At 46.4% G+C, this 124,444-nt stretch overlaps 2 protein-coding genes and 3 non-coding genes across 6 annotated transcripts; all 5 read left to right on the top strand.

Annotated features, from left to right (window-relative positions):
* Positions 1-4,890: 4,890 nt before the first annotated feature.
* Positions 4,891-13,802, top strand: ING4 (inhibitor of growth family member 4). The gene is made up of 8 exons (XM_044297667.1): positions 4,891-5,023; positions 7,282-7,353; positions 7,706-7,872; positions 8,437-8,551; positions 11,873-11,981; positions 12,795-12,939; positions 13,093-13,154; positions 13,336-13,802. The coding sequence occupies exons 1-8, from the start codon at positions 4,987-4,989 to the stop codon at positions 13,373-13,375; spliced, it is 747 nt and encodes a 248-aa protein (XP_044153602.1). The 5' UTR covers positions 4,891-4,986; the 3' UTR covers positions 13,376-13,802.
* Positions 13,803-25,823: 12,021 nt separating this feature from the next.
* On the top strand, positions 25,824-65,374 carry NCAPD2 (non-SMC condensin I complex subunit D2). 2 transcript variants are annotated; one of them, XM_044299296.1, is made up of 32 exons: positions 25,824-26,337; positions 27,191-27,317; positions 28,552-28,627; positions 29,201-29,259; positions 29,665-29,846; positions 29,919-30,058; positions 30,523-30,650; positions 31,768-31,891; positions 32,532-32,679; positions 32,766-32,963; positions 34,685-34,819; positions 35,409-35,496; positions 35,603-35,771; positions 35,848-35,963; positions 37,303-37,500; positions 37,578-37,752; positions 50,361-50,445; positions 50,885-51,018; positions 51,098-51,230; positions 52,026-52,110; positions 52,202-52,354; positions 53,101-53,276; positions 53,349-53,454; positions 53,542-53,665; positions 53,751-53,906; positions 60,398-60,575; positions 60,654-60,748; positions 62,764-62,844; positions 63,188-63,371; positions 63,711-63,834; positions 64,538-64,675; positions 64,792-65,374. In XM_044299296.1, exons 2-32 carry the CDS (start codon positions 27,200-27,202, stop codon positions 64,875-64,877), a joined length of 4,092 nt encoding a protein of 1,363 aa, XP_044155231.1. In that variant the 5' UTR covers positions 25,824-26,337; positions 27,191-27,199; the 3' UTR covers positions 64,878-65,374. The 2 variants fall into 2 exon arrangements, with proteins under 2 accessions (XP_044155231.1, XP_044155232.1); XM_044299297.1 differs by having other exon boundaries at positions 25,824-26,346.
* On the top strand, positions 28,729-29,028 carry LOC122942958. Its single transcript, XR_006390794.1, has one exon. It is a non-coding gene; the product is annotated as a small nucleolar RNA U85 (small nucleolar RNA).
* On the top strand, positions 30,153-30,453 carry LOC122942959. The gene has a single exon (XR_006390795.1). It is a non-coding gene; the product is annotated as a small nucleolar RNA U85 (small nucleolar RNA).
* Positions 31,002-31,312, top strand: LOC122942960. The gene has a single exon (XR_006390796.1). It is a non-coding gene; the product is annotated as a small nucleolar RNA U85 (small nucleolar RNA).
* Positions 65,375-124,444: the final 59,070 nt, after the last annotated feature.

Genomic DNA, 124,444 nt, shown 5'->3' with positions numbered 1-124,444 from the left:
AACAGAGCAAACCCCTGGAGCTGCAGTTTTTGCTGGTGGGGGGTGCAGAGCGCTGCGGAGCATGCCGGAGAGCGGAGACCTGTCTGTACGGCAGGAATGAAGGGTTCAGAATTGGTGAAGCCTCAATTTAGAGTTGTGCTCGTTTTCTGCTAAGTCTCCGACTGCAAGACCTCAATGTCCGTGAGAAGGGTCATGTTCACACGCCTGGTTGTCCACACTGATTTCGATGCTTATTGTGCACCAGAATCGGAAGGTGTACCGCCACCAATTGTGAATCGCTACATAATTCACATGACACAGATTTTTAACGCAAAAGTATTCAGCATCGCTTTGTTTTTGCGGGCTAATACGGTACTATGGTATCCTTTCCACACATGCATGTGGACTTGAAATCTGCAGAAAAAAAATTTGACATGTTATGGCCTCATGTACACGACTGTATTTTGCATCCGAACAGACGTCAGCCATGGGCAGTCCACATCCGTTTGTCCGTTCCGCAAATTATAGAAGATGTCCTATTCAGGTCAGCATTGCATAAAAAAAATGAGCACATACAAGGTACGTGTTGTTTGTGGACCGAAATATGTATGGGCACGTGTGCATGAGGCGGGTAGCCACACAGTGTATTCAGCGTATCTGCGGCAGCACAAAGATTTTATTTTAAATCGACATCTGTTCCCCATGAACATTGCCTAACTCTGCATCTGAACAGAGAACGCAGCGCCACAGCTTGGGACATGTGTATTATCTGTCCTAGTACTCGCCTGTGTCACAAATGTATGCGATCCCTCCGGTCCTCTGAGTATAGGTTAGGCTGCTTCCACACTAGCGGTTTCCCTTTCCGCTATTGAGATCTGTCATAGGATCTCAATAGCGGAGGGGGAGGGGGGGGGGGGAAGCTTCAGTTTTGTCCCAATTGTCAATAGGGACAAAACTGAACTGTAGGAAACAGTCACCAAAATTAATTCCGTTCCATTTGGTTGTGCTCCCATCGCGGACAAGCAGCGTTTTTCTGTCCGCGATGTGGTGCGGAGCAAGATGGATTCGTCCTGACACACAATGTAAGTCAATGGGGACGGATCCGTTTTCTCTGACACAATAGAAAACTGATCTGTCCCCCCATTGACTTTCAATGGTGTCCATGACGGATCCGTCATGGCTATATAAGACATAATACAACCGGATCCGTTCATGATGGATGCATGCGGTTGTATTATTGTAACGGAAGCATTTTTGCAGATCTGTGACGGATCCGCAAAAAACGCTAGTGTGAAAGTAGCCTTAGTTAAAGGGGTACTCCAATCTGGACATTTATATGTATTAATAGGATATGCTGTAAATGTAAAGTGCAGGTCCCACCTCTATATCATGAATGGGGCCTCACTATGAATGGAGAATAGGCTTCAGCGAATCGAGCTTTGGATCACAGATTAGTTTTTTAATGCTTTTTCCGTACAGCATTAAAATGTATTGGCCTCGAGGAGCCAAACTTCGTCTCGGCCGAAGTCACGCGAGACTTCAGTGAATTACTACCGTATTCCTATCTGCGTATTTAAAAACATTTTAAAATAGGAACCCGAAGTCTGCTTTGGTACAGAGATACCAGCCAGTTCCAAAGCCCACTTCACAGTCCTATTTTAAAATGGTTTTCAACACGCACATTGGGATACCGAAGTAATTCACCGAAGTCTCGCACCACTTTGGCCGAGACGAAGTTTGGCTCCTCGGAGGCGGGAGCAGCATTAACACCAAACTTTTTGAACGAATCGACTTTAGATCTTTGATCCAAAGCTCGATTCGCTCAATCCTAATGGAGAGCATGCTTTACGTTAGTGGCGTCCTATCCACTGACTGCAATGCGACCTCCCGAGCCAACGCCCCATAGCGGTCAATGGAGCGGTGGACCTACATGCACTGCTTGCTCGCTATTAATAGGGAGGGCTTCATTCTCGAGATAGGTGTGGGTCCCACGTTTGGGAGCTGCTCCTATCGGACATTTATGGCCTATCCTAGCAATATGCCATAGCTGTCCAGATGAGGATATCCCTTTAAACCAGGCATGCTCAACCTGCGGCCCTCCAGCTGTTGAAAAACGACAACTCCCAGCATACTCGGACAGCCTACAGCAGGGCATTGTGAGAGTTGTAGTTTTACAACAGGTGGAGGGCCGCAGGTTGAGCATCTCTGCTTTAGACCCATGAATAGCACCTAGTGGTGACAGTAGGCAGATTCTAGACGTTTGAGGTAGAAATGTACTTTATCTTCCACAGCGCCGGTCAGCAAATTGCCGATATCTATCATCAGCCACATCAATATTCCCGTTCAGGCCGCCTTGACTATAGGTGTGGACGGTGATCTGGATCCACGCAAGACATCACTGCCCCTGAAAGATATCGGAAGGGGATATTATCCTGAGACTCTGTCAGTACTGCAGCCTCAGGCTTCGGGCCTGTCACTTCAAGTCGTCTTACTTTGATCCTGCTCTACAGTTCTTCTGGAAGTGACCTTTAACCATACTTACCAACTGTCCTGGAAAAAGGGGGCATCTGCACGAGCCTGCAAATCTCTTGGGGTTTCCGGTGTCTTTAAATTGTACCTCTCCCCCGTTCCTGCACAGAGCCCTCCATTCTGACCGTCTGCAGCAGTGCTCGGGATCTAAAGAGGTTTCCTGGGAGTTTAATATTGGTGGCCTGTTCTCAGTATCGGATCGGTGGGGATCCGGCACCCCAGCAGATCAGCTGTTTGAAGAGCCTGTGGTGCTCCCGGGAACACTGCGGCCTTTTCCTCGGCTAGTGATGTCATGTCCAGCGGTCACGTGCCCTAGGCACAGTTCAGTCCCATTCAAGTGAACAGGGCTGAACTGCAATACCAAACACTGCCACTTATAGAATGGATGGCGTTGTGAGGGAGACCGCAGCGCTTACGGGAGCTCCAAGGCCTCTTCAAACAGCTGACCATCTGGGGTACCTGGGTCCAGACCCCCCCCTCCATCAGTTATTAATGACCTATCCTGAGTGTGGGGTAAATCTGCTCTTTGGTCTCTATGGCTACTTTCACACTTGCGTTTACATTTTCCGGTATTGAGTTCCGTGATAGTCAATGGGGAAGGATCCGTTTTCTCAGACACAAAAGAAACCGGGTCCGTCCTCTTTGATTTTCAATGGAGTTCATGATGGATCCGTCTTGGCTATGTTAAAGATAATGCAACCGGATCCGTTCATAACGGATGCAGATGGTTGTATTATCAGTAAGGCTACTTTCACACTTGCGGCAGAGTGATCCGGCGGGCAGTTCCGTCGTCGGAACTGGCCGCCGGATCTGCCGCTGACTGAAAGCATTTGTGAGACGGATCCGTCTCACAAATGCATTGCAAGGACGGATCCGTCTCTCCGCTTGTCATGCGGACCGACGGATCCGTCTTGTACATTTTTACCGATCTGTGCATGCGCACGACGGATCCGGTATTCTGAATGCCGGATCCGGTGCTAATACATTCCTATGCCTGATCAGCCAAAACGACTGAACTGAAGACATCCTGATGCAAACTGAACGGATTCCTCTTCATTCAGAATGCATGGGGATAAAACTGATCAGTTGTTTTCCGGTATAGAGCCCCCAGGACGGAACTCCATACCGGAAAAGAAAAACGCAAGTGTGAAAGTACCCTAATAGAAGCGTTTTGCTGCTTCCTGTCTGATCAGGCAAAAATGCAAGTGTGAAAGTAGCCATGTTGTATGACCGTTCAATACATAGACAGACCATTGTGTAATACTTCATTTCCCCTGTGGTGTCGCTGCAGTGGAACGGAATGGTTGCCGCCAGGTCTCCTTTCTAATCCCGCCTCCAATATCTCCAAATCAAACTGCTTGATAGTAAATCTGTCTTAGTTGCCCATAGCAACCAATCAGGGCTCTGCTCATCACAGAAACTGCTGTGGAGAAATGAAAGCTGCTTTCTGATTGGTTACTATTTTTTTTCTGTTGGTTTTAATAGGGATTGTACAGGCCTGTACACATCAAGAGCCATGGCGGTATCTTATAAAAATGCAAATTAAACCGGACGCCATTGACTGGTGACTTTTAATTGGGTCTTTCTCGTTACGATAGGCGGTCGAGAGTTTTCCCAATGTGATGTAAATACAGGATGTCTATTGAAAAAGTAGCCAGCCTCCAATATCTCCAAATCAAACTGCCTGATAGTAAATCTGTTTTAGTTGACCATAGCAACCAATCAGAGCTCAGCGTTTAGTTCCTATAGGGCTCTGAAAAAATGAAAGTTGAGCTCTGATTGGTTGATCGGTTGCTATGGGCAACAAACCCTGCTTTTTAAGTCTCCACATATGAAGCTTTAAACAGGTGTGCGCCAAATTTATTATGTGTTTTATATCCATGCTCCCTCCAAGACAGTCTAGAAAAAGGGCATGGCTGAAGAAAGTTGAAAAATACGCCAAAACGGCGCCTTTTTGTGACGAAATTAAGGCGTAACCTAGGCCCACCGTCTTTTTACGCGGTGCACTTAATTTATCATTCAGCGCGCTTCATCCTGAAAAATGCAATTTTGCATCATAAAATTCTGAAGGCTAGATTGGTAGAGAGGTAGTAGACAGAGAAATGAACTACAAGTCTCAGCCTATCTGGCTGTCTCTACCACCCCTTCCCATGCTGTCTCGCAGACATGATGGGAGTCTTTTCCATCCTTTCCTCTCCATCACTTAGATTTTCGTCGATGCTTTTTTTTTTTTTATCAACTGCGGAACAATAGGTGTAAAGACCACGGTCTCCGCCAAAATGGCGTATCTCGTCCTGTACTGGAGACAGAAACTAAGCGCGACGCTGAGCCTCTAGTGTCTGCAGGGCTGTAGGTACCACACAAAGGATGGGGGGGATTTTTTTTTTCTCTTGTTGCGTCCCCGACAAGATGGCGACGCAAAAATCTCCACAGGGTCCCTAAGTCTGTTCGACGGAAGTTGTCTCTTTGTCGCTCAAGATGGCGGCTGGCATGTACCTGGAGCATTATTTGGACAGTGAGTGGATGTGGGATGATGAGAGTTATAGTTCGGATGTGAGGTGTCCCGTGTTATCGTGCACCTGCGAGCTGATACTGGAAGAGGGAGGAGGCGAAAGGGAAAGAGGGATGATATCCTTCAAGCTGGCCGTGAAGGGGCAAGGGGTGAAGGGGCAGTGTACCAGGGCTGGCACAGGTGAAGGGGCAGTGTACCAGGGCTGGCACAGGTGAAGGGGCAGTGTACCAGGGCTGGCACAGGTGAAGGGGCAGTGTACCAGGGCTGGCACAGGTGAAGGGGCAGTGTACCAGGGCTGGCACAGGTGAAGGGGCAGTGTACCAGGGCTGGCACAGGTGAGAGAGAGCAGTATACCAGGGCTGGCACAGGTGAGAGAGAGAGCAGTATACCAGGGCTGGCACAGGTGAGAGAGAGAGCAGTATACCAGGGCTGGCACAGGTGAGAGAGAGAGCAGTATACCAGGGCTGGCACAGGTGAGAGAGAGAGCAGTATACCAGGGCTGGCACAGGTGAGAGAGAGCAGTATACCAGGGCTGGCACAGGTGAGAGAGAGCAGTATACCAGGGCTGGCACAGGTGAGAGAGAGCAGTATACCAGGGCTGGCACAGGTGAGAGAGAGCAGTATACCAGGGCTGGCACAGGTGAGAGAGAGCAGTATACCAGGGCTGGCACAGGTGAGAGAGAGCAGTATACCAGGGCTGGCACAGGTGAGAGAGAGAGCAGTATACCAGGGCTGGCACAGGTGAAGGGGCAGTATACCAGGGCTGGCACAGGTGAGAGAGCAGTATACCAGGGCTGGCACAGGTGAAGGGGCAGTATACCAGGGCTGGCACAGGTGGAGGGGCAGTGTACCAGGGCTGGCACAGATGAAGGTGCAGTATACCAGGTCTGGCACAGGTGAAGAGGCAGTATACTGGGGCTGGCACAGGTGGAGGGGCAGTGTACCAGGGCTGGCACAGATGAAGGTGCAGTATACCAGGGCTGGCACAGGTGAAGAGGCAGTATACCAGGGATGGCACAGGTGAGAGAGCAGTATACCAGGGCTGGCACAGGTGAAGGGGCAGTATACCAGGGCTGGCACAGGTGGAGGGGCAGTGTACCAGGGCTGGCACAGATGAAGGTGCAGTATACCAGGTCTGGCACAGGTGAAGAGGCAGTATACTGGGGCTGGCACAGGTGGAGGGGCAGTGTACCAGGGCTGGCACAGATGAAGGTGCAGTATACCAGGGCTGGCACAGGTGAAGAGGCAGTATACCAGGGATGGCACAGGTGAGAGAGCAGTATACCAGGGCTGGCACAGGTGAAGGGGCAGTATACCAGGGCTGGCACAGGTGGAGAGGCAGTGTACCAGGGATGGCACAGGTGAGGGAGCAGTATACCAGGGCTGGCACAGGTGAAGGGGCAGTGTACCAGGGCTGGCACAGATGAAGGTGCAGTATACCAGGGCTGGCACAGGTGAAGAGGCAGTATACCAGGGATGGCACAGGTGAGAGAGCAGTATACCAGGGCTGGCACAGGTGAAGGGGCAGTATACCAGGGCTGGTACAGGTGGAGAGGCAGTGTACCAGGGCTGGCACAGGTGAGGGAACAGTATACCAGGGCTGGCACAGGTGAAGGGGCAGTATACCAGGGCTGGCACAGGTGAAGGGGCAGTATACCAGGGCTGGCACAGGTGAAGGGGCAGTATACCGGGGCTGGCACAGGTGAAGGGGCAGTATACCGGGGCTGGCACAGGTGAAGGGGCAGTATACCGGGGCTGGCACAGGGGAAGGGGCAGTATCCTGGGGCTGGCACAGGGGAAGGGGCAGTATCCCAGGGCTGGCACAGGGGAAGGGGCAGTATCCTGGGGCTGGCACTTATTTTTTCGGCTGCTGTGGGAAGCAGTATACTGGCATGGGTGGGTCTATAGAAGATTAGTACCAGTAGTTGGGTACGGCCCCAGGTTTTAAGGGTGTTGTTTCTATGGCGTCCACCATGCGGTTTAATGTGCTCCCGGCTCCTGGAGGCGGTGCGATTACTGTCCGCCATTTAATAAGAATCATTCACGTTTTATTTTTTCTTGAGGGTTTTATGTGATATGAGCTGTAGTGTTTATAGGTATCATTTGTGGGGACATACGACTTTTTGATTGCTGTTTAATCTATTTGGGGAAGCGGCATGAGAAGAACATGGATTCTGGCGAGGATGTTTAGTAAATGTGGTGCGGAGCGAATCTTCTGTGATAAATGTTTATCGCTCCGGTGATTATTTTCCTTCTTCCAGGTATAGAAAACCTGCCATTTGAGCTCCAGAGGAACTTCCAGCTGATGAGAGATCTTGACCAGAGAACAGAAGGTGAGTGCAGACATGACAAAGGATGTGTATGCAGGTATGTGAGAGGTATGGCTTGTATACAGGTGAGCATGGCGTGCCTGCAGGTGGAGGGGACGTGTGGCGTGCCTGCAGGTGGAGGGGACGTGTGGCGTGCCTGCAGGTGGAGGGGACGTGTGGCGTGCCTGCAGGTGGAGGGGACGTGTGGCGTGCCTGCAGGTGGAGGGGACGTGTGGCGTGCCTGCAGGTGGAGGGGACGTGTGGCGTGCCTGCAGGTGGAGGGGACGTGTGGGGTGCCTGCAGGTGGAGGGGACGTGTGGCGTGCCTGCAGGTGGAGGGGACTTATGACATGTGTATCTGCATCTTTTTGCTCCAGATCTGAAGTGTCACATAGACCGTCTGTCCTGTCAGTATATGAGCAGCGCCCGGACTCTGAGCTCAGAGGAAAAGCTGCAGCTCCTCAGACAAGTGCAGGAGGCGTACAGTAAATGCAAGGAATATGGAGACGATAAAGTGCAGCTGGCCATGCAGACGTATGAGATGGTGAGTGAGGGCCGGGGTGCAGACATCACTGGGCTGATCCTGATGGGCACTGGGTTGTGTTCAGGATTATCGCATTGTTGTGGACCGGTTTATAAACTGATTTGTTATAATCCACAAACATTGTGGGGCCCCAGTCTTAACCCAAAGTCCATGGAAGTAAATTTACGAAGAGGCGCGCGTCTCTTAATTGTGTGCATCTTCGGCTGGCCTAAAGACGTGATGAAGTCTATAAAAGCTAGGAGCAGTTTGCAATACTTTGTCTTTACGCTTACAAGCTTTTATAACTCAACCCACTTTTGATAAGAAATGGGGAGGGTAAAAATGGCAAGTATAAGTATAGATTGTAAGCTCTTGTGAGCAGGGCCCTCACTCCTAGTGTTTTAATTGTTTATTACCCTGTTATTTTGTGGTGTCTTTTGATTTGTGCAAAGACTATACACACACACACACACACCGGCCATAGTTTTTTTTTATTTATCATAGGACTTTGTTGGTTCTCTTTGCTCAGTCGTCTGCTACTTGCCCTTTAAATGCCATATTATAAATTTTCTCTCTCTCATCCAGGTTGACAAACACATTCGGAGGTTGGACACAGACCTCGCTCGCTTTGAAGCTGATCTGAAAGAGAAGCACATTGAATCCAGTGACTATGACAGCTGCTCCAGCAAAGGCAAAAAGAGTGAGGAGATAAGTTACCTTCCTGACCCTGGAAATAGCCACCAAACCATTCTACAGTTTATACACTGATGCAGTTTACGTACAACGTGTAGTCCCATTGGAAATGCATTACATTACTGACCCTCAGTTACATCCTGTATTATACTCTAGAGCTGCACTCGCTATTCTGCTGGTGTAGTCACTGTGTACATACATTACTTATCCTGTACTGATCCAGAGTTACATCCTGTATTATACTCCAGAGCTGCACTCACTATTCTTCGGGTTGAGGCACTATGCCCTAGGGTTGGGCAATAAACCGGTATTAATGATATACCGCTGTATTAAGAAACGGCGATATCGCCATTTCTTAATTACCGCTGTATTTTAGTGACGTCATAGGGGCAGACACAAGTCACAGTGCTGAATGCCTCTAAAACGTCTGGCGCACATTACAGCCGGCACAGTGGAGAAGGAGAGAGTCCCTCCCCACTGTGATCCGGCTGCTGTTGAGCTACCAGTGAGAAGGTAATATTGAGGAGGAGGGGAGGGGCTGTGGCCGCTGCGCCACCAATGAGAATTACCCTCAGTACAAATATAGACTGCGGGTGCCAGCCGTATCACATACCCGGCACCCGGTCTCAATGACAGGAAGCGGCGATCCCGCGAACCGAGGCAATTTACCCCTCGAATGCGGCACCTGAGGGGGTTAATTAGCACGGTTCGTCGGGATCCCTGTCATTGGGGCCGAGTGCCGGCTGTGTGATTTGGCTGGCACCCGCAGTCTAGATTTGTATTATGGTGTTAATTGCATTTATTGGTGGCGCACTGCGCCCCCCCCATACCCCAGTATTATAAATTATAATCATTGGTGGCACAGTGCACCCAAACCCCCCAGTATTATAATCATTGGTGGCAGTGGGCACAGGGTCCCCTCCCCTCTTCATTGGTGGTGCAGTGGCAGCTTCTGATCGGAGCCCCAGCATGAAATCTCAGGGCTCCAATCAGTTACAATGGCAGCCAGGATGCTACTGCAGCCATCCATGGCTGCCATGGTAATCTCCCTGCTGCCGTGTACACAAAGCACAGGGCAGCAGGGACAATGTGAGATCCTATGCACCCTAATAGATCTCTATTAGGGGGAATAGGACAAGGGATGAAAAGATCCCAGGTTCTAGCCCCATAAGGGGACTAATAGTTATTAAATAAAAAAAACAACACCAAAACATTAACATTTTAAATCACCCCCTGTCCCAATTTACTTAAAAAAAAAATATTTATATAAAAAAATTCATAAAATAAAAAAAATAGGTACGAAAAAGTCCAAACTTTTAAAGTTTTGAAAAATATCTCTTATGTGGTGAATGCCGAAACAGAAAGAAAAATGGAAAAAAACACACGATTCTCTTTTTTTTTGTCTCTTACTCCCCTAAACAATAGGATAGGTCTGTTCTATTATGGGCCGCACGTTCCATAAATTGCGGAGTGCACACTTTTTTTTACATTTAATTTTTCTTTGCGTGGTATCGAGTATTGCATTACTTTTTTATGGGACCGAAATTGAATCAAAATTTTGGTATTGTGATAACCCTAGTCACGGGGGTATAAGGCTTTTAGGTCACAAAGAAATGGCATGCTGTAAACCCCCAGAGCCAGGAGACCGGCGCTGGATAACAGTCGCTGCACTCTGGGGGCTGCTGCACAGAGAGGCCGGGGCTAAGAACAGTCGCTGCGCTCTGGTGGCTGCTGCACAGAGAGGCCGGGGCTGAGAACAGTCGCTGCGCCTCTGGTGGCTGCTGCACAGAGAGGCCGGGGCTGAGAACAGTCACTGCACTCTGGTGGCTGCTGCACAGAGAGGCCAGAGCTGAGAATAGTCACTGCACTCTGGTGGCTGCTGCACAGAGAGGCCGGGGCTGAGAACAGTCACTGCACTCTGGTGGCTGCTGCACAGAGAGGCCGGGGCTGAGAACAGTCACTGCACTCTGGTGGCTGCTGCACAGAGAGGCCGGGGCTGAGAACAGTCGCTGCGCCTCTGGTGGCTGCTGCACAGAGAGGCCGGGGCTGAGAACAGTCACTGCACTCTGGTGGCTGCTGCACAGAGAGGCCGGGGCTCAGAACAGTCACTGCGCTCTGGTGGCTGCTGCACAGAGAGGCCAGGGCTGAGAACAGTCACTGCACTCTGGTGGCTGCTGCACAGAGGCCGGGGCTGAGAACAGTCGCTGCACTCTGGGGGCTGCTGCACAGAGAGGCCGGGGCTGAGAACAGTCGCTGCACTCTGGGGGCTGCTGCACAGAGAGGCCGGGGCTGAGAACAGTCGCTGCACTCTGGTGGCTGCTGCACAGAGAGGCCGGGGCTGAGAACAGTCGCTGCACTCTGGGGGCTGCTGCACAGAGAGGCCGGGGCTGAGAACAGTCGCTGCACTCTGGTGGCTGCTGCACAGAGAGGCCGGGGCTGAGAACAGTCGCTGCACTCTGGTGGCTGCTGCACAGAGAGGCCGGGGCTGAGAACAGTCGCTGCGCTCTAGGGGCTGCGGTAATATGGCTGTAGTGTGTAGGGACTAAGACCCATATGGGAAGCGCCAGTCTTTAGTAAATGACCCCCAATGTTTTATTTGACTGAAAGGCATCTTTATGATGCCAATGTGCACCTATGATGGGCACACTCTGAACAACCCACTTATAAGGGTTTTCCGCAAGGATGTCCCATTTTCTGTGGGAGCGGTGACGATGGCTGCTATCTCCAGCACTCCCATAGAGAATGAATAGAGCAGCAGGGGGCACGGCCGCTCCATCAGATATGGGGGGGACGGTGACCCCGTTCTTGGTGGGCAACTAAGAGATATTACTGCATGGGGGCATCAAGGAGACATTATAATGTATGGGGGCGACAAGGAAACACAAATACATTTTTGAGTGTTTTTTTTTTTGTAAATGGGCATTTATCGCCATATATATAGTTATCGCAATAAATTTCTTAATATCGTTATCTTGGGAATATTTTTGATATCGCCCAACCCTACTATGCCCATACATTACACCATCACCTTCAGCCCTGTATTTGGGCAGATGGTTGACTCTCCATCTCTACGTACATGTCAGCCTTCAACTATAGATCCATACATGTCACCTATAGATCCTTACATGTCACCTATAGATCCTTACTTCACCCCTGCTTGGCAGCCTGGAAGGAGATCTTCAGCTCTTGCTTCCTCTTTGGGACAGCTGAAGCTCTCACTTTCGTAGCAGATTGTCACCCCCTGTTTTTTCTTACCTCTAGATCTGGCCCCTCACCCCTTTTGTTCCTGCCCCAACATTGGGATAACACTGTGATTATCCTTCTGCAGAAGGCAGAGGTCAGAAGGAGAAGAAAGCCCCTAAGGTCCGATCAAAGGTGAAGAACTCTGACGACGAGACAACAAAGAGCGGGCAGAAGAAGATCAAATTGGTTCAGACGTAAGTGGTGTGTAATTTGGGGCGTAAGGTGGGGGTGCGCCTACAACAAGTGCTATTCTGAATCCACCTCGTTGAGGTTATTTTACCTGTGTGGGGGGTTTGCCCTGATAATTGTCTTTTTCTCACAGGTAGTTTAGCTGATGACCTTATGTTTATACACAGCAGCCAATCAGATCAAGCAGAGCTGCAGTGTAAATAATGAGGGAGGGATGAGACAGCAGCCTAATACTCCTTTGAGTCACGGACTCGCTTTCAGACTACCACACACTCTAGCAGACAGTGCAGCTTAGCTGGAGTCACTGAGCATATTGATGTATATGATATTTAGAGAGGTTTTCTGGGAGTATTGGGATACTTGATGATTTGTCCTCAGGATAGGTCAACAATATCTGATCCATGGGGATCTGACTTCTGCCTCCCCCGTCGGTCAGCTGTTTGAAGGGGCCATGGCGCTCTAGTCTCCTCCTAGGTCAGTGACGTCACGTTCATTGGTCACATGGCCTACATGCAGCTCAGTCTCATTGATGTAAATCAGCCTGAACTGCAATACCAAGCACTACCACTAGACAGTGTATGGCGCTGTGCTTGGTATGAAGCCAGGAGAGTGCCACAACCTCTTCAAACAGCTGATTGGGGGGGGGGGGGGCGTCGGACCCCCACTGATCAAACACTGATCAGTATTGTACTCCCAGAAAACCTCTTTAGCCCCATCTGTATTTCCAGGTACAAAAGAGAAGGAAATATATATATATATATATATATATGCAGAATGCAATCTTGTATGCTGTCATCCTGATTTCTTTTCCTCCTCAGGACAGAATACGTCACTCCTGCTAGTAATTTCGGGAAAGTGCACCCTTCTGACGTTTTGGATATGCCTGTGGACCCCAATGAGCCCACGTACTGCCTGTGCCACCAGGTGTCATACGGCGAGATGATTGGATGTGACAATCCTGATGTAAGTGGCTAATGTGCCAGTATATAACGACCTGCATCGCTTTCACCCTATGAATTCAGTAAGGGGGGCAGAAGAGGAGACCCATCTGAGGTCGGCCAGTTGCCCGAGTGTTAGTTATGGTACCAGTGATGTGCTTCTGCTTTGTTTCTTCAGTGCTCCATCGAATGGTTTCATTTTGCTTGTGTCGGACTTGCTACAAAGCCTCGTGGAAAATGGTGAGTGCTCCGTCCCCGTGTGCTGTTGGATGTTCCTATTCTCCATCATGGAGTCCACTGTGCGCTCCTCTCAGCCCCTTCTCATTGTCTTCATCACTTTTCCCGATGCCTCCATTGTGTCCAGGACCACTGCGTTCAGTCCGTCATCTTGCCTCATTTCTTATTTGCCTTTTTGCTGCAGGTACTGCCCCCGCTGCTCTCAGGAGAGGAAGAAGAAATGAGGTGCTCCGCAAAGGCTCCCTATGGGAAGAGGGCAGCGAGTATAAGGGCCTGGGTGCTACCTGCTTCATTTTCTGTATCCTAGGACAGTTACAGATCACGTCAGTATTAGAAGTTACCTCCAGGTGCTATTGTATTGCTGTGCATGAGGAGGGAACACTCTTATTGTTACATCATGAGACCAGCTGAGCGTCACGAGAGACCCCTCTAAATGCAGCCTCGGCCTTGTCATTCATGCTGGGTCCTGTCCTTCCTCCCTCTGCTTCATCCCTTCCATTTTAATAACTGCTCCAAAATGTAATGCATCTCGTTCCATCTCTCTAGAGGACACTTGGTGCTCTCTCCCCTCCTCTGAATATATGAACTACCTCCAGATAATGTTCTGTATCTGCCCCATTTATTTACATTTTTATTTTCTACATTCTGTTAATTGATCTAAAAAACAAAAACAAACACTAATTAGCAAAACACTACAGAGCATGACCGGTGCCAAACGTTACCCCCTATGCATGGACATCTGCCTCATAAGCCTACATTTAAGTCTTCAGCCCTTAAAGGGAATGTGTCACCAGAAACCACCCATTAAAATATATATTTTGTTTTGTTTTTTGCTGAATTTCATTTTTTTTTTCCTCGTAATTTTTCCATGTCACTATATAAAAAAATGTATATAATCTGTTAATTTTCACACTGGCTACTAGGCCTAAAATATGTTAAAGAGGTTATGCCATGACTAATGTAAAAAATAAAAAAATCAGACATCATATACAGTGCTGCCCATAATTATTCATACCCCTGGCAAATTTTGACTTAAAGTTACTTTTATTCAACCAGCAAGTAATTTTTTGACGGGAAATGACATAGGTGTCTCCCAAAAGATAAGACGATGTACAAGAGGCATTATTGTGGGGGAAAAAAGATTTCTCAGCTTTTATTTACATTTGAGCAAAAAGTGTCCAGTCCAAAATTATTCATACCCTTCTCAATAATCAATAGAAAAGCCTTTATTGGCTATTACAGCAATCAGACGCTTCCTATAATTGCAGACCAGCTTTTTGTCTCCTCAGGTATTTTTTCCCATTCATCTTTAGCAATGAGCTCCAAATCTTTCCGGTTGGAGGGTCTTCTTGCCATCACCCTGATCTTTAGCTCCCTCCACAGATTCTCCATTGGATTCCAGTCTGGACTCTGGCTGGGCCTCTCCAAAACGTTATGGTTGTTGTCTGCTAACCATTTCTTCACCACTTTTGCTGTGTGTTTTGGGTCATTGTGATGCTGAAATGCCCACTGGTGCCCAAGGCCAAGTTTCTCTGCAGACCGCCTGATGTTGTTGCTGAGAATCCTCATGTATTGCTCTTTTTTCATGGTGCCCTTTACTGTGATTAGGTTCCCTGGTCCATTGGCTGAAAAACCCCCCCAAAGCATTAGGTTCCCACCACCATGTTTGACAGTGGGGATGGTGTTCTTTGGGTTGAAGGCTTCTCCTTTTTTACGCCAAATGAAGGAAACATCATTGTGACCAAACAATTCAATTTTTGTTTCATCTGACCATAACACAGAAGACCAGAAGTCTTCTTCTTTGTCCAGATGAGCTTTTGCAAAGGCCAAGCGAGCTTTTGTGTGCCTGGTCTGCATCCGTGGAACCCAGCAGTGTGCAGTGTCCGTTGGATTGTCCGCCTTGAGACATTGCCACCAGCAGAGCCCAGATTCACCAGGATGGCCTTGGTGGTGATCCTTGGATTCTTCTTCACCTCTCTAACTATCCTCCTGGCAGCACAGGTGTCACTTTTGGCTTCCGACCACGTCCTCTGAGATTTTCCACAGTGCGGAACATCTTGTATTTTTTGCTCAAATGTAAATAAAGGCTGAGAAATGGTTTTCTTTCCCACAATAATGCCTCTTGTACATCGTCCTATTATCTTATGGGAGACACCTATGTCATTTCCCGTCAAATAAATAATTGTTGGTTGAATAAAAGTAACTTTAAGTCAAAATTTGTCAGGGGTATGAATAATTATGGGCAGCGCTGTAGTAGATGACAATGTCTTTCTAACAAAGCTAGAACCAGTCCTGTACCTCACATGGATCCTGAGATCTCCGCATTCATTGCTCTGCTAGATTTATATCAAGCTGACAGCTCAGGAGGCGTGTCCTTTCTGCTGCAGCTCAGGAGGCGTGTCCTTTCTGCTGCAGCTCAGGAGGCGTGTCCAAGGGGGTGTGTCCATATCACAGCTCAGGAGGATGAAAATGAGCATGTGCGACCATCTCAGTGAGCAGGACAAAGAAACAAAAAAAACAAACAGCAGGTGGCGCTATACAAATAGATTTTATTGAATGACTCAGTGACTATACAAAATTTTAAATTACATGCATTTTCAAAAGTATTCAGGTGCTGGTTTGAAAACTGTAGAATAGTTTTTTGTGGGACAACCCCTTTTAGGGCTTTCTGTTTTTTGAGAGCAACAACATGGGCCATAGACACAATGGACGGGCACTGACCCTATTGACTTCTATGGGGTAGTTTTCTGGGCATGCTCTGTGCAGAGGTCAGGAGGGGGCAGATAAGCTGTGATATCACCTATTGTGAATGGTGGATCCTGTCTTATTTATATAGAGGTGTTACTTGGAATACTGCCTGTGGTGATACTCATAATGGCTACTGAAAAGTTACCTGTACAGAACAGGAAATCAAGACCTGTTTATTAGACCTAGTGGCCGGTGTGAATTTTTTATTTTTTTATATATAGATAGTGACATGGAAAAATTAAATAAAAACCTCACAAAAAATTTGAATACATTTTTTTTTTTTACGTAAAAATGTGATTTAAACAGTTGGTCAATTTCTGGTGACACATTCCCTTTAACCCACTCTACTCCTCGTCAATATCTGTCCATCCTTTTACTCGCCTGGACAATCTGCCTCATGTTTACTAATCTGCACCTGGACATCTTCCCTTTTACGTCACTTCCACCTAGGAATATGCCCTAAGCCTATAAAATGTCCCCCCCCTCCATATGCCAGGCCCCTCACAATGAATATACTTACCTGGCTCACCGCTCCCTGTGTCACTTCTGGTCCTCGCAGCCAGTCACCCGCGGTGCTAGGGAGGCTTGTCACCGCCTGCCATTAGCGCCCCTTCCCCACCGACACCAGATGTTTTCATCCATGCACAGGGAGAAGCAGGAGCGGCGCGGGGAGCCAGGTAAGTATATTCATTGTGATGGGCCTGGCATATAATCTTGGATAACCCCTTTAACTCTTCAACATGTGGGCATTGGTCCTCTTACCCCACTCAACTCTGTCTGGCTCTGCCAACACCTGACTCACTGCCCGAGACAACTATCCTACATGTGGCCGTGCAATCTTAGGTAGCTTTCATCTGACAGCTACCTCTTCCAGCTGCCCCATACACACGCACACTTGGCTGGGCATGCATGTGTTTTTGAGTGAAGAGACCTCTGGTGGCAGCTTATCTCCCCAGAAATCTAAAGGATTGGGCATGTTGAAATTCATCTGCTAGAGTCTGGAGGCCTCAGTCAGACGTCGGCCCTTACTCCGCTCCCCTCTGCCGTATACTTGCCCTCACTCGCACCCCCTTCATCTCTCACTTTGTTGCCCTCTCTTCCATAGGATTCCAGTCCTTCCCACTACTGCATTATGGTGCTGAGTTCTTCTTCTTCCTCTTTACTGGAAATTTACAATCCAAGAGTTTACACTTGAGCAGCAGCCACTTAGGATACACAATCCTATAGACCAGTAAGTGCTGGGGGTGACTGTGTGCTTTCTACTTGGTGGCTGAGAGGCGGCATTATTTATTCAGGGCTAGGAAGACTTTTGCACTTCGGGTGTTGCTGCATTAGTTACAGGCGCTCAATAATCCGGACGATTGCGGTTTACTCTGCCGTGCACATTCTGTTAACCATGGAAACACTAATTTTTGTATGGTTTGGGTCACTGTTCTGGTGCAAGCTCTCCCTCTCCACAGCCCTCCTCCCCCCATAACCTCCCACCTGCACAATCTCTACAGCTTAATACTGGATATGTATTTTCTTCTGATTTACTAGTGAAAAGAATAAATTAATAGTAAACGTCTCTGTGTCCTGCATCATCTCATTAGTATATTCTGAACAAGAGGGCCGGCGCCGGTTACATTTTTGGGTAGGGTGTGTCTGCCATTTAGCTTTTGTTTCTCCTGGCGTAGGCTGCCAGCAGACATCGGTATTCCTGCAGGCAATGCACCCTGTGAAAGGGTATGCAAACTATCTCTCCTCCAGCAGGAAGAACAGTATCAGTATAGGTAGTTTTGGGTACGTTCACATGTGGTGGATACTTTCCAGCGGATTTGCATGTGGAAAATCAGCAGCATACACAGTAGAAGCAAAGTGGATGAGATTTCTAAATTTCCATACCTGCCATCTAGTGCTAGCTGATTTTATTTATTTTTGTTCTGGTGCATGAGGGCACAGCTGAATTCTTGGAGCACTGCTTTCGTAAGGCTACTTTCACACTCGTGTTTGGTGCGGATCCGTCATGGATCTGCACAAACGCATCCGTTCAAATAATACAACCGCATGCATCCGTTCACAGCAGATTCGTTTGTATTACCTTTAACATAGCCAAAACGGATCCGTCTTGAACACCATTGAAAGTCAATGGGGGACGGATCCGGTTTCTATTGTGCCAGATTGTGTCAGTGAAAACGGATCCGTCCCCATTGACTTACATTTGGATCAGTTCGTCAGACGGACACCAAAACGCTGCAAGCAGTGTTTTGGTGTCTGCCTCCAAAGCGGAATGGAGACGGAACAAAGGCAAACAGAGGAAAACTGATGCATTCTGAGTGGATCCTTATCCATTCAGAATGCATTAAGGGCAAAACTGATCCGTTTTGGACCGCGTGTGAGAGCCCTGAACGGATCTCACGAACGGAAACCAAAACGCCAGTGTGAAAGTAGCCTTACACCCCTGTTCTCTTCACTCCCCCTTGATTAACAAGGCTAGACATCAGCATGCTGAGGGCAGAGCTGTATCATGACATGTATATATCATATATACTACTTACTATAGCCTTACCATAATGAGAAGAATGGATTTCTATGTTTAGCAAAACACTACAGAGCATGACCGGCACAATATAGGATTATAAAGAAACCAGTAATATGTATATATCAAGGGGAGAAACAGAACTGGATCGCACATCCACAATGCTATGCTTTGATCTAATTCAACTCGTTTCTCAGCGTAATATTAAAGGGTACAACCCCATATACCAGTAATATGCGTAAAAACGCAAGTGTACTGAAAGCATTTGAAGACGGATCCGTCTTCAAAATGCTTTCAGTGTTACTATGGCAGCCAGGACGCTATTAAAGTCCTGGTTGCCATAGTGGGAGCGGTATACTTACAGTCCGTGCGTCTCCCGGGGCGCTCCAGAATGACGTCAGAGCGCCCCATGCACATGGATGACGTGCCATGCGATCATGTGATCCATGCGCTTGGGGCGCCCTGACGTCACTCTGGAGCGCTCCGGGAGCCGCACGGATGGTAAGTATACTGCTCCCCACTACACTTTACCATGGCTGCCAGGACTTTAGCGTCCCGGCAGCCATGGTAACCATTGAGAAAAAGCTAAACGTCGCATCCGGCAATGCGCTGAAACGACGTTTAGCTTAAGGCCGGATCCGGATCAATGCCTTTCAATGGGCATTCATTCCGGATCCGGCCTTGCGTCAAGTCTTCAGGATTTTTGGCCGGAGCAAAAAGCGCAGCATGCTGCGGTATTTTCTCCGGCCAAAAAACGTTCCGTTCCGGAACTGAAGACATCCTGATGCATCCTGAACGGATTTCACTCCATTCAGAATGCATTAGGATAAAACTGATCAGGATTCTTCCGGCATAGAGCCCCGACGACGGAACTCTATGCCGGAAGAAAAGAACGCAAGTGTGAAAGAGCCCTAAGGCTACGTTTTTCTTTTCCGGCATAGAGTTCCGTCACAGGGGCTCTATACCGGAAAAGAACTGATCAGGCATATCCCCGTGCATTCTGAATGGAGAGTAATCCGTTCAGGATGCATCAGGATGTCTTCAGTTCAGTCATTTTGACTGATCAGGCAAAAGAGAAAACCGTAGCACGCTACGGTTTTATCTCCGGCGAAAAAACTGAAGACTTGCCTATTTTTTCCATAGGAATGTATTAGTGCCGGATCCGTCCTTCCGGTCTGCGCATGCAAATAAATACCGGATCCGTTTTGCCTGATGACACCGGAAAAACGGATCCGGTATTACAATGCATTTTTCTGACTGATCAGGCATTTTTCTGACTGAAAAATGCCTGATCAGTCAGAAAAAATTACATCCGTTTGCATACAGTTTGCCTGATCAGGCAGTCAGTTCAGGCAACGGAACTGCCGGAATCAAACAACGCAAGTGTGAAAGTACCCTAAAACTGCAATTCTCAATATGGTAAGTGTGACGAATACTGCATCTCGCTGCCGCCGGACGTCAAATGCGTAGAGCCAGCGATACGGTATAGTCACTGGTTACCAAGGCGTGACATTACGCCGTCCCTGAGGAACAGGTAAGGTCAGCTTGGTACAGTGTTCACAGACTCCTCCTGTCCACACGGGCACAGAGAGGCAACAAGCTGAGGGAGCCTTTTCACTGCCCCAGTGGAACAGCGCTTCCTCAGCCCGGGTAACTGCCACCAGCTTCTCCTTTAAAGGGTTTCTATCACCTCGTTTTGACATAATTGGCTATCAGATACTAGCGATCCGCTAGTGTCTCCTCTACTAAACAATGCTATTATAATACCTTTGTGTGCAGCCGTTTGCCTAAAAACGAACTTTTATTGATATGCTAATGAGTAGAGATGAGCGAACCTCTGTTTTAAGTTCGGCGTCTAAAGTTCGGGTTTGGATTAGCGGAGAATCCCGATCTGGAACCGGATATGGATTCCGACTTCCGTTGTGGTCCGTGGTAGCGGAATCAATAATGGCCGATTATTGATTCCGCTACCACGGACCACAACGGAAGTCGGAATCCATATCCGGTTCCAGATCGGGATTCTCCACTAATCCAAACCCGAACTTTAGACGCCGAACTTAAAACAGAAGTTCGCTCATCTCTACTAATGAGCCTCTAGGGGCTATGGGGGCGTCTTTTTAGCACCTAGAGGCACGGTCTACTCACACAAAATGCCGCCCAGCGCATCCCTCCAGCCCGCCCATCTCCTCTGGAATGCGATCCTCCCTCTGAGCCAGCGGACAAATTCTCGCTCCTGCACCATGCGCGTCTGTATACGGCGCAGGCGCACTGACTGAACGCTCCCTGCGCCGGCATCTCCACTGCGCCTGCGTCATCTGTTCCTCGGAGCACCCTGACGTAATCGGCGCAGGCGCAGTGGAGACGTCTGTGCAGGAAGCGGTCAGACATTCACTGCGCCGAATACAGACGCGAGAATTCGTCCACTGGCTCAGAGGGAGGATCGCATTCCAGAGGAGATGGGCGTGCTGGAGGGACGAGCTGGGCGGCATTTTGTGTGAGTAGACTGAGCCTCTAGGTGCTGAAAAGACGCCCCCATAGCACATAGAGGCTCATTAGCATATCAATAAGTGTTTGTTTTTTAGGCAAACGGCTGCACACAAAGGTATTATAATAGCATTGTTTGGTAGAGCAGACACTAGCGGATCGCTAGTGTCTGATAGCTAATTATGTCAAAACGAGGTAATAGAAACCCTTTAATATAAGCCCGGTCCGCTAACAGGATTACATAGGGCTAGAAACCAACCCGCGGTAGCGTATTACTAGGCCGAAACACGGGCGTGGGGATTCGTGATCGAGATACAAAGACAGCACAAGATTAAATTATATATTTAATCGCCTTAAGGGCTAAGGCTACTTTCACACTGGCGTTTCTGGGTCCGCCTGTGAGATCCATTTCAGGGCTCTCACAAGCGGCCCAAAGCGGATCAGTTCAGCCCCAATGCATTCTGAATGGTTAAGGATCCGCTCAGAATGCATCAATTTGGATGCGTTTGGTCTCTGTTACATTTTTTAGACGGTCACTAAAACGCAGCTTGGAGCGTTTTAATGTCCGCCTGACTATACGGAGCCAAACGGATCCGTCCTGACTTAGAAAGCAAGTCAATGGGAACGGATCCGTTTTTCATTGACACAATATGGTGCATTTAAAAACAGATCCGTCCCCCATTGACTTTCAATGTAATTCAAGACGGATCCGTTTTGACAGACTTTTTTTTGAATGAATAATGCAAACGGATCCATTATTAATGGATACAAGCGTTTGCATTATTGGTACGGATCCGTCTGTGCAGATACAAGACGGATCCGCACCGAACGCCAGCCTTACTAGAAATAACGCTATACACACAAAGAATATATACAGTGGTCTGAGGTTGCAAATACAGGTAGTATGGTACAAACAGGATTAAATAATGCAAAAAGTCAGTTTACCAGATGGATGAGTCCTTGTCACAGGTTAAGGCCTCTTTCACACGACAGTATGTCCATTTCAGTGTTTTGCAGTCCGTTTTTCACGGATCCGTTGTTCCGTTTTTTGCTTCCGTTGTGGTTCCGTTTCCGTTCCGTTGTTCCGTTCCGTTTTTCCGTATGGCAAATACAGTATACAGTAATTTCATATAAAAAATTGGGCTGGGCATAACATTTTCAATAGATGGTTCCGCAAAAAACGGAACGGATACGGAAGACATACGGATGCATTTCCGTATGCATTCCGTTTTTTTGCGGACCCATAGACTTTAATGGAGCCACGGAACGTGATTTGCGGCCAAATATAGGACATGCTCTATCTTTAAACGGAACGGAAAAACGGAAATACGGAAACGGAATGCACACGGAGTACATTCCGTTTTTTTTTGCGGAACCATTGAAATGAATGGTTCCGTATACGGACCGCAAAAAACGGCCCGCAAAACGGAAAAAAAAAACGGTCGTGTGAAAGAGGCCTAAGGGGAAGGGAAAACACCAAATACACACAGCGAATAGACAACAATCTAGGCCTCAAAAGCTAAGGAAGAGGGATGGTGACCTCATAGTAATCCCTAGGCCTTTCCCTAACTCCTGCCGGTATGAGCAGATCCTGATGGTGGAAATGCTCATACACCGTATACCTAGGCCCTGCTAAAACTGACGAGCCCTAGGATAGGTAGCAGGAGACGAGACAACAAGTACTTAGCTTAGAAGTATGGAGAAGCATGAGATCCAAGACAAACCAGCACTAGCAACTCTAAGCAGAAACTATCAACCGCGTGTGAGGCGGATCTAAATAGAGCCTCATCACTGATAACGAGCGGCACCTGAGGAGAGGTGAGATCCTGACAAACAACAAACATAGAGGAAAACAGAGAGACCTGTCAGATAGCCTCACGTGCAGCAAGTCTATCCGATCTTCTCACCTCTGTCACAGGAGGGACCATGACCCCCCCCCCCCCCCTTCTACAGGTGACCTCCGGACACCCAGGACCGACTTTATCAGGATGCGCCCTGTGAAAGGCCCTCACAAGGCGACTGGCATTCACGTCGGTCGCAGAACCCACATTCTTTCCTCTGTACCGTACCCCTTCCAGTGCACGAGGTACTGAAGAGATCCACGAAGAACACGTGAGTTCACTATCCTGTCAATCTGAAACTCAAGACTACCATCCACCATGACAGGAGGGGGTGGCAGGGAGGACGGTTCAGCAGGTTCAACATATCTTTTCAGCAATGACTTGTGAAAAACATTATGAATCTTCAAAGCCTGCGGAAGCTCAAGACGAAAAGCAACCGGGTTAATAATGGCAGAGATCTTGTATGGCCCAATAAACCTTGGCCCCAACTTCCAATATGCCTTGGACTTTTCCTGCCATGGGCGCACTATGAACGGCACAGGCAGCGCACTGACTGTAGGCAGCTATTATAGATAAATGATAAATTACCCTGAAGATACACTATACTGGACTGTAGTATTCAGGGTAAATAACCGTGTTGGCCCTTTCCGATAAATAAGTGGGTTTTGAGTTGCAGTTTGGGCACTCGGTCTCTAAAAGGTTCCCCATCACTGCTCTAGACCATGCTGTGCCGTAGATATGGTGCATCTTGCTAGCTGTTAAGATGCTTTTCTCCACTTACCCCGGCTTACCAGTGATGGTCAGTTCGCAGTGTTCGCCAGCGAACACATGCTTGCTGCCATCTTTATTAAGGTAGACTCACCCGTCCGGCGATGCACAGGTAAGGCCTTACCTGTGCCGGGAGCCGGTCTGAAATCAAATGCAGTCACCGGGAGCAGGCAGTTCCGAGAACAGCCCGATGAAGGCCCCCGGCGGCTGTTCTCAGAACTGCCTGCTCCCAGTGACCGCATTCGATTTCAGACCGGCTCCCGGCAGAGGCACAGGTAAGGCCTTACCTGTGCATCACCGGACGGGTGAGTCTACCTTACTAAAGATGGCAGCCCGCATGTGTTCGCTGGCGAACACTGCGAACTGACCATCACTGCTGCTTACATTTGACCATTAGCCATGAGCACTCTTCCGCCTAAAAAAAGCGTCAGGCATGGTGCACTCTGTGCCATAGAAATGGTTAAGATTTCACCAAAAAACAGACACAAGGACCATATGCTTATTTCACACCGATGAGTGCGGTCCTGGTAAAACTGTCTGTGGGCGCAGTTCCTGGACCGACTAGGGGTCCGCGGACCCGAACTGACTGCATCATAGTGAGTTATGTCGGTCTACTGTCCTGTACGTATTTCAGCAGGGGCTCATTTTGCATTTCTGGGGCCTCAAGCAAAGTTATGTCTTGGGGCCCCTGTTGCACCGCTAAGCTCCACCCTTCAGCTGAACTGGCGGTACGCTCACCGGTTTTTGTATTATTATTTTTTTCACTTCTGCCAGCACGGGCCCCTTAATCTCTGGGGCCTCAAGCATTTGCTTGGGTTGCGCAGTGGGGCTTGAGCATGTATAAATCACCAGTCAGCTGAACCGCGTCCATCCAGGGAATGCGGCTGTCACACGGACCGGTTTTTGTGGCATTCGTCTATGTCAGCCAGCATCAGTACGTTTTCTGCATCAGGCCCTGGATCCAGAGAGGAAGCGGACCTGCAGAAAAGGAGCCGTGAGGGGCGAGCGCCATCAATCCTTATTATGATCCTGTACTGCAGCATACAATCTGCAAGGGGCTGAAATAAAACAAAAATTGTATGAAAAAGCCCAGCTGAATGCATTTTTCAACAGGTTTGGGGGTGCGGGCCCCATGAGCATGCCAGAACAGGCCTGATATACTTCACCCCTTAACCCCTGCTGTGACATACCGGTATGTCACGGTGGTGCAGGGGATGTATGGAGTGGGCCCGCCCCATACACTGCGGGTGCTGGCTGTATCGTATACCCGGCCGCACTGACAGGAAGCGGCGATTGTGCTGCCCTCGCGGCACCTGTGAGTGAAGGTAGAGGGATGCGGCTCCCTCTGCCTTCCGATTGGAGCACCCGCAGTGTAATCGTGGGGCTCCGAACAGTTGCCATGGCAGCCTGGACGCTGCTGAAGCGCTCCAGGCCTGCCATCGCAATCTCCATACTGAGCTCTATGCAGGAGGCAAAATCCTATTCACCCTAATAGAGATCTATCAGGGTGAATAGGATCCCAGGTTGTAGCCCTCTAAGGGGGCTAATAGTTAAAAATAAAAAGGGAAAATAAAAACATGAAAAATTCTAAATCCCTTTCCCAATTCTACATAAAAAAACATATATACAATAAAAAATAAACATATTAGGTATCGCCACGTCTGAAAATGTCTGAACTATTTAAATATTTTAAAAAAATTCCACTCCGTAACAGGAAAAATATAAAAAACACAATTTCCCATTTTTTTTAGTTACCCCCCCCCAAACAAATTGAAGAACGATGATCAAAAAGTCGTATGTACCACAAAAATGGTACCAATAAAAACTACAGTTCGTTACGCCAAAAACAAGCCCTCGTACAGCTCTGTAAACCAAAACATAACAAAGTTATGGCTGTCAGAAAATGGCGATGCAAAGAAAAGTTTGATTTCTTCAAAGGTTAAAAAAAAAATATTAAAGTAGTAGAAAAAAAAGAAAAGAAAGCTAAACATGTTTGGTATCGCTGGATTCGTGTTGAGCTGCAGAATAAGGACGTCATGTCATTTTTAGAGTACCGCGAACAACGTAATGTCAAAATCCGAAAAGCCTTTGTGGAATTGTGGTTTTTTTTTTGTTGTTTTTATTTAACCCCACAAACAATTTTTTCCCTGTCTTCCAATAACAGAAATAGTAAATTAAATAGTGCCGGTAAAAAATGTATCTTGTCCCGCTAAAAATAAGCCATCCAATGTGTACAAAAAAAAATAAAAAAAGTTATCACTGTTGGGACAAGGGGAGGAAAAACGAAAATGCAAAGCAAAAAAAATGGGCCTGGTACTTGAAGGGTTAATGTCTATTGAGAGCTTCAAGTTTTCTAGAAATGATAGAATTTGTATTCCCCTTGATCAGCCCATCTACCCCTGCAAGTTCCTTATTGGGTATTCTACCTGCCAATCATCCCGCTTTGGCCAATGAAGCTTCAAGTAATCTCTGCTACACTCCTATTGCTTCCTGCTCCTGTCAATCTCTAGTTCTGTTTTACGATTGGACGTCTTGTCGAACGCTGCTATTGGTCAACCCCCTTCTTAGTCGTATAGCTTCGCGCGCTTGTCAATCTCCAGTTCTGCGATACGATTGGCCGCCTTGTCGAACGCTGCTATTGGTCAGCTTCTTGTTATATTACGTGTTGTTATTGGCTGCTTTTGAGCGCCATCTCATGAGGCGTCCGCCTTCGCCATTGGCTACGTTCTGGCGGGAGGAGCAGATTTAAAGTCGGTGGTTACGACTTCCATACTCGGTGCTCCTGGACATTCCCGACTGCCTCACCTGGAGAGTGGATACGCCTCAGGTAAGTAAGGTCCGTTACCTTGTAAGACCGCGTGTTCTCTGATTTTGTGGAGCTGTTGAGCCCACCATGGCCTGTCCTGGCATTACAACCTTGGTTCGGGCTCCCCTCTATGTCCATCGATTGGATGAGCTGTAGATGTCAGGAGCCCACCTACCTTTTACCTCCACTATTTAGAGCGGCTGTGTGCATGAGGCCTAATATTGATGACGTATTCTCGGGGTAAGGGCTCACGGTCCGCAAAACAAGAGTCCACAAAAAATAGATGACGTCTGTGTTGCATCCTTTTTTGCGGGTTCACTGTAGTGATGCCTATCCTGCCGATGTCAATAATCCTCTCATACATAGTAAATGAGTAAAGGTTATATTTGGGTCTAGCCCTGAGCCTGGACAACCCCTTAACACCTATCGCTAAGTCTTTATTTTTCATTTTAGATTTAAGACTCCAGAAAAAATGCTTTTAATAGCTAAAGCCAGAATTCTATTCAAAAGGAATGTGAAGTGTAAGGGCAGGACTCGGAGGGCTTCTCCATTACAAATGATCCCCTGACAAACCCTGCCAGTCAGCTGTTCAGCAATGGCGCCTTCACAGATCCATCTATTGAGCAGTGCGTGGAGCCGGTTATCGCAGGGCGGCAGTGACTAGTAACATCCGTTACATGCAGGTGCTGCAGAACAGCTGATTGTTGGTGGTTGGGCCCCCACCATCAGATCATGGCCTGTCCTGAGGATAGACTTTAAACTTCTCCTTCCTGTTCAATCCACTTCTGACTTTGGCTCAAATAACTGCATCAAAAACTCGCAAAAAGCTGACCCCACTAACAGGGTGTGTAACCTTGTCTTCCCTCTTGTGCAGGTCTCCACCATGTCGCTGCAGTTTAATATCCCTTTGGCCTTTAAGGACTTGCTGAAGAGCGGAGGAGTGGGCCAATATGTGGTCCAGGAGGTGCTGCCTGTACGACAGCTGACCGCTGACCTCCATGGTGAGTCTTGTGCTGCTTTATTTGATATTTTCCATATTGCAGCTATCCAGTGAAGAGCTCAGACATAATATACAAGTCACTATCTAGAGTAGAGGAAGATTGCTGGCAAGTTACTTTCTGCCGCTCTTGCTGCTTTGTAGTTCAGACTAAGGCTACTTTCACACTCACATTTTGTGCGGATCCATCATGGACGGATCTGTTCAGGAGAGATCTGTTTGCAAAAAACACCATTGGCCTCCCTATCCAGCTGTTTGCATAGACACATAGGTCTGGTTCACTTAAAGGGAACCTGTCACCGGGATTTTGTGTATAGAGCTGAGGACATGGGTTGCTAGATGGCCGCTAGCACATCTGCAATACCCAGTCCCGATAGTTGTATGCTTTTATTGTGTAAAAAAAATAAAAAATTTGATACATATGCAAATTAACCTGAGGAGTCCTGTCCCTGAGATGAGTTGTGTATAGGACTTATCTCAGGTTCATTTGCAATAAAAGCACAAAGCTATGTGGACTGGGTATTGCGGATGTGCTAGCAGCCATCTAGCAACCCATGTCCTCAGCTCTATACAAAAAATCCCGGTGACAGGTTCCCTCAATGCACCAATGGTCAAATTTTTACATGGTAAAAAAAAAAAGCATCATAACTTGGGAACAGAGCCTTGGATCTCTTAGTGATGGGCTGATGTCAATGGATAACAGTAGATGTGTTGTAAGTTAAGGCTCCATTCAGACATCCGTAGTGCATTGTGGATCCTCAATACACCCGGCCGGCACCCCCAAATAAATGCTTATTCTTGTCCACAATTGCGGACAAGAATAGGACATGCTCTATTTTCTTGCGGAGCTGCGAACTGGAAGATCGGACACGCTCCAGAAATGCTGAGAGCACATAGTGTGCTCTCCATCTCTTCCGGCCCCATAGAGAATGAATGAGTCCACACCTGTGTCGGATAATTGCAGGATGCGGACCCATTTTACGGACGTCTGAATGGAGCCTAATTCAGTCCCTTTTTAATTTAATAGAGAAACTATAGTATATTGTGGCAGGTCTCCAGGTGCTGGGTCCCTTGTATTAACTACAATGAATGAGACTTGAGCTCTTCTCTTAGTGTACTATTGCATCTCTTCCCCCTCCCCTTCCCCAACCAAAGTATGTTAAGCAAAGGACAAAAAACATTACCTGCCCCCAGCCTTGGTTATACGTAGTCTTATTCTGAGTGTCTTGTTTCGACAGCATATAAAGCCGCCCTACGGTCCCAGGGTCCCAAATGTGTTATACAGCATTTTGATTCACTATACAGCATCCTATAGTAAGTAAACAGTGAATTACAATATAAAGTCGTTCCTTCTAATTCATGCCTACTGATGGAGTTAAATTATTGATGTTTTTCACAAACTTTTACCCCTCCTGGCCAAGTGATGAGTCCAAGGCGAATGTGATCTCTGCATCCTCTGGGTAGGCCCTTTGCTCATTGCCTTTGGTCTGTAATCTTGGTGGCTGTGGAGGAGAGTCTCGCTGCCGCTGTAAGGCCAGACCCACAGCAGCATTTACTGCTGGTCTTGCTCAGTTAATCTGCCCTCCAGAGTGTGATGGTGGAGCATGAGCGGACCTACAGGATGGACCGTCAGCCGAAAAAGGCTGGGCAGAGGGCATGACTCGCTGAGAGATGGTGCAGAGGCATGAGCACATATCTTTGGTAATCTGATGGCTGCTTGCATAATGTCTGTATTGTTTTCTTTGCTCTACTGGTTGGGTCTATAGTTCGTTACCTTTGTCTGACCATTTGTTCACCACATGTAACTCTGACAATTACATTTTTACTTGGCTTTGGTTAAAAATGGAAAGGTAAAATAAAAACCACACTTTGATTTGCTTCTTGCAGCCATTTCCGCTCGGTGGATGTTGCCCTGAAAGAAGACTTGCTTGAATTGCTCGTCAAAGGTATGGGACTCTCTCATAGCAGCTCAACTTCTAGAGCATGAGATGTAAGCTGCCATTTTCCCAAAAGTTGCATTGCCTTACTGTACCGGAAAAAGGAAAAAATAAATAAGGTTGGCTGCAACTGAATCTGTATTAGTATACCCAGAACAAACCAGAGAAGCAATTACATTTGCATCTTTAGGGTCAGCTCACATGGCTTTTTTTTTTTTTTCTTTTGCATGTGTAAAAAGGAAGCAACTGCTGACTCCCATTGAAATGAAAGAGGCAGTTTACAGGCATAATACGTGCAAAAGTGTCATGTGAACTGGCCCTTTAAGTTGAATAGGTTTCTGTCAAAAGATGAAGCCTTGGGGAGTGGCTGCTGATCAGATCTTACTCACCGTTTAGCTTTTCATTGATTTCTAGCCAATTCTCAGCATGCAAGCGAGCTTCCCTCAGTCCTGGACGATATGTCTCTGGCTACGGCAGAGCGTGATCTGCATCTGAACACTCTTAAGATGAACTGCTTCCTCCTCTTGCATCTGGTGGAGGCGTTTGAAGTAGAAACTTATAAAGCTGCTTTAGGGAATGTGGAGCCAAGTGGGAAGGTACTGAAGGACCATACTTGAGACACTTCTTCTCTGTACCTGCTTTTGCTCACTTCTGGTTTTGTTTATCAGGGCAGAAAGGCAAAGTCCAAAGCAGATGGCTTTTTGTGGGAAAATGAAAGGGAGAATGTTCTCCAAACCATCACACATCTGCTTCAGCTGGATATTCGGCGGCTCTGGAGCATGTCGCTGATGGAAGAGGAATTTATCAGGTTTGTCAACTTCTATTTTTTATTATATTTATACTTTCCTGTACATAAACTCTCCCACATCACTAGGTGTATAAATCTGTATCTTTCGTCTTCTGCTGTGTGATGAGTCCAAGGCGAATGTGACTCCTTTGTCCTCTGGGTTTGACTTCTACTCATTGCCCTCGGTCTGTAATCTTGGTGGCTGTGCAGAAGGTTCTCACTGCCACTGTAAGGCCAGACCTACATTGGCATTTGTTGCTGGTCTTTCTCTGTTAACTTCTGCTCTCAAGAGTGTGTTGAAGAATCTGAGAGGACCTACAGGATCAACCATGGTCTGGAGAGGGCTGAGCAGTGGTCATTACTCAATAAGAGGTGATGGGGAGACATGAGCACATATCTTTGGTAATCTGACAGCAAAGTAAATGTTTTTACTGTGACTCTTTTTTTAAATTGGTGTTGTAGCTAAAACCTGCTTTTGTCCTCAGTATGGTCACTGGCTGCTGTTACAAAATGATGGAAAATCCAAGTATTGGAGCTCTGAAAAATAAGTCTCTCTGGGAAGCTTTATCGCATCTGCTTGGTGTGGCTGTGAAACGCTCAAATGACACTCTGAGTAAGTAAAGGAGGAGAACAAACACATTTATGTACAAGGTCCTTCCAAGTGTAGGGTTGAACTACCTGCCCTGTCATAGTGGTTTAGTCTCTATGGTGTGGTGGGACTGCTATTATATAGTTAGTAATTTTCTGAAATCCTGTTGATGACAAGAGAACATCCGGTGACTACAGCAAAAAGCTGCAAGCATCCTGGCTGTGTGCAAACTACAAATAACTGCCAAAATTTTAAATCTTTTATAACACTTCCTTAAAATATTTTCAGTACAGTTTTTAGGAAAATGAAAGCTAATAATTAGTTGCTCCAGGCAGTATTGCCATGATCTGACTATTTTGATGCCCAGCATCTTCTGCCATATGATGAGCTAAAGGCAAATGTGAGTCCTCGATCCCCTGGGTACGTTCTCTGCTCATGACCCCCGGTCTGTAATCTTGGTGGTTGTGGAGGAGTGTTTCTCTGCCGCTGTAAGGCCAGACCCACAGTATCTTCTAATGGTGGTCTACCTCAAGTTATAATCTAAACTGCCCATCCAAGTATGATGGTGCAGATAATGAGGAGACCTACACGATGGGCTCTGACCAAAAGGGGGCTGAGCAGGGGTCATCACTCACAAAAAGGGGGATAGGGCAAAATGATCGTGACTCTTTGGTAATCTGATGGCAATGATTTGGCTAAATTTCTTGGGTTTGTCCTCCAGTTAATGGAGTTTAGTGTGCGTTATTGATTTTGTTTTATCATCCATTTACAAGTTTTATAACGAAGCAAATTAGAAAAATCCAGTGACTTCCAGAGATTTGCTTAAATTAAATAGGTTTTCTGGATTATAGATATTGATGTCCTAACCTTCTGAGAGGGCATCAGTATTAAATTGATGGGATCTGACAACCCCTTCCAATTACTTGTTAGCAGCCTCTGACATCCCCACTGTTCAGATGATTGTATGTGGTGCTGAATTTTTCCCACAAATTTCATTGATTACCTAGCCTAAGGATGGGTCATCCATATCTTTAAACTGGAAAACTTTCAGCTGTACCCAGATGGTGGATCATTTTGAGAATCCATGTATTGTATGTATTTCTGTGTTCATGTCATAAGCCTCTGTTTTGTATTCTTTTAGGTGTCAGTGTGAAGGTGATTCAGCTTCTGCAGCATTTTGAACATCTGGCTCCAGTGCTGGTCCATGCAGTGACTCTCTGGGCCACTGAATATGGAATGAAACCTTTGGTTGGTGAAATCATGAGGTGAGCAGCTGTACTCGACTGAAACACTTGATTCACTTTCCCTCTGTTACTTAGACTGGGTACTGGCCTTCCTAAAAGACCCAGTGGTGTGCCTAAGGTGTTTAGTAACCTGAGTGAGTCTTTTCTTTAGCACCAACCACTTTTAAACATCCATGTTTACAGCTTTTTATTTTTTTTTATTTTTTTATAATTACTCATCTTGTCCTGTTACCGATGATCAGATCACCTCCAGCACTCCCCTGCTGGCACAGATCATGCTGCAGTGCTGTGTGGGAGGAGTGCACAGGCAGATTCCTGGGCTCCTACATTGGCCGGCAGAGAGCCTGAGGGAAAGCGTGCAAGCTGAGAGGTCAGCAAGTGGAAGTACTGACAGTGCCCCGCCACACTTGCAGTGAGCACTTCCATCTGTATTGATGGAAGTGCTCATTGCATCTGGCACGCCACTGAAGGGACCTGCTGTGTATGGAAACTTGGTGGCAGTGATCTGTGAAAACAAGATGAAAAGTATCTCCCAGGGAATGGATCTCTTTCCTTGGGAGATGACCCTTTACATATCCCTCCTTGCTATTAAGGTAATGGCTAGACTAGGGTGTTCTGACAACATATTAACATATTGGTCTTTTTTCAAACTATTTTACAGAAAGATTGGACAGAAGTCATGCCAGGATCTCTCCCGGGAAAGCTCTGCTGTGAAAGCTATACATATGTTTATAACACAGCTCTCTGAGAGGATTCCAGCTATCATGATGCCAAACATAAGCGTTCTATTAGATTACCTGAATGCTGAGGTAAAATGTTATGCATTAAGGAAAAAACATGCAATGCCCTAAGTAGTGCAAACTCCCTAAATAAGCTTGCTTTTTGTAAACCTTAGCCATACATGATGAGGAATGCAGTACTGACTGTAATGGGAGAGACTGTTATTCGTGTCCTTAGTGGAGACAATCTGGATGAATCTGAGAAAAATGCTAGAGACAGTTTCCTAGACACTCTTCAAGAACACATACATGATGTGCACACGTTCGTTCGTTCCTGTGTCCTGCAAATTTACAATCGTATTGTGCAAGAAAAGGTAAGTGGCATTGTTTGGAATAGTTACATAAACTCTTTAATACGGACCTACATACTGCTGGTAGGTGATGTTTGAAGGCTATATAACCAGAAAGCTCAACCTCAACGTATGAGATAAGGTGCTCGCCTACAAGTCCACCCTAAGGACCAAAGTGAAACATAGATGTACAAAAGCAAATGAAGGGGCACACTCAAAAGGGCTCACTTGAATAAGTAATGATACACTTTATTTAACCTAAACATTTACATAAAATATATAGGCTGGAGAAAAAGGAAATTCAGCAGCTCTCACCTGCCCCTCCTTCAGCTGTGAGCACGGAAGGCCCGTGTCAGGTAACAGGCAGCAAATGCAAAAAGAGGTTTGAAGAAATCCAGCTCCACTTGAATAATGGAATGTAGATTTATTCTATATAAATCTACATTCCATTATTCAAGTGGAGCTGGATTTCTTCAAACCTCTTTTCGCATAAAATATAGGCTGAATACAAATATATGACCTCTAGACATATAAGATTGAGTCCCATGTATCGGTACACCTGTCCCGGGGTGATTCCTGTAGCAGGTATTTCGGCTGAGACCCTTACTAATCGATAGAAAGGTGGTGCATATATGCTAGCTATATATCACGCAAATGTGGCCTGTGTCAGTATACTGCAACCAAATGTAGATCAATGGACATGCAGCACCTGTATAGGTGTAATGATGAGGGCTGTATAGCACTAGATCGTTCTCAGTCAAAGTCCAATTGATATAGGCGGCAACACTCACAGTTGATAACACCGCCAAGTCACTTAGTGCAGAACATCCCCAGGAGCTGGGTCTTACCCGTCTTCACTGCCTCTGATGCAGTGCTGATTCCAGGCGGCCACACACCAGCAGCGTCCTACGTGGTGTGCTAGACCTCAGCATGGCGTCCCACGTAACCTGGTTGCTTGGGAGACCGGGTGAAGCTGGGAAGACATCACCAATCGGTAACCGCTTGCTATGAATCCGGACAAAAGCTTCCTCTATCTTTATTGCAGGTATTCAGTGCAATGCTCACGCCAGATGTGTTTCGAGGTGCTGTACCTCTTCCCAGCTCCTGGGGATCTTCTATTGTGGCATTGTGAATGCACTAAGTGACTTTGGCGGTGTTATCAACTGAGTCTTGCCACCTATATCAATTGGACTTTGAGAACAATCTAGTGCTATAAAGCCCTCATTACAGCTGCTGCACATCCATTGATCTACATTTGGTTGCGGTATACTGACACACGGGCCACATTTGAGTGATATATAGCCGGCATATATGCACCACCTTCGTATCGATTAGTAAGGGTCTCAGCCGACATGCCTGGGACAGGTGTACGATACATGGGACTCAATCTTGGATGTATAGAGGTCATATATTTGTATTCAGCCTATATTTTTATGTATATTTTTAGGTTAAATAAAGTGTATCATTACTTATTCAAGTGAGCCCTTTTGAATGTTTGAAGGCTCCGAATGACTTTGCTGTTAGTAAATGGATGCTTATCTTTAAAATGTTATGTTCATTGACATTGACGGGCTGTCCAGGCAATGGCGCTTCAGTTTTAACTGCTGTCCAATGGGTGAGGTGTACTGATTGGGGAATCTTCTCTATTTGTATGCTACCTGCCTGTAGAAACTTCACTACCTGACAGTTTGTCTGTTTCTTAACACCGTGCTTACCTTTGTCTCAACAGTCTGTTTCTCATCTAGGCTCTACCATTGTCTCGTTTCCGGTCAGTAGTAACACTAGTGGTTGGTCGCCTGTTCGACAAATCTGTGAAGGTCTGCAAAAATGCCATACAGGTTCTTGCATCTTTTCTTGCCAACAATCCTTTCACTTGTAAGGTAAGATTCCAATACCCAATAGTAACGTGTACCCGAACTTTCAAACAGCATAATGGTTGTGCTAGTTTGTACATACAATCCTAACTGATCAAAAAAAATTAAAAAATTCTCTTCGGATTCACTCATGTCTTTCAGCCTATTATCTTCACTTGTACAGCTAGATGCATTTCTCTCGAAGCAGGGTTGGCGTCTCCTTTTTGAGGAAAGGGGCAGCTTTCAAACAGACTGGTTTTTAACCCTTGTATGTCTGAAACAGCTGAACATTTTTAATGACTTTAGCCCCAAATTAATCAAATGCGATCTCAATGAAATGCTCCTAAAGGATATACATGGCCTTTAAATATTCCACTAACTGCAGATCACTTCTGTTTCATACCTTAATAGTGTGCCTCAATGATACTTTATCAAACTGATAGCTATATGTATTTGTATGTCACTTGCAATTGTTTTGTTAGCTTTGAGTTAAAAAAAATACATCTTCAGATTATTTTTGTGGGGTGGATTTTAATGGTTTGGTTCATTCCATTGACTAATAACAAAAAGCTACATTTTAAAGACAGCTGACGGATTATGTGTAATTATCTTGCAGCTTAGCAGCACTGACTTGAAAGGTCCGCTAGAAAAAGAGAAAAATAAGTTGAAGGAACTTCAAGATAAACAGAAAAAGAAGCCACCAGGTGTGTCCTTATTCCCAGGCACCTAATGTCCCTTATGTCATGGTTTCCCCATGTCCTGTTTTCTGGTTTATTGCCTCTGACCATAGTGTAACCACTTGCATTTTAGTGGTAGTCATCTCTGCAGAAGAGGAGTGGGAAGCCATGCTTCCTGAATTGCAAGAAACCCTGGATGCCCTGGAACAAGAGGAGGAAAATGGAGATGAGGATACTGAAGTGGATTCCCCCCAGCAGCTTTGTGAGCGTATTCTGGCCCTCTTAAAGAGCACCAGTTACAAGTAAGTGTCAGTAGATGTAAGAAGGCTTTCAAAGTTTTCCTTAAACTGTTTTATGCTCACTCTTTCTGTTTTGCAGAAATGCCATCCGCCTGGTAAAGAAAGGCATAAGTCTCTTCCCAGAAGATCCTCTGTTTTCAGTGGAGCAGGAGGAGAATGCAGAGTTGGTGACCATTTTGGAGAAAATCTTTACTGGTATTGAAATGGATAGTTTCTTCTGCCTGTTCAACTATGCTGCTAAATTCCTTGCTACACAAGTGTTAATGGGGCTTTCAGAGATTTTTATTAACTTTGCACGGAGCAGGTGACAGTATAAAATAAAGGAAAATAACTTTTATACTGACTTTTTTTTAGTATCTTTAGGATGGTCTTGCCACTAAAAGCAGTGCAGCGCTTCAGTAACCGGGTCTGACCTACAGTGTGGACAAATGTAGTTTTAAGGCTTGTAAAACGTCTAATTGACAGGAGTGCCTGGAAACCCTTGCCCATCTTTTGCTGATGAATTGGTCATTAATAAGTTTTTGATAAAGCCTTCACAGTTCTTTGGAACAATTGTACAAAACATGCCACGTCTTCTAGGAAAGTTTGTGGGTAAAAGACAGAAAACTATGCCATGCCCACAGTATGCTACATATGGAAATGCCATAAATCCGCCAAAACAGCTATGCAATTTGCTAAATGCATAGTTACTGACTTTGACAATGTTGTGAAAAGCAGTGTTTGAAGTCATAAGTACATAATGATTGGCACTCTGTCCTGAAACGACTCATTTTCTTGGTCTTTGTCAGGGGGGTAACAGAATGGATGATTGCACTGCTGCTCCTCACAAGCTTAAAGTAATAGTACTGAACAGTAATAAGGGAACTAAAGGAGTTTTCCCCCTGTTTAGGTGTCTGATCACTGGGGATCTGACTACTAGGACTAGAGATGAGCAAATTTCTGCTTATGAAATTCGTTTGCCCTTCATTTGTTAAGGTTAATTGCGTTATGGATTCCGTTACCACAACACAATTTTATGACTGAATGCATAAAACATTTTTTATAATAGAAGCCTGTGGCCTTCATAACAGATCTGTCCCGTTTCTGTTATGCTTATGCAGGGGAGTCCCCTCCTGCAAAACTGAAATGAGACGGATCCGTTTTGCAGCCCATAGACTTCTATTATGACATAATGATTAAGGCGTTCAGGCATGCTGTTGGGCATTCCGTCATAAAATTGCGTTGTGCTAACGGAATCCATAATGCAATTCACCTTTTACCAACAGTGTGAACACCTTTCAAAATATGCAATTTGCTCATCTAACTAGGACCTCTAGTGACTGCCAAAATTAAGCCCCCTAGGGGAATTGCTTCTTAAAAAGGACCTTTCATTTTCTTATTTTTTTTCCCCCTCCCCATTAGATCTCATGGTTTTACATGCCACTGTCTTGCAGGAGAGCTGATCCCATAATGATTACTCTACTGCTGCAGCTACTTGAGTCTTTTGCATGTGTCAGTAAACTCCATTTTAATTTTTTCTCTTTACAACTTTTAGCAAAGGATAAACATTCAGAATCCACAAATGAGGAACAAGTTGAAGAAGCTGCCTCTGAGCAACCTGATGAGCAGAGGTCTGAACTGAGCAAGCAGGAGATGCTGGTGCAGTACCTGACTGACGCTCACTATTTTGCAGTGAAGATAGAAGAAGCAATTGATATTATAAGCAAGATGATGTATGAAGCGGCATCATCTGGTAAGTGCATGCTGTACTATTTGAGATGTGCATGTATTCCTGTGATGCAATAAATAACCGCCACTAATGTTTTACAGTGGTACAAGAAGTCATAGAGTTCTTTGTGACCGTTTCCCAATTTGGGGTACCTCAGGCTGTAGTTGGGGTACGCCGCATGCTGCCTCTCATATGGTCAAAGGAGCCTGGTGTTCGTGATGCTGTTGTTGGTGCGTACCGGCAACTTTATCTTTGTGCCAGCTCTGAGTCTGAAAGGTAAGTAGTGCTTTGAGAAGTGTACACATTAAATGGCATAGCAATATGTTATGGTGTTCATGGAACAATGTAATCTCTGTTAAATAGTGAATAATAGTGGGTATAGACTAGTGTGTGTGGCTTTTTTTTAAAATATTACTTAGATTGTAGTTCAGAGTAGGTTATAGAGGGGATACAAAGATTAACTTGGATCAGTATTGGCAAAAAGCTGTTTGTCTTGTTTAAATGGCTTTTCTACAAATAAAAAAAAAAACTCTGCGCGTTGTCTTCCGTAATTGATCTCGACTGCTGTAAACTGAATTTTGTCAATCATTTAAAGGGAACCTGTCATGTGGATATTTGATTATAATCTAACTATATACAATCATTAACTACTAAAGTACCTTATATGTATTCACTTACTGGTGTGACAGATGGTTACCTCATAATATACACACAGATGCCACATGCTAATGAGCTGATTTGAGTCCAGCATGATGTCATTGAGTCCAGCGTATATTTAATTCAGAGCTATAGCCACTCCACTGCTGCTGATTCATACGGAAAAAAACTGTTAATCAGCAGCAGGTGGGCGGGGAGAGTCAGGAGCTCATGAATATTCATGACTCATCATTATCAGCTGGAGCTTTTCAATACAAGATGTTGGCAGATTGACTGGGTCAATTAAAGAAAGTGACCCAGCATTTTGCTAGCAGAATCAGTCACTTATTTATGTTGCCCTTAGGACACAATAAAACTGGTGACAGGTTCCCTTTTTAAATGTGTTGTCTCATTTCAGCAAATGGCATTGATTGTGTAGAGCAAGTTAATACAAGGCACTTACTAATGTATTGTCCATATAGCCTCCCTTGCTAGCTGGATTATTATTCCCCCCCCCCAATCACATTATATATACAGCTTGTTTCCATGGTTATGACCACCCTGTAATCCATCAGTGGTGGCTGTGCTTGCATGCTGTAGGAAAAAGCACCTGGCTGTGTATGTTCCCATTGTCCTAGCCACCAGAGAGGCCAACACTTTCCCCCTGACCCATGTGACTAGGACCTCCCATCCAGGACCAGAAATCTGAAGAAAGAAAATGGTTCCCACACCTTGGTTCAGGTTTCCTGTCCTCTGGATAGGAAATACCAGAGGAGCTCTGGCTCCTACTGTTGCTTAGGTTCCTTTATGGTATAGTAGACCCAGACCTCCCCAGGTGAGAACCAATCCCTGGCGGCTTCAGTTTTCTTGGGAGCCGCTGCCTGAGCCTGCTCTTCTTCCTGCCTCATTTGGGGAGCTGCTGTGGCTGTCTTTCAGGCTGCTCCCAGTCATTGCTGCAGGGTGCCTGGCATCCTGCTTCCAAGATGGCAGAGCGTGCTTCTCTTGCATGTGCTCAGGGATGGCCCCTTCCAGCTCATTGATGTCATTTACAGTCGCTGGAAGTGGTGTGGGCATCCTCATGCGGTGGATTAGGCATTTTTAGGTCTTGGTCTATAGGAGCCAAGGCGCGTTTGATAAATTTGGCAGCAGGAGAAGGCAGCCAGACTTGTGTGCACACTAGTGCTGTGCAGGATCTGGGTTTCCGCCAGCATGTCGGAACCAGGTGCTGAGGGATGTGCTGGAGCCCTCGAGGCCCACAAGCCTGGTATTGGTCCTGAGGAGTGGGGAACTTGCCTTTTTTTTTTTTTATTGTTGTAGGTAGCAAAAACACCAAAAATCATCTGGAAAGTCTAAACCTAAAGAATATGGAGGATGTAGAATAGCTTTTGCAGCTTTTTTTCCCTTAACCAAATCATTTTTATTGATTATTTATAATAAACTTATCTAAAAGTGCATTGTCTCCAATAATTAGACTGAAAATTTTTCTATAATCAGAAGACATTATCCAATGACAAAGGGATCTTAGCAGGATACAATGTACACAATCAAGAGCAGATAATATTGCAGACATATAATAGAAGTCTGAGCCCCCCATGAACATGAGCGCAAATGCCTCTACCCTATCTTAGATCACAATAGGAGTATGCGACAGCCATTCATTCCACAATGTCTCAAATTTCTGAGGACAATCTTCACAAACGCTCTTCTTTCCATAGTCAACATGTCATGTACTTTCTGCACAAATTCACCCATTGTTGGTGGGCTCCCCTGGATCCACTGCTGTGCCACCAATTTCCTGGCCACATATAGCAGTCTCCCCACTGCTACCTTAACTAGCGCATTCCCACCAATCTGACACATAGCCCAACACACATCTTGGGGTCCTTTTGCAACCCAATTGCCAAGTTGTTACTAATCGGGGTCACCACCTCATCCCAATATCTACCTATCGCTGGACAAGACCAAAGCATATGCAACAGGTCCGCTCCCTCCTCCGGACACTTGTCATCAGACCTAACACCAACCCTCTGTAAAATACCAGCATTTTGTATAATCTATGAATGATAGAGTTGTGACAATTTACCCTGGTCACTTAGGGACACTTTAGGAACTGCCTCTAATATAGCCTCCCACTGATCTTTGGAAATGGCTCCCAAGTCGCCTTCCCCTTTCATCTGCGTCAGAGGGAACCCAGCTAAAAAACTTGTCCAGCAATAGAGTATATACACCTGAGATATCAATATTCCATTTTGGCAGAATGAGCTTATGTACCACATCCATTTTGGCTATGAGACATCCTTTCCTCACTGTGACATCATAGGCGTGCCTTAATTGTAGATACTGATAGAACCACACCTTGGGGACATTAAATTCTTGCTGCAGCCCCTGAAATGATTTAAAGAGGACCTTTCACTACTCTACAAACGAAAAACTAACTATACCTGTGGGCAGAGCGGCGCCCAGGGGTCCCCCTGCACTTACTAGTAAGTCTGGGCGCCGCTCCGTTCGCCCGATATAGGCTCCGGTGTCTGTGCTCCCTCTGACTGATTTCTTGTAGGAGGCGTGTCCCTTGCTGCACTGCTGGCCAATCGCAGCTCATAGCCAGGCGCTGCGATTGGCCAGCAGTGCAGCAAGGGACACGCCTCCTACAAGAAATCAGTCAGAGGGAGCGCAGACACCGGAGCCTATACCGGGCGAATGGAGCGGCGCCCAGACTTACTAGTAAGTGCAGGGGGACCCCTGGGCGCCGCTCTGCCCACAGGTATAGTTAGTTTTTCGTTTGTAGAGTAGTGAGAGGTCCTCTTTAAACATGTCTCCTTCCAGCAGTTGACCTATCCTTAGCACCTCACGGGATTCTTAAGTCCTGACAAAGATGTAAACTCTGGCAATAAACTGTTCCATATTGGGGAAAGCTATCCAACTCTTCCCACACCTCCTAAGCTGTTTAACTTTTGCCCCCCCCTCCAGTATACACAAGGTCCCGACTCCCCAACCAGTGCTGCAGTATCCTGCTTGTCATATCCGGAAGCTGATAATCCATCCAGCCCTTAAAGTGCTGGCACTGAGATGCCAAAAAATAAAGCCACGCATTTGGAACTGCCAAGCCTCCTTCCGTCTTGGGGTACTGCAACGTCTCCAACTTAATCCTTGCCTGACCACGTTTCCAAATAAGGTCCCTTTTGCAGCCTCTTATGATAAACCACGATGTCAAGCGTGTATAGATAAGTTGGTTATGGAGGAGTCTCACAGCTTATCCAGAAATATTAAGGCCTTGGTACAGTCAGAAGTTAAATCTTCTATTAAATCTCTCATTCGGAGTCGCCCATGGTCTACCTATAATAAGGACTCTGATTTTCTGGGGAGGATGAGGATAGAAAATCCGGCCAGGCCTCATCAGATGAGGATTCAGTGGGGACGGCTTTTTCCACCTGAAACTACCGAGCCTCTATTTAAAGCCGTTAAAACAACCTAAATCTATTGCTGAACCGGTTTTTGAAGGGTGACAGGAGAGATGGGGATAAATTTCCTAAAAGATCTGGAGATTTTTTTGTTTTGTTTTCAAGCCTCAGGACACCTCTTAATAGACAGGGCAGTCCTAACAAGTGAATGTGCACCTACACTGACTGTCCAGACTTATACCACTACACCAGACATATACCACTCACCTAGCAGGGCAGCGCTAACAGGGTGCACCAGGACCCATTGTAGCTGCTCAAACTTTGCAGACCATCCACCCTATGGCTCAATACAAAGAGCATTAGGACAGATGTAAAGTGGATTAGATCTGCATATGTCAGTCCCTGAGCTAAGTGCAGCAATATTTATAACCTGGTTGCTATAGGCTACACTTACATCAGTGTGTCACAACACTGAGTGATGGCTAGCAACAGGCTACTAGTCAGGCCTTCAGAGTGTCGGATGGCTTGTTACCTCATCCCTCTCCACATCTAATTCCCTGTATGCCTGATTTTATCTATTACCCCTTTCCACTGATTCTAATAAAATTGTTATTTTCATTTCTAACGTTCCTTCAGGCTGAGACTTAAAATCTCAGGACAATAGACTAAAGGACAAACAACAATGATGCCAGATCTCAGGGGGGGGGGGGGGAGACTGTCATTTTCCCCCAGCCTGGAGGTCCATTTCTCAGAACAAATGGATCCTAATTGTGATAGGAATTTCATTCGGAATCCATTTTTTCCTCATATACCAGATATTTTTTTTTTTTTGCCCAGGCGGTTTGTCCCAAAAATCCAGAAAGAAATGCTTTGAAGTTAGAAGTCTTCTCCCTCTTGAACAAAGGGGTAGTTTGCCCAGTTCCCAAAACAGAAAGGGGCAAAGGGTTTTATTCCCTTCTATTTTTGGTGAAGAAACCAAATGGAACATTATTTTTATTTATTTTTTATCTTAAAAAATTAAACAATTCTCTGGTCTACAATTTTTTTTTTGTATGGAGACCATAAAATCAACTGTAAATCTCCTCTTCCAGGATTGCAGGAGGGCAAGCTTGTATTAGAGACTAGGAAAAATAAATTAAATTCCTCTGCTCCACTTTGAAAAAATCATACCCGATTCCTTCAAGTTAGCATTTTCTTAAGAATTCACCTGGACTCTCGTCTGCAAAGTATTCTGCTTCCAAGGAAGGAGTCAATCAGGGAACACGTTAGTTACTTTATTTTTATTATATATAGCGGTACTATATTCCGCGTCGCTTTACAGACAAGGGCATCCGACTGTCCCAATGAGGCTCACAATCTAAGGTCCCTATCAGTAAGTCTTTGGAGTGTGGGAGAACCCAGAGGAAACCCATGAAAAAACACGGGGAGAACATACAAATTCCATGCAGATGTTGTTCTTGATCGGATTCAAACCTAGGACTCCAGCGCTGCAAGGCACCAGTGCTAACCTGGTCAGTCTTTCTTACCTACCAGTGTACTTTCAGGGAAGCAATGGCGGCACTTGGGCAGATGATCTCAGCGATTCCAGCAGTACATTATGCACAGATCCACTCCAGAGAGCTTCATGCAAACATTCTAAAATCATGATACGGCACCCCTTATTCCTTGGCTCGGAGTTTCTGGGGGGGCGTGTCCGGATGTGGAGCTGAGCGGACGCCTGCCGCGATAGCTCCGTGACCGGCGGTACAAGTAGCGGCTCACAGCGCAGGACAGTGTACCCTCACACACCTTAATTTAGCAGAGGGACTTGCCGAACCTCCCCAGCACCTGACAATATGGGCCGTAATAGAAAAAAAGAGGACCCGCCAAGCAAAATCGCGGCGTTCAGAGCCGCAGGAGTAATCAAAGATGGAGCTCGTTCCCTGCACCATGAGGCACCGGAGGCAGGACATTCAGCCGAGACACCTGCTAGGCGCACAAGAAGCGCAAGTGTTGGAAGCCCATGGAGAAACTCTCCCTCCTCTCCTGTTAACCCCTCACCTTCCAGTCTGCAGCATGACCCACTGCCTGCCAGTTGTAGGCACACTTCACAAAGATCAGCAGCTCCATCTGCTGGTGAGAATCAGTTTTGGCACACAAGTGAATGTAACTCGCCCTCTTCTTTCACTGCTACTGGTGGTCAATCTGCCCCTATTACCGAGGCCACATTAAGATCCTTATGTGACCTGAGGCAATCCTATACAAAAGGACATTTCCACCGCATTTTCTGCATTGCAAAAAGATATAAGCCAGATCGGGGAAAGAACTTCCCACATTGAACAAAAGATGGAAGAATTCACCAACGCCCACAACCATCTAGTGGACGCCTATAACGACGCGGAGGATGAAATTTCTGCCTTAAAACCTAAACTAGCGGACATCTAGGACCGTTCAAGGCGCAAGAACTTAAGATTTAGAGGAATTCCAGAAACCGTCGACCCTGACCCTATCAAGGACTTCCTCACAGATTTCTTTGTCGCTCTGGTGCCAGAAGCAGAACAGAAGGATCTACTAATTGACAGAGCGCACAGGATCCCCAAACCTAAAAGCGCTCCTAACGCCGCTCCCAGGGACATCATCGCTGTGCTTTTTTACCACTTCAAAGAGTTAATCCTCAAAGCAGCAGACCCAAAACAAGATCTTCCAGATCACTTCAGAAATATATTAATATTCTCCAACCTCTCTGCAGTCACCCTAAACAGACGCAGGGAATTCTCAACCGCTACTAAAATCCTCAGACCACAACATCCCTTATAAATGGGGGGGTATCCGGTGAAACTCCTAATCTTCAAGAATAGGACTCGCGTAATCTCCTCTCCCAAGCGACACCATGAAGATCTCCAGAAATGGTCCCTATCTACGCTGGACGAAGACACCATCTCGCCACAGAAGAAAAGACCTACCCTGACCAAAGAGTGGACCGGAAACCTCTCCTTGGACCACTCCTATCCTCCTGAAGGACATATCCTTTCTATTGTGCAGGGTCACTAGACGGCTATAAATGCTTTACATTCTGTACCGCAGGTTCTCTACGGAGATAACTCTCCTGCTTCTCTAACACCACCCCCTGAATACCTGGATAATTTTTGGTATCCAGTTGGTTCTTTGAACCGGACTCTGTTTCTATTTGTTATAGATAAAGTGATTTAGTTTGGTTTTACTTTTATCTAGTCCCTTACCCGAACCTCTTTCTGATTTCCTTTTATTCCCATCCCTCTCACCACTGTTACCACTTAAGTGACAAGTGAAATTGTTTTTCCTGTATCTGTGTGCTTTAGGCTGAGGAGCATCTGCAGTGTTTCATTAAAGTTACCTGCTCTTGCTCTGCAGCATATTGTATAAGTTACTGTATTACCTAATCTGCACCCTTTCATTACTGGTGATGGTCATAAACAATTTCTTCGATCAATGTTAATGGACTAAACAGTCCAATTTAAAAGATCCTTACTTTGGAAGGAAGTAATTTCTCTCAAAAGTGATGTGATCTGTATTAGAGAAACCCATTTAAAGGCGTCTGATACGTATAGGCTTAAGCACAAGAAATTCAGTAACCTATTTGTATCACCGGCTGTGAACAAGAAAAGAGGAGTAGTCATTGCTATTAAGGACATCCTCTCTTTTACAATAATTCGAGTGTTAGTGACAGTGAAGGAAGATATGTTATTTTAGTGTGTAACATCAATAATACCCTATATACATTAGTCTCCCTATATGCACCAAACACAAACCAGCTTGCATTTATAAAGGAAGTGTTAACGTCTGCCTTATCCATTAAACAAGGATCCTTGGTTGTGTGCAGGGATTTTATTTTACCTCCTTCACCAACAATTGATAAATCAAACCACATCACCTTGTTCTCCCAATGTTACTTATAGTAATGTTCATATGACCTGCTCTGTTAATTGCTAGGTTGATAATGATGGCAACATGCAGAGTTTATAATAAGATTTATAATGATGGTTAATACTATAGACAAAACATACAATTTGTATTCTGTATGTAACACCTAACTGTTCTTCTGAAAACAATAAAACATATGTATAAAATAAAGATCAGAGTTTCCACCTTTCTTCAAAGACAAGACTCTCCCTTGTTGTGGTGGACAATTCTGAAGAATCTATCCGCAGGGGTTCCATGGACATTTCTAGACCCAACTATAATTACCACAGACGCGAGCCCTTGGGGTTGGGGGGCCAGCTCCCAGTAACAGGTGCAGGCAGGGGAGATGGGACTTGAACACGAGGAAAGCATCCTCCAATTTCAAGGAGTTAAAGGCAGAGATGGCACTGAAGTTGGCTATACCAGAGGTAAAACACAGGCAGACTGTCTTCTATTCCGACCATTCTACAGCAGTGGCCTACATAAACCGTCAAGGGGGAATGAGATTCCCTTCACTTTTACTTCTATGCCAGAAGATCTTTTATAGAGGAGAGGAGGCTTTTTCTGTCCGCAGTGCATATGAAGGAGAACGTCAAAGCATATAGTCCAGAGGTACGGTCTTCCCACAGTGGACCTTTTTGCCCCAAGAGCCAACAGAAAATTAGAGGGGTTCTTCTCCCTAAACCATTTGGGCGGCCGGTTAGCAATAGACGGGTTAGCACAGGATTGGAGCCAGGAATTGGGCTATGCCTTCCCTCCATTTTTGCCTTATTCCCCAGGTATTAAAGAAAATAGAGAGGGGGGTCTCGGTTCTCCTGATGGCTCCAATGTTGCCGAAGAGGTCCCTGATACTCCAGTCTGCTAAGGATGGCAGTAGAGCCTCTGTGGCCCCTAACGTTGAAGGAGGATCTTCTGTACCAGGCTCCGCTAGTCCTTACCCAGCCCAGAAATTCGCCATCTTTCGGTGTGGATTACCTTCCTACTCTTCAGCATAGTGGAGACTACTTTGGATACTTACCTCAAGAAAATATAACCAAGTTTGGAATGGTTTTTTTTTTCAGCCTTCTTAGGACATCGCCCAGACCCCTTTTTAAGTCTCCTGAAATGGCAAAGATCCTAGAGTTTTTATAAACGGGGCTAGACAGTAGGTATGTACCGATACCGGACATTTGCACAAGTACTTGTACTCGTGCAAATATCGCCGATACCTGATGGCCAGGCAGCGGCGGGTCCTGTCGGCTTCCGTGCGGCGGCACTCCCAGCTGATTGGCGTGGGGGCAGGACTTGTGTGGCGGCTTCCAAGTCCCATGCGGTTGCCTAGCACTGGGAGGAAGTTAAAGCCACTTCCTCCTAGGGTTGGGCGATTATACCGGTGTTTACGATATACCGTGGTATTAAAAAAGCGGCGATATCGCTGTTTCCTAATTACCGCAGTATTTTGTGACTTCATCAAAGCGGTTATGTACGTTAACCACTTCAAAAGCCTGTGTCTGCGGCTCCCCGCCCCTGCATCATTACATACCAATTGCTTCCTGCAGCGGCCGACCAGGCTCCTCCTCTCTTGCTCCTATGGTGCATCCTCCGCCCACCGACTTCTAACGTCAATCAGATGACGCCCAGGCTGAGCAGTACAGGAGAGAGTGGCGGGAAAGGCAGTCAGAACCCCCACAGAATTCACGCCTGCGGAGAGAGACCCTATATATTGCAGCTGCTGGACAGGCAGCTATTAAAGGTGTAATGTCTCTGCCTATCAGATTACCCCAATTATGTCTTTGATATCATCCAACCCTACTTCCTCCCAGTACTCTGGTGCATCCGCATGGGAAGGATTACAGCAGGCCAGGAGGGTATGGTGCATGAAATGGAGGAGAAATTCAGTTAAAGGGAACCTGTCACCGGGTTTTTGTGTATAGAGCTGAGGACATGTGCTAGCGGCCATCTAGTAACCCATCAGCAATACCTAGTCCTCATAGCTCTGTGTTTTATTGCGTTTAAAAAAAAATATATATATTTGACCCATATGCAAATTAACCTGAGGAGTCCAGTGTGAAGGAGCCCAGCACCGCCCCACATCCTCAATCTCCTCCTTGCTCCCCGACATCAAAGCCAGAGCGCTGTAATCTCACGATGTGTGAGCTAGTGCATGCGCAGTGTCAGTGTTCCTTCCCTGTGCTGGCATCAGCCTCAGGGAAGAAACTGCACATGCGCTAGCTCGCGTATCGTGAGATTACAGCGCTCTGGCTTTCTGACGTCTGGGAGCAAGGAGGAGATTGAGGATGCGGGGCAGTGCTGGGCTCCTTCACACTGGACTCCTCAGGTTAATTTGCATATGGGTCAAATTGTTTTTTTCTACACAATAATAGAACACCGAGCTATGGGGACTGGGTATTGCGGATGTGCTAGCGGCGATCTAGCAACCCATGTCCTCAGCTCTATACACAAAATCCCGGTGACAGGTTCCCTTTATTCCCTTTAACTTCTCTCCATTTCATGTTCAAACAGTGAATATAAAATACGGAGGGGGCGGGGGGGTATATAATTAGTGATTCCCAACCAGTGTGCCTCCAGCTGTTGCAAAACTACAACTCCCAGCATGCCTGCACAGCCAAAGGCTGTCCTGGGCATGCTGGGAGTTGCAGTTTTGCAACAGCTGGAGGCACACTGGTTGGGAAACGGTTATATGCCAATTAACCCTTGTACAAAGGAAAAGTAAAGCAGTTGTCCATAGCAACCAAATTCCAGCTTTAATTTTTTTCTTTGCTATCAGCAACTGCGCTGCTATTTCTCTGTACAAGATTTGATAAACTTCCACTATGACTAGATTAAATTAAAATTTGCTGTAAAAACATTACCACACCATAATTGGCATCGGTGAGTACTTAAATAAAAGTATCCGTACTCGTACTGTCTTTAAAAAAAAATGGTATCAGGACATCCCTACTAGACAGGAATCTTAAAGCATCTACATTGAAGGTCCAGGTAGCTGCTTTAAGTTATTTCCTTGATTCCAGATTAGCAGATCATCCATGGATTATAAAATATTCTTGTCGGCAGCATCAAGAATGGGCCCTTCTTTAAGACCCTTGTCTCCCCCTGGGATTTGAATACGGTCGTTCCAGTTTTATCACAAAAGCCGTTTAAACCATTAACTGAGATTTCTATTAATATGCTTACTTTCAAAATGGCCTTCCTTTTTAGCTATAACCTCTGCTAGACGGGTTTCAGAAATTCAGGCCTTCTCTGCCTTCCCTCCCTATACTACCATTTTAGAAGGTGATTATTAGACTGCTTTCAGCCTAAGGTGGTCTCTGATTTTCATAGAAGTCAGGATGTGATTCTTCCCTTCTGTCCAAATCCAACCAATATGTTGTAAGAAAGATTCCATTCCCTGGATTTTACCTAGACTCTACATCCACTTGGAGAATAGATGAGAATCTCCTTATTCAGTTTTTGGGTAGAGCTAGAGGTCGCAAAGTCTCTACTAGTGTTATTGCTAGATGGGTTAAGAATTCTCTTTCCCTGACTTATTCTTCCCTTAGCCGGACTCCTCGTTCGGGGCTTTTTCCACTAGATCTGTGGCGGCCTCTTGAGCAGATGCTTCTCTGGCCCAGATATGCAGAGCTGCTATTTGGAGCTCTCCCCATAACTTTTTTTTTTTACATTAGACTGCATCTTGACTCAGATGCAGCCTTTGGGGGAAAAGTGCTATAAGCTTGTAGTTTATTCTCTCATGGGTGAGGGGAAAACAATTACTCTTACCGATTAATTTTTCTTGAAACCCATGACTGCACCCCAAAAACTTTTCCTGAGATGGGTGCAGAATGGGTTTCAAGAAAAACAATTACTGGTAAGAGTATTTTCCTATAGTGTAAGCACGTCCACCACTGCTGGATTACAGGGTGGTCGTAACCATGCAAGCGAGCTGTGTATAATGTGATGGAAAAGTGAATCCAGCCAGCAAAGGAGGCAATATTGGATAACTAGGGATAAGCAAACTTCTGTTAAGTTCAGCATGCAAGGTTCGGGTTTATCTAAGAATTCCATTATGGATTCCGCTAACTTATGGCCTGTGGTAGCAGAATACATAACTGAATTCTTAGATAACCTGAACCTTATACACTGAACTTGACGACAGATGTTTGCTCATAACTTATGATAATACATTAGTAAGTTGCTTGTATTAACTTCCTCTACACTATAAATGCCATTTGCTTAAGTGAGAGGACCCCTTTAATGACCAGATACTTTTTAGCAATTTTATTTTTTCATCATAATTTTAATTGCCCTAAAGGTGCCCATACACCTCCTGTAGCTGTTGGTTGAATGATTATTCAGCTGATGGCTATCTTGACTCCTAAATATACATGCACAGCGGAGCATATATGGGTTGTCAGTGGGGAGACAAAAAATTGGCTGATCTCATGGTAAAATATAAGGATTGTACTAAAACTAAATATACCCAATCCTTCTCTTCCCCAGCTTGAAGTGAGTTGGCATCTCTCCATACACATTACAGTCCCAGTGTGAACCTCTGGTTCAGCCTCTAGGGACATTAACTCATAATTGTCATTCCTTTTTACACTACAAGTGGGGCTTCCACAGGACCAGTAAGTTGCAGGTGAATACAGCTCCCTTTTGTGAGTTTAGTCGCTGGCAGCGATTGCCACGTCTAAGTGAGACAGTGGAGTTGCGGCATACTCGATACTACCTAGCACTCAATAAGTGCTATGTAGAAGAGAAGACAGAAGTGGTTAGAAATTGCTTCTGCCTCTTCCAAATGGTCCCTGCCTCTATTGTAGATTGCAGCAACTTCAGAACCAGGACCTGTAAAGTATTTTTGGTCTTGAATGGGTTAATTGCTCATCAGGGGAGGATTTGCCTTTTGTATTATAAAGGATTTGAGTCTCATCATGGCCTTTTACATCTCTTCAGGGTGAAGGCTCAGAATTTGATTCAAAATCTGTCTTTGCTTATGGTCGACTCATCTGCTGGAGTTATCCAGTCTCTGGAGGAGATAGTAAGTATTCTGAGTTAATATATTGCACTGGTTTTTCCATAATGTTTAACTAATAAGTCATTGAGTTGTCATAAAACTGACATGTCATAAGGACATATCCAATATTTAGATTGGTGGGGGTCTGAGTGCTGAGACCCCCCACAGCTCACTAGAACGAGGAGAGGGAAGCACTCTCATATCGTGCTCTCCTCACTGTAGACTTTCTGTGCTCTACCGTGAGGAGAGAGCACAATATGGGAGTTCTTCTCTCGCCTTGTTCTACCAGTCAGTGGGGAGTCACAGCAATCTGACCCCCACCAATCAATGTGTGTGTATAACATGACCTGCAAAACTTCAGTGACCCTTTTAAGTAACCCTGACCTTTTAAATGTCCCTTTTCTGAAAGATTTTAATTATTTTTTTTTTTATTTTTTTTTGCATTTTACTTCCTTGCACTAAGGTTTTGGAGTTTGTACAAAAAGGGGAAATTCGCCCCTCTGTGACACAATTGCTCTGGGAACAATTTACCCTGAAGGTGCCTTGTACTAACATAGAACGTCGTGCTGCAGTTATGATGTTGGGAATGATGTCTCGGTGAGTCACAGGCCGCTTGAAATTAACTTGGTGAGATCTAGAAATTGCATCTTGTTTAACAGCCTTCTGTTTATTTAAGGGGCGAACCAGAAATTGTACTTAGTAACTTGGATACTCTGGTGACTATGGGTTTGGGTCAAGAAGTACAGAAGGATTACCAGCTGGCTCAAGAAGTGTGTAATTGCATCTTGAAAATCACAGACGGCCAAAAGGTTTGTGTGCTTGGCTGTTTGGGGGGGGGGGGGTTTGCTGTAATTGGAATCAAATTGACCAACACTCTGCCTTTCCAAATAACACAACATCTTGTGTGCACAGAAAGCCAATTTCTCTATGTATTTCTATGGGAGCCTCAATGTCGGTCTCGTACGAAGAAATAGAGAATCAACTGACTTCCTGTCCTGTGCCATTTGGAGATCAGAGTGTTGGTCACACGACAAAGGATCACCTTCATTACAGTTTACTTCATGTACCTTTCTTTAAAGATGACCTTTCACCAGAATTAAACTTCCAAAGTAACTATACAGGCATGTAGAGCGGCGCACAGGGACCCCCCTGCACTTACTGTTATACCTGGGCGCCGCTCCGTTCTCCCGTAATTGCCTCTGGTATCTTCATAGTTAGGCTCCACCCAGGGGAACCTGCCGTCGGCTCATTCTCCCAGGCTGTAGCGCTGGCCAATCACAGCGCTCAGCTCATAGCCTGAGAGAGAAAAAAGCCTCTCAGGCTATGAGCTGAGCGCTGTGATTGGCCAGCGCTGCAGCATGGGAGAAGGAGGCGCCGGCAGGTTCCCCTGGGTGGAGCCTAACTGTAAAGATACCGGAGGCAATTACGGGAGAACGGAGCGGCGCCCAGGTATAACAGTAAGTGCAGGGGGGTCCCTGGGCGCCGCTCTACATGCCTGTATAGTTACTTTAGAAGTTTAATTCTGGTGAACGGTCCTCTTTAAAGTAGTGTTTTGGAAAGACTATCACATTATGAACTCATAAGAATGTTTGTTTTCTTTTCAGTCCACTCTTGGGAAGAAGTCACCACCACTTCGTCTTCCAAGGGACCATTGTCTTTTCCAGAATCTAGCTGAAGCTGTGGTTGGAGGTGAGGGCCAAATGGCATTTAAATAAATTGCATTATTTTTGCTCTAATGGTTACACAGATTTATTTAGTCACCATGCTTTTGTGTTTTTAGGGATCACTCAGCAGAATCTGCACTGGATATCCTTTAAGGAGATTGTGATTAAGCTAGTGTTTGAGATGGGGGAAGAACCTGAGGAAATTGGTGCAGACATCTTACACAGATGCAGCCAACAAGTCCTCCAGGAACTGAACAACCAAGGAGATGGTAAGCTCAAGGTTAATACTTTGATATGGCCAAATAACTAGTAGACTGTGACATCTGTTTCAGCAGTGCTTTGAATGCCACATGTAGTAATAATCCCGGAGCATCTATTGATATGACGCCTGTGCCATTCATTTAGTATTCCTTCTAGTAGTTCTAAATAAACTGCTAGGAGTTTGCACTGAAGGTCCAGTTGCGGAGGTTTCCCTGCACAGTCCATGGCCTAGTTTGCACTTCATTGATTTGGTCAGTGTTTGTGAGCCAAAACAAAGTGTGGGTCAACAACTGAGAACCGGTGCAAATCTTTCTCTTGTACCTTTATCTCTTTGTAGGCTACTGATTTTTGGCTGATGTACGAACTAGACCTAACACTGGCAACACTGATTGGATAATGTCACTGTGCAGGGACCCCACCCCCAACTGGTAACACCCATCTGGAACTTTATTGCAGCTAGCTAACAATTCATCTTTAAATTTTAGAAGCACTAGTAAGCACCATGGTCATAAGACTAGATGTTCCAGAACTATTGCAAGGGTGTGCCAGTAGTTACTAAAACATACCTGTCAGGAGAAGTTACAGGTCCCATTCAGATCCAAAGACCATTCTTTTAGGGGGGGGATCAGAAGTTTACCAAAAAATAGGCATGTCTCTGTGAATCTTGTGCAGCAAATAATCCCTGAAAGGGTAAAACTTAATAAAAAAAATAAAAAAAAGTTAACCCAATAACTGAACGCTGTGCCATCCTTAGCATCTACCTTACCGGCGTTTCTGCTCACCCACCTGCTGTCCCTGGCTGGAGATGTTGCACTGCAGCTTGTAGTCCACTTGGAGTGTACAGTTAGTGCAGAGCTGAGGGGGAGGAGAATCTTGAAAGAAGAACAAGAGGCAGAGAAATTGGGAAAGAACAAACAAAGGAAGAGCAAGGTACGTTCTGGATACTGGTTATTTTCTTGCCTAAAATGAAAGTGCTTGCAGTAAGTCTTTTTATCTGTTTAGGGGAATGAGAGTATGGAGGAGGAAGACCTGGGTCTGGTTGGTGCTTCTGCTGATGATGCTGAAGCTGAGCTCATACAGAGAGTTTGTGACAAAGAGCTGCTTAATGGTAAGTGTGAGACATAAACTTAGCTGCTACTAATCGCTGTCATATCTATACAGCCATGTGTATCATTTTTAATATCTTTTGCAATAGGTCAGCAATACCTCTCTGCATTTTTGCCTCTTGTTCTCCGGGTTTGTAAAAATTCTGGGAAATACAATGACCCTGCCTTGTGCACAGCAGCCACTTTAGCACTTACAAAATTTATGATGATCAGGTAACTTTTTTATTTATTTTTAACTTTTTTTTGGCTTTTTATTTGGGTCCTAATTTTTCTTTTTATTGCCTCAATCTTCCTCCAGCTCAGACTTTTGTGACTCTCACCTACGTCTTATCTTCACACTTTTGGAGAAATCGCCACTGCCAGCAGTTCGATCAAACATCATGATTGCTTTAGGAGACCTCAGCATCCGGTTTCCTAATCTTATTGAACCATGGACGCCTCATCTCTATGCCAGGTAAATGACCTGTAATTTTAGATCTAGTAATGCTCTGACTTTTGGCACCTGATATACTACACGGAGAAGGAGCTTTTCTCAGTGGGTGTCTCCTTCTCCCTGGTGTGACAGTCCAATCGTTTCACAGCCAGGGACAAGACTAGCTTTTGTGATGAGATTTGGTAAATCTTGTGAGAACAGGCTATGTAAGCGAGGACTATGTTATACATAACCTGTACTCGTGAGAACAGCAAGTCTTATCCCTAGCTGTGAAACTGTCCGCAGCCATTGGGTGGCATCACAGCCAGGGAGAAGGAGACGCCCACTGAGGAAAAACTGATGTCTCCCTGTATCGATGCTATTAATTAGCATATCAGGCGCCAAAACCAAACGGACAACAAAGCGGCGCAACATAGGAGCGGACATTAAATGAAATGGTGAGATGGCATCTCCTGGATTACAGTATGGTATTGCTTTTATGAAGAAACTGGTTAAAGGGCCTATATATCTAACCAGGAATTTTATGATAACTAAAGTACAATTGTTAACAATTCATTTAAAACGGGTGCACAACGTTTTCTGGTTGGGGGGCCACATTGTTGTTTTTTTTTTTTTTTTTTGCATATTGAACACACAGTACATACGATTTAATGTCTAATTACAGTTCCAGGACTCCCATCTAGTGGAAGAAATACATTTTAAAAAAATTTTGTTTTGTACTTTCCTTTAAAATCTGTTTCTCTTCTGTTCATTGGTGGACACAGGCTTGACCATAGGTATAGCTCCTGCCATTTGGAGGCAGACACTAGGCTCAAAAGTGTGAGCTCTTCCCTCAGGCTATAGCCTTTCTACAGGGACTAAGCTAAAACAGTTTGTGCAAAAGTAGTAGAAGCAAGAAAAAACAGGAAACCAAACTATGTACAAACCCAGACCACGTACATAGTTTTCAAATCTAGTTTTCTCATCCGTATCATTGGGGGACACAGGCTTGACCATGGGATGTTGCAGAGCAGTCCCACGGGTGGGTCATAAACTAAGAAACCCTCCGGCCAGTCAGAACCACTGTCTGCAAAACTCTACGCCCCAGAGAAGCGTCAGACGCAAAGGTGTGCACTCTATAAAACTTGGAAAAAGTATGCAAAGACGACTAGGTAGCCGCCTTGCACACCTGAAGGGCCGAAGCCCCATGATGCACTGCCCAAGAGGCCCCCACTGCTCGTGCAGAATGAGCAGTAACCCAGAAGGGTGGGGGCCCGATCAATGATGCGGTACACTTCTACAATGGCCAAACAAATCCATCTGGAAATAGAAGCTTTGGACGCAGCCAGCCCTCGTCTCGAGCCCCTCTGGAATGACTAATAGCCTGTCTGTCTGAAAGATGACGTCTGAGACAGATGCAAACGTCTTGTACCAAATCCAGAGTGTGGACCGACTGCTCACGAGGATGAGACAGAGCTGGACAAAAGGAAGGTAGAATGATCTCTTCATTGATTATGGAATGCTGACACAACCTTTGGAAGGAAGGACTGAACAGGGCAAAGGACTACTTTATCCTGATGGATGATCAGGAAGGGCAACAGACCGGAAGAGCCGTGAGTTCTGACACCTTACGGATGGAAGTGTTTGCCACCAAAAAGGCCACCTTGTAGGACAGGAAGTGCAGGGACATCTACTGCAAAGGCTCAAACGATGAGGACTGGAGAGCGCTGAGCAACAAATTAAGTTCCCAAGGATTCAACAGAGGACAGTAAGGGGGCACAGCGTGCACAACCCCCTGCAGAAAGCAAAGCCAAGTTCTGCTGAAATGCAATGGAAAGAGCCAAAACTTGCCCTTTGAGAGAACTGAGAGCCAGACACAAGTCCATGCCTGACTGCAGGAAAGACAAGAGTCGTGGCAATGCGAAACGAATGTGAGACATCTGGTGGCATTTGCATCAACTAAAGTAGAACTTCCAGGTCCAGTGAAAGATCCCGGAGGACAACTGCTTCCTAACACGAATCGTGGTCTAGACCAGTGTTTCCCAACCAGTGTGCCTCCAGCTGTTGCAAAACTACAACTCCCAGCATGCCTGGACAGCATTTGGCTGTGTGGGCATGCTGGGAGTTGTAGTTTTGTAACAGCTGGAGGCACACTGGTTGGGAAACACTGGTCTAGACAACAGGATCTGAGAAAACCTGCCGCCCTGGTGGTTAAGGTATGTGACTGCTGTGGGGTTGTCGGACTGAACATCCCTGGAGACGGTCTTTCCAATTAAGCAGAGAGACGAATCGCCCGCAATTCCAGAATATTGATTGGAAAGAAGCTTTTCTCGCATAACCAGGTGCCCCAAACGGAGTGTTTGTCCGGGGGCAAGAATACCTTGGCCCGATGGTGTCAAGCAACATGCCCAGAAACCTCAACTGCTGAGATGGGTGAAGACATGAATTTTTGATAGGTTCAGATTCCACCCAAAGCTGTCCAGGGTGTCCAGAACGATGCACAGGCTGTCCACCGTTGCACGGAATGACGGACCCATGATCAGGATATTATCCAAGTAAGGAATCTCCACTGTTCTCCTGGCATCGAAAAGAGACATCACATAATATGGCTTGGAGCCCTGTTGGCAGGGTGAGGCTTGAAGGATGGCTTGCGCTTCCAATCTGGGGCAGATTTGTCGGCTGGCCGCTTGGAGCTGGAGGAACTCCAAGAGGTCTGTGCTTCTTCGACCTGTTGAACTGTGCCCTGTTCTGTGGTAAATGGGTGTTATTTACCACTTGTACAATCGGAGATAATCTCATACAGACGCTTGCTGAAAAGTCTACTAGTAAGGGGAGGGCCGTTAAGGCTTGATTTAAAGCATTGTCCGCCACCCAGCAAGAGGGCCAAAGGGTACAGTGAATAGCCACCAAAAGTGCTAAAGAGCGGGCTATAAGCCTGGCCACGTCCAGAGAGGCTTCACAAATGTAAGAACTAGCGTGGGAAAGCTGCAGTATAATATCTGAAAGTTCCTCCGAGGAGTCCCCAGAGGTGAGGCCCTGATGTTGTTTGCCCACTCAGTCATGACAGAATACTGGTTATTCCCACTCGAACCCCCCCCCCCCCTTCTCTCCTCAGGCTGCCTCCCATACACCATCCTGCCTCTTACTCCCCCTCCAACCTTCTTCCCTTCAAATAAGACACCGACACGTGGATGGAATAAATTGGCCACAGCAGCCTTTTATTAAACAAACATACATATAAATTAACCTAACCCAGGGGGAGGTCCTTGAAGCCCGAAACCTTGGAAACCATGCCAGGGTGGGCCGACCTTACCTCCAGCCGTTGCACCTTAGCTCGGAAGCACCACAGTTGACTCACCCCAACAATCCCGCGACAGCTGCCAACCAACCATGGGAGTCCAGCCCCCACCGTGGGGCCCCTCCCATCCTCGTCCTCTGATAAACCCACCGACTCCAAGGACCTCCCACCGCCACCAAAGCCTAGGTTTGAGGTTAAGCCTTGGCGTCCCTCCACACCCGCACCGCAACCTCCATGCCCTCCTGTAAGGCCAAACTCCACATGTCTATACCCAGCGTTATTACTGCGCCAATAACCGCCAACACTCTTCTCCAGCTCCCGGTGCCTGACCGCCAACGCCCCATTCCGAGCCATAAACCTACCTATGAACCTATTCGCCTTCACCCGCGCCTTATTCACACCCTCAAACAAGCGCGCCCCCCTCCAAGTCATCCGCGGCACCATGTCCGACCAGACCGTCACCATGCCCGGGTAGAGGGACCACAATCTGAGCAGATCAAATTTAACATCCCTCACCAACTCCCGTGAAGGACGCGCACAAAGATCGTTGCCCCCCACGTGCAAGACAACGTCAGGAGCCCTATCCTGCTTCACAAACCGGTAGAATTCCGGCAACATTCCTTTCCACATCATGCCCCGCCTGCCAATCCACCTTACCACAGCCTCTTCTCGCGTGAAACCGAGCTGCTGACCATCCGGCCGAACTGCTGCACGAAGTGCTCCCCAGAAAACGTAGGAGTGCCCTAGCACCCAAACCCCTGTTTTGAGATGCAGCCCCTCAAAACAAACACACACCTCACCTTTTGCCCGGTCATCTAACCGCGCCTCCCCCGCTCCGCCGGCCTGAGTCTGCACTGATACGCTGGTAGCCCGCACGTCCGGTACGCATCGCCCCCCCCCCCAAGCCGGCAGCGGTGACAGGCCCCCCGCCCCCCAGCTGGCTGCCAGACCCGCCAAACCCCCCAGCAACTGCCCTAAACCTCTGCTCAAATCAAGGTGAGCCCCCACACCCAGCCCCTGCTAAACTAGCCCCCAACTGTACTAATGGTCCCCAAGGCTCATTCTTAGCCTTGCTAACCCATGTGGAGGCAAAAAACAGGGTGGTCCGAAAAGGAAGCCCCATCAGCCATAGGTAGGGTGGTATGCTTAGCCAAGCATGATACCGGAGGATCAACTATGGGAGAGGACGACCACTTTTTCGTCAGATCCTCTGGAAAAGGATATAAAGCATCTAAGCGTTTTGTCAAAGAGTCTGTCAGGGAATTTCCACTCCTTGGAAAGGGAGGAATCAAAATCCGGGTGGTTGGGAAAACATTTTGGCGAGCGACTGGACCGCCTGAAGGAAAAACTAGAGCCGGCAGATGATGGAGCAGGAGTCTACAACCTGTAAAGTTTTTTTTATAACCGCTGCAATGAAATTGTCTACCATTAACAGACAGTTTGGAAGACTGGTCCTCAGGTAAGACAGTCAGCATCTGACAACTTTTCCTCAGAACACGCCTCTTCTAACGGGAACACGTCGAAGTGAGACAGTGGAAACTGGGGAAGCAGACGCCTTTTCGAGGAGAGGGTGGTCTAACCTGTTTTGTAGGACGGCCGCGATGGAAATTTAGCAGAGGGGTCTCCAGAGTCTGACTGGTCAGAAGGTGGCTGTGGCCAAACGCCCCAGTATTTCCACAATGGCCTTGTTGGAATGAGAAACGTCCTGTGCTATCTTCGCCGGGGAGCCCGCCCACTCCCGTTCTACCATGGGCTGTGCAGGAGGGCGTCTGAGTCAGAACCACTTGGTGGTGGAGCAGGCCATGAAGAGCAGAGTGTATCTAACTGACCACATTTGGAGCGACAAGAAGCGCAGGCAAAATGGCACACAGAAGTCGCTGCCTGTTTTGGGCCCTGAGTTCTGGGCTTGGACATGGTGAATACCCTGTAGTGACAGGCACGAGAGAAGGTAGGGAGGTGGGTCAGACCCTGCAGGAAGTGAAGGGGTAGCTCACCCAGCCTGTGTCCCTCAATGCAGCACGACCGAAGGCATCCCTGAAGAGGATCAGCCTCCCAGACATCTGCAGGGGTCCTCCCGAAGCAGAAGGTGGGTGTGGCAGAAGAAAGAAGCGCAAAAAATTCGCCCAATGATGGGGGAGGGAAGGAGGAGCAGGGAGAGATTTCATGCCCCGCCCCCACCATTTAATTCCCGCCTCCTGGGAGCTATATGGAAGATGGCGCTGTCCGGCCCAACCGTTCCCCCACTTATAGGAGCGCACAACCCACAGATCTGGCTGAAGGGTAGGTCGCAGGGAGGTTCCTCAATTAAGCATGGGCCTAGCGGGGAATGGCTGGGGCGACTGGAGAACTAGGAGGAGAAATGCCTCCTGGCCCAAAGCAAAGACCTGTGGGAGGGGTCTTGTAATTATGTGGTTCATTCCTTAACTATCCGAGAGGGGGTTGATTGTAGAGGCTTGAAGCTGTCACAGGAGAACATGCATACCTGTCTGGTGACTTATTACCACCCGACACTGCCCCTCCCCTGCCGTGCCATCATTCTGTGGGGAGCACCGCTACACCGGAAATGGGGTAGGGGGGCTTACCGCAGGGCAGCCATGGTGACCCGAAGGCTGGAGGGATACAGAGGATTTGGAAACCTTTTGGAGACCCTCTGATCTTCCGTCTCCTGGGTGGGGACATGGGTAGCAAAAGGCTTCCTGTGGCCCAGCTAACGAGGAAAAAAAGAGGAGGGAAAAAAAAAGCAGACCTGCGAAAGCAGGGAGGTCTGCCTCCTACGGACACTAAGCTAAAAACTATTTTAGCTTGGTCCCTGTAGGAAGGGTATAGCTGGAGGGAGGAGCTCACACTTTTGTGCCTAGAGTCCGCCTCCTAGTGGCAGCTGCTATACCCATGGTCAAGCCTGTATCCCCCAATGATATGGATGAGAAATACATGTTAGCAGCCACAGGACATGGAAGTACATGTCTGTTACCAGATGGTTGGGGGCTGCACAAAATGGTATCAAGGGCCTCAGGTTGTACACACCTGCTTTAGAAAGAAGTTTTTGTTTGATTTCACAATATTATGCTTCTGCCCTAGGAGCCTCTTTTGACAAGTTTTACTAAAGATTGGAAAAAATAGCGCAGCTTGAAGTCCTTCTTATATGCATGTTCTTTGCTGGAAATTGTACATATTGTACGTACTGTCTATAACCTATTTAGAAATTGATGTTCGTTTTTCTCCGCGTATACTGTAGGCTCCGGGATGAGTCGCGTGATGTTCGTAGGACCTCCGCCATTGTAATGACTCATCTGATTTTAAAGGACATGGTGAAGGTTAAAGGACAAGTCAGTGAGATGGCTGTGCTGCTCATAGATTCAGACCAAGAAATAGCCTTGCTGGCCAAAAACTTTTTCACTGAGCTATCAAACAAGGTAACCTGAGCCAGGTTCATATTCGTACAGAAAGTGAAAAGTGAGATTATTTCCATCACACTTTCACCTGTTTTCTAGGGAAATGCAGTGTACAACCTCTTACCTGATATTATCAGCCGTCTATCAGACCCAGACTGTGGTGTTGAGGAGGAAGCTTTTCACACAATCATGAGGTAACTGCTTAATTGGGCTGATATAAAATGTATTTTTACCCTAGGTATTTAATAGATCTCGTCTGGTAGGTTACTGTTATAAAGGCCTCTTAAGGGTGTATTAGACACCCCGATCACGCGTATGATTGTCGGGAGAAGCGTTCCCTCCTGACATGTGCCTGCTCGCTAGCAATTACATGCAGCGATGTCCTCTGTAGCTTGGGGAGGAGCGATCGCTATGCCATCGCTCGTCCCAATGCTGTACAGTGGTTTGCCGGCGGCAGAGCCCTATTAGACGGCACAATCTGCTGCTGGCAAATCCTGATCTTTCAGGTGCTGAAAGATCTGGATTGCTGATGAACGGGCGTTAGGTTGCTCATTGTGCAGTTGGCAGCAGTATTACCTGCAATATGATTGCTAACAAGTGTTCATATGAATGTTTGTTGACATTCATTGGTCCGTCCACCTAATACACTAAAAGGTGTATGTCCTTCCAACACTTCCTGCTGTAACTTCATTTTGACGTCTGGAGGATGTGGGATGAGTCATTGGCTGTGTCTCAGTCTGCAGGTCTCTCAGTATTTGGTTAGACGATTCCCTTGTTTACATGTTTGTTGCAGACTGTCCATTGATTCCACAGTACAATAGAAGCCCATTCATTTAGTGTAAAGAATCCACAGGATGCAGTGTCACTTTGCAAGAATGCTGCATCATAATCTATGTACAGATTTGTAGGCCAGTTATATAAATCTCGCCTAATGGAATATGTCATAAATAGGGCTGCATGATATATCGCAAAATTAATCGAATCGCAATAATCGGCAAATGCGATTTGGCCGACCCGAAAATACCGCGATTATATATCAAGGGGCCCCGCGCACATAACTGGCTTTGTGTGTAAAGTATTTTACTACTGTGTAAAACAATCTCTCTCCTATTGATAACAAGTCCAGCCTCTGTACTCACTGTCACGATGAATGCACTGCAGCGAGCTGGCCGGCCGGCGCGTGACTTACGTCACTTAGTAACGCTCCTGCTTCCTGCAGTGCATTCCTAGTGACAGTGAGTACAGAGGCTGGCCATGTTATCAATAGGAGAGAGCTTGTTTTACACAGTAGTAAAATACTTTACACACAAAGCCAGTTATGTGCGCAGTTTAGGACACATAGGGCCATGAGGGGGACCAGCATAAGATGCTATATGTGCGTCTTATGCTGGCCCCCCTCATGGCCCTATGTGTCATAGCACACATCCCCTATAACAGTGCCCTCCACAGATGCCCCCCCATAACAGTGCCCTCCACAGATGCCCCCCCATAACAGTGCCCTCCACAGATGCCCCCCCATAACAGTGCCCTCCACAGATGCCCCCCCATAACAGTGCCCTCCACAGATGCCCCCCCATAACAGTGCCCTCCACAGATGCCCCCCCATAACAGTGCCCTCCACAGATGCCCCCCCATAACAGTGCCCTCCACAGATGCCCCCCCATAACAGTGCCCTCCACAGATGCCCCCCCATAACAGTGCCCTCCACAGATGCCCCCCCATAACAGTGCCCTCCACAGATGCCCCCCCATAACAGTGCCCTCCACAGATGCCCCCCATAACAGTGCCCTCCACAGATGCCCCCCCATAACAGTGCCCTCCACAGATGCCCCCCCATAACAGTGCCCGCCACAGATGCCCCCCCATAACAGTGCCCTCCACAGATGCCCCCCCATAACAGTGCCCTCCACAGATGCCCCCCCATATAACAGTGCCCTCCACAGATCGCCCCCCCCCCCCCATAACAGCATCATACCCAGCCACGTCAGCGGCTCATATGGGAAAATCCAAGCAAATAGACCTCTAGCACAATTCCCTTAAAATATCGCATCGCATATCGTCATCGCAATTTTTAGGGCCCTAATCGCAATCGCACAAAATTCCCATATCGTGCAGCCCTAGTCATAAATGTCAGAGAGGAATTCCTATTTAAGGAGCTTTCCAGTTCTACAGCTGTGGCTTTTATGATGTTTGCCTCTTATTTCTTTAGACATCTCCTGTCATACATCACCAAGGACAAGCAAACTGAGAGTTTAATAGAAAAAATGTGCCACAGATTCCGTACAGCCAGGTAACTATATCTCGGCGCAATTCTCCAGCTGTGGTCATCTTACCACTCTGGCTAAAATCTACTTTTTGGATCATGCCTCTACTTTTTTTATTTATCACTATATGGTTTTTGTTCTCTCCAGCTTTTGTAGTTCTAGAATTTTAATACAAATCCAATTTTAGTAAATTGTCTTACCACATATTTGAGTGTTTGAGGCGCAGTCTAACAATTACCAGTCTAAACAGTTTGTAAAAAAAAAAAAAATATATATATATATATATATATATATATATATATATATATATATATATATATATATATATATATATATATATTTTTTTTCTTCCCCTCCTTCTCCTTATAGGACTGAGCGTCAATGGAGGGATCTTGCCCATTGTCTGTCCCTCCTGCCTTTCTCTGAGAAAGGTCTTGGTAAAATGCAAGACTGCTTTGACTGTTATGGGGACAAACTGAGCGATGATGCTGTATACAACTCCTTCCTGACAGTTATAGGAAAGATGCGCAGAGGAGCAAAACCTGATCTCAAGGTAGGAAAGCAGAAACCGAAGACTAACCATCTCCCTTCTAAAAATCCTGAACATTTAAGGCATAGCTACAAAATATGCCTTAAATGTCCCACATCAAGAATAGGTCCCTGTCTCGTGCTACCCTCGTTTTCTCTGCTCAGAAATTCAAACACAATGTGTACTAAGATGTTGCCATGGAAAGTGTAAAAAACGTAAAGATCCCTGGCTGCTGTATGAATTGGAGAAGGGTAATTTCTCTCCTCATCTTAGTGATGCTAAAACTTGTCTTCAGTAGTTTTTGTAATAATAGAAATATCTATTTTAGCTCATGCTCATTAATATTTTTCCTCATTAATGCAGATTCAAATTGACGAGTTTGAGCAGAAGCTCAGTGTTTGTCATAGCAAAGGCTTGGAGAACATGGATGAAGAGATGATCCAAAATGGAGAGGTCCCACCTTCAGCTGTCAAGAAAAATCCCCCTGGTAAGTAGTAATGTGTCAGTTGAGCAGCTTGCAAGTTTCTTGGGCTACATGAACAAGACAGTGAAAAAACATCAGATTTATATTTTTTTGGACTGCCATCACATCAGAACCATTGCACGTCTCCACACGATCATGCTAGGAGCATGCGGTGGTGATGCACTTAGGAGTGATTGCCTCTGCGTGTGCAAGTTGATAAGGTGATTGTTTTTAGGGAAATAAAAACCAAATTACAGTTTAGGACCACTATGGGGGGCATTTACTGCCATTGAGTTGCTATGGGGGACACTGCAAGGGGTTGGGATTTTATAAAAAAAAAAAGCCAATGAAATTCCAATTTTAAAAGCCAGAAGTTGGATGCACAAATATTTGAAAAATGGCCATGAAGAACTGAGTGTTTATTTTGTTTTTGTTTTAGTTTTCTCCCCACTGTTGTGTGCATGTAGCCTTTGGTTGGAAAAATAGGTCTTCATTTTTCCCGGAATGGTGCCACTTTTAGTCTATAGCCCATGACATAAAGTGATGTGGCTTCTATTAGTCCTAGTGGCCAGTGAAGGATTTTGTTCTTTTTAAATATAGATATTGAAAATTAAAAATAACATCACCAAAAAATGTTTAACATAAAAACATGATTTAAACAATCGTTAATCCTTCTAATGACACGGCTGATCTAAATTCTAAAGTTGTGGTCACGTTTCCTTTCCAGGTAAGAGACGTCCTCTTAAGTCTGTAAACAAAGCTTCAAAAGCTACTGAAGAAACAGAGTTCCAGACTCCGAAATCTCGCGTCCCCAGGAAGAATCTCAGGAAGGTCACTGTGACGTTCTCCAGTGATGAAGAGTCTGGTGAGTCTTCATTTTAGAGTGAATGGGATTTTGCAAACCCTTATTTACACTGCATGTAAAAAAAAATTGTTTTGTTTCTTCACTTGCCCACCCTTTTTTTTTTTTTTGCTTATCAGATTTGGAAGCAGAATTGAGTGAAGCAGAGACTCCCAAAAATCCTACCCCTATCAGACGTACATCTACACGATCCCGTGCCCGGTGACCTGACCTCTGGGAGCCTCATGTGTAAACTGTGTAACTGCTATGTCTTTTTTTTTTTTTTTGTAATATGTGCTTCTTGTATAATAGTCTTATTAAAACGTCACTCTGCCTTTTTATATTTTCTGTGTGCAGATTGTATTTACAAAGTCTTGTAACTTTATTGTATATTTCATGTATTAGAACTGTATTGGCCCCACTGAGGGAAAATGCCCGCCAGCTCCCAGCCCTTCTTCCTAGATGGTGCAGCTCTAAAAAAGATCTCTGCTAATGGACATTTCAGCCCATGTTTTGTACTATAAATAAAGTATATTCGAAAAAATGTTCCCAGTCCCTACACATTACAATCAATTTCAGATAAATATATATTTTATAATTGTATTTTTATTGAAATACAACAAAACAATTGTTTCAACTGTATGCACAATTGTACAAGGTAAAGTGAGGCAAGTCATGCACGACATGCAACAAGTGAACATATACTAGGACTTCGCATTCTATGTGAATCAGACAAGAACCCATAAAGAGAAATGAGAAACCTGCGTCTTGTATCACTTCTCAGATGTATATAGAATAGAGAGTGTGTATATATATGTGTGTGTGTATGTGTATATGTATATGTATGTATGTATGTGTGTGTGTATATATATATATATATATATATATATATATATATATATATATATATCATATAATCCATAAAAAGATTCAGGCAGCACTCCCTTTAGTGCAGAAATAAATGCAGGTGCCCGCAGTGGTCCCTCGATATGGGACAAATTCAGTAGAGAAGGAAAGTCCGCAGCACTCCTTTAAGTAAAAAAGTGAATTTTATTCACACATGTCAGACAACGTTTCGGTCCTCTCACAGGGCCATTTTCAAGTCAAGTGAACAAAAAAGTGCATAGTGCAAAAATAAATACAACTCTACAGCATGACACAATCCATTATCAGCCAATAGAGTGCTAGTGCACTCCCATTCCTGGGTGGACTACAATTCATATAATTAACTTCATATATTGCCGTGCATATCAACTTCAATAGCAGTACATCAGTGTTACATTCAATAGTAATTCATCATAATATGTGTACATAAAGTGCATATAATAAAGTGAACCGTGCAGTTTTTTTTTAAAAAATTCTTGACTGTATTACCTTGCCTTAAGCCTGCTGGAGAACCGAGAAAGTTTGTAGAGAAGGTTTGTGGAGAAGGCGTCTCTACATGTACCTGAACACGCCACTCATCCGCGTCCTCTACTCCTTAGTGCGCATGTACTCAGCCCTGTTCCGTTCACGCAGCTTCTAATGCTCCTACGTCGCGTCACCTCTATGATGGAAACCAACGCGATGACGCACGGTCGATCACGTCCAGGCGCCGCACACAGACGAATCTGCGTCAGCGTATGGACCGATCGTTCACGCCCCATCACGAGTACCTATCACCATCTTTTTTTAGGTAATATTTTCGGGCAAAAGTATCATGCCTCCATACCTCAAATATTTATCTCGTCTCCATCTATATACGGCCCGGCACTGGCAAAAAAAGTCAACATCCATCTATGTCATCAGGCAAATCATTGTAGTTTCCATTTAATTCACTGCATATAGAGAGCAGACAACATCAGGGTATAGGCTATGTAAGCTGGGTATCTAGCTAACCATTCCTCCTGTTACCCTAAATTCAACATTTAACCCTTTGGGTTTTAGGGTATCCAGCCGAAAAATCCACCTAAGTTCAGTTTTTTTTAAATTACTTAATCGATCACCTCCTCTTTCCAATGGTTTAACATGATCTATAATCATAAATTTCAAGTCACTTTCTTTATGATTTTTTTCGGCAAAATGCTTTGATACAGGCAAATCTCTTCTTTTATTCCTAATAGACTGCCTATGGTTATTTAACCTGGTCTTTAGATCGCAAGTGGTTTCACCAACATATAATTTTTTACAAGGGCACCATAGTACATATATCACCCATGACGAATCACAGGTGAGATAATGCACTATATCAAAGGTCTCGCCCGTGTCTGGATGTGCGAACGTCGATCCCTTGACCATCAATTTACAGTTCACACATCCCAGACACGGGAAAGAGCCCGTGCGCCTTGTTTTGAGGAATGTCTGTCTGGATTGTCCTTTATCTGGTACTTTGGAGTGTACTACCTTATCCCTGATGTTGCCTGCTCTTCTATATGCCATCATCGGCACACTTCCAAATGCAGCAACATTTGGGTGTCCACTACTCAGTAAACTCCAATGTCGCCTTATTATTTTTTCAATTTCAGGACTCAACTCGTTATATGATGATACAAACGGCATTCTGTCATTATTTCTCCTAGTTTTCGGGGTCAATAACTCATCTCTGGGGATTTTTTTAGCCCTTTCTGCATGTCTTTTCACTAACTTTCTAGGGTATCCCCTGTCTATAAAAGATTGTTCCATATTTTTCATTGCTGAGCACATATTCTCATCTTTATCGACAATTCTCCGCACCCGGAGCATTTGGCTAAACGGCAGAGAATCTACCATCCTTCTTGGGTGCCCACTGGTAAAATGCAACAATGTATTCTTATCTGTGGCCTTAATGTTTAAATCCATATGCACCTGTTCATCCTCAATGTATACTTGTGTGTCCAAGTATTGCACCCGGTTTACTGAGTAGTGGACACCCAAATGTTGCTGCATTTGGAAGTGTGCCGATGATGGCATATAGAAGAGCAGGCAACATCAGGGATAAGGTAGTACACTCCAAAGTACCAGATAAAGGACAATCCAGACAGACATTCCTCAAAACAAGGCGCACGGGCTCTTTCCCGTGTCTGGGATGTGTGAACTGTAAATTGATGGTCAAGGGATCGACGTTCGCACATCCAGACACGGGCGAGACCTTTGATATAGTGCATTATCTCACCTGTGATTCGTCATGGGTGATATATGTACTATGGTGCCCTTGTAAAAAATTATATGTTGGTGAAACCACTTGCGATCTAAAGACCAGGTTAAATAACCATAGGCAGTCTATTAGGAATAAAAGAAGAGATTTGCCTGTATCAAAGCATTTTGCCGAAAAAAATCATAAAGAAAGTGACTTGAAATTTATGATTATAGATCATGTTAAACCATTGGAAAGAGGAGGTGATCGATTAAGTAATTAAAAAAAAAACTGAACTTAGGTGGATTTTTCGGCTGGATACCCTAAAACCCAAAGGGTTAAATGTTGAATTTAGGGTAACAGGAGGAATGGTTAGCTAGATACCCAGCTTACATAGCCTATACCCTGATGTTGTCTGCTCTCTATATGCAGTGAATTAAATGGAAACTACAATGATTTGCCTGATGACATAGATGGATGTTGACTTTTTTTGCCAGTGCCGGGCCGTATATAGATGGAGACGAGATAAATATTTGAGGTATGGAGGCATGATACTTTTGCCCGAAAATATTACCTAAAAAAAGATGGTGGATAGGTACTCGTGATGGGGCGTGAACGATCGGTCCATACGCTGACGCAGATTCGTCTGTGTGCGGCGCCTGGACGTGATCGACCGTGCGTCATCGCGTTGGTTTCCATCATAGAGGTGACGCGACGTAGGAGCATTAGAAGCTGCGTGAACGGAACAGGGCTGAGTACATGCGCACTAAGGAGTAGAGGACGCGGATGAGTGGCGTGTTCAGGTACATGTAGAGACGCCTTCTCCATAAACCTTCTCCACAAACCTTCTCTACAAACTTTCTCGGTTCTCCAGCAGGCTTAAGGCAAGGTAATACAGTCAAGAATTTTTTTAAAAAAACTGCACGGTTCACTTTATTATATGCACTTTATGTACACATATTATGATGAATTACTATTGAATGTAACACTGATGTACTGCTATTGAAGTTGATATGCACGGCAATATATGAAGTTAATTATATGAATTGTAGTCCACCCAGGAATGGGAGTGCACTAGCACTCTATTGGCTGATAATGGATTGTGTCATGCTGTAGAGTTGTATTTATTTTTGCACTATGCACTTTTTTGTTCACTTGACTTGAAAATGGCCCTGTGAGAGGACCGAAACGTTGTCTGACATGTGTGAATAAAATTCACTTTTTTACTTAAAGGAGTGCTGCGGACTTTCCTTCTCTATATATATATACAGACGTGGACAAAATTGTTGGTACCCTTTGGTCAATGAAAGAAAAAGTCACAATGGTCACAGAAATAACTTTAATCTGACAAAAGTAATAATAAATTAAAATTCTATAAATGTTAACCAATGAAAGTCAGACATTGTTTTTCAACCATGCTTCAACAGAATTATGTAAAAAAATAAACTCATGAAACAGGCATGGACAAAAATGATGGTACCCCTAACTTAATATTTTGTTGCGCAACCTTTTGAGGCAATCACTGCAATCAAACGCTTCCTGTAACTGTCAATGAGACATCTGCACCTCTCAGCAGGTATTTTGGCCCACTCCTCATGAGCAAACTGCTCCAGTTGTGTCCGGTTTGAAGGGTGCCTTTTCCAGACTGCATGTTTCAGCTCCTTCCAAAGATGCTCAATAGGATTGAGGTCAGGGCTCATAGAAGGCCACTTTAGAATAGTCCAATTTTTTCCTCTTAGCCATTCTTGGGTGTTTTTAGCGGTGTGTTTTGGGTCATTGTCCTGTTGCAAGACCCATGACCTGCGACTGAGACCAAGCTTTCTGACACTGGCTAGTACATTTCTCTCTAGAATTCCTTGATAGTCTTGAGATTTCATTGTACCCTGCACAGATTCAAGACACCCTGTGCCAGACGCAGCAAAGCAGCCCCAGAACATAACAGAGCCTCCTCCATGTTTCACAGTAGGGACAGTGTTCTTTTCTTGATATGCTTCATTTTTTCGTCTGTGAACATACAGCTGATGTGCCTTGGCAAAAACTTCGATTTTTGTCTCATCTGTCCACAGGACATTCTCCCAGAAGCTTTGTGGCTTGTCAACATGTAGTTTGGCATATTCCAGTCTTGCTTTTTTATGATTCGTTTTCAACAATGGTGTCCTCCTTGGTCGTCTCCCATGTAGTCCACTTTGGCTCAAACAACGACGGATGGTGCGATCTGACACTGATGTTCCTTGAGCATGAAGTTCACCTTGAATCTCTTTAGAAGTCTTTCTAGGCTCTTTTGTTACCATTCGGATTATCCGTCTCTTAGATTTGTCATCAATTTTCCTCCTGCGGCCACGTCCAGGGAGGTTGGCTACAGTCCCATGGATCTTAAACTTATGAATAATATGTGCAACTGTACTCACAGGAACATCTAGTTGCTTGGAGATGGTCTTATAGCCTTTACCTTTAACATGCTTGTCTATAATTTTCTTTCTGATCTCTTGAGACAGCTCTTTCCTTTGCTTCCTCTGGTCCATGTCGAGTGTGGTACACACCATATCACCAAACAACACAGTGATTACCTGGAGCCATATATATAGGCCCAATGGCTGATTACAAGGTTGTAGACACCTGTGATGCTAATTAGTGGACACACCTTGAATTAACATGTCCCTTTGGTCACATTATGTTCTGTGTTTTCTAGGGGTACCATCATTTTTGTCCATGCCTGTTTCATGAGTTTATTTTTTTACATAATTCTGTTGAAGCATGGTTGAAAAACAATGTCTGACTTTCATTGGTTAACATTTATAGAATTTTAATTTATTATTACTTTTGTCAGATTAAAGTTATTTCTGTGACCATTGTGACTTTTTCTTTCATTGACCAAAGGGTACCAACAATTTTGTCCACGTCTGTATATATATATATATATATATTCACTATCTAACAAAAAGGAAATTAGGATTGGTTGAAGAAAAATTATCAATGGCGTCCCAGCATATGAGGAACTCGTGTAGGAGCAGCTACATTGATCTAATATTGGGTTTCAGCTTAGACCATACACTCCCTGTTTGAAGAACACTAGATTAACATACCAAAGAGACTTGGACAGTACAGACAATGACACATCTCTTACACTAAGATATTCACATTTTACGGCAGTGGATATGCATAAAACGGTAGTTCTGACTTTTAAAATATTCACTGTGCAGGATCGGTTACATGATAATTGTATAGTTCAGGTCCTTGCGTATGTGGCACTAGCAAAGACAAAAGATTTAATTGTATTGTAATATCCATTGAAAACCACTTTGGCTACAAAGATATTGGCACCCTGCACTCACATTTTCAGATGCCAATGGCTGACAGTGGGAGCCTCCACTTAGGCTACATTCACACTGGCGTTTCTGGGTCCGCCTGTGAGATCCGTTTCAGGGCTCTCACAAGCGGCCCAAAACGGATCAGTTCAACCCCAATGCATTCTGAATGGATAAGGATCTGCTCAGAGTGCATCAGTTTGCCTCCGTTCAGCCTCCATTCCGCTCTGGAGGCGGAGCCAAACCGAGCAAACGGATCCGTCCTGACTTACAAAATAAGTCAATGGGGACGGATCCGTTTTCACTGACACAATATGGTGTAATTGAAAACGGATCCGCCTCCCATTGACTTTTAATGTAAGTAAAGACGGATCCGTTTGCATTATCATTGGTAATGCAAACAGATCCGTTCTGAACAGATACAAGTGTTTGCATTATAGGTGCGGATACCAGATGGATCCGCACCTAACGCAGGTGTGAAAGTAGCCTAAGATGCCACTGTCTCTGTAGACTGTGGCAACCAGCCCCAGTTGGTGGTTCTGTCAATCTGGGTCATTAGAGCAGGGGCCAAGCTGCCTTAATGATAAGAGCCGGGTGCGTTGCGGGAAAATGCGCGATTTTTTTCTGCGCAAGTGCAAAACATTGTCATGCGTTGCACTCACGTGAGAAAAATTGCGCATGTTTGGTACCCAAACCCGAACGTCTTCATAGAAGTTCGGGCTTGTGATTGATGTTCTGAAGATTGTATTATTTTCCCTTATAACATGGTTATAAGGGAAAATAATAGCATTCTGAATACAGAATGCATAGTAAACCAGCGCTAGAGGGGTTAAAAAAAATAATTTAACTCACCTTAGTCCACTTGCTCGCGAAGCCCGGCATCTCCTTCTGTATCCTCTGCGCTGAAGTTGAACAGGACCTGGGGTGAGCTGCTCCATTAAATATTGGTTAAGGACCTTCGATGACGTCACTCCGGTCATCACATGGTACGTCACATGATCTTTTACCATGGTGATTCACCATGGTAAAAGACCATGTGATGACCGGAGTGACGTCATCGAAGGTCCTTAACCGATATTTAATGGAGCAGCTCACCCCAGGTCCTGTTCAACTTCAGCGCAGAGGATACAGAAGGAGATGCCGGGCTTCGCGAGCAAGTGGACTAAGGTGAGTTAAATTTTTTTTTATTTTTTTTTAACCCCTCTAGCGCTGGTTTACTATGCATTCTGTATTCAGAATACTATTATTTTCCCTTATAACCATGTTATAAGGGAAAATAATAATGATCGGGTCTCCATCCCGATCGTCTCCTAGCAACCGTGCGTGCAAATCGCACGGCATCCGTACTTGCTTGCGGATGCCATCCGATTTTCACACACCCCATTCACTTCTATGGGGCCTGCGTCACGTCAGAATCGGACAATATAGAGCATGCTGCGATTTCAACTGAACGCACAAGTGATGCGTTAAAAACATCGCTCATGTGCACAGCCCCATAGAAATGAATGGGTCAGGATTTAGTGCGGGTGCCATACGTTCGCCGCACGGATCGCACCCGCACGGAAACCTCGCCCGTGTGAAAGGGGCCTAAGACTGCCTAACGCACGGATGTGTCCTGGCGGCGGTCGATTCATTCCTCCTGGACGCATCCGTGCGTCATCTCGCGAGACGCGAGATTTCGGTCTGAGCCGGCCCGCGCATGCGCATTGCGGGCTGGCAAAAGTTAAAGAACAATTTTGTTGCCAGCGATTTTCAAAAACTCAAATCAGAAGCCATCTAACACCTTATATTTATAAATATAAGGTGTTAAATAGCTTCTCTGCTCCTCTGATGGTCCTTTTCGTCGGTTAGTCTCAGCAGAGGAGCAGGCATCACAGTGAGTAGCCACCAAACACCACACTTAGCCCCAGTGTTAAACTGTCACTTTTTTTCCCCCACTGGTATTGACTGATAGTTTTAGGATAGTTTAGGCCCCTTGGTTAGGTAGGTTAGCGCCCAGCCCACCGCACCGCAGTCACTTATTCGCTGATTAGCGTATCGCTAATCAGCTTTTGTACTTTTATAGTATCTGTAAGTGATCAAAACTGATAATAGTCAGACCTGATTGGTCGCCAACACGTGCGTTCGCCCGCCCCGCCGCAGTGACAATTTTTTATTTTTATTTTTTTATCACTGCGCAATCACTTTACACGCGCTGCGGCGATAAAAAAAAAATCAGTTTTGATATTTTTTTTATCAATCGCAGCGGCCTCCGGTACTTCGCTAGCCTCCCATTTGTAAGACAGGCTTGCTTTTTTTCTTGGGTAGTCTCAGGGAATACCCCTAAATTTAGTAGTCCAAATGTCAAACAGGGGGTATTCTTCTGAAGAGTCCTACAGGCTTCTGACCCAGTCAGATGAGGAATGGGAACCCTCATCTGATGAATCTAGCGGGTCAGAATATGAACCTGTAGAAAGCAGTGGCTCTCTGACACAAAGTTCAGATGAGGAGGCTGAGGTCCCTGATAGCACCAGGCGTACCCGGCCCCGTGTAGCTAGACCACAGGTTGCGCAGGATCCGCTTCAAGGGCAGCAGAGTGGGGCTGGCGCTGTTGGATTGCGTGGTGAGGCATACACCAGCAGCGCAGCCCATCCTGGACCTAGTACCAGCACTGCCGTACAACATGGTGAAGTGGTGAGCACCAGAAGGGCAGTTGAAGCTGGCACGTGCAGTAGTTCCCCTGTCGCAGCCACTGCACAGACAGGCCCGTAGACCCCCTAGAATCCCTGAGGTGCTGGCAAATCCTGATTGGCAGTCCCCAACTTCAGCCGCACCTGTAGTTCCCCCTTTCACCGCCCGGTCTGGAGTTCGGGTTGAGACAGCTCAGATCGGATCGGCACTGGGATTTTTTTGAGCTGTTCTTGACTGCGGAGCTCTTGGACATAGTCGTGGCAGAAACAAACCGGATAGGCCACACAATTTATAGCCACCAACCTGGGAAGCTTTTATGCCCAGCCTTTCCGGTGGAAACCAGTCCAAGTTTCCGAAATAAAAAAAATTCTGGGCCTTCTCAACATGGGTCTAACCAAAAAGCATGAATTGCGGTCATATTGGTCCACAAACCCAATTCATCACATGCCCATGTTCTCTGCTGCCATGTCCAGGACACGATTTGAGACCATCCTGCGTTTCCTGCACTTTAGTGACAACAGCACCTCTCGTCCCAGAGGCCACCCAGCTTTTGACCAGCTCCACAAAATTCGGCCCCTCATAGACCACTTCAACCAGAAATTTGCAGATTTGTATACCCCTGAGCAAAACATCTGCATAGACGAGTCCCTTATACATTCTACCGGGCGCCTTGGCTTCAAACAATACATCCCAAGCAAGCACGCCCGGTATGGGGTCAAATTGTATAAGCTCTGTGAAAGGGCCACAGGCTATACCCACAAATTTCGGATCTGTGAGGGTAAAGATCAGACCCTGGAGCCGGTCGGTTGCCCTGACTACCTGGGGAGCAGTGGGAAGACAGTCTGGGACTTGGTGTCACCCTTATTTGGCAAGGGGTACCATCTTTATGTGGACAATTTCTACACAAGTGTGGCCCTCTTCAGGCATTTGTTTCTAGAACAGATTAGCTGCTGTGGCACCGTGCGAACTAGTCGCGCGGGCTTCCCCCAACGGCTCGTTACCACCCGTCTTGCAAGGGGGCAGAGGGCCGCACTGTGTAACGAAGAACTGCTCGCGGTGAAATGGAGAGACAAGCGTGACGTTTACATGCTCTCCTCCATTCACGCAGACACGACAATACAAATTGAACGAGCAACCAGTGTCATTGAAAAGCCCCTCTGTGTCCACGACTATAATTTGCTCATGGGAGGGGTGGACTTCAATGACCAGATGTTGGCTCCTTATTTAGTTTCCCGACGCACCAGACGCTGGTATAAGAAGGTGTCTGTATATTTAATTCAATTAGGAGAACAGGATCCTTCCTCAAATTTCAGGAAGAGATCATCGAGAACCTCCTGTATCCAGGAGGTACCGTGGCCCCATCCACCAGTGTAGTTAGCCGTCTACACGAGCGACATTTCCCCAGTGTCGTTGCCGGTACCTCAACCCAACCGTCACCCCGAAAAAGATGTCGTGTCTGTAGCAGGAGTGGAATAAGGCGTGACACCCGCTATTTCTGTCCTGACTGCCCTGACCACCCTGCCCTATGCTTAGGGGAGTGTTTCCGGAAGTACCACACACAGGTACACTTAGCATAGGGATTGCATCTCACAGGACAGGCACACAGGGCTATTAGGGCCCATTCACACAGAGCTGCTGCAAACCTCTCCTTTCACCTGGGACAAAGTGCATAATGTACTTCGCCACATCTTTGGGCGATTTGCGCTTTGCACATTGTCACATGGGGAAGGAGAGGTTTGTCCTATAAAGGTAAAAAAAAAATCACCAGTAAGCAAAAAAGTTAACGTTATGTTCAAAAAGTTAAAGTTTATATGTTCTGTTCAAAAGTTATTATAAAATTAATAAATGTATTGCGTTGCGGCCTGGTTTTTTCTTTTTTGTTTTGTTTTTTTTACCTTCCAGGTGGACCAACCGATCGGCTAGCTGCAGCACTGATGTGCATTCTGACAGAAGCATTGCGCTGCTGTCAGATTACACAAAAGTCGGTGTATGCGGCGCTGCAAGACGAGATTTCTCCTCTGCAGTAAAAGATACGTTTGCTGAGGCATACATGTGGTATCCCCGTACTCAGGAGAAGTTGGGGAATGTGTTTTGGGGTGTAATTTTACATATACCCATGCTGGGTGAGAGAAATATCTCAGCAAAAGACAACTTTTCCAATTTTTTTATACAAAATTGGCATTTGACCATAATATTTCTCTCACCCAGCATGGGTATATGTAAAATAACACCCCAAAACACATTAATCTACTTCTCCTGAGTACGGCGATACCACATGTGTGACACTTTTTTCCAAAATGGGGTCACTTGTGGGGTAGTTATACTGCCCTGGCATTTTAGGGGCCCAAATGCGTGCAAAGTAGTTTGAAATCCGAAAGGTGCTCTTTGGAATGTGGGCCCCTTTGCCCACCTAGGCTGCAAAAAAGTGTCACACATGTGGTATCGCCGTACTCAGGAGAAGTAGGGCAATGTGTTTTGGGGTGTCATTTTAAATATACCCATGCTGGGTGAGATAAATATGTTGGTCAAATGCCAACTTTGTATAAAAAAAAATTGGAAATGTTGTCTTTTGCCGAGATATTTATCTCACCCAGCATGGGTATATGTAAAATGACACCCCAAAACACATTGCCCAACTTCTCTTGAGTACGGCGATACCACATGTGTGACACTTTTTTGCAGCCTAGGTGGGCAAAGGGGCCCACATTCCAAAGAGCACCTTTCGGATTTCACAGGCCATTTTTTACAGATTTTGATTTCAAACTACTTCGCACGCATTTGGGCCCCTAAAATGCCAGGGCAGTATAACTACCCCACAAGTGACCCCATTTTGGAAAGAAGACACCCCAAGGTATTTCATGATGGGCATATTGAGTTCATGGAAGTTTTTATTTTTTGTCACAAGTTAGTGGAATATGAGACTTTGTAAGGAAAAAAAAATTCATAATTTTCCGCTAACTTGTGACAAAAAAATAAAAAGTTCTCTGAACTCACTATGCCCATCAGCGAATACCTTAGAGTGTCTACTTTCCAAAATGGGGTCATTTGTGGGGGTTTTCTACTGTCTGGTCATTGTAGAACCTCAGGAAACATGACAGGTGCTCAGAAAGTCAGAGCTGCTTCAAAAAGCGGAAATTCACATTTTTGTACCATAGTTTGTAAATGCTATAACTTTTACCCAAACCATTTTTTTTTTTATCAAAGACATGTAGAACAATAAATTTAGCGAAAAATTTATATATGGATGTCGTTTTTTTTGAAAATTTTTACAACTGAAAGTGAAAAATGTAATTTTTTTGCAAAAATTTCGTTAAATTTCGATTAATAACAAAAAAAGTTAAAATGTCAGCAGCAATGAGATACCACCAAATGAAAGCTCTATTAGTGAGAAGAAAAGGAGGTAAAATTCATTTGGGTGGTAAGTTGCATGACCGAGCAATAAACGGTGAAAGTAGTGTAGTGCAGAAGTGTAAAAAGTGGTCTGGTCATTAAGGGGGGCTGAGGTGGTTAAAAAAAAGTTTTTACAAATATAAAAAAATAATCATAATAGTTCAAATCTCCCCCCTTTCCTTAAAATAAAAATACTTAAACAATAAAAACAATCATGGGCATCACCGCGTGTAAAAATGCCCATACAATTAAAATATAATTATATATATTAATGGCGTAACAGGGGGGAAAAAAACCCCAGCTAATTTGCCATTTCTTGTCACTTCAACTAGGACTGCAGTAAACTTATTTCAGTAATCGAGTATTCTATCAAATATTTTTTATGATAATTGAGTAATCTAATAAGAAAAAATGACTTAATAGACTTTTACTTTTATGAAAACTCAGTCCCCAACACCATTTGTTCCCCTCTGTGCGATCAGCCCAAGAGCATCAGTTCCCCCCCCCCCCCAGTGCCATCAGATCAGCCCCTCCATGCCATCTAGTGTCGGCTGTCCCCCTTCAGTGCAATGTTCCCAGCACTAGTGAAATTAAATACATGCCTTTCCTGTAGGGGCGCCTCTCCACAGCTCCTTACTCTTCTCTGCGTGCTGCCCTGGATCCTGACGTCACACAGCTTCAGGTCATAGTGCGCGATGTATCAGGTTCCAGAGCGGTACGAGCCAGCGGGTGACGACGGAGCAGTAAGTAATAGTGCTTCACTCCCGCTCTGTGGTCACATGACACAAATTAATCTTTTTTTTCTTTTCTTTTTTGCCTTGTCTAATTACTCGATTTAATCAAGTAATCTTTTCAGCCCTAACTTCAACTACCCAATAATTTTTTATTTTTTTGTAAAAAGTCACACACACTTCCAATTGGTATTACTGAAAAGAACGGATTGTCCCGCAAAACATGAGCCCTCACGCAGCCCTGTATAACAACAAAAAAGTTATAGGGGGCAGAATATGGTTATATATAAAAATAAAATAATTCCCTCAAAGGTTTTTATTTTGTAATAAAACGCAAGAAAAATTCTACAAGTGTGGTATCGTTGTAACTGTACTGACCTGGAGAATGAAGATAACTGGTCAATTTTACCGCATAGTGTACAGTGTAAAAGAGAAAAAAAAAAAAAACATCAGATTTGCGTTTTTCCCCCATTTTGATTTTCTTCCTTCTACAGGGTATGCAACCGCAAATGGTGTCATTAGAAAGTACAACTTGTCCCGCAAAAAATAAGCCCTCATAAGGCTATGTGAATGGAAAAATAATAACATTATGACTATGGGAGGGTGGGGAGTGAAAAATGAAAATGGAAAATCTTGTGGTCTTGAAAGGGTTAAAATCCCAGAAAGTCTCTAACTTTGCCTGTATTGACTGGGGTCATGGTTCTGCTTCAACTGTAAAGGGGAGAAGACTCCTCAACTTGCTGCAGGGCCACATTAGAGCTCATGCACACAACCGTTGAATGTTTTGCGGTCTGCAAATTGTGTATATGCAAAACGTAGATACCGGCTGTGTGCGTTCTGCATTTTATGGAACGGACTGCCCCGAATAGCACAGTCTTATCCTTGTCCAGACAATAATAGGATATGTTCTATTTTTTTTTTTGCTCGTATCGTTGGGCGACACAGAAGACCATGGTATAGTTGCTGCCACTAGAAGGTGACACTAAGTAATAAAGTGTTAGCTCCTCCTCTTAGATATACCCCTCCTGCAGACACTGAGCTAATCGGTTTTAGCTTAGTGTCTGTAGGAGGCAGACATATATTTCTGCAGGTCTGCCAAAGCTTTTTCCTTTTTTTATTTTTCAGGTGGGCTCTCACCACTTGTTTTCCCACACTTGAGGGTGGAGACCAGTGGGTCCTCAAGCCCGCTGCTCGTTCCCCACCTCTGGAAGACAAGGGGGAACAGTGGATCTCCTTGTCTGCTCCTGGAAGTCTCCCCCCTGTTACCGGTGTAGCCGCCCTTCCCCAAGGGGCAGCCCACTGAGGAAGGTGACACTACTGGAACCAGGGTGGGCAGAAACCGTCTGGGTAAGTACATTACCTACCTGCCTCCCCCCTGCTGGCCCCATTCTCTAAGTGAACACAAGAAGCGTCAATTTTGACGTAAATTTGTTTTCCCTTAGTCCTAACAGCAGCACAAGTGGGGTATTTGCCCCTGTGAAGCTGGTCAGGACAGGCGGAATTTTTTTTTTTTTTAAACTCGCTTTATTGAAAAGTAACAAGCAAGAAATACAATAAAGCATTCACATTTAAGTACAATGAGTTACGCATCATTATTCATAGGAGCATTACAGTAGTAAAGGGTCTTCCTCTTCAGGACCTTGAAAGTCAAGACGTAACAACATTATAATTTAGCAGTAAACATTCAGTCAAAGGAAAATAATGTCCCATGCTTAGTTCTCTACCGTGAACCTTAATTCGAATTACTGTAGCAGTTAATGACCATAATGAAGAAAATGAAAATAAAATAAAGTTAGACTATGGAGTGCAGATGAGCTGTCGCGGCAGTCAAAGGAGAATCACACCAGGGTCCCCATATCTTTTGGTGCTTCTGAGGGCATCCTCTACGGGAATACATAATCTTCTCAAAGGGAATTATGTTGTTGACAAGGGTCTTCCATTGACTGACTGTAGGGGGCCTGTCCGCCATCCACCTAAGAGCAATAGCTTTCCTTGCTAAGAATAGGACCTCCCTAATAAAGGTGAGTGTGTAGCGCGGTCTTGAGTCCTCTTCTATTATTCCCAAAACGCATATCTTTGGACAAGCCTCCAAAGTATCCGGGATCAGGGAAGAAATAAGCTCCACTACCCCTCTCCAAAATGATTGGATGTAGCTACAGTCCCACACCAGGTGCCAAAAATCCGCGCCCAACTGAGCACATCTATGGCATCCGGTGTGTGATCTTCTCCCCATTTTATATAGCCTAGTAGGGGTGAGATAACACCTATGCAAAATAAATACTTGTATCAATCTGTTAGTAAGAGATGGGGACACAGTCACTGGGGCTTCAAGGGCCTCGCTCCATTCCCCATCCGTCAACGTGGGTATATTCCCTCTCCATTTACATTCCGCCCCCAATGGAGAAGCTGAGATTTTAAGGTTAAGCAAATGCGTATATAAAGCGGATATCAGTCCCCTCGGTCCTTGTGTCCTAAAGACCCCAATAAGTGGATATAAAGATACCCGTTTCTTAAGAACTCGGATCTGGGCCTGAAGGGCATGTCTCAGCTGTAGGTACCTGAAGAAATGTGGCCGTAAGACTCCCGCTTTGGTTTGTAACTGAGTGAAGGAAAACAGGATGCCGTTCTCATAAAGATCTTTCAAACAGCAGATACCGTACCCTCTCCATATCCTCTCTCCTTCACACTGTAACAAATGTGGAAATAATGGATTGTTCCATAGTGGCATATCATCTGGTAGATCACTGTATTGCTGCATCTTTGCAGCCCTCCACACCTGATGCGCCAGCTTGTGAATTGGTAGAAGTGAACCTGATAGAGATGTCAGGCCCTCTAAAACCGGCCATAGAGTGGAGAGGTGCAAATACTCCTGTAAGTAATATTCTGAGCTAGGAAGCACATCCCGGGTCACCCATGGCACCAAGTATCGCAACTGGCCGGCAAGGGAAATACAAAAACAGATCCGGCAGGGCCGCACCGCCCTCATCCCAACTCCTCTGTAGGGACCTCACAGCTAATTTTCGTCTATTCTTACCCCATATAAATGCCGCCATAAGGGAATGAAGTTTATCAAAGAATTTACGTGGTATGGGTACGCATGCATGTTCCAATAAATACAAAGCCTTGGGCTGGAGTACCATTTTGATTAGATTTATGCGTCCCATGATGGACAATGGTAAGGTATTCCAAGACTTAAATTTATCTACAAAGTATGACACCAGGGGACTCGTATTTAGATCGTGTGAGGTGGCTGGATCCTTAGTGATATTTACTCCTAAGTATTTGAATTGATCGACGACCATCAAGTTCTGATATACTGGTGGCCACTCTGAGGCCCATAGCGGCATGATGGCCGATTTCGCCCAGTTTATGCATAGACCAGAGAAGGCCCCAAACTGTTCAATCAATGTGATTGCTCTGGGCAAAGTAACCTCAGCTGAGTCCATGTACAAAATGAGGTCATCAGCATATAGACCTAGTCTGTCTTCCCTATTCCCCATAGCTATGCCCTTAAAAATGCTATCTTGCCTGATTCGTAATGCTAAATGCTCAATAGCTATCGCAAATAAAAGGGGCGATAAGGGGCATCCCTGCCTGGTTCCTCTGTATAGCTTAAAAGTTGACGATAGAGATCCATTGATCATAATATTTGCGGACGGGGAGTCATAGATGATATTGACCCACCTGATAAACACGGGACCAAAACCAAAACATTTAAGGACATGCTTCAAATAAGGCCATTCTACAGAGTCAAACGCCTTGGCCGTGTCCAGCGCGGCCAATGCCCACTGTCTCCGGTCCGCCCAACCCAGCTGAGCAATAACCTGCGCCCTGCGTATGTTGCTAGAGGTAGATCTACCAGGGATAAAGCCAGATTGATTTTCATGTATAATGGATGAAATTACTCTGTTCAACCTGTTTGCTAATAATTTAGTGAGGATTTTATAATCTAGATTTAATAACGATATAGGGCGGTACGACCCACACTCTGTCGGATCCTTGTCAGGTTTCAACAAGACTACAATAGAGGCCTCGTACAGCGATTCTGGAAGACCGTCAGTATCCAAGGACGCCTTATACATGCGCAATAGCTGCGGCCCCAGAATGTCCTTATATTTAGAATACACCTCCAATGGGATCCCGTCCGGTCCAGGGGCTTTGCCTAAATTAAGTCCCGAGATCGCCTCCTCTACCTCCTCCAGAGTGACTTCCCCGTCCAGCAAATCCCTATCTAATGCAGACAATTGTGGGTGGGAAACCTCCTGAAGGTAGTCCTCTAGTGCCTGAATGGTATACTGAGCATGAGAGCAATACAGGTCCTGGTAGAAATCTTTGAACCGGTCCAGAATACCCGCAGGCTCAGACACCACCTCCCCGTCCCTGTCCCTAATGCGTAGTATCGGCGGAGACATGTTATTCCTCCTCACTACCTGTGCCAACACCTTGCCCACTCTGCTGCCCTGTTCAAAGGTCTGTTGCTTCATGAAAAGCAGTTTGCGGTCACTTTTTTCCTGCAAATGATTCATGTACTGTCTACCCTTCAGCATCCAGTCCCTCCTGTTCACCTCAGTGGGGTCTGAGACATATGACGGATTCCGCATTCCTGCACTGCATGCCCAAGTCCTCCTCCTTTCTGCGAGTGAATTTCTTAATGTAAGAGATGGAAGACTTTAGGCAGCCACGCAGGAAGGCTTTCAAAGTCTCCCAAAGCAGAGCCGGACGAGTGTCAACTGAGTTAACAGCAAGGAATGAATGCAACTGGTCAGGTACCCTATCATTTAGGGACATTAACGATAGCCAAAACGGATGTATACGCTGTTTGGGTACTCGGTCAGCGGAATAGGGATCAGTGATGGCGGCCGTTATAGGTGCATGGTCAGATGGACCCTGGGACCCGTACCGTACCTCTCGAGTAGCCATGAAGGTGCCAGGGGTGCCCAGGAGGTAGTCAATCCTAGATAATGCTCCTCTAGAGGGAGTGAAGCAAGAAAATTCAATCCTGTCAGGGTACCTTTCCCGCCATATGTCTATCCACCCAAGTTCCTCCAGCAGGCGTGCCAGGGCAGTTTTACCCGAAGTCCGCCTATAGGAGTCACTGGACGGATTGCGAAACCTGTCTTTCAAATCGTCCAGGACCAGGTTGAGATCCCCCATGCCTAGTATCCCGGCTGACGGGAATTGTGCTGCAAATCCTGCCGCAGCCTGCAACAAAGAAAGATTGGCAGGGGGGGGGGGGGGGGTTGTACATATTCAGAATCACAAAAGGCATACCATTAATGTGGGCATATACAAAAACATACTTCCCCTCGGGGTCAACAGTAGTGTGATGGGGCTCCCATCTGACCGCCCGGTGGATCAATAATGACACCCCTTTAGAATACGAGTTACCATATGCACTTTCCACCCATTGAGCCCACGGTTTCCTAACTCTCCCTCCAGTGTCTACGGTGAGGTGCGTCTCCTGCAGTCCCAGAATATGCGGCGCGAAACTGCGAATATGGGCAAACACGGCCATTCGTTTCCTAGGTCCACCCTAAACCTCTGACATTCCAGGACATCACTCTTAAACCCGCCATGGTAAATACCAGTAAATGACATAAGGATAATCACCCCTCTCCTGGGGTCCACCATGGCGAGAATAATGTTCACTGTGCATAACTCTCACATCTTGCTTGTTAGACATTGCAGAAATAGCGTAAAACATTGTAAATACACTAAACCACCCCAACAGGGGGTGAACATAATCACATCCATATGAACAAGTGGCCATGTGTTTGGGGGACCTGCACGGTGTATATATATAAAACCCGATGCAGGTGGAGTAGCTGACTCCCCCCATATGGAGTGAAATTTGCCTGGTTACATGAATACATCGCATGAGGAGCTGCCCGCAATTAACCCTCAATGGCCCGGAGGCTAACTAGCAACATAAGGCATTACATTACCCAGCTCAGACTTGTATCAATGCTGAAGAACAAAGGCATAGGGAAAAGAATAAATCAAAAGTCACGGAAAGAAATAGAGGTTAAACAAAATGCAGTCCTCACGGCAGCTTCTTCATCCCCCTCAGGCATATCCATGCAGAGCTTCAGAAATAAGCCGCTTCACCTGGGAGGGGAACGTCGGTGTCTCCCAGATAACCAGTCCTCCGCTTCAGCAGGATTGGAGAAGAAAAGTGACTTGTCGCCATCTACCACTCTCAGGCGAGCAGGATACGCCATGGAATACTTGAGGTTCATCTCCCGGAGGCGTCTTTTGATAGAGACAAAGGTAGCACGTTTCTTCTGAAGGTCAGCAGAGAAATCCGGATACAAAGAAATGTTCGCAGAGCCTAGTGATATCTTCTGTGCGACCCTGGCTTGCGCCAAAATTAGATCCCTGTCCCGCCAGTTTAACATGCGAGCTAGCAGAGGTCTTGGGGGGGCACCAGGAGGCAGTGGTCTGGCAGGCACCCGAGTGTGCCCGTTCCACCGTATATGCAGATGAAAAAGCAGCATTGGGGAATATCTCTTTAAACCATCCCTCCAGGAAAGCTGCTGGGTCTGGGCCCTCAGCTCGCTCAGGCATGCCAATAATGCGCACGTTATTGCGCCGCGCGCGGTTCTCAAGATCATCACATTTTTGGCGGAATAGCTCCACAGATGCCTCCACCGCAGTGATCCTTGCTGGTAAGGGGTTGGTTAAATCCTCCAGGTCTGATACCCTGGTCTCAGTCACTCGGACCCGCTCACGCAGCTGCTGCACATCCTGGCGCAGTAGGCCCAAATCCACCCTCACCTCATCTATCTTCCCCGTCAGGGATACCTGGCATCCAGTAATAGCCGCCATAAGTTGCTGGTGGGAGGTTTGCAGGGTGAATTCAGGTTCAGTCTCCGCCTCAGTAAGCGGCTGTTGCGAAGACTGGCTTCTGGTGCTGGTTGCACGAGTCGGAGAAGGAGCCGCGGCGCCATGTTGGGAGTCCTGCCTGGCGAACTCCTTCAGTCGCTCCGCCGCCATCTGTGCCTTGCTGGGGCTCATAATAAAGATCAAGCGCTTGCTGCTGGTGTAAGTAAGCTGATTGGGGCAAACTTCAGCAAATGTGGGCATCAGGATGGCTCAGGATAGTTGGCGGGAGCCGGAGCTTCGCTCAGATGCGTCCGGCCATTACGGCAGTTGGCCACGCCCCCCACAGGCGGAATTTTTATTGAACAAAACATTTCTAATATTTCTAAATATCCTAATTAGTAATTAACAAATTAAGCCCCTACCCCATATAACCCGTTCCCTAACTGGACGGGGTAGCTTTATAACAAGTGTGAAGGACTTTGATGCAATTGCCTATATGCTTCAGTTTAATTCTCTCCCTGCTATTTTAAGGTCTATATTGTTCGGTTCCAAATGTCAAGAATGAATGTATTCGTGTACCGAACAGGGAGGATGAAATTATGTTTGTATGTGGGATGGAAAGTACTTTTCTGAAAAGTGTTAAAAGTTGTAAATGTTCTGGCCAGCAGACAATTGAGCTGTGTGTATTCTGAAAGTGTTAAAAGTTGTAAATGTTCTGGCCAGCAGACAATTGAGCTGTGTGTATTGTTAAAACTCAATTATCTAGTCTGGCCCAGAGGAGGAGTTTTATGCTGCATAAAGTTGGAATTTTACTTACGTAATTATACTTTCTTCGAGTCCGAAGGCAGCACAGAAGGGATATTTCCCGTCCCAGTCACTCTATCATAGGACCGCCCACCTAGAAAAAAATCTAACAATCAAACAATTAACACAATTGACAACACCCTAGGTACTCTATATAACACGCCAAGGCACTGCATCCATTGTGTAATAACGTAGACCAAATCATGCAAGTAAAATTTATTGGGAGGGTTAGTGTGCTGCCTTCGGACTCGAAGAAAGTATAATTACGTAAGTAAAATTCCAACTTTCTTCTTCGTCCTACAGCAGCACAGAAGGGATATAACATAGAAATTAAAGGGGGGGAAAGCTTTGTTTTACTGCTGACAAAACTGCTGTGCTGAAGGCTGAGTTCTCGGGTCCATTGCTGAGCCTGTAGTGATGAACAAACGTAGAGGATGAAGTCCAGGAAGCTGCATTGCAGATGTCTAGGAGATCAACTTGCTGTCTTTCAGCCCAAGATGTAGAGGTTGCCCTCGTGGAGTGGGCCCTTAACGGCCGAGGCGGTTCTTTACCATCTAAGATATAGGACTCCGAGATGGTTGTTTTAATCCAACGACCCAGAGTGTCTTTTGAGGCTTTCATACCCTTCCTCGGACCAGAGAATAAAATGAACAAATTTTCTTCCTTTCGGAAATCTCTCAGCCTTTCAAGATAGCAAATTAATGCTCTACGAATGTCCAGAGTATGGAGTCTTCTTTCCTCATCTGACTTAGGGTCAGGGTAGAATACTGGAAGAACAGATTCTCTATTGATGTTAGTTGAAGACGCAACTTTTGGTCTAAATGAAGGCATGGTTCTTAGTCTGACACCATTCGGCAAAATTTTCAAATATGGCTCTCTGGAGGACAAAGCCTGCAATTCCCCTAGCCTCTTTGCGCAAGTGATGGCAATGAGAAAAAGGATCTTGTAGGATAACCAGCTAAGATCCACTTCGGCAATAGGTTCAAAGGGAGGACCTGTAAGTCTATTTAGAACCAGTGATAATTCCCAGATGGGCATAGGCGGTCTCACAGAAGGCCTCAACTTCTTCAATGCTCTGAAATATCTAGCTATTAAAGCGTCACCTGCATATTGTCCATCTGTCCAAGCATTAATGGCTGTCATGTGGACTCTTAATGTATTAGGCTTTAGGCCTTTTTCGTGCCCTTCTTGCAGGAATTGCAAAATGGAGTTGGTAGAGACTAGTAACTCTTTTTCCCGCAACCAGGAAGAAAACTTTCTCCATAATCTGTTGTAAACTGCAATAGTAGACTGCTTTCTGGAGGACAGTAAAGTAGAAATGACCTCATCTGAAAGGCCCTTCTCTTTTAATCTTTCCCTTTCAGGTGCCACACGGTTAAATGCAACTTGTTCAGTTGAGGATGGTAAAGGTCTTCCTGTAGAAGAAGATCCGGGTAAAGAGGCAAAGTCCAGTGATCGTTTTTCGAAAGTTGAGATACGGCAGAAAACCAAGCCCTGCGGGGCCAATATGGAGCTATTAGAATTGCTTCCGGTGCTTCTGAGAGGAGTTTCGGTATGATCTGAGGTAACATTGGTATGGGAGGAAACAGGTAGACAAACTTGTGGCTCCAATTCAGAGAGAAGGCATCCAGACAGTCGGGTCTGTCTGCTCTCCTGAGAGAACAAAACTTCAGGGCTTTCTTGTTCTTTCTCGTTGCAAACAGATCCCATTCTGGACGACCCCATTTCTCCACTATCTGGGCGAAATATTTCGGGTTCAATTCCCATTCTCCTGGGCACACCTTCTGTCGACTGAGTCGATCTGCTCTGATATTCTCGGATGCCCTTGATGTGAACTGCCACTAGGCTGTGTAGGACTGGCTCTGCCCAAGACATTATTTTGTCGCAAATGGACTGTAGAGAGAGACAACGCGTTCCCCCTTGTTTGTTTACATAATATGCCGCTGTTGCGTTGTCCGTCTGCAGGAGAACTGATCTGTGGTAGAGATGAGGTTCGAAATGCTGCAGGGCTAGTTGAATGGCTTTCAATTCCCTGAAGTTTGAGGATCGCCTCATTGTGGTTGAAGGCCATTCCCCTTGAATCCACCGATCTCCCATGTGCGCACCCCAACCTTTGCGGGAAGCATCTGTGGTTATCACTACTCTTTGAATGACTCGGAAATCTTTTCCTTTTTCCAGATTTTCTTCTCTTGTCCACCAAAGCAGCCCTCTGCGTGTTGCACATGATATCTTCATCATAGTGGTCAGTGATTTGGGATTCTTGTCCCAACAGTGAAGAATCTCTCTTTGCAGGTCTCTCATATGAGCCTTCGCCCATGGCACCGCCTCTATAGCAGCTGTCAATAACCCGAGGGTACTCATCGCCGAACGGATGGATATCTTCGTTGTAGAGATCAACAACTGAATTCTGCGAATGATCTGAGCCACTTTGAGAGGAGGAAGAAATACCTTCATTACTTCTGAGTCTAATAAAAGACCCAGGAACTGGATTCTCGTAGTGGGGACCAGCTGCGACTTCTTTTGGTTGACAATGAACCCGACTTGCTGAAGTAGATTCAGAGCAGTGTGAAGATCCGATCTCAGAACCTCCTCGGAAGCCTGCAATAAGCAACCAGTCGTCCAGATATGGCACTATCCTTAGACCTTGAACCCTCAGAGCTGCAATAAGGAACGACCACCACCTTCGTAAAGATACGAGGTGCCGGAGATAGCCCGAAGGGAAGGGCCCTGAACTGATAGTGCCAAATCCGACCTAGAGTCTTGACTGCAACCCTGAGAAATCTCCTCGATTCTTTGTGGATGGGTATATGAAGGTATGCATCTTTTAGATCTATAGATGCCATCACCTCCCCAGGTTGCAGGATGCTCAGGACAGATCTTATGTTGTCCATCTTGAATTTTATCTTCCTTAAATGGTTGTTTAGAAACCTTAAATCTATGATGAGGCGCCACCTGCCGTCTGGTTTTGGAACGGGAACACTCTTGAATAGACCCCTGAATACACCTCCTCTTCTGGAACTCTCTCCAGAACATTCATCTGTAGGAACTCCCGAAGAAGGGGCATGATTCTTGGATCCTCCGTGTTGTTTAACAGGAACCTTTCCCTTGGAAGATGAACGAATTCGAGTGAATAACCGTTCTTGATGATATTCCGAACCCAGCTGTCTGAAGTGACACTCTCCCATTTCATATAAAAGCTTCTTAACCTTGCGCCTACAGTGAGGGCAGGCTTGACGTCAGAATTTTGAATTGGAGGCAGGGGCTTCAGAGGGTTTCTTCTTTCCCTTGTCCTGGTAGCGGGGGCGAAACTTCTTCCCTTGCTCCTGTCTATTACGACCCTGAAAAGAAAATCTTCCTCTCTGCGTACGAAATCTGGTAGATTTGGGCCTGAAAGTTTGCGGAAAGGCTAAAGCCTTCTCTTTTTTATTTTCTTCCAGGATCTTATCCAACTGGGATCCTATTAACTTTCCCGGTTCAAATGGGAGAGCGCAAAAGTTGGATTTAGAGGAAGCATCACCCGTCCAAGGTTTTAACCAAATCGATCTTCTTGTGGAATTCGCTAAAGCCATGTTCTTGGCTGAGATCTTTATGACATCAAGCGGAAAATCACAAAGGAATTCCGCAGCCGTCTTAAGGGTCGATACTTGATCCAGCAGTTCATGCCTTGGTACCCCCGCTTGGATGTCTCTGGTTAGTTCGCTGAGCCAGACTCTTAACGCTCTTGCCACAGGCACTGAGGACATAGCTGCCTTCTGTAGAGAAGCCAGGTTGCAATGAGATCTCTTTAGGAAAGTGTCAGCTTTCCGATCCATAGGATCCTTTAATAGAGAAGAATCGTCTGATGGAAAAAATGATCTTTTGGACAGACGTGCAATGGCTGGATCAACTTTTGACGGTAATTCCCATTCCTCTGATGCGGCCGGGTCTAACTTGTATAGAGACTTGAAGCGAGGTCCTAAGTCCAGGCGTTTATCAGGTCTTTTCCATTCCCTTTCCATGATGGTCTTTAGAACCGGATGAGCAGGGAGGACTCTGGATTTCTTCTTAGGGAAGTAATACAGGTTACCCTTATCCTGTACCAAATCTTCTTCATCATTAGTTTCCAGACAACGCTTTACGCGTCTGATGAGTTTTTCTGCTGAATCCTTTTTCAATAGAAAAAATTCTTCACTACCTGAATCTGAATCCGAGGATAGGTCAGATTGAGATACAATAGCTGATGATTGAGACATGTCATCTGAATGATGATGATGATGATGATGGCTTCTTTCCTTTTTACTGCCAGAAGTAGACGCCAAATTCTGCATATTTTCTCTGAACCAGGAAAAAAATTTTTTTGCTTCTTCTGCTAACGGGTCCTGTGGGGTACAATCCAAACAGATATTGGATGTCGCTTCTGGTGATAAAGGCTGTAGACAAGTGATGCATAGCTTAGATCTTGCGGGCTGCGGATCAGGCGTGCGTAACTTCTCTGCACAGATATCACAGATGTCATCATGTAAATCATCTGGAAGCGGCAATCTACAACCTGCACAAACACGGTGCTTTGTCTTTTTATGGCTCTTCCGGCTCGACATCTAAGAAAAGAATAGATTTATTAGATGTACAAATATGGAGCATAAGGGAGACAGACAGGGCAGCAGAACCCTTTGGAAATACCTTCAGAGACTCAGAACTCGGCTGCCCCGCACAGCAGGAATGTGCACACAGCTTCTGAGTCTCTAAATAGGAACCAGAGTTTGAAATTGCCGCCCAAAACACGCCCCCAATGTGATGACATCACAGGACCTAGAGAAAGGTAATTAACCCTTCCTGAACTTACCCGGGATAACACCATCAGACCAGAGCCAGGCATCGCCGGCAGACAGCCTAATACTTACCCGGCTGCAAACGTCTGTACACCGGGAACCAGGTCAGCCAGGCAAACGCACTGGACACAGACCGGCGACCTGCTACAGGTATTACCAGGCAAACGCACTGGTAGGCAACAGCCACAATACGCTATAGCAGGTCTGGGCTAGGAAACCACTAGCCAGACCGACGGAGCCTGAACAACGCAAGGCTCAAGTCCTTTCCAGGTGGGCAGCAAGGTGAGAATCACCTGCCAGAGTAAGGACTAGAAAAAACACAATGGATGCAGTGCCTTGGCGTGTTATATAGAGTACCTAGGGTGTTGTCAATTGTGTTAATTGTTTGATTGTTAGATTTTTTTCTAGGTGGGCGGTCCTATGATAGAGTGACTGGGACGGGAAATATCCCTTCTGTGCTGCTGTAGGACGAAGAAGAAAGTGTGAGTTCTGTGTGCCAGTAAAGGCAGTCTCGTGGTTCCAGCATTAAGTTGACTCATGTGTGGATTATTCAGCGATTCCAGGGATATTCCTACTCGTGGAATATTGGATGATTTTCTTTTATGGGAAGAAGGGAATGCTTGACGGGGATATTTTCTACTACCGTCACAACTGGTGGCAGCGGTGGGATTTTCCCTTCTACGTTCCTTTACACCAGGATTCCAAGCAGACACTGGGAACAGTGAATGGAAGGCTGGTACACCCTGCTTAAAAGAAATACACTGAAAGAACTACTGGAAGTCCGTGGAAGGATTGCTAGCAACAAAACCAAGCGGGTCATTATAGCAGAATTAATGGAGTTAGACCAGGAGAACTTGGTTGCAGCAACGCCAGCAGTACAAGAGATGGGGACACCAGTGATTCAGGAGGAGGAATCACCAGCCAACAAGGCAATGAGAGAGAAACTAGTTTCCATGCCCATTATTGAAGAACCGTTCACAAGGGTAGCCGTGGACATTATAGGGCCCCTGGCCCAACCTAGCCGTTCCGGCAAGCGGTATATGCTCACCATAGTAGACTACGCCACCCGTTACCCCGAAGCGGTAGCTCTCTCTAACATACAGGCTGAGACCGTAGCAGAGGCCCTAGTTAAAGTATTTTCCCGAGTAGGCTTTCCAAAGGAGGTTCTGTCCGACCAAGGTACCCAATTCACAGCCGAGGTAACCCAGCAGATATGGAAAACCTGTGGAGTTAAATCCCTGACTAGCTCCCCATACCATCCCCAGACTAACGGCCTGTGCGAGCGCTTCAACGGAACGCTAAAGCAAATGTTGAAGTCGTTCACGGGGGCATACAAGGATTGGGAGCGATTCCTGCCACACCTTCTCTTTGCCTACCGAGAGGTGCCGCAGGAATCGACCGGATTCTCACCCTTCGAACTTCTCTATGGGAGGCGGGTGAGGGGGCCCTTAGATCTCATCAAGGATCACTGGGAGGGGCAGACAGAGATTGAGGGGACCCCGGTTGTACCTTATGTCCTGGAGATGAGGGACCGCATGGAGGAATTAGCCCAGACAGTGCGAGAGAACCTCCGGGCGGCCCAGCAGCGCCAGAAGGTATGGTATGACCGACGGGCTAGGCACCGGAGCTTTCAGATAGGCCAAAAGGTCATGGTATTAAGACCGGTCCGAACAGACAAGCTCCAGGCCGCCTGGCAGGGCCCCTATAAAGTTATAGGACAGATATGCGACACGACCTACACGATAGCCAGCTGCGAGGATGAAGATGTGAAACGAACCTTTCACATCAACATGCTCAAGGCCTATAAGGAACGGGCAGAGGAGGTAGTCGCTATCTGTGCACCAGCAGGAGAAGACACAGAGACCCTACCCCTTCCCAACCTATTGGGCAGTAACGAAGGGATGACCCAGATAAAGAAAGTCCAGCTAGGTGAACAGCTGGAGCCGCAAGAGCGGGCTCAAGCTGTCCGCTTACTAGAAACAAAACAGGCCACATTCTCTCAGGAGCCTGGATACACACTCCTAGCCATACACAAGGTAGAGACTCCAGGACAGGCACCCCTGAGACAGCCCCCTTACCGTATCCCCGAAGCAGTCCGGGAAGGGATGCGGAAGGAAATAGATGAGATGCTTCGGCTAGGCGTAATCGAGCCCTCAGAAAGTCCTTGGGCCTCGCCGGTAGTGTTAGTGCCAAAGAAGGATGGGACAACCCGCTTCTGTGTAGATTACCGGCGCCTCAACGACAAGACAGTTACGGACGCCTATCCGATGCCACGGATGGACGAGCTGCTTGACCGTATCTCTGCAGGGAAGTATCTGACCACAATAGACCTATGCAAGGGATATTGGCAGATTCCCCTAGCAGAAGATGCCATACCCAAGTCGGCCTTCATCACCCCGTTCGGCCTATACCAATTCCGGGTTATGCCGTTCGGGATGAAGAACGCCCCGGCCACCTTCCAACGGATGGTGGATCAGTTACTTGGGGGTCTCCAGAGCTTTGCATGCGCTTACCTGGATGACATCGCCATCCACAGCGATACCTGGGAAGCGCACCTAGAGCACATCTAGATAGGATCAGGGGGCCGGGCTGACCCTGAAACCCGACAAATGTCACTTGGGTATGGCGGAGGTGCAATATTTGGGCCACCGAGTAGGATGTGGTAAGCAACGGCCGGAGCCGGCTAAGATCGAGGCCGTTGCCAATTGGCCCACTCCCCACACCAAGACACAAGTCATGGCTTTCTTAGGCACAGCTGGCTATTACAGACGCTTTGTACCCGACTATAGCGCCCTGACCGACTTGACCAAAAAGAAGCTACCCCGACAAGTCCTGTGGTCCCCGGAATGCGAGGTGGCTTTCCAAGCACTAAAGACTGCTCTGGTTAATGCTCCGGTGTTGGTTACCCCAGATCCTAACAAAAGATTTATTGTCCACACGGACGCTTCAATGTTTGGACTGGGGGCAGTACTAAGCCAGATCGGGGAGGATGGAGGTGAGCACCCGGTGGCATACCTGAGTCAGAAGCTGTTGCCAAGGGAGGTCAGCTATGCCACCATTGAAAAAGAGTGTTTGGCCTTGGTGTGGGCACTCAAAAAGCTTACACCTTACCTTTATGGCCGGGCGTTCACTCTCATCACCGATCACAACCCCTTGGTGTGGCTTAACCGGGTTTCAGGGGACAACGCCCGTTTGCTACGCTGGAGCTTGGCCTTACAGCCCTATGACTTTACGATTCATTATCGCCCAGGCAAGCAAAACGGGAATGCCGATGGATTGTCACGCCAAACGGATTTAACCTCGGACTAAAAGCTCTGAACCCGTCAACCCTACTGGACCAGGAAAGGTCCAACCGAGTTGCCGGAGCAGGGAGAAAAAGGGGGGCCATTGTGAAGGACTTTGATGCAATTGCCTATATGCTTCAGTTTAATTCTCTCCCTGCTATTTTAAGGTCTATATTGTTCGGTTCCAAATGTCAAGAATGAATGTATTCGTGTACCGAACAGGGAGGATGAAATTATGTTTGTATGTGGGATGGAAAGTACTTTTCTGAAAAGTGTTAAAAGTTGTAAATGTTCTGGCCAGCAGACAATTGAGCTGTGTGTATTCTGAAAGTGTTAAAAGTTGTAAATGTTCTGGCCAGCAGACAATTGAGCTGTGTGTATTGTTAAAACTCAATTATCTAGTCTGGCCCAGAGGAGGAGTTTTATGCTGCATAAAGTGTGAGTTCTGTGTGCCAGTAAAGGCAGTCTCGTGGTTCCAGCATTAAGTTGACTCATGTGTGGATTATTCGGCGATTCCAGGGATATTCCTACTCATGGAATATTGGATGATTTTCTTTTATGGGAAGAAGGGAATGCTTGACGGGGATATTTTCTACTACCGTCACAACAAGTAACTGATAATAAATCACACAAAGGGAGGGAAATTTGTGTGCTGCTGTTAGGACTAAGGGAAAACAAATTTACGTCAAAATTGACTCTTCCCTTTCGTCCTAACAGCAGCACAAGTGGGGAAGTAGCAAGAAACCTCACCCAAATTGGGAGGGCTCCCTACTCCCCTCTTAGGAGAGGGCGGCACTTAAAACGGATTGTCCAAAGGCCATACCCTCCGCTCGTCTGGCCTCTAGACGATAATGTGAGATGAAGGTGTTCTGGGAACTCCAAGAAGCGGCTGCACAAATCTGGTCTAAAGGGATCAGTTTCTTTTCAGCATAAGAGGTGGATACAGCCCTAGTAGAATGGGCGGAGACAAAGGAAGGAGGCGCCAAGAAAAGCCAGACGGATTGCTTCTTTAATCCACCTGCTCAGAGTGAGTTTGGAGGCCTTCAGACCCCTGTTCTTCCCTGAATAGGTCAGAAGGAGGTTTTCCGATCTTCTAAAATCGTTTGTTCTGTCCAAATACACCCTAAGACCTCTTGAGATGTCCAATGTACGGAGCCTTTCTTCCTCGGGAGAAGACGCAGCCGGTAAAAAAGTGGGTAGACATATCGTCTGATTGATATTAGAAAAGGTAGGAACCTTTGGCAAAAAGGTTGGCAAGAACCTTAACAGGACCTTGTCCTGAAGGAAATTTAAATAGGGCTCGGACACCCCCAGAGCCTGAAGTTCCCCAACTCTCTTAGCTGATGTGATAGCCAGTAAGAAGGTGACCTTAAGAGATAAGAAACTCAAGTCTACCTCATTCAAAGGCTCAAAAGGGGGAACACATAACCCTTTTAGAACTACTGTTAAATCCTACTGCGGGATTGGTCTCAAGATTCTGGGTTTAAGCCTCTCGGATCCCTTCAGGAACCTCTTGATTAGGTGGTCCTGAGAAGTCAGACTTTTTGCTTGTAGATTCCGCTGTGGAGTGAGAGATTGTTCTCAAGACCTCCACAGATAACCCTCTAGCTTCTAGAAGGGACCTGTCAATCTCCAGGCTGTCATATTGAGCCTCCTCAGATCTATCATGGAGAAGATACTCTTGTTCAGGGACCATTCTCCTGGAACCGGCAGGCCCCGACTCAGGCGATCTGCTACCACATTGAGATCTCCTTTGATATAGACTGCCATTAGGTGGGATAGGTTGATCTCTGCCCAAGAGAGAATAAAACCCACCTCCCCCAGGAGGGTTTGGAATTTCGTCCCCCCCTGTCTGTTCAGGTAAGCGACCACAGTTGTGTTGTCTGTCAGGACTCTCACCGCCTGACCGCGGATGAGAGGAGCAAAATGAAGGAGGGCTAGTTTGACTGCTCTCAACTCTTTCCAGTTGGATGAGAGGATTTTCTCCTGGGGATTCCAAGTACCTCGTACTGGGTTGTCCTCCAGATGGGCTCCCCAGCCCAGCAGGGAAGCGTCTGTGGTCAACGTGATCCAACGAGGTTGAACCAGAGACCTCCCATCTATTAGGTTCTTCCACCACTTGAGCGAAGAACGGACTTCTACCGACAGGGAGTGCATTCTGTCTAGGTCTTTGGGCTTGCGACTCCAAGCTGCTAAGACTTCCTCCTGAAGTGGGCGTAGGTGCCATAAGGCCCAAGGAACTGCCTCTGCAGATGCTGACATGTGGCCTAACATCCTCATAAGAAACCTTATGGAGACTCGTCTGGGTGGTATAAGAGACTGTGCGGCTTTTATTACTCTGTCCCTCCTCTGTGGGACAGGTACAGGGTCATCAGTTGTGAATCGATCACAAACCCCAAGAACGTTCTCGTGGTTGACGGGATTAAGTGCGACTTGTCCCAATTTATCAGCCAACATAAACCCTGGAGAATCTGGAGAGCTTGTTGAAGCTGACTCTGCAGGACGTCTGCGTTTGCGGCTTTTAAAAGCCAATCGTCCAAGTACGGTACGACCTCTAGCCCAAGAAGTCTTAAATTGATAACCACAGGAGCCACTACCTTTGTGAAGGTGTGCGGAGCTGAGGATATGCCGAAGGGCGATACAGCAAACTGGTAGTGCTTCACTAGTGTCACGGCGGACGTACACCCAGTATCAAAGACAACACACCAACCAGGCTCTGTACGAGAGACAGGGGAAGGGTCACCTCCTAGCTTATCCCTGACCTCTTTCCCTGCACTGCTCAGCCCACAGTAGACCTTGAAGGTAGGTGTACTAGTGTCCTCCAGCCTGGGCTAACAAAAACCCTGAACTCCCTAAGATGGTGAAGTGGGGAGATAGGAGCAGTCTGCTCGCACAGAACCTGGATGGACAAGAAGACACAAACAACCGAACAAGCAATGACACTTATCTCTGAGAGCAGGAACAGACAGCCAACCTTCTCTCCAAACTTCCCAGACAGAATGAACAGTATAATCCGCTCAGGGCACTGGGCAGTGTGCTATTTAACCTAAAGACCCCACCCAGTGCACCTGAGAGAGGCGGATCCAGCACGGCTCCAAAGCAATCACTAAACTCGTGCTGCTATCCTGGCTGACCTCCGCACATGGTCAGAGTGGGGCATGACAGTACCCCCCCTTCTACGGGTGACCTCCGGACACCCCGGACCAACCTTATCCGGATGGGACCTATGAAAGGCCCTCACCAGTCGGCTGGCGTTGACATCAGACGCTGGAACCCACATCCTTTCTTCAGGACCGTATCCCCTCCAGTGCACCAGGTACTGGAGGGAGCCCCGAAGAACTCTCGAGTCGAGAATCCTGGAGATCTCAAACTCCAAGTTTCCCTCGACTAGAACAGGAGGAGGAGGCAATGGCGATGGTACCACCGGTTTAACATATTTTTTTAGCAAAGACCTGTGGAAGACATCATGGATCCTCCAAGTCTGCGGAAGATCCAGCCGAAACGCCACCGGATTGATCACCGCAGAAATCTTATACGGACTAATAAATCTTGGACCCAGTTTCCAAGATGGCACTCTCAATTTGATATTCTTAGTGGACAACCACACCAGATCACCCACACACAGGTCTGAACCAGTCACACGTCTCTTGTCAGCCATTCGTTTATACCTCTCACCCATCTTCTCCAAATTCCCCTGAATCCTCCGCCAGATGGAGGATAAGGCAGAAGAGAATCTCTCCTCCTCTAGCATCCCAGAGGAACCAGTCCCAGAAAAGGTTCCAAACTGAGGATGGAAACCGTATGCGCCAAAAAATGGCGACTTACCCGTGGACTCCTGCCTACGGTTATTCAATGCTAATTCTGCTAAGGACAAGAATGAGGACCAGTCCTCCTGATTCTCAGCCACAAAACACCTCAAGTAGGTCTCCAGGTTTTGATTGGTATGCTCCGTCTGACCATTCGACTGTGGATGAAAAGCCGACGAGAAAGAAAGTTGAATGCCAAGCCGAGAGCAGAACGCCCTCCAAAACCTGGAGACAAACTACGTGCCCCTATCAGAGACCACATCTGAAGGAACACTGTGCAATTTCACAATATTATCCACAAAGATCTGCGCAAGAGTTTTAGCGTTAGGCAGACCCGTTAGTGGTATAAAGTGAGCCATTTTACTGAAAGGTCGTCTACCACCAAAATCACTGTTTTCCCGGAGGAACTCGGCAGGTCCGTAATAAAGTCCATGGACAAATGCGTCCAAGGACGAGATGGAATAGACAATGGAAGAAGTGAACCAGGCGGTCGAGTATGAGCAATCTTTGACCGAGCGCAGGTTTCACAAGCTGTCACGGAATTCTCAATACTCTTACGTAACCCTGGCCACCAGAGCCTCTGGGACACCAGATCACAGGTGGACTTACCACCAGGATGTCCAGCGAGAACAGTATCGTGATGTTCCTTGAACACCTTGTATCGTAGGCCCTCAGGAACAAACAACCTCCCTGGAGGACACGAACCAGGAGCCCCCTCCTGAGCTCCCAATACCTCCATCTCCAATTCAGGGTACAGAGCGGAGACCACCACCCCATCCGTCAAAATCGGCGCTGGATCTTCTGAATCACCTCCCCCAGGGAAGCTGCGAGACAAGGCATCTGCCTTGACGTTCTTGACCCCTGGGCGAAAGGTAACCACGAAATTGAACCTGGAAAAAAACAATGACCATCTGGCCTGTCTAGGGTTCAGACGCTTGGCAGATTGCAGGTAGGCCAAATTCTTATGGTCTGTATACACCGTAACGGGGTGGGACGCCCCCTCTAACCAGTGACGCCATTCCTCAAAGGCCAACTTGATAGCCAACAATTCCCTATCTCCAACATCATAATTCCTCTCGGCGACCGAGAGCTTCCTGGAGAAGAAGGCACACGGGACCCACTTGCCAGGAGAAGAACCCTGCGAAAGCACCGCCCGAACCCCCACCTCTGATGCATCAACCCCCACCACGAATGGCTGAGATACATCCGGCTGCACCAGAATGGGAGCAGACGCAAAACGCTCCTTAATGGCCGAAAAGGCCTGCAATGCCTCATCCGACCAGACAGAGACATCAGCGCCCTTCTTGGTCATATCAGTAAGGGGTTTGACTAGTGTGGAATAATTCGAAATACATTTTCTATAATAATTCGTAAACCCCAAGAACCGCATCAAAGCTTTCTGATTCTCCGGTCGGTCCCACTCCAGAACTGCCCGGACCTTTTCGGGGTCCATACGAAAACCGGAATCAGAAAGCATGTATCCCAAGAACGGAAGCTCTTGCACCGCAAACAAACATTTCTCTAGTTTAGCATATAACTTATTCTCTCGAAGGATCGTCAAAACCTGTCTCACATGATCCTGATGGGTCTTCAGATCAGGAGAATAAATTAAGATGTCATCTAGGAAATAAAAAGATATGAGTCTCTGTTTGAAATACTTGTTCTCTCTAGCGCTGCAAATCCAAAAGACGATGTGGGAAAAGTCCGCTATGTAGATAAATGTGGAGGAGGATTGCGCTGCAGGAGAAAAATCTTCTTGTAAATATAAGTTCCTTATGGAAATCCTAAACCATTGGAATCACAGACCAACTTTGCAACCTTCACTGGTATGGAAATCTGTGGTATAGAAAACGCACTATGGTGTAGCGAGTTCAGACATCATGGTGCGTTTGATGTCTGAACTCGCTACACCATAGTGCGTTTTCTATACCACAGATTTCCATACCAGTGAAGGTTGCAAAGTTGGTCTGTGATTCCAATGGTTTAGGATTTCCATAAGGAACTTATATTTACAAGAAGATTTTTCTCCTGCAGCGCAATCCTCCTCCACATTTATCTAAGATGTCATCTAGGTAAACTACTACGAACCTCCCCACCAAGTGATGAAAAATATCATTGACGAATCGCTGAAATACCGCTGGCGCATTCATCAACCCAAAAGGCATTACCAGGTTCTCAAAATGACCCTCGTGCGTATTGAAGGCTGTCTTCCACTCATCCCCCTCCTTGATCCTGATCAGATTGTATGCTCCCCTCAAATCCAACTTGGAGAACACCTTGGCTCCAACAATCTGATCAAAAAGATCAGAGATCAAAGGCAGGGGATATGGATCCCGGACTGTAATACGGTTCAACTCCCGGAAGTCCAAACACGGTCTCAGAGATCCATCTTTCTTCTTCACGAAGAACAAACCTACTGCCACTGGAGACTTAGATGGTCTGATATGACCCTTTGCCAAACTCTCTGCGACATACTTTCGCATGGTCTCTCTCTCGGGTTGAGAGAGGTTGTAAAGCCGAGACTTAGGCAACTTAGCCCCCGGAATAAGATTCACTGGACAATCATAGTCTCGATGAGGGGGCAATTCCTGAGCACCACCCTCCGAAAAGACATTCGAAAAATCCGAGAGATACTGAGGCAAGGCCGTAATGGACACTTCAGTGATAGATGTGACAAGACAATTATCCGAACAAAACTTGCTCCAACCAATGATTTGTCTTGCTTGCCAGTCTATAATTGGGTTATGTCTAGACAACCATGGCAACCCCAACACTATTGGCGCTGACAAATCCTTCATGACAAAACAAGAAATAATCTCCGCATGTGAATCACCCACCCTTAAATGAACAATGTGAGTAAGGCTACTTTGAGAAAGAGGGGAAGAATCAATTGCAAAAACCGGAATCTCGTTCTCTAACGTGCAAGTACTTAGTCCCAGGTCCTGAAGAAAAAGAAAGTCAATTAAATTCACCCCAGCACCACAATCAAGGAAAACATCAACAAACACATTTCTAGACTCTAGCGCCACCATAGCTGAAAGGAGAAAACGGGAACTGCAGGGAGCTTGCATACTCCTCTGCTCCACCACACCATTCATACAACCAAGTGTGAGGGGAGTTTTTTTTTCTTTTTTCTTTTTCTCTTCTACCTGTGGTTTAACATAAGGACAATAAAAAATAAAATTACCCTTCTTCCCACAATAGAAACATAGATTGTGCACTTTTCGAAAGTCTCTACTATCAGAATGGCCAGAAATCTGACCTAACTGCATGGGTTCCTCCCCTACCCCAGAGTAACAAGCAATATCACCCTGGGCAGCTGGTGAAACAAAACCACACGCGGGAGGAATCCCCTGCACCGAGGGACCCTTACACCGCTCTCTGATACGTCTATCCAAGCGTATAGCCAAAGACATTGCATTCTCCAAAGTATCTGGGTATTCATGAAAAGCCAGGGCATCTTTCAACCTTTCAGATAAGCCCTGACAAAACTGACTACGTAACGCGGGGTCGTTCCACCTCGACTCAGTAGCCCACCTCCTAAACTCTGTGCAGTAAACCTCAGCAGTATGTTTACCCAGTAGTAAGTTACGTAATTTTGATTCTGCCATCGAAACTCGATCTGGGTCATCGTAAATCAATCCCAGGGCTTTAAAAAATTCCTCCACCGACCGGAGGGCCAGAGAACCGGGCGGCAGAGAAAAAGCCCAGGATTGCGCGTCCCCTTTAACCACCTCCCGACCGCTGTACGCATATATGCGTCCGGGAGGTGGTTGTTTTACTCCTCCTGGACGCATATACGCGTCCTCTCGCGAGACGCGAGATTTCCTGTGAACGCGCGCGCACAGGCGCGCGCGCTCACAGGAACAGAAGGTAAGCGAGTGGATCTCCAGCCTGCCAGCGGCGATCGCTCGCTGGCAGGCTGGAGATCCGAATTTTTTAACCCCTAACAGGTATATTAGACGCTGTTTTCATAACAGCGTCTAATATACCTCCTACCTGGTCCTCTGGTGGTCCCTTTTATTAGGATCGACCACCAGAGGACTCAGGTAGGTCAGTACAGTCCCACCAAACACTACACTACACTACACTACACCCCCCCCGGTCACTTATTAACCCCTTATAAACCCCTGATCACCCCATATAAACTCCCTGATCACCCCCCTGTCATTGATCACCGCCCTGTCATTGATCACCCCCCTGTCATTGATCACCCCCCTGTCATTGATCACCCCCCTGTCATTGATCACCCCCCTGTCAGGCTCCGTTCAGACGTCCGCATGATTTTTACGGATCCGATCCATGTATCCATGGATCCTTAAAAATCATGCGGACGTCTGAATGGAGCCTTACAGGGGGGTGATCAATGACAGGCGGGTGATCACCCATATACACTCCCTGATCACCCCCTGTTATTGATCACCGCCCTGTCAGGCTCCATTCAGACGTCCGCATGATTTTTACGGATCCGATCCATGTATCCATGGATCCGTAAAAATCATGCGGACGTCTGAATGGAGCCTTACAGGGGGGTGATCAATGACAGGCGGGTGATCACCCATATACACTCCCTGATCACCCGCCTGTCATTGATAACCCCCCCTGTCAGGCTCCATTCAGACGTCCGCATGCGTTCTGTGGATCCGATCCATGTATCCATGGATCCGTAAAAAATCATGCGGATGTCTGAATGGAGCCTTACAGGGGGGGTTATCAGTGACAGGGGGGTGATCACCCTGATTACCCTGATCACCCCCTGTCATTGATAACCCCCCTGTAAGGCTCCATTCAGACGTCCGCATGCGTTCTGTGGATCCGATCCATGTATCCATGGATCCGTAAAAAATCATGCGGATGTCTGAATGGAGCCTTACAGGGGGGGTGATCAGTGACAGGGGGGTGATCACCCTGATTACCCTGATCACCCCCTGTCATTGATAACCCCCCTGTAAGGCTCCATTCAGACGTCCGCATGCGTTCTGTGGATCCGATCCATGTATCCATGGATCCGTAAAAAATCATGCGGATGTCTGAATGGAGCCTTACAGGGGGGGTGATCAGTGACAGGGGGGTGATCACCCTGATTACCCTGATCACCCCCTGTCATTGATAACCCCCCTGTAAGGCTCCATTCAGACGTCCGCATGCGTTCTGTGGATCCGATCCATGTATCCATGGATCCGTAAAAAATCATGCGGATGTCTGAATGGAGCCTTACAGGGGGGGTGATCAGTGACAGGGGGGTGATCACCCTGATTACCCTGATCACCCCCTGTCATTGATAACCCCCCTGTAAGGCTCCATTCAGACGTCCGCATGCGTTCTGTGGATCCGATCCATGTATCCATGGATCCGTAAAAAATCATGCGGATGTCTGAATGGAGCCTTACAGGGGGGGTGATCAGTGACAGGGGGGTGATCACCCTGATTACCCTGATCACCCCCTGTCATTGATAACCCCCCTGTAAGGCTCCATTCAGACGTCCGCATGCGTTCTGTGGATCCGATCCATGTATCCATGGATCCGTAACAATCATGCGGACGTCTGAATGGAGCCTTACAGGGGGGGGTGATCAATGACAGGGGGGTGATCAGGGAGTCTATATGGGTGATCACCCCCCTGTCATTGATCACCCCCCTGTAAGGCTCCATTCAGCCATTTTTTTTGGCACAAGTAAGCGGACATTTTTTGTTTGTTTTTGTTTTTTCTTACAAAGTCTCATATTCTACTAACTTGTGTCAAAAAATAAAATCTCACATGAACTCGCCATACCCCTCACGGAATCCAAATGCGTAAACATTTTTAGACATTTATATTCCAGACTTCTCACGCTTTAGGGCCCCTAAAAAGCCAGGGCAGTATAAATACCCCACATGTGACCCCATTTCGGAAAGAAGACACCCCAAGGTATTCGCTGAGGGGCATATTGAGTCCATGAAAGATTGAAATTTTTGTCCTAAGTTAGCGGAAAGTGAGACTTTGTGAGAAAAAAAACCAAAAAAAATCAATATCCGCTAACTTATGCAAAAAAAAAAAAAATTCTAGGAACTCGCCAGGCCCCTCATTGAATACCTTGGGGTGTCTTCTTTCCAAAGTGGGGTCACATGTGGGGTATTTATACTGCCCTGGCTTTTTAGGGGCCCGAAAGTGTGAGAAGAAGTCTGGGATCCAAATGTCTAAAAATGCCCTCCTAAAAGGAATTTGGGCCCCTTTGCGCATCTAGGCTGCAAAAAAGTGTGACACATCTGGTATCGCCGTACTCAGGAGAAGTTGGGGAATGTGTTTTGGGGTGTCATTTTACATATACCCATGCTGGGTGAGAAAAATATCTTGGTCAAATGCCAACTTTGTATAAAAAAATGGGAAAAGTTGTCTTTTGCCAAGATATTTCTCTCACCCAGTATGGGTATATGTAAAATGACCCCCCAAAACACATTGCCCAACTTCTCCTGAGTACGGCGATACCACATGTGTGACACTTTTTTGCAGCCAAGGTGGGCAAAGGGGCACCTTTCGGATTTCGCAGGCCATTTTTTACACATTTTGATTTCAAGGTACTTCTTACACATTTGGGCCCCTAAATTGCCAGGGCAGTATAACTACGCCACAAGTGACCCCATTTTGGAAAGAAGACACCCCAAGGTATTCCGTGGGGGGCACGGCGAGTTCCTAGAATTTTTTATTTTTTGTCACAATTTAGCGGAAAATGATGATTTTTCTTTTTTTTTCTTTTTTCCTTACAAAGTCTCATATTCCACTAACTTGCGACAAAAAATAAAAAATTCTAGGAACTCGCCATGCCCCTCACGGAATACCTTGGGGTGTCTTCTTTCCAAAATGGGGTCACTTATGGGGTAGTTATACTGCCCTGGCAATTTAGGGGCCCAAATGTGTGAGAAGAACTTTGCAATCAAAATGTGTAAAAAATGCCCTGCAAAATCCGAAAGGTGCACTTTGGAATATGTGCCCCTTTGCCCACCTTGGCAGCAAAAAAGTGTGACACATCTGGTATCGCCGTACTCAGGAGAAGTTGGGCAATGTGTTTTGGGGTGTCATATTACATATACCCATGCTGGGTGAGAAAAATATCTTGGTCAAATGCCAACTTTGTATAAAAAAATTGGAAAAGTTGTCTTTTGCCAAGATATTTCTCTCACCCAGCATGGGTATATGTAAAATGACACCCCAAAACACATTCCCCAACTTCTCCTGAGTACGGCGATACCAGATGTGTGACACTTTTTTGATGCCAAGGTGGGCAAAGGGGCACATATTCCAAAGTGCACCTTTCGGATTTCACCGGTCATATTTTACAGATTTTGATTGCAAAGTACTTCTCACACATATGGGCCCCTAAATTGCCAGGGCAGTATAACTACGCCACAAGTGACCCCATTTTGGAAAGAAGACACCCCAAGGTATTCCGTGAGGGGCATGGCGAGTTCCTAGAATTTTTTATTTTTTGTCGCAAGTTAGTGGAATATGAGACTTTGTAAGGAAAAAAGAGAAAAAAAAAAAATCATCATTTTCCGCTAACTTGTGACAAAAAATAAAAAATTCTAGGAACTCGCAGTGCCCCTCACGGAATACCTTGGGGTGTCTTCTTTCCAAAATGGGGTCACTTGTGGCGTAGTTATACTGCCCTGGCAATTTAGGGGCCCAAATGTGTGAGAAGAACTTTGCAATCAAAATGTGTAAAAAATGCCCTGCAAAATCCGAAAGGTGCACTTTGGAATATGTGCCCCTTTGCCCACCTTGGCAGCAAAAAAGTGTGACACATCTGGTATCAGCCGTACTCAGGAGAAGTTGGGGAATGTGTTTTGGGGTGTCATTTTACATATACCCATGCTGGGTGAGAAAAATATCTTGGTCAAATGCCAACTTTGTATAAAAAAATGGGAAAAGTTGTCTTTTGCCAAGATATTTCTCTCACCCAGCATGGGTATATGTAAAATGACACCCCAAAACACATTCCCCAACTTCTCCTGAGTACGGCGATACCACATGTGTGACACTTTTTTGCTGCCAAGGTGGGCAAAGGGGCGCATATTCCAAAGTGCACCTTTCGGATTTCACCGGTCATTTCTTACACATTTTGATTGCAAAGTTCTTCTCACACATTTGGGCCCCTAAATTGCCAGGGCAGTATAACTACCCCACAAGTGACCCCATTTTGGAAAGAAGACACCCCAAGGTATTCTGTGAGGGGCATGGTGAGTTCCTAGAATTTTTATTTTTTGTCGCAAGTTAGTGGAATATGAGACTTTGTAAGAAAAAAAAAAAAAAAAAAAATCATCATCATTTTCCGCTAACTTGTGACAAAAAATAAAAAGTTCTATGAACTCACTATGCCCATCAGCGAATACCTTAGGGTGTCTACTTTCCGAAATGGGGTCATTTGTGGGGGTTTTCTACTGTTTGGGCATTGTAGAACCTCAGGAAACATGACAGGTGCTCAGAAAATCAGAGCCGTTTCAAAAAGCGGAAATTCACATTTTTGTACCATAGTTTGTAAATGCTATAACTTTTACCCAAACCATTTTTTTTTTGCCCAAACATTTTTTTTTTATCAAAGACATGTAGAACTATAAATTTAGCGAAAAATTTATATATGGATGTCGTTTTTTTTTGCAAAATTTCACAGCTGAAAGTGAAAAATGTCATTTTTTTGCAAAAAAATCGTTACATTTTGATTAATAACAAAAAAAGTAAAAATGTCAGCAGCAATAAAATACCACCAAATGAAAGCTCCATTAGTGAGAAGAAAAGGAGGTAAAATTCATTTGGGTGGTAAGTTGCATGACCGAGCGATAAACGGTGAAAGGAGTGTAGTGCCGAAGTGTAAAAAGTGGCCTGGTCATGAAGGGGGTTTCACCTAGCGGGGCTGAAGTGGTTAAGCAAAGACATGATGATACCCACCCTCTGATCTTCATTACCTGAAGAAAATGGGCACAATCTAAAGTACAACTTACATGATTCTTTGAAGCGAAAAAAATCATCAGTACCCCCTGCAAATTTCTCAGGAAGAGCGACTTTAGGCTCCCCAACAATTTGACTGTTGCCAGCACCTTCTGACACTGTGTGACCGAACTTCGCAGATCCGTAACCTCTAGGGATAAATCCTGCATGCAGTCAACCAGTGCATCAATTGACGCCATCACAAAAGCGCTGAGCAATGGCCGTCACAGTCTGGCGGATTATAATGTCACGGCGGACGTACACCCAGTATCAAAGACAAAACACCAACCAGGCTCTGTACGAGAGACAGGGGAAGGGTCACCTCCTAGCTTATCCCTGACCTCTTTCCCTGCACTGCTCAGCCCACAGTAGACCTTGAAGGTAGGTGTACTAGTGTCCTCCAGCCTGGGCTAACAAAAACCCTGAACTCCCTAAGATGGTGAAGTGGGAAGATAGGAGCAGTCTGCTCGCACAGAACCTGGATGGACAAGAAGACACAAACAACCGAACAAGCAATGACACTTATCTCTGAGAGCAGGAACAGACAGCCAACCTTCTCTCCAAACTTCCCAGACAGAATGAACAGTATAACCCGCTAGGGCACTGGGCAGTGTGCTATTTAACCTAAAGACCCCACCCAGTGCATCTGAGAGAGGCGGATCAAGCATGGCTCCAAAGCAATCACTAAACTCGTGCTGCTATCCTGGCTGACCTCCGCACATGGTCAGAGTGGGGCATGACAACTACCCCTTGCAAGGCCACAGCAACTCTGAGATATTTCCTGTGTGCTGGGTAGATGGGAACATGAAGGTAAGCATCCTTCAGGTCTATAGTTACCATCATATCTCCTGGGTTCAGGATGTTTAATACAGAGCGAATGGTTTCCATCCGGAAACGCTTCTTCCTGATGAAACGATTTAAGTAACGTAAATCGATGATCATCCGCCACTCTCCTGATGGTTTTGGTACCAGAAAGATGGGAGAATAAACCCCCTGCCGCCATTCGCGAGGAGGAACCTCCTCTAATGCTCCTTTCCGTATATACTGGAGAACCGAGTCTTCCAGGATTGATTGTTTGTCGGGTACTAAAGACCTTGTCAGGACGAACTTGTCCCGAGGAAGGGAAATTAAATCTATTTTGTACCCTGATGCTATCACCTGTAGCACCCAAGGGTCTGGAATTTTTTGCATCCAAAAACTTTTGAATAAACTCAAACGTCCACCGACTGGGGGATTGGAAACTGGTCCTTCCTCTGGAACTCCGGGGGGTGGGGAAGGGGAATTTACGGGCTGTAGAGAGTCATAGATTAGCCCTGCGGTTTCCACGACCGCGACCCCTATCTCTCTTACTACCTTCAGAACACCTCTGGTTTCTATCTCCCCCCTGAAATCTTCCTCCTCCTCTACCTCTTCCTCAACCCCGAAAGGACTACTGGGGGAGGGATTTACCTTTCTTGTCCGCTACGTTCTCCATGAGAGAATCTAATTCAGAACCAAACAATATACCCGGTTCATAGGGAAGGGAGCAAAGGTTAAACTTGGACGTATTGTCCGCCGCCCATGGTTTTAACCAGAGTGGGCTGAAGAAAGCGCAATAGATTTGGGCGCTAATTTTAATTGTTGTTGGGAGGAATCTGATAAGAAATCAATCCCCAGTAAGAGTGTTTTAAATTGGTCCAGGATGTCGTCCCGGGCAACCCCAGAATCCAAGTCCGATTGGATTCTGAGAGTGCGCGCACGGATAAATTCTGATACTTCAGAGCACGCTATAGCAACCGAGGCAGAGGCGGAGGCAGCCGAGTAATTGCGTCTAAGCGTGCACTCTGTTCGTCTGTCTAGGGGGTCCTTTAGGTTGCTGCCATCGTCTGAGGGGACTAGAGTTCTTTTGGAGAGCTTAGATATTGCCATATCCACCTTTGGAGGTGGAACCCAGACTAAAGAATCCGCATCCTGTAGAGGGAACATTAGTTTAAACCTCTTTGTTAAAACTGAACCATTCTCCGGGTGTTTCCAATCGGTTGCTATTAATTTCTTTAGAGACTCGTCCACTTTAAAGGCCCTTGGCCCCCTAGAGGTGGACTGTGGAGCTTCCCCCTGCTCAACATCATGGTCCTGTCATGGTCTTACCTTCTTACTGTTCTCCTTCGTTTGACATGTGCTGGCGGCCATCTTGGTTTCTGGGTTTCTTGTAGCCTCCCACCCTGCGGCTTCTCCTTCCCACTGGGAGGAGCTGGATGCCTAGCTCATATATATAGGAGGTCTGTGGCTTCAGTTCCTTGCTTGGTCCTCCTGTGTTCACATGCTTCTAAGACTGCTGCTGCTTCTGGTTCCTGATCCTGGCCTCGTCTGACTACCCCGTTGGTTCCTGATCCTGGCTTCGTCTGACTACCCCGTTGGTTCCTGATCCTGGCTTCGTCTGACTACCCTGCTGGTTCCTGATCCAGGCTTCGTCTGACTACCCTTCTAGTTCCTGACCCCTGTCTACGCAAGACCCTGCTTCGGTTTAGCCATCCGTTTGGACTTTTGCTTACAGCTTGATTTGCAATAAAGCCTTCTTATTTCCACTTATCTCTTGTTGTACGTCTGGTTCATGGTTCCATGACATTAGGACCAAGCCATGAATTTTGACGGTACAGGGCCATCCTCGCTACCTACGCTGGTTGCCAGACTTGATCAGCAGGATCACCTGTTGGGTCGGTTCGCTGTGGCGTTGCAAACCCTGCTTGAACGCACGGCTCATTTCGCTTCCGTTGCCGATGGGTCGGTTGTCGCTCCTGGGCCCACTCCTACTGCCGCTCCGGTTGTTGCGCAAGAGTCTACCCCGACACCGGTTGCTGCGCCTGCGGTGTCTCGGGGTATGACCGGTTCTGCCCCCCTTCCACAGCGCTTTGGGGGAGAGCCAACTCAGTGCCGAGGTTTCCTTAACCAGGTGGGCATTTATTTCGAGTTGCTGCCACATGCCTTTCCTACTGAGAGATCAAAGGTGGGCTTCTTGATCTCGCTGCTCTCGGACAAGGCCTTGGCCTGGGCCAGCCCTTTATGGGAGAACAACAATCCGGTGGTTGCCGAGTTTTCCGGTTTTGTTGCTTCTCTTCGGAAGGTATTCGATGTGCCGGCTCGTGCTGCCTCTGCTGCGAAGCTCCTTATGTCCATCAGACAGGGTTCACGATCCGTAGCTGAATACGCCATTGAGTTTCGTACCCTGGCAGCAGAGGTGGGCTGGAATAATGAGGCTCTGGTCGCTGCTTTCTCTCATGGTCTCTCGGATGCCTTGAAGGATGAGGTTGCAGCTAAGGACCTACCAGTGGAGCTCGAGTCTCTTATTTCTTTCCTGATTTTGATTGACACCAGACTCAGGGAGAGGCCTTCCTTTAAGGAGAGCCTGCGGAGGTCTTCTAACAGATTGGCGCCTACGTTTGCTGTCCCACCCGTGCCTCCCTCTCCTCCCACGCCTCCTGGGGATGACTTGTCTGGGGGTGAACCCATGCAGCTGGGGTTTGCTCGCCTGTCCGAGGGGGAGAGGGTACTCCGGAGACGCGAGGGCCGATGCATGTACTGTGGTCTCGGTGGGCATTTTCGGTTGGCATGTCCGAACCGTCCGGGAAACGCTCGCACCTGAGATCCTGTCGGGGGCAGATCTTGGGTGGAGTCTCCTCGTCCCCGGTTTCCCGTGTTGACAAACCACTGATCACTGTTGTCCTCTCCTGGGTCGGGGGCTCGGTGACGACCCAGGCGTTGGTGGACTCTGGTGCTGGTGGTTTGTTCATTGATAGTGTGTTCGCTGCCGCCAATTCCATTCCTCTGCAGCCTCGAGGTTCCCCACTGGCTCTTGAGGCGATAGACGGCAGACCCCTTCTGCCGCCACACGTGACTCATGAGACCCTTCCAGTGGGGATAGCCATTGGTGCCGTTCACAGAGAGTCGGTCTGTCTCCAGGTGATTTCGTCTCCACACTACCCGGTGGTCTTGGGGTACCCCTGGCTCCAGAAGCATAATCCGACTTTCGATTGGAGATCGGCCGAGATCCTCTCGTGGTCACCGCAGTGTGGGGCTAGTTGCATCCATGGGCCTGTCAAGTTGCTGTGTACTTCCTCGGACTCTCTGTTGCCTCCTGAATACGAAGAGTACCGGGATGTATTCGATAAGGTGCGCGCGGTTGCCCTACCTCCGCACCGCCCATACGATTGTGCCATAGAGTTACAATCTGGTGCCGTTCCTCCTCGTGGCAAAGTCTATCCACTGTCGGTAGCGGAGAATGAGGCCATGGAGGAGTACGTGAGGGAGGCGCTTTCACGCGGACACATTCGCAAATCCTCGTCCCCGGCAGGGGCTGGATTTTTCTTTGTGAAAAAGAAGGGCGGTGAGTTGAGGCCTTGCATCGATTACAGGGGTCTCAATCGCATCACGATCAAGAACGCTTACCCGATACCCTTGATTTCCGAGCTGTTCGATCGCCTCAAAGGGGCCACGGTCTTTACCAAACTCGACCTGAGGGCGGCATATAACCTGGTAAGGATCAAGGCGGGCGATGAGTGGAAGACCGCGTTTAACACCAGGACCGGTCATTATGAATCCTTGGTTATGCCCTTTGGGTTGTGCAATGCGCCCGCAGTCTTCCAGGAATTCATCAACGATGTTTTCCGTGACCTGTTGCAGCAGTGTGTGGTGGTCTATTTGGATGACATCTTGGTATATTCTGAATCCATGGAGGCCCACATTATGGATGTCAGACGATGTGTTGCAACTGTTACGAGAGAACAGGCTGTTCGGTAAGCTTGAGAAATGCGAATTTCACCGATCCCAGGTAACCTTCTTAGGTTACATCATTTCCGCTGAGGGGTTCTCCATGGATCCTGAGAAGGTTTCGGCTGTCTTACAGTGGCCCCAGCCCAGTGGTCTCCGTGCCCTGCAGCGCTTTTTGGGCTTCGCCAATTATTATCGGAAGTTCATCAGGAACTTTTCTATGCTAGCCAAGCCTCTCACGGATCTGACCAGGAAGGGCAGTAATTTCCAGGTCTGGCCGCTCGAGGCCATCCGAGCTTTTGAGGCTCTAAAGTCCGCCTTTGTGTCGGCTCCGATTCTGTCGCATCCCAACCCTGGGTTGCCCTTTGTCCTCGAGGTGGACGCGTCTGAGACGGGAGTAGGCGCCCTTCTGTCTCAGCGTAGAACACCAGAGGGTCCTCTGCTTCCCTGTGGGTTTTACTCCCGGAAACTGTCTTCCGCGGAGTGCAACTATCAGATTGGTGACAGGGAGTTATTGGCCATCGTGCAGGCCCTTAAAGAATGGAGGCACTTGCTCGAGGGTTCGGTGGTTCCGGTTCTCATCCTGACGGACCACAAGAATCTGACCTACCTTTCTGAGGCCAAGAGATTGACACCACGTCAGGCCAGATGGGCTCTGTTCTTGTCACGTTTTAATTACGTGGTCTCCTACCTACCCGGTTCCAAGAACATCAGAGCGGATGCCTTATCACGGCAGTACTCCGAGCTGTCCGGGGAGGAGTCGATTCCGACTTCGGTCATACCTCCGAATCAGATCCTGGCCGCCATTCGCACCAGCCTGACCTCTCCCCTGGGTGAGCAGATTTTGGCGGCTCAATCTGGTGCTCCCTCTGGGAGACCCAACGGCAGGTGTTTTGTGCCTGAGGAGATGCGCACTCGGTTGTTGCGAACCTACCATAACTCCAAGGCCGCGGGGCATCCTGGAAAGAATCAGCTGTCCTGGGCTGTTTCACGTCTGTTCTGGTGGCCTTCTCTACGTTCCGACATCGCCGCATATGTAGCGGCATGCTCCGTTTGTGCCCAGAGTAAGTCCCCTCGGCACCTTCCGTTGGGCCTTTTGCAACCCATAGCCACCGGGGAGCGCCCATGGTCACACCTGGGGATGGATTTCATTGTGGACCTCCCTGCATCCCGAGGCCATACAGTCATTCTCATGATTGTGGATCGGTTTTCCAAAATGTGCCACTGTGTTCCTCTCAAGAAGTTACCCTCTGCACAAGAGTTGGCCACGATTTTCGCCAGGGAGGTCTTCCGGTTGCACGGTTTGCCCAAGGAGATTGTGTCGGATCGGGGGAGTCAGTTTGTGTCCAGGTTCTGGCGCGCCTTTTGCTCCCAGTTGGGGATTCATCTCTCTTTCTCCTCGGCCTACCACCCTCAGTCCAATGGGGCCGCAGAACGATCCAATCAGGCCTTGGAGCAATTCCTTCGTTGCTATGTCTCCGATCACCAAGACAATTGGGTTGACCTCCTGCCTTGGGCTGAGTTTGCCAGGAACACGGCGGTGAACTCTTCCTCTGGGACGTCTCCCTTCATGGCCAATTATGGGTTCCAACCTGCCGTGTTACCGGAGGTATTCTCTCCCCAGGATATTCCGGCTGTGGAGGATCACCTTTCCGTCCTACGTGCTTCTTGGGTACAGATCCAGAGGTCCCTTGAGGTCTCTGCGCAGCGCCAGAGACTCCAGGCTGATCGCAGACGAGCGCCCGCTCCTTCCTACCAGGTCGGAGACCGTGTATGGTTGTCCACCCGCAACCTCAACCTTCGAGTGCCCACTCCCAAGCTGGCGCCTCGCTTTGTTGGTCCCTTCCGAGTGCTTCGCAGGGTAAACCCGGTAGCCTATGCCCTTGCGCTTCCTCCTGGCATGCGGATCTCCAACGTGTTTCATGTCTCCCTGTTGAAGCCATTGGTGTGTAATCGTTTCACTTCCTCGGTTCCTCGGCCCCGTCCGGTCGAAGTGGGCAATCGTGAGGAATATGAGGTGAGCAATATCCTGGACTCACGCCTGGTCCGCGGTCGGTTGCAGTTTTTGGTCCATTGGCGTGGTTATGGTCCAGAGGAGCGTTCCTGGGTTCCCTCCGCAGATGTCCATGCTCCTGCTTTGCTCCGAGCCTTCCACGCACGCTTCCCTCAGAAACCGTTCCTTACTCCGCGGAGGAGGGGCCCTTGAGGGGGAGGTACTGTCATGGTCTTACCTTCTTACTGTTCTCCTTCGTTTGACATGTGCTGGCGGCCATCTTGGTTTCTGGGTTTCTTGTAGCCTCCCACCCTGCGGCTTCTCCTTCCCACTGGGAGGAGCTGGATGCCTAGCTCATATATATAGGAGGTCTGTGGCTTCAGTTCCTTGCTTGGTCCTCCTGTGTTCACATGCTTCTAAGACTGCTGCTGCTTCTGGTTCCTGATCCTGGCCTCGTCTGACTACCCCGTTGGTTCCTGATCCTGGCTTCGTCTGACTACCCCGTTGGTTCCTGATCCTGGCTTCGTCTGACTACCCTGCTGGTTCCTGATCCAGGCTTCGTCTGACTACCCTTCTAGTTCCTGACCCCTGTCTACGCAAGACCCTGCTTCGGTTTAGCCATCCGTTTGGACTTTTGCTTACAGCTTGATTTGCAATAAAGCCTTCTTATTTCCACTTATCTCTTGTTGTACATCTGGTTCATGGTTCCATGACAGGTCCCTCGACCTGATAGAGCGCAACAGTCTTTAAGTCTTTTCGGCCGGAAAGAGGAAGGCTGAACTCTCTTCCTCAGAGGAAGAATTATCCTCAATGGAAATGACGTCTTCAGACATGGGTACAGGACCAGGAGAAGCCTGTCTGGGCCTCTTGTTAGAGACTGCTCCCTTGATTTCGGCAATGGAGGTATCCATAAACTGCTTCATCCAGGAAAACATCTCCACCACCGTTGGTTCTGGGTCCGTTGGTCTGGGTCGGCAGCCTGGGCATCGGTGGAATTCGTACGAATCCGGCAATGGGGTGCTGCAGCTGGAGCAGGCGAGATGTCTCTGCTTCTGAGTGGATTTGCCTAAGAAACAGACAACAGGATAAGAATTTGGACCCAAGAATGGCTCTAAAAAGAGAGCAGTACCTTACCATGAGGTGGCGATGCCATCTTAGAAAGAAAAAGCAAGGTGACTTAAAGGAACTTCCTGAGCGCAGGAGTAGCCAAACAGCAGATGTCAGTTGAGCTCAGAAAACTGAGACCAACACTGACCTGCCTCACACAGGTGCCTTAAATAGCACAAGGGGGAGGAGCTATAGCCACTCCCCCTCCCTGGAGGTGGATCTCCAGACTTTTAATCGCAACCTTAATTAAAATAATATAATTTTTCCATGTCCCTGAACACAGCGCTGGAGGACGGAGCCGATGACCGGAAGTGACGTCAATGACGCACTTCCGGTTCTCGCGAGACGACGGAGGAGCGCGGAAGCGAACTTCTTCTGCGAAGATACACAGCGGAGGTAAGGAAAGCGTGGCACTGGGACTGAAATATAATCCAGCGATGCCTGGAAGAGTAGATGGGCCCAGATAAGTAATCCACCGGAGGCACGCTCAGCGCCCCCCCCACCAGAGGCAGGAGAGGGCAGGACACCGCTCCGGATACCTAGAAGACTAGAAGATAAGAGAAGGCAGAATTAAACATTATAATATTATAATACTACAAGTATAACAAATGAGAGACTCCAGTAAGGAGTCTAGCCTGTCCTGGAGTCCACAGGACAATAAAAAAGCAACCCCGTCCAGTTAGGGGACGGGTTATATGGGGTAGGGGCTAAATTAGTTAATTACTAATTAGGATACTTAGGCAGAAATTTTTTGTTCAATAAAAACTCCGCCTGTCCTGACCAGCTTCACAGGGGCAAATACCCCACTTGTGCTGCTGTTAGGACGAAAGGGAATATGTTTGTTCTCCCTGGGTGTGGTAGATAAACCTTGACTTTTTTCCTTGTATCTGGTGACTTCCTGGCCCTGCGATGCATTCCCGGCTAGCGCATGTCTCCTTGGCGGACGCCGCTTTTCTCCTCGGGCCATCTGTACGCCCGCCCTTGTTCCCCATTTGCTCTCTCTCTCACTCCCTCCCTGTATTGCCGCCCCAACCAGAAGTTCTGCCTGTTCTCGAGGCCCACGGCTCTGCAGCCTACTAGGCCGCATCTTCAACAGTGTTTCCGGGGCAGGAACTGTACTATCAGAGCCCGAAAATTTTGCACCATGTCTTCGCCCCACCACTTGTTCAATAAGCTCCACCCCTATGCTCAACCCTTTTCCGTACCTCAGAACTACTGCAATGGGAAAAATTCTTACCGGGCTCTATGCTGAGGGTTAGAGTATTGGTCATTAGTGCAGACGACTGGGGGTTCTGATCCCCTAGTTCTGTTTTGATAGGATTTGAGCTGTATGTAATAAAAAAAAGTGTGTGTGTGTGAATATATATATATATATATAAAATATAAATTTTATTAACCCTTGGAGCTATTTTGGTCTAGTTCCCACCGACCTTCTGTAGTCAGTTTCTTTACCATGAGGCAGCCTTTGTGCTGGTCATAGATTTCATGGCTACTCCTGTTCCGAGGCTACTACTGTGTGCCCCCTTCCCAGGGGGAGTATTTGTATTCATCCTTCAAATGGGGCTTACATGACTCATGGACCGGGGGCACTGCAACTATGGTTTTTACCGCATCCTTTTCCTCCATGTGGAGTATCGGCCCTGGCATTTCCTGCGGTATCTACAAAGCATTCATCCTTCTAGGGGTGAAACCTTCTCGCTAGTTGTAATTGTGCTTGTGCCTACATTTCCTTCTCCCAAAGGTGGCACTGTGCTCATGTTCAGTGGTGTATCTTGGTTTTGTGCTGCCCTAGGCGAGACTAAACTCGGGCACCCCCCTAATATAAATTTGACCCACCCCTTCCTCTGTAAACCCCACCCCTTCCTCTTTAGGCTCCACCCTTTCCTGTTTTGCATAACAATATTAAGAAATTTATCGCGATAACGATATATATATCGCAATAAATTCCCATTTAAAAGAAAAAAAACACAAGGGGACGTTATACCGTATGGGGGCAGCCTCAAGGAGATGTTATACTGTATGGGGGCAGCCTCAAGGAGACGTTATACTGTATGGGGCAGCCTCAACGAGACGTTATACTGTATGGGGCAGCCTCAACGAGATGTTATACTGTATGGGGCAGCCTCAACAAGATGTTATACTGTATGGGGCAGCCTCAACGAGACGCTATACTGTATGGGGCAGCCTCAACGAGACGTTATACTGTATGGGGCAGCCTCAACGAGACGTTATACTGTATGGGGCAGCCTCAACGAGACGTTATACTGTATGGGGGCAGGGGCAGCCACAAGGAGACATTATACATACTGTATGGGGGCAGACATAAGGAGACTAAACTGTATGGGGGCTGCCACAAGCAAATAGTGCACTCTGCACTGTGTCATAAATAAATGTGGTATGTGTGTCAGACTGTCTATGGTGGCCCTGGCCTCTCCTTGAGGCTGCCCCATACATTCTGTATGGGGCGGCCTCAAGGAGAGGCCAGGGCCACCATAGACAGTCTGACATCATACCACCTTTATTTATGAGTCTCACTCTCACTGTGCACATGCACTATTTGCCTTTTAACTCTCTCGTCTCACTCACGTTTGTTCCTCTGCCTGGACCTGGTCCTGGACACTCCTCGCAGGGTAGGCCAGGAGTCAGGCAAAGTGGCCAACTCTGTTCTATGACGGACGGTGTCGGTGTGTGAGGAGGGAGCCGGTCTGGACAGACTTCTCCCGTCTGGCTGTGGCTGCCGCTTGTGTTGTAAATATTTCTGCTCCTACTGCGCTTGCGCCGAGCCGTCTTCTTCGCGCATACGCAGTGGGCCGGAATATTCTGCTACGGGGGAATCCTCCGCGCCTTGCGCCGACAAACCCCCAGCAGAGCCAATCAGGAGCCGAGGGGAGAGACGCACCTCCCACGTCACTACTAGAAGTGACGTGGGTAGCAAGGCCGGGTAGGTGAAAATTCCGGAAACACAGGGAGGAGGGAGGAGGAAGTAAGTCACTCCTTCACTATGCGGCGCCGGCGATGCTGCCGCTCGCAGCGGCATAGTGAAGGATCGGCAAGCATCGGACAAAGCAAGGGGAAAAACTAACTAGGCAAACAAGGCATTTTGCCGCCCCATTGGCAAGTGCCGCCGCAGGCAAATGCCTTGTTTGCCTCGTGATAGATACGCCTCTGCTCATGTTCTGCCATCACTGGGTGCGGTAGTCCCACCAGGCATTGTAGGTATGGTGTACCTGAGGCGCTCTAATCTGCCCATACCATGACATGCTGCAGCTGATGGTTTTGCTCATTTCTGGTGGGCATTAGTACGGTTTTATGTACCTGGTATAACCTACCGATTTCTATAGCGCTGGCTTAGCGCCTTGTTCTTTTTTACGTGTAGAGCATTGCCTCTTCATTTTGCTACGGTGACAGCATCAGCGTTCCCTCCTTGTGGAGTTTGGGTATGCACTTTTTCAGTTTGCATATGTGAGTTGCTCTCCTCACCGGGTAGAGCGGTCGTACTGCCCTTGTTCTCACCCCTAAGTGCTGGTTCTCTACTGAGCTGCATCGGCCTCTTCTGCTCTCCCCTTCTACAGGTAAGCACAGAAAATCCTATTTTTCTGAACTGCCATATGGAAATGGAATGCACGTGGAGTAATTTCAGTTTTTTTTCTTGCGGCCCCATTGAAGTGAATGGTTCCACATACAGGCCGCAGGAAAAAAACGGAACTAACGCAGAAAAAAAAAAAGTTTGTGTGCATGAGCCCTACCTGTGTGTCTCATTCCCGTAGTGACACTGGGAGCTATGGTCTCCCCCTAATAATCTATGTAATATGATTATCACATTTGTGGCTCCACTCTAGACTGTGATCTCGTGCCTCCAATGTTCATTAGGCTCCATCTTTAATTATATACATAATGTCGGCATTTGGAAGTCTATCCCTTTATGAAGTTGTGCAGGAATGTATCTGTTTGCTGGGGCCATTTTCTGATTTATTATGTGTAGATTATATAGCTCAAGCCCTGACAGCTATATCTACCATAGGACCACCTATTACCGAAAATGAACTGAGATTAAACGGGTACATCATCAAAAAAATAAATCCTTTATTGAATATGAATTACATATATAAACTGAGAACATGATATAACAGATACAAAAAAGACTACACCTGAGGAGGTATATCAGCGCTGGTAAATCAAAGGGAGTGGGGTAGAGGAATGGAGACAAAAAAAGGAAAAGCAGCTTGCTGTGTATAAATCCGTGACCCCAATTGATATGTATGTATACAGACATATAACATCCAAAAGGATGTAAAGTGCATGTAAAGAATGTAATGAAAATAGATCACCACATCAATAAACGGTCACAGGCAACACAGCAAAGTGCAACTGCATAAAACAACTGAAACTCCATATCCATAGTTATATGGCCGTGGCACAGTAACAACATCCATAAAAAATGACCTAAATAGATAATCAAAGACCAGGGCCTATAGCCACATGCCTAAAAACTCACACAGACATAATATAAATGCATACCCATTGTGTTGTGGATATCCACCTCAGGAGAGCCACGTACCCCGACGCGCGTTTTGGCGATGCCTTCCTCTGGGGGGTGCGGCTTGTGAATGCGCTCCTTATAAAATACTCCACACACCTGCATCTAGTATCTTAATCAGACAAACAAATCAATCAAAGGCCCATGGTTGCGGACCAGAGAGAGAGAGGGAGTGGATAGGGGGGAGTGACACGGCTGCCCGATGGCCAGTCAGGTGACCGCGCACATCACCACACCCCCATGACACGCCGGACACGTGACGGCCAATCACACGCCCCAGCAAAAGACAGGGAAGCGGGCGCGACATAAAAAATATGTGAAATACATGGTGAAATAGTACAAATCATGATTGGGCATAATAAAAATTCATGAACTGAAAAATTAATGACTAAATGAAAATTAAATAATAAAGAATATGAATAAAAAAAATAATTAAAGAAGTGAAAAATGTAATATATTATACAAAAGAGTTTTTTTTTGTGTATTACAAATAGATAAAAACGTGTAATTAATGTGACAGGTAATAGTGGATGTATGATAAGTGAGAAAAAGACACAACTATATATAGACTCCATAGCAACATATATAATGCAAGGAGCGTAAAAGATGATGAGTCCTCAATGTCAATAGCCGTCCAAACTGTCCTGTCTCCTGGAGTCACAATACGAGAAAGGGCTCATAAATATAGAAAACAGAAGCAAGGTGAGCTGGGAAACATAAAAACACTTATAAACATACATAAAATATATAGAGAGAATAAAACAAGGATGACCAACGCATAAAAAAATATATAATAAAAACAATACTATGTGGCACTCAGAGAAATGGAGCAAAACCCAGGACTTCATTAGGGCCTCTTGGTTGCATGGTATCAAGGGTCCAGATCCACCTGGTCTCACGTTGAGCCAATATTTTCACTGTATTCCCTCCCCGCATCCCCAAATCGACGTGATCAATGCCACGCACCCTCAAAAGGGATGGGTTACCCTCATGATATTTCCTAAAGTGTTTTGGAATCACTATGTCCCGAACATGTTCCCTAACCCTCGCTTTTAGTTCCCTAGTAGTAAGACCTACATAGATTTTTTGACACGGGCAGGTAGCATAATAAATCACTGCTTTTGTGGTACAGGATATGCTATGTGTAATCTTGGGGCATGCCACACATCTGCCACATGGGGAGCAACCCCGTTTTGGTCCACTTGACCCAAAAATTGTACTTGTCCCACATAGAGTATAGTACGATTTCACCAGGTGATCTCTTTCTTATTTCTGTGATTTTTTTGTCTATGTAGTATTTGCTTGAGGGAGTGGCACCTTCAAGTGTGAATGCGCACCTATTTTACCTTGGGAGTAGCATTCCTTTGCACTTTTGGCCTTCCTATCCAATAGAGCGCCTTGATTAGGTGGTACATATAGGTGTGCTTGCTCCTCCTCTGATCGGTTGCTTGATGCACACGGAGGTGACTAGGAGGAGCACACCATATGTGCGGCGTCTGCGCTCCTGAACATAAAAGCCCAATGGCTTAGGTAGGTTTAGCGCAGGACCCGTCTGATCTGAGACCACCTTGGCGCTTGGTAGATGGGCTCAGATGTGTTTTGATCAAAATATATTGGCTAAGTGTCTCAGATTTGATCATATCAGAGTGAGGACTTTGTCCATATATAATGCTTGCATCTACTTTACTAAGTGCATTATTATCTTATTTCTGTGATTTTTTTTTTATGCCACACGGGAAGCAACCCCGTTTTGGTCCACTTGACCCATACATTGTACTTGTCCCACACGGAGTATAGTACGATTTCACCAGGTGATCTCTCAAATTCCTCGATCTCCTCGCTACCAGCGATGGAGTGGGGGGTCAGATATTTTGCCAGGATTCGGTCAGTCTTAAGGATTGGCCAAAACCATTTCAACAGTTGATACATGTCCTCCCACTGATACTTGGTAACATATCTTACCATTTCAACAGATTGATTCCTCAACTTCGGATGCACCAGACTCTCCCGCGGTGTATGTTTGGCCCTATTGTATGCTTTCTTGATGGATCTTTTCCTATACCCCCTTTCAAGGAACCGATTTCTCAAAATATCTGCTTGTCGCTCAAAATAAACATCGTTGGAACAAATCCTTCTTATCCGGATAAATTGGCTAGTCGGGATTGCCCTGATGGTCTGTTTGGGGTGTGACGATGAGGCATGTAATAACGCATTTATAGATGTTTCCTTCCTATATACATCCGTCTGTACACATTCATCGACTTTAATTATAACATCCAAAAAGTCCACTGTCTTAGGATCATACTTATAGGTCAAATGGATATTGTATCCATTATTGTTAAGCTCATTGATGAAGTCCTGAAGCCCATCCGATGACCCATGCCAGATCAGGAGGATATCGTCAATGTACCGGATCCAAAAGATAACCCGGTCCATCGATGTACCAAGATCGGACATGAACAGCTTCCTCTCCCACAGCCCCAGGAACAGATTGGCATGCGAGGGCGCAAAGGCCGCCCCCATAGCCGTGCCCTGGAGCTGAAGGTAGAAGAGCCATTAAACGTAAAAAAGTTGTGTGTCAGCACAAACCGTAAATGGTCTGTGAGATATCCTGACATCACACTGTCATTGTCACTCATAGGCGGAAAATAAGATGTAGCTTTTATTCCGTCTACATGTTTGATGTTAGTGTAGAGAGACTCTACATCACGTGTTACGAGTAACATATCCGGGTCTAGATGGATCCCATCAATTTTCTCAAGTTGATCCGCAGTATCCCGTGTGTATGAAGAAAGGCACTCGACCAATGGTTTTAATTTATGATCCAAGAATTTACACACCTTTTCGAGGGGGCCCCCACAGCCAGATATAATAGGCTTGCCCGGGGGCCTCTTCACACTTTTGTAGACTTTAGGTAGAAGATATAATGTCGGTATCGTGGGGACATTCACAATTAATTCTTCCTGTAGTTGTTTAGAAATAATTCCATCATCGACGGCTCTGTTTAGGAGATCCCGCCGTGAACTGCTATAGGATGAGAGTGGATTAAATGTGAGTTTTTTTGTAGCAAGATGTATCTCTAAATTGGCGATAGGCTTCTGACTCGTACATTTTACGAGGCCAGATGACTATATTACTACCTTTGTCTACAGGTTTAAAAATGACGTCCGAAAGGGAAGTTGACGTTGTTCTGATGTTAAATTATTTTGTGTATTATTTTGAGGCAGCTTATGGAGCTCATTAGTGACAGATTTCACAAAGAGATCCACAGCTGGACAAATGGCCAGAGGACGAAATTTTTTAGAACGTTTCCTCAACACCATAGGGATCTCACCTGATGTGTCGGTCAGATGTTCCTGTAATAGGCTCTCCAAAACACCAAGAGCCTCCTTCTCCATAGGTGTACTAAAAACAGCATCCTCCTCAGAAACATGAAACCACTTCTTAAAAACCATTAGACGTCCAAAAAGATGAAGGTCCTTTACTGCTGTAAAGATATCAGGGGGAGAACAAGGTGAAAAAGTTAGTCCTTTCTGTAACACGGATATATCCGTGTCAGAAAGCTGGTAATCCGATAAGTTAATTACCTTTAGGCTATTAATGTTCTGCACACCCTCTCTCTAATCGTCTTGTCCCCTCTTGTTAGGTTGTTCTTTATTATCCCATCTCTTTCCGCTCCACCGCGTGGTTACGCCCAAACCGGCATGGTTCTCACCGTCACTAGCTGTTGACATTGAAGATATTGAAGATGTACGGGCTAATGTATGCGTTTGTTGAGTGCGTCTCCAACGGTATACTCTGACTGTACATCATTGGAATCCCTGTCAAATTTTTTTGTTTTCATGGCTTGAATTTCTTTTTCCCCATATATCCAGCTGTAGTTCCAATTGTTGATTGAATGAGATCCATTCCTCACTAGCGAGGATCTCTCTTAGTTGACCCTGTATTGACATAATTTCTTGATCAAGCGAAGGACCACCTATAATACGCGATCTGAGATTATCTATGATGGAACCATACAGAATAAGAGGCCATCATATTAGTGGTCCTGGGCCACATCTGTAATTTAATAAGGCTAATAATGCCTCCTTCTGCCTTGGCCCTAGTAGGTGGACGTTAGGACCCTGTGATTGCCAGCTGTTGAATGACAAGCGGCGTCTGTTCTCCGCTGTTCAATACTCATGCGCCCGGTCACGGGCCAGTTAAGGCAGTGTCTGGCGGGATCTCATGATAGGCCATTTGCCTTGCCAGTCTTAGAAGTGACCGAAGGATTTGTGAACGTCACTGCTGATGTGGGAGGCGAGCTCTTTTAAAGGGAACCTGTCATGTGGATGTTTGATTATAATCTAACTAATTATATACAATCATTAACTACTAAAAAGTGCCTTAGATGTATTCACTTCCTGGTGTGACAGATGGTTATCTCATAATATACAGTACAGACCAAAAGTTTGGACACATCTTCTCATTCAAAGAGTTTTCTTTATTTTCATGATTATGAAAATTGTAGATTCACACTGAAGGCATCAAAACTATGAATTAACACATGTGGAATTATATACATAACAAAAAAGTGTGAAACAACTGAAAATATGTCATATTCTAGGTTCTTCAAAGTAGCCACCTTTTGCTTTGATTACTGCTTTGCACACTCTTGGCATTCTCTTGATGAGCTTCAAGAGGTAGTCACCTGAAATGGTCTTCCAACAGTCCTGAAGGAGTTCCCAGAGATGCTTAGCACTTGTTGGCCCTTTTGCCTTCACTCTGCGGTCCAGCTCACCCCAAACCATCTCGATTGGGTTCAGGTCTGGTGACCAGGCCAGGTCATCTGGAGGCCAGGTCATCTGGCGCAGCACCCCATCACTCTCCTTCATGGTCAAATAGCCCTTACACAGCCTGGAGGTGTGTTTGGGGTCATTGTCCTGTTGAAAAATAAATGATGGTCCAACTAAACGCAAACCGGATGGAATAGCATGCCGCTGCAAGATGCTGTGGTAGCCATGCTGGTTCAGTATGCCTTCAATTTTGAATAAATACCCAACAGTGTCACCAGCAAAGCACCCCCCCCACCATCACACCTCCTCCATGCTTCACGGTGGGAACCAGGCATGTAGAGACCATCCGTTCACCTTTTCTGAATCGCACAAAGACACAGTGGTTGGAACCAAAGATCTCAAATTTGGACTCATCAGACCAAAGCACAGATTTCCACTGGTCTAATGTCCATTCCTTGTGTTCTTTAGCCCAAACAAGTCTCTTCTGCTTGTTGCCTGTCCTTAGCAGTGGTTTCCTAGCAGATATTCTACCATGAAGATTCACACAGTCTCCTCTTAACAGTTGTTCTAGAGATGTCTCTGCTGCTAGAACTCTGTGTGGCATTGACCTGGTCTCTAATCTGAGCTGCTGTTAACCTGCGATTTCTGAGGCTGGTGACTCGGATGAACTTATCCTCCGCAGCAGAGGTGACTCTTGGTCTTCCTTTCCTGGGGCGGTCCGCATGTGAGCCAGTTTCTTTGAAGCGCTTGATGGTTTTTGTGACTGCACTTGGGGACACTTTCAAAGTTTTCCCAATTTTTCGGACTGACTGACCTTCATTTCCTAAAGTAATGATGGCCACTCGTTTTTCTTTACTTAGCTGCTTTTTTCTTGCCATAATACAAATTCTAACAGTCTATTCAGTAGGACTATCAGCTGTGTATCCACCTGACTTCTCCACAACGCAACTGATGGTCCCAACCCC

This window comes from Bufo gargarizans, chromosome 6 (assembly GCF_014858855.1).
Source record: "Bufo gargarizans isolate SCDJY-AF-19 chromosome 6, ASM1485885v1, whole genome shotgun sequence".
Classification (NCBI taxonomy): domain Eukaryota; kingdom Metazoa; phylum Chordata; class Amphibia; order Anura; family Bufonidae; genus Bufo; species Bufo gargarizans.
The sequence above is the reverse complement of the archived record's forward strand: the minus strand, read 5'-3'. Positions and strand labels throughout refer to the sequence as shown.

Bases quoted from the DNA above. Each gene is read 5' to 3' on its own strand.
- NCAPD2 (XM_044299296.1), top strand. From the start codon at position 27,200: ATGTCGCTGCAGTTTAATATCCCTTTGGCCTTTAAGGACTTGCTGAAG. The intron at 35,772-35,847 runs GTAAGTGTCAGT...TCTGTTTTGCAG, and splicing joins TTAAAGAGCACCAGTTACAA to AAATGCCATCCGCCTGGTAA. The intron at 37,501-37,577 runs GTAAGTGCATGC...AATGTTTTACAG, and splicing joins GTATGAAGCGGCATCATCTG to TGGTACAAGAAGTCATAGAG.
- ING4 (XM_044297667.1), top strand. From the start codon at position 4,987: ATGGCGGCTGGCATGTACCTGGAGCATTATTTGGACA. The intron at 12,940-13,092 runs GTAAGTGGCTAA...TTGTTTCTTCAG, and splicing joins TTGGATGTGACAATCCTGAT to TGCTCCATCGAATGGTTTCA. The intron at 13,155-13,335 runs GTGAGTGCTCCG...TTTTTGCTGCAG, and splicing joins ACAAAGCCTCGTGGAAAATG to GTACTGCCCCCGCTGCTCTC.